Consider the following 144,179-nt stretch of genomic DNA (forward strand, 5'->3'; position numbering starts at 1 on the left):
GAATCGGGATCTAGTCTTGGCATCCTATATGCTCCCCTGCCAGGAGCAGCATTTGGGGGGGGGGGTTTAACACCCGGCAGTGCTCAGGAGTTACTCCTGGCTCCATGCTCAGAAATCGCTCCTGGCAGGCTTGCGGGACCATATGGGATGCCCGGATTTGAACCACAGACCTTCTCCATGCAAGTCAAATGCCTTACCTCCATGCTATCTCTCCTGCCCCAGGAGCAGTTTTTTTTTTTTTTTTTTTTTTTTTTTGTGGTTTTTGGGTCACATCCGCAGTCCTCAGGGGTTATTCCTGGCTCCAGGCTCAGAAATTGCTCCTGGCAGGCACTGGGGACCATATGGGACCCGGGATTCGAACTGATGACCTCCTGCATGAAAGGCAAACGCCTTACCTCCATGCTATCTCTCCGGCCCCAGGAGCAGCTTTTTAACTCTGTATCTCACAGTGGCGCCAGTTCTAAATTGATAACCTGACAAGGAGGAAATGGGAACAACTTGATCTAAGAGCAAGTTGTCCTTCCTCACCAGCCAACGATAAGACAAAATCAGAAGACATGTCACTCTTTGAGCTGTGCAAAAGCCAAGATCGCTATATACAGATCACTGGTTGTTACAACCAGGACTGGACAGTATGCATCCCAGGACCAACAACAACAACAACAACAACAACAACAAAAAGCACTAGCCTACCTTTTGGTCTACGATCTGTTCAACAAACTAGATCTCCAGTTACAGAGGTCTGACTGAGACAATCGCAACTGAACCGGTCTTCTCTGTCCCAGGCTCCATCCTAGGAGCAACATAATGACCAAGACCACCAACTACAAAAGATGGATTAAAACGACACTGAAGAAGCAGAACTGCTAGAACCACAAAGAAAGACTTTATCATAAGCTCTATTCCTTGAACTATACAGGCACCAAGATCTCTAGATACAGAGGTCTGATTTTATCATCCATGACGAAGCAGAAGTCTTCCATACACTACAAAAGCACCAAGGGGAGAGTAAATGGTCATGCAAGGAGTTTATAGTTAATCCCATGACAGTATACTTCAGGGGTGGAGAAACCCTGTATCTCCTAGGCCAATAGTTACTGTGCCTATGTAGGGGAAAAAAGAAAAAAAAGCACAAAATAATCATTTTTCCACATATATATTTATTGGTTGATCAAATTTTTTTGATGTCTATTTTGGTGTAGATATTGAAGTTGATGTCTTCAATTTTATTTTATTTCATCTTATCTTTCTCTTTCTTTTTGCACTCCGGCATGGTGTGATTCAGAACCGAAACTATTGTGTGGTGCTTGTCTTTATTGCTGTAGTGCTCACTGGATATTTAATTTGATATTTCTTTCTATATTGTTGTGGTATTTCAATTACCTTTTTCATGTCCTCTCTCAAACTGAGGTTGAAAGCCTCTAGAAGGACTCTGCCCATTTTCAGCTTGATTTTTTTTAATTTTTTAATTTTTTCTTATTTTTCACCCCATTCTATTGCTTTTCTTTCCTTCAAACAAAACCACATAACTCGAATTATCTAGCTCCGCTTCTCAAATTGAGGGGGAAACAAGGGAGGGTACCAGGACCAAACAGATATATGAACACTAATAGTAAGCTAGACAAAGAGGGGACCACCTACTCGAGCAGCCCGGGGGGGTGATGGTGGGGGATATGGGTTGCAGGAAGAGAACGGGGATGGGGGGAGGACAAATTTGGTGATGGGTGTTCCCCTGATTCAATGTTAATATGTACCTAAAATACTACTGTGAAATATATGTAAGTCAATATGATCAAAATAAAAATAAAAAAAAGAAAAATATTTAAAGAAAGAAAAAAGAAATTAATCCAATTTTTTGAAGAATTTATGAGTGCAACTCCTGTGATTGGACTGAACCTATGAATGAGGTACACAACATTCATTCTGGCACCAGTTGAGAAGTTTTTAAACGCAACTCTTTATCTTGACTTGATTTCTGAGCTCAGAGCCAGGAGTAACCCTTGAGCATCACCGGCTGTGACCCAAATCACACACACACACACACACACACACACACACACACACACACACACACACACACACACACACAATTTTTTTTTTTTTTTAGTTTTTGGTTTTTGAGTCACACCCGGCAGTGCTCAGGGGTTCCTCCTGGCTCTACGCTCAGAAATCGCCCCCAGCAGGCACAGGGGACCATATGGGATGCCGGGATTCGAACCACTGTCCTTCTGCATGCAAGGCAAACACCCTACCTCCATGCTATCTCTCTGGCCCCGACAATTTTTTTTAAGTGAAAGAATTGAGATAATAAGGGGCCGGGAAGGTGGCGCTAGAGGTAAGGTGTCTGCCTTACAAGCGCGCCAAGGAACGGACCGACCGCGGTTCGATCCCCCGGCGTCCCATATGGTCCCCCCAAGCCAGGGGCGATTTCTGAGCACATGGCCAGGAGTAACCCCTGAGAGTCAAACGGGTGTGGCCCAAAAACCAAAAAAAAAAAAAAAAAAAAAAGAATTGAGATAATAAGAATAGAACTGAAGCACAAGAGTCCTCTGTCCAATAGTAAAACTTTTGTTTTGTTTGTTTTTTTTTTGGGGGGGGGGGGTCACACCTGGCAGCGCTCGGGTTTCTCTTGGCTTTCTCTTGGCTTTGCAATCTGAAGTTGCTCCTGGCAGGCTCGGGAGACATATGAGATGCCAGGGCTCACTCAAACCAGGTTCTGTCCTGGGTAGGCTGTGTGCAATGCAAACACCCTACTGCTGAGCTATCGCTTCTGCTCAAGCACCATTAATTGATGAGGCTTTCTTTTCTCCACTTAATGAATCCAGCTCCTTTGTCACTGTGCAATTCATAGCAGTGACAATAGTCTCGATCAAAAAAAGAACATTAAGAGTGTTGAAGGAATATGGTAAAGAGGGAGGCCTCACTATTGGCAAAAATGTCATCTGGTTCAATATTAAAAAATAGAATGAAGATGCTGGAGTGGTGATGCAAGCAGTAGGGTGTTTGCCTTGCACCTGCTAACATAGGACGAACTGCAGTTTGATCCCCCGGGTCCTATATAGTCTCCCAAGCCAGGAGTGATTTCTGAGCACATAGCCAGAAGTAACCCCTGAATGTCACCAGGTGTGGCCCAAAAACCAATAAAGAAAAAAAGTAGAATAAAGACCTCAAAAAAAAAAATGAAAGTAGAACTCCAATATGACTGAGTGATACCACATTTTGATTTTTAAGCCAAAAACACAGAGAGATTAACAGGAAAAGATCAAGTCCACATTTATGTTTGTTGATTTGTTATTTACAATAGCTCAGGTTTAGAAACACTCCCAAGAGTCCAATGAAAGATGGATTATATACACACAATGGAATACTAATCAGTTATGAGGAAAGAGGAAAAGAAGCCTTTTGGCCTCAACAAAGATAGAATTACAGATGGTTATGGTAAATGAAATTAGTTAAAGAAGGATAAATGCCAGATAGTCTTTCCCATATGTGGTAAGGAAACAAAGTAAGGTAATGAAGAGGGATGAATGGTAACAAATATTTGGTCTTGGTTTACAAAACTTAAGTTTCCAAGCAGTATAGTGAGGGGCATTGGAGGGTAGGGATTAAAAGGTGAATTAGAGGGGCCGGACGGTGGCGCTGGAGGTAAGGTGCCTGCCTTATCTGCGCTAGCCTAGGACGGACCGCGGTTCGATCCCCCGGCATCCCATATGGTCCCCCAAGCCAGGAGCGACTTCTGAGCGCATAGCCAGGAGTAACCCCTGAGCGTCACCGGGTGTGGCCCAAAAACCAAAAAAAAAAAAAAAAAAAAAAGGTGAATTAGAATCAAAAGGTGAGGGAGCCGGAGAGATAGTTTGGAGGTAAGGCATTTGCCTTGCATGCAGAAGGATGGTGGTTCTGTTAAGTCCAGAAGAATGATGCGCCGTTCAAAGACACCAAGACCACAGTCTCATGCAAAAGCAGGGGGTTTATTTTCTTACAAGCATAGGCAGGGGCTGCGCTAGAATCCAGCATCAGCCAGAAACTGCCAGCCCCGAGCCATGAGCTTACAAGCTGTATATAGCATTTCAAACAATAGAAAGGTACAGTAGATTGATTTGCTTTAGGAAGTACATGACATCTGGCATTTGCTCAATCACATTTTTGCAAGGTGCAGGTGCAAGCTTACAGGGTTAACACGACCAGGTTAAAACCATGTAGGAACAGAAAGAAAGTTAAACTGTACCTGAGTCTACAAGTTCCCACAATTGTGAAGGGGGGTAGGTGATCAGGGCAGTCAGGGAACTCAGGGGAAATTTTTTCTTTACAGTTCAAATCCCGGCATCCCATATGGTCCCCCGAGCCTGCCAGGAGCGATTTCTGAGCATAGAGCCAGGAGTAACCCCTGGGCACCGCCGGGTGTGATTCCAAAACAAAAACAGAGAGAGAGAGAGAGAGAGAGAGAGAGAGAGAGAGACAGAGACAGAGACAGAGACAGAGACAGAGAGACAGAGAGAGACAGAGACAGAGAGACAGAGAGAGACAGAGACAGAGAGAGACAGAGAGAGACAGAGAGAGAGACAAAGAGAGAGACAGAGAGACAGAGACAGAGAGACAGAGAGAGACAGAGACAGAGAGACAGAGAGAGACAGAGAGAGAGACAGAGAGAGACAGAGAGACAGAGGAGAGAGACAGAGAGAGAGACAGAGAGAGAGATAGATATAGGCAGAGACAGAGAGAGAGACAGAGAGAGAAAGCTTTAAACATTGAGAGACCTGGGCCGGTCTGAGAGATAGCATAGAGGTAGAGCGTTTGCCCTTCATGCAGAAGGACAGTGGCTTGAATCCCTGCATCCCCTGAGCCTGCCAGGAGCGATTTCTGAGTGCAGGGGATGTGGGGTTAACTCCATGCAACTTCTCTCTTTGTTTCCTCCCATCATAAACCCAGAGAAGCTCACATTCTCTTTATAGTTAGTATCCTATCTCTGTCTTCTCTAGAAATACTGTAGTGGAAAAACAAAAACAAAAGAACAAAGAGCCAAAAACTGGACAGAGATTGGAACTGATTGAGACTGAATAAAATGATTTAATAGGTGACTGATCCTACCTCCATGCTATATCTCCGGCCCCTTGAGACTACTTCTGACTCAATGCTCAGGGGTGACTCCTAAATCAGTTTTCAGGGAACCTTGCTGTAGGGTTCACAGACCTTGTTCACCAATCTGGTTTTTTTTGGGGGGTGGGGGTTGGTTTTTGGGGACACACCCGGTGATGCTCAGGGGTTACTCCTATCTATGCCCTCAGAAATCGCTCCTGGCTTGGTGGACCATATGGGACCCTGGGGGGATTGAACCGCGGTTCGTCCTAGGCTAGCGCACAAGGCAGACGCCTTAGCGCCACAGCTCCACAGCTCCGGCTCCACCAATCTATTCTTTATCTGATGAAGACATTTGAAACTATTCTAACATCCCCTTTAAATGTCATACATAGTTGGTTTCTCAAGATATTTCCTCTGAGTCAGTTTTTTTTTTTTTCCCATTTGATGCTCAGGGGTTACACCTGGCTTGGGGGGACCATATGGGATGCCGGGGGATCGAACCGTGGTCCTTCCTTTGCTAGCACTTGCAAGGCAGACACCTTACCTCTAGCGCCACCTCACTGGCCCCTCTCTGAGTCAGTTTTAATCTCTTGCTGATTCTCTTTCATCAGGGAGTTGATTGTGTTTGGGATGCATGTTCAACACTGATTCATGGAATTTGCCTTCCATGTTTGAGAAAAGTATACATTGGCACAATTGCTTTTTTTTTTTTTCTTTTTTTTTTCTTCTTTCACCCAGGCATGACCTTGGGTTGTCAGTATAAATTTTGTGCAGAAAGTGCCCAGATTTCAAATTTGGTTTCCAAAGCCTTTCAAAGTAACTCTGGGAGCACTTCGACTTCTCCCTGTCATTCAGAGTCTTCTCTTCTCTCCTCGGTTGATAACCTAATTAAACCCTTGTGGTTCCACTTAAATTACTCACTTGCTTTCCAGCTGAACTCTTCCCTGCTAGACTTTTGTTTCCTCCTATCCCTGATGAGCTCAGCCACCAAAAACAAACAAACAAACAAAAAAAAAAAACAAAAAAAACACAAGGAAACATATTTTGCTTTATTTTGTTTTGGGTTTGGGGTCTTGTGGTGTTTGAAGGTTGTATCTGTATCACATAGTGATCAGGGGAACATGTGGTACTGAGAATCAAACTGGGGTCAGCTATATGCAAGGAAAATACCTTTAGCTCTGTATTACTTTTCTAGTATCAAAAAAAAAAAAAGACTTTTTTGTTTTTGTTTTGGGCCACACCCAGTGGTGCTCAGGGGTTGCTCCTGGCTCTTTGCTCAGAAATTGCTCCTGGAAGACTCAGGGGACCATACGGATGTCAAGAATAGAACCCAGGTTCAGCCTGAGTTGGTTTCATGCAAGACTTTGTTCCCTACCACTATGCTATCATTCTGGCCCCTCAAATTAATTAATTGGTTTGGGGCCAAACCCAGCAGTGTTCAGGGGTCACTCCTGGCTCTGCACTCAGAAATCGCCTTTGGCAGGCTGGACAACCATATGAGACGCTGGGAATTGAAACAGGTCCTGCAAATGTCCTACCACTGCGCTATTTCTCTGGCCCCTCAAATAAGGATTTTTGAATCATAGCTATATAGCATTTTGCTCCACTGACAAAGAAGCCAGAGTTGCCATCACAGAATTCTGCCACTGAGAGAGTTTTACTCAGGATTTCAGGGTGTAAAGTTCTGGTTTAGAATTTCCACACAAGTCTGGAGACCAGAAAGTCTAAGCTGCTGATTAAAATCACATAGTGATGAAAGGAACTGAGGAGAAGGGGGTGTTGGGCCACACCCCTTGGTGCTTAGAGGTAACTCCTGGCTCTGAGCTCAGGGATCACCCCTGGCAATGCTCCAGGGATTGCCAAAATCAAATATGCCAAAAATCAAATCAGGTTGGCTACATGCAAGACAAGCACCGTAACTCTGGTTTCTCTCCCAATCCCAAGGAGTAAAATATTTTTTACCAAATCATCATGAATTACAAAATTACTCAGGATTTAGTTTCAGGTATACAATGTTCCAACACTAATCCATTCACCCCAGAGTCCACTTCCTTCTACTAATATCCTGGGCTTCCTTCTTACCCTCAAGCTTGCCTCTATGGCTGGCACTTTTTCCTTTCTTTGCCTTCCCTTCACATCTTTTAGGTACTCTGATTTACAATATTGTTATTGATGGGTATCATGTATATCACTGTTCCTTTTTTCAGAGTGTATATCACTTTTCCTTTTTTTTTTTTTAACAGATTGACCACTTCCCTCTATCATCATAGAAAAATATATATTTTGAAGAGATGAGAAATCAGGTTGAATGTAACCTGACAGTTTCTAAAAATTAACTCTGGGCATAAGTTTTTTGTTCGTTTTTTGTTTTGGGGCCACATCCGGTGACGCTCAGGGGTTACTCCTGGCTGTGTGCTCAGAAATCGCTCCTGGCTTGGGGGACCATATGGGACACGGGGGGGGGGGGGGCGAATCGAACCATGGTCCATCCTAGGCTAGCGCAGGCAAGGTAGGCACCTTACCTCTAGTGCCACCACACCAGCCCCTCTGGGCATAAATTAAACATTACCCTGTCCCTTTTCTTTATTTCCGTTGCCAAGCCCAGGTAGGAAAACATTCCTTTGATAGGTATGAGAAGCATTGCCAATTAACTTAAGCTTAGTTGGCCTCCATCCACACATCCTAGTACACTCCTGACCAGCTTCCCTTTGGCATTAGTGTCCTACCTGCTTGGTAAATGTAGCCCAGAAATGCCCTACTATTGTATCCTTATTCTCAATCTCACTTGATAGTGGGGTGGACTTTTGCAATAACTCCTTTAATTAAGTTTACTTTTCACAGACTGTTTTTGCTTTTCTCTCACTCTCAGCCATGTTCCTCGTCTTTCACGAACCTCTCTTTTTCTTTGGTTCAACTACAAAATCAACAAGTTAGTTTCTTTTTTTTTTTTGGTTTTTGGGTCACACCCGGCAGTGCTCAGGGGTTACTCCTGGCTGTCTGCTCAGAAATAGCTCCTGGCCGGCACGGGGGACCATATGGGACACTGGGATTTGAACCAACCACCTTGGGTCCTGGATCGGCTGCTTGCAAGGCAAACGCCGCTGTGCTATCTCTCCGGGCCCTCAACAAGTTAGTTTCTTAGAAAGTTCTCTTTGCTTGAGCATACAGTATCAGAACGGTTAGTCTGTGGCGTCTGACCTCAGGAATAGCTAAAATTAATTAAATTTTTGCACCACACCAACAGTGCCCAGGGTTTGTTCCTGGCAGGGCTTGGGGAAACATGTGGGCTACCAGGGATAGAACCTGGGTTGGCCACATGCAAGGTAAGTATCCTACCCAAAGTATTATTGCTCTGGTCTCAAAAGTAGCTTATTTATTTATTTATTTTTATTTGTTTTGTGACCACACCCAATGATGCTCAGGGGTTATTTCTCAGAAAATGGCTATACTCTCAGAAATTGTGCCTGGCTTGGGGGACCATATGGGACACCAGGGATCAAACTGAGGTCCATCCTGGGTCAGCCCTGTGATAGGCAAATGCCCTACTACTGTGCTATCTCCCTGGCCCCATAGAAGTAGCTTATTTAAATAGCACAACATTATGTATCCTCTGCCAAGGCATAATTAAGACTAGGGTGTACTAATAAAGGTGATAAATTTCCATGTGCCTGCCAGGAATGATTTCTGAGCAGAGAGCTAGGAGTAACCCCTGAGCACCACTGGATGTGGTCCCAAAACAAACAAAACAAAAAACAAAAAGAAGTTTAAAATTGAAAAGACAAATATTTAGATATAGTGAGGCCTCCCTTTTTTCCCTTCAGTAAGAATGATCCTGACTCATGGTCAGGGATATGGCTGGACCAGATTGTGCACGACACTTGTGCAGGTTGGGAAGGCAACATGAGAGGCATTAAAAAAAATGGGCTTGTGGCCAGAGAGATAGCATGGAGGTAGGGCATTTGCCTTGCATGCAGAAGGACGGTGGTTCAAATCCCAGCATCCCATATGGTTCCCCTAGCCTGTGGGAGGCGATTTTTGAGCATAGAGCCAGGAGTAGCCCCTGAGCCCTGCCGGGTGTGACCCAAAAACAAAAACAAACAAACAAACAAACAAAAAGGCTTGAGCAGAAAGGACCCTTTTTATTTTTCCTCTTTCAATGGACCATATTCCATTCCTCTATAGTAGGTTTCAACGGATCCTCATGGTAGTAAGATCACAAGATCTCAGTACTTTGAAACAAGAACCAGTAGTTCAATTTCACCAGATAGGGAGTGAAATGCTCTGGGGTGAGATACTTGGGTTGGGGGATGACACTCTGTGGTTTCTAGGATTACTACTGGCTCTGCATGCAAAAGTTACTCCTGGCAGTTTCATGGGAAATTATATGGGGTGGTGGGAATTGAACCCTGATAGGTTGTGTGCAAGGCAAGTTTCATACCTAATGTACTTTTTTTTGTTGTTGTTTTGTTTTATTTTGTTTTGGGGCCACACCTGGTGAAGCTCAGGGATTACTCCTGGCTATGCACCCAGAAATCGCTCCTGGCTTGGGGGACTCTGGGGATTCAACCTGGGTCAGTCTCATGCAAGGCAAATAAATGCCCTACCACTACTCTCTCACTCTGGCCCCTGTATTTTTTAAGTCTATATCTCATGGTGATTTAATTTAAAAAATTTTAAAAATAAGGAGAATTTAGAATAGATTTGACTGTATACAGAAATTATAAAATAAGGGGCCGGGTAGGTGGCGCTGGAGGTAAGGTGACTGCCTTGCAAGCGCTAGCCAAGGAAGGACCGCGGTTCGATCCCCCGGCGTCCCATATGGTCCCCCCAAGCCAGGGGCGATTTCTGAGCGCATAGCCAGGAGTAACCCCTGAGCGTCAAACGGGTGTGGCCCAAAAACCAAAAAAAAAAAAAAAAAAAAAAAAAAAAAAAAAAAAAAAAAAAAAAAAAAAGAAATTATAAAATAAAAAAAAAAGAAATGATAAAATGTTATATGTTAAGTATGGCATCATGGCAAGAAGCCAATAATATGTAGCCAGAATCATATAATATACCAAGATGAAGTAGCCATAAAACTAATTGAAGGGCAAACAACTAATCTGTCCAAAGAGTTCTGACAAATTCAGATGAAAAACTAATTATCTAACAGAAAACAGGTAGAAAAATCAACAGGAAAAAAATTTTAAAAACAAATGTAAGTGTCCAAATATTAATAAAATTATTAAATTATTAATTATTAAATTAAAATGGGATATCATTTTTTATTTACTGATTGTGTAAAAGTCAAAAACACAAGATATGGGCCTGGAGAGATAGCACAGCGGCATTTGCCTTGCAAGCAGCCGATCCAGGACTAAAGGTGGTTGGTTTGAATCCCGGTGTCCCATATGGTCCCCCGTGCCTGCCAGGAGCTATTTCTGAGCAGATAGCCAGGAGTAACCCCTGAGCACTGCCGGGTGTGGACCAAAAACCAAAAACCAAAAAAAAAAAAAAAAAAAAAAAAAAAAATAAGATACTACCATATGGGAGACATTACTTTCCCCAATTTTAAATTGTATTACCAAACAATTTTTATTAAAACAGCATGGTATTGGAATAGAAACAGATTATCAGATCAGTGGAATAGACTTGAGTATTCAGAAAATGTTCCCCAGACATACAATCAATTAATCTTTGATAAAGGGGCAAGAAATCCAAAATGGAGTAAGGAAAGCCTCTACAACAAGTGGTGTTGACACATCTGGTTAGCCACTTGCAAAATAAAGAACTCAGACCGTAACTAACACCATGTACAATGGTCAAATCCAAATGGACCTTTATATCAGGCCTGAAACCATAAGGTATATAGAACAACACAAAGGTAAAGCACTCCATGACATTGAGACTAAAGTCATTTCAAGGAGGAAACAGCACTCTCCAAACAAGTGGTTGCAGAGATAAACAGATAGGAATATATTAAGCTGAGAAGCTTCTGCATCTCAAAACAAATAGTGCCTAGGATACAAAAACCATCACAGAAGGGGAGAAACTATTTACCCAATACCCATCAGATAAGGGACTAATCTCCAAAATATACAAGGTACTGACAGAAGTTAACAACAACAGCAAAAAAAGCATCTAACCTCATCAAAAATATTGGGAAAAGAAATGAACAGACACTTCCTCAAAGAAGAAATACAATCGATCAAAAGACACATGAAAAATGCTCCACATCACTAATCATCAGGGAGATGCAAATCAGAACAACAATGAGGTACCATCTCACATCACAGACTGGTACACATTACAAAGAACAAGAACAATCAGTGCTAACAGGGTCATGGATGTAGAGAGACAAGAACTCTTCTTATTCACTGCTGGTAGAAATGCCATCTAGGGCCGGGCGGTGGCGCTGGAGGTAAGGTGCCTGCCTTGCCTGCGCTAGCCTAGGACGGACTGCGGTTCGATCCCCTGGCGTCCCATATGGTCCCCCAAGAAGCCAGGAGCAACTTCTGAGCGCATAGCCAGGAGTAACCCCTGAGCGTCACAGGGTGTGGCCCAAAAACCAAAAAAAAAAAAAAAAAAAAAAAAAAAGAAATGCCATCTAGTCCAGCCTTTATGGAAAACAATATGGAGATTTCTCAAAAAACTGGAAATGGAGCTCCCATATGATCCAGCTATACAATTCCTAGGGATATATCACAAAATATACACAAAAATACAATTCAAAAATCCCTTCCTCATATCTATATTTATTGCAATGCTATTTACAATAGCCAGACTCTGGAGACAACCAAGATGCTCTTCAACAGATAAATGGCTAAAGAAACTATGGTACATATACACAATGGAATATTATGCAGCCGTCAGGAGAGATGAAGTCATGAAATTCTCCTATACGTAAATGTACATGGAATCTATTATGCTGAGTGAAATAAGTCAGAGGGGGAGAGATAGACACAGAATAGTCTCACTCATCTATGGGTTTTAAGAAAAATTAAGGACATTATTGTAATAATGCTCAGAGACAATAGAGATGAGGGCCAGAAGGACTGGCTCACAATATGAAAGCTCACCACAAAGAATGGTGAGTGCAGTTAGAGAAATGACTACACTAACAACTATCATGACAATCTTAATGAGTAAGAGAAGTAGAATGCCTGTCTTTAATATAGGCTGGGGTTGGGAAGGAGGGACGAGGGGCATTGGTTGTAGGAATGTTGCACTGGTGAAGGTGGATATTCTGTTTATGATTGAAACTCAACTACAATCATGCTTGTAATTATGGTGCTTAAATAAAGGTTTTATGAACTATTGAAAAAAAATGACGGCTAGTCCGATGGCAGTGATTTATCAGAACTTATTAACATTAGTATCACAAAAATTAGTATATAACTTCCCCACTGCTCAATTTGACTGGCTTTAAAAAAAAAAGAAAAAAATGACATCAAAGGGGAAATATATTTTTTGTAGTGAGTAAATTATTTCAGGTAGTGCCAATTTATAACCCTAAGTTATATAGTAGTTGAACTATAAGTTACACTTTCAATAATTTTAGTATAGAATAAGATAGTTGTATAATACTAGCTGTGTGAATATAGAATATATGTATTATTTTAAGGCAGCAATTTTTGTGATTGAAAATTTATTGAAAATTACTTTAATTCCAGGGGCCGGCGAGGTGGCGCTAGAGGTAAGGTGTCTGCCTTGCAAGCGCTAGCCAAGGAAGGACAGCAATTCGATCCTCCAGCATCCCATATGGTCCCCACAAGCCAGGGGCGATTTCTGAGCGCTTAGCCAGGAGTAACCCCTGAGCATCAAACGGGTGTGGCCCCAAACCCCCCTCCCCCCAAAAAAATTACTTTAATTCCAATGGCAAACATGGATTCATAGAATGATTAAATATGTATACAGATGATAAATGAAAAGGAAGTGTCCAAGTGCCAATACAAATGTTTATTGGAACAATATAATATATATTGATTGCATTCCTCCAGAAAGTTTCAGAAGGACACTATGACTCAGTCATAAGAGTATTGGATTTTGAGCTGGGAGGGTTCATCCAGTCAACCTATTTCTTAAACATTCATCATGCCTGGAATCAATGAGGAAATGGCTAAACTGTTTAGAGAGCTTTGTGTTTAAACTCACTGTAGTTGGTTGCTGTCTACAGGTGTGGTTTAGGGGGGGAAAAAAGTATGGTTCAGAAAGCATTCTGAATGGAAGAAATTTCCAGTGAAATAAATGTGTGAGGGGCCGGGCGGTGGCGCTGGAGGTAAGGTGCCTGCCTTGCCTGCGCTAGCCTAGGATGGACCGCTGTTCGATCCCCCGGCGTCCCATATGGTCCCCCAAGAAGCCAGGAGCAACTTCTGAGCACATAGCCAGGAGTAACCCCTGAGCGTCACAGGGTGTGGCCCAAAAAAACAAAAAACAAACAAACAAACAAAGAAAAAAGAAATAAATGTGTGAGTAGTCTTTATTTGCAGTCTTTAATAAATAATAATGTGCTAGAAATCATACCTAGAGCTTCACATATAGGGGCCACATGGCCTGAGTGGGGAATGTGGTGAATAAATGACTTATGATTTTATATGGGCAAGAAGCGAGACCAACACAGGTTGCAGGATGTGCAGAGGAAACAGTCAGATACTAAACTGGGATCTAGAGGTTGTGTTTTCTCTTGATTGAGGGAATAGCCAAAGTCGTAAACCAGAGGGAGACACTAGTGATGGGGCACTGACAATGTATGCATATGACACTGATTTGATTCCCAGCATCCCATATGGTCTCCCCACCCCACGCAAAGACCGTTAGAAGTAATTCCTAAGTGCAGAGCCAGGAGTAATCCCTAAAGCACAACCAATGTGACCCCCAAGCAAAATACCCACCCCCCCAAATTCCAGAGGGAAAATTGGATACAAATATTTTCAATAATTGAGAAAAAGAAACCAGAGAACCTGAGTTCTGGGGTAAGAACTGGTATTGTGATCTTGATGATAATGTAACACAGGCTTGAACCTTTAACTCAACTCTTCCCTGTTTATCTGTTACTTGCTTTCCTGATCTGTTCAACCAATGGTAACAGCCAGAGAGCTGGCTTCTCTCAAAGTCGTAGATTTTCCTGGTCCCTGAGGCTGGGTGCTCTTAGTACTTTTCTCTTGTTGTCATTACCTGTTTGCTGTTCTTACCTACAAAACTGTCACCTTAGTGGCATTTGTTAATCTGTGTACACCCTCTGTTTAGCTCTATTTAAGGTGAAAACGAGAGCAAGGAGAGGAGCCAGAGCTTCTCAAAGACAAAGGGAACTTGAGTTTTCTTGTTTTTGTTTGTTTGTTTGGTTTTTGGGCCACACCGGTGACACTCAGGGATTACTCCTGGCTATATGCTCAGAAATCGCTCCTGGCTCGGGGGACCATATGGGATTACCGGGATGGAACCCAGGTCCGTCCTAGGCCAGCCAGTTGCAAGGCAAACACCCTACTGCTATCACTCAGGCCCATGCTATCGCTCCAGGCCCCTTGGGTTTTCTTTATAATCCATTCAACCCTAGACTTTCATTCTCTCTGTTACTTGAAGCAGAGACATTCAGCTGTTAAATCTCAGCTGCAGAACTTCACTAGTGACATTCTTTTTTTTTTTTCTTTTTGTTTTTGAGTCACACCCAGCAGTGATCAAGGGTTACTCCTGGCTTTACACTCAGAAATCACTCCTGGAAGGCTCGGGGGATTATATGGTATGCCGGGATTCGAATCACTGTCCTTCTGCATGCAAGACAAACACCCTACCTCCATGCTATCTCTCTGGCCCCAGTAGTGACATTCTTGAACCACCTGTACAGATATGAGGACTGACTTATCTTGCCAAGAGCAATTCCTTTCTTCAATCTGATGAGTCAGTCTATTGACCTCTGGATTCTTAGGTAGTGGCAACCAGCTCTTACACTGAGTAGAACAAGTGGTTTTAAGGCACATAAGGTCACTTCCTTCACAGAGAAGACTTTCTAGAAGAGATAAAATAGTGAAGTAAAATAGTTTTGTTGAAAGAAATTTATTTAGAGAAAAGGGAGGGGAGAGAACAAGAGAGGTATATGATCAAGAGAGAATGCAAACTTCTCCAGAGTGGGTAAAGGTATAGAATATTGGGATACAATTCCTAAACTGTTTAGGCCTGGAGTTCTCTAAATACATAAAAGCTAATATGGGGGGGTTGAAAAGATAGTCCAGGGGTAAGGTGCTTGATTTGCATGTGGCTTACCTTGGCTCAATCCCCATTATTCCATATGGTCCCCTGAAGCCCCACTAGAAGTAATTCTTGAGTGCAGAGCCAAGAGTAATCCTTGATCATTGCTAGGTGTTGCCCCCAAACAAAAATGTTAACCTGGGTATTGTCATCAGGACAAGTGTTTGACTTGATATTCTACATTCTTTTTTTGTTTGTTTGTTTTTGTTATTTTTCGGGCCACACCTGTTTGATTCTCAGGGGTTACTCCTAGCTAAGCCTCAGAAATTGCCCCTGGCTTGGGGGGACCATATGGGACGCTGGGGGGGAATCGAACCCCAGTTGCGGTCCTTCCTTGGCTAGTTCTTGCAAGGCAGACACCTTACCTCTAGCGCCACCTCCCCGGCTCTGATATTCAGCATTCTTTTTTTTTTTTTTTTTTTTTTTTTTTTTTGGTTTTTGGGCCACAACCGTTTGACGCTCAGGGGTTACTCCTGGCTATGAGTTCAGAAATCGCCCCTGGCTTGGGGAGACCGTATGGGACGCCGGGGGATCGAACCGCAGTCCGTCCTACGCTAGCACTTGTAAGGCAGACACCTTACCTCTAGCGCCACCTTCCCGGCCCCAAATGATATTCAGCATTCTTATCACACCTTTAGATTCTTTTGTAGCTTTACCTTTTCTAAGAGTATCCACAATTCTTTTTTTTTTTTTTTTTTTGGTTTTTGGGTCACACCGGCAGCGCTCAGGGATTACTCCTGGCTCTATGCTCAGAAATCGCTCCTGGCAGGCTCAAGGGACCACATGGGATGCAGGGATTTGAACCAGTGACCTTCTGCATGAAAGGCAAATGCCTTACCTCCGTGCTATCTCTCCAGCCCCGAGTATCCACAATTCTGTGAGTGTTCCATATCCTGAGGGTTTAGTATTTACTTCATGAAAAGATTTTCTCTTCATGCCTTTGGACTACTTCAGGATTAGGCAATTTCTTCTTAGTTTTATTATTTTCCAAACTCATTATTCATTACCAGGGTCCCCATCTAGAAACCTATAGCAGCATCTTGCAAGTAGAAAGACTCGACAAGAAAATGTACAAAATAGAAGGGTTTCTTTTGGGGTATTGTGATGCTCAGGGGCTACTTCTGGCTCTATGCTCAGGGGTCACTTCTGGTGATGCCAGGTAATAAAACTAGGGTGAGTTGCATGCAAAGCAAGCACCTGGACTCTTGTACTATCCTTGCAGCCCTTGAATGGAATGTTGCCATAGTTCTTTTAAATACTATATAATCCTGACTCCTTTACACTGCAAGGTGTGTGTGTGTGTCTGGGGGGAATTCTTTATACCTTTCTTGAATTCTTCTCAGGTTAGAAGAATTATTGAAGTGACATCACACAAATTAGCTAAGGAAAAATATCAATAACACAAAGAATTGGTATGACTGTAAATTTCACATCTACTTATAAATAGGGTGGACCTGCAATATTTCTTCTGTGTTAATAGGACCTGGGGCCTCAAGAAGAGAGGAGGGGCAAGAATTCCCTTGAGGGTGCATATAAAATCTAGTTAGCTCAGTTACATGGAGTTTTTCAGATAAAGGACAAGTTCACTGATAAACATGCATAGGTGATTTTTTTTTATTATAAAAATAAACAAAAAAGGGAGCAATGATTGTTTTCCCGATTAGGAAAAGAGCAAATAACTGAGATACAAATAGGAGTTACTTTTCAGGATCCAAAACCTTCACTTCCCCCAATTTTAAATAATCTGCTCTTAAATGTTCCAAGATCTGTAGGGACCCTGTTGACCTCTAGATCCTTAAAATCAAGTTGATACTTAGAGATACAAAAGAGTCCTGCCTCCCTCCTTTTTTTTTTTTTTTTTTTGCCACACCCAGCTGTGCCCAGGGCTTACTTCTGGGTCTGTGCTTGGGAAACATTACTGCTTGTGCTCAGATACAATATGTGGTGACAGAGAAAGGTATCAGGTTGGCTGAGAGCAAGGTAAGTGCCTCAACCCTATACTCTTCTTCAACCTTTGCTCTACTTTTTTTGATAAAACCAGTTCAACATTCATTTTTCTTCAGGGTAATCTTGTTCTGACACTTTAATTTTTTAATAAAAATAAAGGAAACTTTGGAGCGGTGGTACCACTTTTACAGTGGTAGGGTGTTTGCCTTGCATGTGGCTAATTCAGAACAGACCTGGGTTGGATCCCTAGCATCCAATATGATCTCCTGAGCCTGCCAGGAGTGATTTCTGAGCACAGAGCCAGGAGGAACCCCTGAGCACCACCAGGGGGGTGGGGGGTAGCTAAAAACCAAACAACTACAGCAACAACAACAAAAACCAAAGGAAATATCAATGAAAGGTAGGATTTGGATTTTTGCCTGGTGTTTCTGGGGTCCTTCCTTTCTCTTGCTTGTGACCCATCATCCTTTCCAGGTCTGTATCCAGGTAAGGAGTGACAACTGTTCCCAAGTGGCCACATAATCTCTGTAGGTTGTTTGGTTCTTGATTTTTTTTTTTTCTGAGTTCTTGTCTATTTTCTTTCCAAAACTCCTAGGGAGTCATCTATGACTTGGTCCTGTCTGCAGAACTATCAGCAATCCTCACAACCAGGGTCTCCTACCAAGAATAGAGACTATGCCCTCACTTAGGGATGTCACAGACACTGGTATTTTTTTTTTTTTTTGACACTGGTATTTTGGTTTAGTCTCACATGCAGGAATGTATCATTCTGGAGCTACCTGATTAGTAATTAATCTTTGCAGGCTGGCCTGGAGTTTTCTGTACCTTAACCCAGAAGCTGAATGTACAGTTTTGTTTGTTTGTTTGTTTTGGGCCACACCTGGCATTGCTCAGGGCTTACTCCTGGCTGTCTGCTCAGAAATAGCTCCTGGCAGGCACAGGGGACCATATGGGACACTGGGATTCGAACCAACCTCCTTTGGTCCTGGATCGGCTGCTTGCAAGGCAAACGCCGCTGTGCTATCTCTCCGGGCCCGAATGTGCAGTTTTAAATCTCTCCTATACGTCTTCTATTTAAGCCACAACCCTGTTAAGTAGGTTTTGGTGTTAGTTCCATTTAGATCACTCATTGAAGCACAAGGAAATTGCAACGTCTGCTAATATCCCACAGCTAGAAAGTGACAGAGCCAGTACACAGATTTACCAAAATCCAGGTCGGACTGTAATTACTGCCCATGATTCATGTATGCCTGTAATTATTGTCCACAATGTGTTACTAATACCTACATTTTCTCAGCAAAATATACTCACAGCCTTTATTAACTGTAGTAAATGCCTGTCCTGATCAGCTTAGAAATGAAATATTAAAATGCTTTCCCTTCCTTGATTGTGGGACTCTGATATGCCTTAATATTTTATGGTAAAGGCAGGATTTTGAGGGAACCATCAAACAAAAATCAGATTGTAAGAATTTGGAGTTTTTTCTGGATTCAGACACTGGAGTCATATTAACTTTTCACTTTTTTTTTTTTTTTTGGTTTTTGGGCCACACCCGGCGATGCTCAGGGGTTACTCCTGGCTGTCTGCTCAGAAATAGCTCCTGGCAGGCACGGGGGACCATATGGGACACCGGGATTCGAACCAACAACCTTTGGTCCTGGATCGGCTGCTTGCAAGGCAAACGCCGCTGTGCTATCTCTCCGGGCCCCATATTAACTTTTCATTTACAAACAAAGCTCAGCAATAACAGATCTCAGCAATGTCACTCAGATGTGCTAGACCAGGACTGGCAGAAGATGGAGCTGGTGGGATGTGTTCAACCAAAGTGGACCCCCCCCAAGCTCCTTGACCTGTCTTCACCTACATTTAGCTACAGGCAGAGGAAGTGTCAGGAAGTAGTGACTTAAATTTTCTGCACTGTATGGCGATTCTGAACAACTGGTGTAGAAACCCACACCTCCTTTTCCCCAGCTCAGCACCATCAAGATGTCATATCTTGGAATGAAGCCCTACAGAGGCTCAGCTTATGGTATTCATGGGGCACCCACTTAGCCGACAGCCACCTGCTACTACCAGGTCCTCCCTCTAGTGACCTCCATAGAGTGCTGTAGGGGCTGGAGGTGGGACTTCCTGTTGACTTTCCGTCGACTTCCTGTCCTGGAGCATTGCCATGTCAACGCAAGTTGACTACACAAGGCTTCACATAGGTGGCTGCTTGGACTCCTGAACACAGTCACGGAAAACAGATTCAGAGGCCTCTAAAGAGGTGTGGCTGCCAGTTTGCAGTAATGGTAGGAGGGTGGGGATGGGTTTTTCTTTTGAACCCAGGAGCAACAAAACAAACTGCTCCCATCTCAGAAGTTAGAAAATCAACTGTTTACACTCCTGTTCCCCAATCCTGAATTTTGTGATTCTTGAATCTCTTCTTGATAGTACCAACTCAGGACTTCCCACAATGGCTCTTTAGCCCAGTAACATTGCATCCTTCTTCCGCCCTGTTTCCAGTTACTCACCTAACCCCACCTAAGGCCTTTGTATCTCCACCATCTGGTGAGGAATGCTGTCCCCTGGGGAGATGTGGATGGAAAGAAAGGGAGGAGACTAACAGGACTTGCTGCTTTGGAGATCTGCCTGTTTTCTTTGAACTGCCAAGGACACCCCTGGATTTTCAGGGTCCTGCTGCCCTTAGAGCTCCAGCCACTGACTTGTGAGGGTGTGTTCAGCTTCCAAAACCTACAGAAATGTAGATGATGACAGTCAGGGACAAGCAGCCACCTGAGTCTCCCCAGTAGTTGTCATTTGCAGAACAAACCCAGCTATGTGTTAAAACTTTTTTTTTTTTTTTGTTTGTTTGTTTTTGGGCCACACCCGGCAGTGCTCAGCAGTTACTCCTGGCTATCTGTTCAGAAATGGCTCCTGGCAGGCACGAGGGACCAAATGGGACTCCAGGATTCGAACCAATCACCTTAGGTCCTGGATCGGCTGCTTGCAAGGCAAATGCCACTGTGCTATCTCTCCAGCCCAGTGTTAAAACTTTTTTATGTTAATCTTTAAAAATATATTAATTAGGGGCCAGAGCGGTGGCGCAAGAGGTAAGGTGTTTGCCTTGCCGGCGCTAGCCTAGGACGGACAGCGATTAGATCCCCCGGTGTCCCATATGGTCCCCCAAGTCAGGAGCAATTTCTGAGCTCATAGCCAGGAGTAACCCCTGAACGTCACCGGCTGTGGCCCAAAGACCAAAATATATATATAAATTATAGATTAAATATGATTTATATGTATATACATATGTATACACACAGACATGCTCTTTTTTGTTTGTGAGCCACATCTGGCAGTACTCAGGACTTACTTCAGGCTCAATACTCAGGGATTGCCCTGGTGTTACTTGGGGATCATATGGGGTGCTGGGGATCAAAACAATGTCAATCTTTTTTGTTTTTGTTTTTGGGTCACACCCGGCAGCACTCAGGGGTTACTCCTGGCTCTACACTCAGAAATCGCTCCTGGCAGGCTCCGGGGACCATATGGGATGCCAGAATTTGAACCACCATCCTTTTGCATGCAAGGCAAACGCCTTACCTCTATGTTATCTCTCTGTCCCCACAAGGCAATCTTTTAAGCCACTGTACTCTCCATTGGCCCATAATTATATATATAAATCCTCAGAGTGCATCATTTTGCATTTGTAATAACCAGGGAGAAATGACACAGATAGGAGGCATATCTGTGAGTTCCTGATTCCTGGTGAAGGAGGAAAGTGCTTTGGTTCTTGGATGTACACTGATAATATTTCCTCCCCCCTTCCTTTGTTTGCATGTTTTTTCTTTAAATAGTGGCTTATCAGCGTGCTTCAAAGCTTCTGGGCCACACCCAGAGAGATACTCTACCCGCCAGTCCATCGGGGCAGACCAGATATGCCTGTCTTTGTGAATGGTTCTGTATGAGAAGAGCAGCAAACAACAGAGGGGCTGTATTTCTTGCCTTTTCCAACGACTGTAGTCTTTCCGGTCTCACTGAGCTTTCAGAATGACTTGTCTTTGACACTGCCCGAGCAACTGCAGGGGACAGACATCAAAACTATGCTCTTCACCTGCTGCTCTGCTTTGAAGTGATTTCAGAGAAGTCTGAGTTGGGTGCTCTGAGCCTGAACTGGATGCCTTGTACACCTCAGAAATTCTATTTTGGAGCAACTAAAAGAAGATCAGAGGATATGGTGTCCATATTTGCTTCTGTGGAACGCACTCAGTCTTCCCTTCAAAACAGACTCACACCTTAGCAGCAGCTTTTTACCCTAAACAGGAAAGAAACAAAGGTGAGAATTTTCTTGATTCCCCCCCCCCCTTTAAATTCTTATGAGGGTTGTCACTAAGGAGGCAGATGGTTAGAAAGAGGATCATTGTGGGATGAATGGTTCACATTTTGTTTCTCTCCTGTTAGGAATTTTTTTCCCCCTTTAGAATGTGCTTTTAGAATGTGTGGGGTGTTTTTGTTTGTTTGTTTGTTTGTTTTTAGTGGTCCTCTGTACTTTGTATTGTACAGCTGTGATTCAGAAAGACACATTTCTTGGCTTATAGAATAAAGGGGAATAGTGAGGAGCCCCAGGCTTTCTTCTTTCAACCTATGTGATCTTTAGCATCTTTAGATGATCTTTAGTGATCTTTAGATCCTATTTTTCTTTTTTTTTTGGTTTTTGGGTCACACCCGGTAGCGCTCAGGTATTACTCCTGACTCCATACTCAGAAATCACTCCTGGCGGGCTGAAGAGATAGCATGGAGGTAAGGCACTTGCCTTGCGTGCAGGAGGTCATCGGTTCGAATCCCAGCGTCCCATATGGTCCCCTGTGCCTGCCAGGAGCAATTTCTGAGCCTGGAGCCAGAAATAATCCCTGAGCACTGCCGGGTGTGACCCAAAAACCACACACACACACACACACACACACACACACACACACACACACACACACACAAAAGGAAAAAAAGAAAAAAAAAGAGAAATCACTCCTGGCAGGCTCGGGGGACCATATGGGATGCTGGGATTCAAACCAATGACCTTCTGCATAAAAGGCAAATGCCTTACCTCCATGCTATCTCTCTGGCCCCAGATCCTATTTTTCTATCTACTAAAGGAAAGGCATTTCTCGTTTATCTGTGAAAATGAAAAGAGATGATATAAGGAAATATTTCTGGCCCAGTGAATATTCTTTTGTGTATATATATATATGTATATAATATTGTGCTTTTCTGTGTTTAGCTTACATTTATAGAGACTAGAAGCTCTATATGAAATATTACAGTACATTTTTATTACATGCCCTTTCTGTAAGAATCCTTTTATCATTTATTTGAGGTGGAGTATGTGTGCACAGATTGAACCCGGCCCTTCATACTTTCATGTACTCTCCCACTGTCCTTCCCGAGCCCTTAACAATCTTGTTTTTTTGCAAAACGTGGCTAGATAGCATATGTAACTAATGATTTATATGTAGTGAAAACATCCTAATAAAGTTCCAAGTAAAAAAGTAAGAAAAGTACCTTTTATTTTAAAGGGACTTTTGGATTCCTAAAACTGATGTAGGTAATTTGGATATAAAGGATATTTTTTTTCTGTAAGTCAATTAACATTTCTATGACCCCCAATAAGATCTATATTAGAAACATGGTGGTAAAGGGTGAGGAAAAGAATGAGGAAGGAAGGGTGGGACTTTCTAAGAGTAATCACTTCTCTACGTCAGTAAACTGCCTCCTGCAGAGGAGGTGGAGCCAGCTGTCATCTTTAGCATGACTGCTAGTATGTAAGGTCAGGTTATAGACCTCCATCTGAAAGCCAGTTGTAAGGGAGACCTAATGTCAGTTTTGTCTAAGGATATTTACTTAGAGAAGAAACATTTTATCATCACCTTGGAATTGAATCTGGTGTTTCTGTAAGCAGGTTCGGGGCCATTTGTAATTGAAGGCATTTTGTTCCTTCCAAGGAGTCCATCTCCTCCTCCTGTTCTGACCTCAAACTCTAATGGTCTCTCACTCCATGAAGATGATTTGGTGGAACAAGAGATTCTGCCAGAAGCATCATCTGTGGGCTCTGTGCTGCTATCTGCTGCTGACCATTGTTGCTCTAAAACTTACTCTACGATTGAAATGTGACTTTAGTTCCCTGGATCCAGAGTCTACAGCCTTTCGAAGTCAGCACTGTAGGGACAGTTTATACAACTCTCTGAAACTGCCAGCTCAGAGATCTATCAATTGTTCTAGAATCATCCGAGGGGACCAGGAAGCAGTGGTTGAGTCTCTCCTGAACAAACTGGAAGTGAAGAACAAGCGGGTCTCTCTTACAGACTCTGATTATCTCAATATGACCAAAGACTGTAAGCAATTTAAGACCAGTAGGAGGTTCATGGAGTTCCCACTGAGCAAAGAGGAGTTAGACTTCCCTATTGCATATTCTATGGTAATTCATGAGAAGATTGAAAACTTTGAAAGGCTGCTGCGTGCTATTTATGTCCCACAGAACATATACTGTGTACATGTGGATGAGAAGTCGCCAGAGTCCTATAAACAGGCAGTCAAGGCAATTATTTCTTGCTTCCCCAATGTCTTCTTGGCCTCTAAGTTGGTGTCAGTGGTTTATGCCTCCTGGTCCAGGGTACAGGCTGATTTGAACTGTATGGAAGACTTGCTACAGAGCCCAGTGCCGTGGAAGTACTTCCTGAATACATGTGGGACAGATTTTCCTATAAAGACTAATGCAGAGATGGTCCTGGCCCTCAGGATGTTGAATGGGAAAAACAGCATGGAGTCAGAACTACCTAGTGAATACAAAAAAAACCGCTGGAAATATCACTTTGAGGTGACAAATGGATTGCACCAAACCAACAAGATGAAGGACCCACCACCTGGAAATTTGCCTATGTTCACAGGGAATGCCTATATGGTGGCTTCTCGTGCTTTTGTCCAACACGTCTTAGAAAATCCCAAATCCCAAAGACTAATTGAATGGGTAAAAGACACATATAGCCCCGATGAACACCTCTGGGCTACCCTTCAGCGAGCCCCCTGGATGCCTGGCTCTGTCCCCTACCACTCTAAGTTTCACATCTCTGACATGGCTGCCATTGCCCGGCTGGTCAAGTGGGAAGGTCATGAAGGGAACATCAGCATGGGGGCACCTTATGAGCCTTGCTCTGGAATCCATCAACGTTCCATCTGTATTTATGGGGTCGGAGATCTGCACTGGATGCTTCAGAACCATCACCTGTTTGCTAACAAATTTGACCCCAAGGTGGATGATAATGCTCTCCAATGCTTAGAAGAGTACTTACGTCATAAGGCTGTCTATGGAACTGACCTCTGAGACATACTGGGAAAATGGCACCCTGCAGGCCAGGAATAAGTGCATACATGCCCCCAACATGCTGGAACCATGAGGGGTGGGAGGTCAGGGGTTTGGGATCCACAGCATACCCCTGTCTTGGGGGCTGCTTTCAGAGTGTGGATAAATTGCTCAATTGTCTCTTGCATCTCTAACCTGAGTGAACTTTTGTCTGTGCCCACCATTTACCACTGACTTTTTCCCAGAATGGACATCACATTTGGGGAGAGGTATGGGTGGCTAGGGATTCAAGATTTTAATTGAATGCTTGCTTTCCACTTTTCTACTTGGCAGAGTTGCCGTTACAAAATATTTTGTCCTTGGTAAGGAGGGGGATTTGATGGGAAATCTTCCATTTTGTATTATTAACTTAAAATAAATTGCTATGATTCATAATCCTACCTCTATTTTTATCTAATAAAATAATTTTAAGAACAGCATGACCTTGTCTCATAACTGTTGGTGACCTTTAAAATTCTTACTGACAAGAGAATCTTCCCATTATATCATACTTTTAAAAGAAGAGGTGCTTTTTGAAGACCTACTACATTGTCAAATTCATGACTCTTCTCTAAAGCAGAAGGTAAAGGAATTTGTCCAATTTTACTATCCATATGCTTGGGAGAAAATGACTATTAATTTGCCAGTTTCAAAGTCAAAGCTTAAAGTTCTACAATAAATAGTAATTTAGAAAAGGTTACCATATTTTTGTGTGTGTGTGTGTGGTTTTTGGGTAACACCCGGCAGTGCTCAGGGGTTATTCCTGGCTCCATGCTCAGAAATTGCTCCTGGCAGGCACGGGGGACCATATGGGATGCCGGGATTTGAACTGATGACCTTCTGCATGAAAGGCAAACGCCTTACCTCCATGCTAACTCTCCAGCCCCAGGTTACCATATTATATATTGTCCAAGCTAGGGCGAGTTTTAGTGTGTGTGTGTGTGTGTGTGTGTGTGTGTGTGTGTGTGTGTGTGTGTGTGTGTGTAGGGGGTTGGGACTGTAGGGAAACAATTTGGGGGGGATAGTATGTAGTGATATTGTCAAGCTAAACCAGGAAGTCTGGTTGAAAACTGTTTAAGAATGTGAATAGTAGAGATTTGTGATTTTTGTGGCTTTCCTATGGCCATACTGCCCTGAACATACCTAATCTCATCTGATTTTATGACATTTTTTTGTTTGTTTTTTGGAACTCATCCAGTGGTGCTCAGGGGTTACTCCTGGCTCTGCACTCAGAAATCACTCCTGGCAGGCTTAGGGGATCATATTGGATACTGGTGATTGAACCCGGCTTCATCCCAGGTTGGCTGCAAGGCAAACGCCCTACTGCTTGTACTATCACTCTGGAAGTATTATTCTGGTAACTGGTTTTATGGCTTAATGCATTTCCCATGTGGAGACAGTTGTGTGTGTGTGTGTGTGTGTGTGTGTGTGTGTGTGTGTATGTTTCCTCATTTCTTTTTCAATGTTATCTAGCAGGATAGTTTTTCTTTCCAAAATTCCAAAAAAATTCAGATAATTACTGTGATGAGCAAGAAGAGTTTTCCTTTTTTTTTGGTTTGGTTTGGGACTACACCTAGCTGTACTCAGGGATCACTGGTGGGGACCATATAGGTTCGGAGATTGGACCCTGGCCATGTACAAGGCAATACCTCACCACTGTGCTATCTCTCTGATGCCAAGGCAGTGTCCTTTGTATATGTTAAAATTCATCTCCTGCTATATGGTCTGGAACAGTGATTCATATATAAAATTAATTTGTACACTTTGATGTATGTCATGATACTATTGCTGTGTGTCTCTCTTCCAATAGTGATGTAATGAATCCAGTTCTGTCTCATGATCAATTAACATATGATTCATGGATTCTGACATATTACTTTTCCTGACAGTGGATTTTCTATGTATGAGTGGTTGGTTTTTATAAGGTAATCCTGCTTTACAGGGAGCAATGTTCAGTCAATGGAATCAGGGACATCAGTGGTTGTGGGTGCCCCTTCCTGCAGGTACACCTATTAAGATGTGGTTATTCAAAAAAAAAAAAAAAAAAGATGTGGTTATTCTTTTTTGGAGGGAGATCGTGCAAACACAAAGACAAAGACAGACAAAAGTGGGAAAATGATTCCAGCCAAATCTGAATCCAATTTCGTTTATTGAAACTCAAGGCCCGACTTAAATACTTTTTTATCTTTTTTTAATTTTTATTTTTTATTTTTTTGGTTTTTGGGCCACACCCATTTGATGCTCAGGGGTTACTCCTGGCTAAGCGCTCAGAAATTGCCCCTGGCTTGGGGGGACCGTATGAGACGCCAGGGGATCGAACCATGGTCCTTCCTTGGCTAGCGCTTGCAAGGCAGGTACCTTGCCTCTAGCGCCACCTCGCCGGCCCCTCAAATACTTTTTTGTGGATACAGTTCCACTCATAAATATGTCAGTAAGAGGTAGATATATTGAACAGGACAAATAACAGAATCCATTGGCAGGTGAGATGGAATGTGCAGATAATGAGTTCTGTCTCCACCAGGTCGGGGATGTACTGATAATGGAACCTATCTCTGGCAGGTGGAATGTACAGATAAAGGAATCTTAAATGTTTACATTTAATTTTCGAGGCTACCTGCTTTGATTATCTCTCTCTGTTCGGTGCCCTTAAGTCTTACACGGTTAACATTCAATTCTCAAGTCTGCCTGCTTTTATAGCTTTGTTCTGTGCCTGTCACAAGGCCCTGCATTTCAGCCCTGTATTTTCTGCCTGTTCTTAAGGGGCTCTCTACAATTCCCCCGTTATTTTAATATAAAGCAAGTATAATATGCTAACTATAACTATGAGATTATATTGTTTAATAGCTATTCTACATTCTAAATTATTTTATATAGTTCTATATAGTTGGTCAAACATCCTGAGCCTGAGCATTTTATAATGTTCTCAGGGATCAAAGTTTTCCTTTGACAGGCTATATACTATTCAGGTGTACTAAAAGACTACCAGGCTTCAACTTCCCACATCAGGTGTTGCCTGTGTAACAAAAGCAGAAGGAAGTCAATATTCCCATAGCAATACTAGGGGAAGTTATCCAAACATAGGAGATAGCCAATAATTTGTTGCTTAATGGAGAGGTCCAGGTGTCCATTTAGGGTCAGTCCACTTTACATGGCAAGCACTGGATCATCCCATTTAACCTGTTTGGATTAGCTCTAGCACTTTTGTCATGCAAAGGCCAAACAATGCGAAGATTATGTTTGTAGTTATAAGGAGTTTCACTGAGGTTTATCACCTACGGAATCTCACTGGCAATGGATGGTACCCAGTTAAGGGGCACAAAGGGGTTGTATTCCAGGGTCTCCTTATATGTCACTGTGCTTCATGCCAATGTGTAGGCTCAGCCTGCATGAATGATGTTTAGTGTTCTAATCCCAAATACTCTGGGCCTGATTGTGCCTTTCCATAGTTAGTCAGGCTTTCCAGTTCTGAAATTTCAAAGGAACCAGTGTGTGGCTCCACTAGAAAATCTCAGGATGGAGATGGGCAACTAACTCTATAAAGCAAGATGTGAAAAAGAGAAATCTTATTTTTTGGATTTTCCCATACTGCACTACCGATTGACTTGACCTTGCTAAATTTAGCCCACAGGCCGTGCAGTATTCCTTGACATGCCGTTTTAAGGGCCCATGCTGGGGTAAAGCACTATGCCAGGATGTCTTCATGGTTGTTCCTGCGTATAGCCTTATCATGAATTATGCAGTGGTGTTCACAGTCTCACAGGGTTCAACTGGGAAGCCTCTATCCTGCAAGTCTAAATGATGATAATGCACCTGAATAGGTTTTGTCTGCAAATCATTAACTTGATGCTTAACAAAATCAGCTAATTTTTTAAAAGTTCATGGCCCATATGAGATTACCAATAAATAGTAAACCAATGAGGGGGCCAAGGAAGGAAGGCAAAGGGTATTTAACCAACCAAACATAATCCACATTCCCTCATCCTATTTAATATTTATGACCAGGTGGTGTAATTTATTAATTTCATCCTGAATTTCCTGGCTACTATCAGAAATGTTAAAGCAACACATGTCTTTCACTTTTTCACAGCATTACAATAGACAGAATCATTGACAAATACACAATTGATATTTTCATCTTCATGACAAAAGTGTCCTTTAAAGTCTCTTTCCAAGGTATTCCTTCATTCTGTGCTCTCGGGATGCTCACTCCTCAGTGCTGTCATCTGGAATTATTTACCTGCAGACCCATTCTCTGGAAGTCTCTTTTGGAAGTAGGTGGCCTCTTTAAGTTCTGTGGAAGAAATATAAGGGGAACTCTCAGGGTCTGTTGTGGCCCTGGAGACAGTTTGATTAGTTTTTTTTTTTTTTATTTATGTCTTCACGGGAGCCAGCGTATAGCTCCTTCTTCTATGTCAGAAGTGCACACAGATCCATGGCCCCAGATAAGTGCTAGGTCTGGGCCTTGCCCGTTGCTAAATTAATGGATCTTTCCATAGTTCCAAGGAGTACTGATTTTTAGTTGCAGGATGCCACAGTCTGTCAGCTGCTAAGTGACCAGATTGATCAAGTTGTGAAAAAATTAATTGAAATCTCAAAAATGAATCAGGCTTTGAAAACTGTATTTGATCATGAAATGTAGAGATACCAAATAAACAGACATTTCACACAAAACAAAACAGCACTAAACAAAACTTTTCACACTAGTGGCCACTACATTCAACACAACACACACATGAACAGACAATAGGATCGATCCAAAACTTATGTTAAGCGCTTTTAAATATATAGCTGGCATGTTTGTAAGAAAAATTTTTGTAGGAAAACTTTTCCAGCTTCTATAAGTACTTAATGTAGCTGGAGTGGAGCTTTGCTGAAAATAAAAGCTTCAAGGTTTAGATTTAGCACAAAACATTTCCAAAACAATCCGAATTTTGAAGTTTAAAATATTAAGTGGGGCCGGAAAGATAGCATGGAGGTAGGGTGTTTGCCTTTCATGAAGAAGGTCATTGGTTCAAACCCGGCATCCCATGTGGTCCCCTGAGCCTGCCAGGAGCGATTTCTGAGCATAGAGCCAGGAGTAACCCCTGAGCGCTGCCGGGTGTGACCCAAAAACCAAAAAATAAAATAAAATAAGAAAATAAGTAAAATGGTTAATAAGCAGTTCAAACTTTTAAGTAAAATGGTTAATGAGCACTGTAGAGAGTCTTCACCTTGAAATATGATATCATCTACTTTAAATAAACAGGTTCCCTTTAAAATATTTTCACAGTAGAACAGTAAGACAGCTGCAATAAAGTGTTAAAATTTCAATTATTAAACACAAGAACATAAACTATGACTATTAAAGGTATGAAAAACTGACTTTAAAAAAACTAACAAATGTCCCTACTTTGAAGATCTCAAGTTAATAATTTGTAAATTACCAGGAAATCCATGTTAAAATTTTATATACTAAATTAACAAAATGTTTAGATCATTATAAAATATATTTAAAGACATTTATTGCATTTTCACACTTAGATCTTAAGACCAAAATTATATTTGATACATGTTGACAACCTGCTTATAAAATTTAGTTACTTTCATAATATTAATTACTCATAAAATTAACAATATCATTTAAAAAGGCTAACCACAACATTTTCCATATTTTTTATTATTTTCAAATACTTTTAAGATCAAAATAATTTTCTCATAGAAATCTAAAAGACTCAAATTTTAACACTTTTATGTCCGTTTGAATTTAAAACACCAAAAACTTTTTCTTTTACTAATAATCTGTTATTACAAGTGATAAAGTTATTAACTTGCTCTAAAATTCCTGAGAGGCATAAACAAAGGTAGTTTTAGTGCTCCTATCTCCCTGTTGCTCTTTCTTTCTGGAGAATCTTTTAACCCTTACAGACCTGAATTTAGAAAGTTTCCTAATTTCCAATGTCTTATTAATTACTTTACACCACCCAATGCATAAATCTCGATTACACAAATGCTTTTAGAAAAGGCACACTCATGCTGCATGATTCATTTCACAAACTTCACAATTATTTGAGGCCTCTTATCAGACACAACAAAAATCTGACAATAATTCTCACTATAAATTCCACCTGAACAGAGTTGCTGAATCTTTTTAATTCTATCCCCACCACTCTCTGCCATCTCTAGCAGAGAAATCAAACTTGCAACTACAAAGACACACATAGGCTAGCACTATTTCTGCTAAACTTAAGCCAAATTTTATCAACTTTAAGGGAGAGGTGATATTCTCTCCAAAATTTTTCTGTGTTTTGATTACACAGATAGTTACTGTCTCAAATAAAGGTATAGAACAGGGGTGGCGAAAACACAGCTCTCGAGCCACATGCAGCTCCCGGCCAAAATGAATGTGGCTCTTTGCCTCTTCTCATGATTTTGTATACTGTGGCTCTTTGCCAAATTTGGATTTTGTTCTGCTGCTTCTGAGGAGGGACCTCTGAGGAGAGCGCGGAGTCCCTCCCACCCCCAGGCTGCTGCTTCATTCTGTCTCCCATCCCTCGGACACAACTGCATGGGCCAGCAAGCAGGTGACCCGTGTGTCACATGTTGGGTCACATCTCGCCCTCAGTTCTTAGTGTGGAGGACGCAGCACACCCTCACCATCACTGCAGGATTTTGACCCTCACTCAAAATGGCAAAATGCAATATATGTGTTTAATATATTACTGTTAAAATGATATGCTTTTGTGTGAGTGTTTGTCTGTTTTGGCAGGTCACTGCGCGGTGTGGCTCTCCGACTCTCACAGTTTAAAATTTTGGCTCTTTGTGTCGAACTTGTTCGCCACCCCTGGTATAGAATATGCCACACATGCACTATCTCTGTATACATGAAAAGGCTCAGTATAATATTTTTAAACACTTTTTTTTTTTTTTTTTTGGTTTTTGGGCCACACCCGGCGGTGCTCAGGGATTACTCCTGGCTGTCTGCTCAGAAATAGCTCCTGGCAGGCACGGGGACCATATGGGACACTGAGATTTGAACCAACCACCTTTGGTCCTGGATCGGCTGCTTGCAAGGCAAACGCCGCTGTGCTTTCTCTCTGGGCCCAAATAAAGTTTTTTTTTTTTTTTTTTTTTGGTTTTTTGGCCACACCCGTTTGATGCTCAGGGGTTACTCCTGGCTAAGCGCTCAGAAATTGCCCCTGGCTTGGGGGGACCATATGGGACGCCGGGGATCGAACCTCGGTCCTTGTTTGGCTAACGCTTGCAAGGCAGACACCTTACCTTTAGTGCCACCTCACCAGCCCCTTAAACACTTTTAAAACTACATAATTCTACCAACTGTGCAGAAGTATGATCAGTGGATATTATGGTGGACACATCATTAATTACATAGGCAGCATTTCCATTAGAAGACCCATCCATAAATATGACACTTTCATTATTAATAGGAGAGGATTGTGTTATAATGGGAAAAATAAAAACATGCATTTTAAAAAAAAACTGTATAAACTTATTTGCTGGATAATGATTATCAATATTTCCCTTAAAGGAGGCACATGTCAAAGGCCAGTTATCTGTATTTTGCATTAGCCAATTAAGATGTTGTTTTATTATTAGGTTGAATAAGATAATCAGGTTCCTTTCCAAAATATTTCTTGCAAAATTCATTTACCTGTGCTACATATTTTTGACACAAAGTATGACTGTTTGTCATGCCCTTAGGAAGGACTTTCCACTGGTGGCGTTTCATGGGAGCCTTAAAATTGACTACAGGAACACTAAAAGCAAACCTTTTTCTATTATCAGGTGTAAAGGAATAGAGGAAAATAAAAGTCTTTAAGATCAATTATTATTTTATAGGAATTAGAGGGAATGGCAATCGGGGATGGCAGGCCAGGTTGCAATGCTCCAAAACTTACCATAATTTTATTAACTTCTTTCAAGTCTTGTAATAGCCTCCTCCATTTACCTGATTTTTGAATAACAAATATTGGAGTGTTCCAGGGGGAGGAAGTGGGCTCAATATGGCCTCCAGAAAGCTGATCCTGTACTAACTTTTCTGCGGCTTCCAGCTTTTTGATGGTTAAAGGCCACTGATCAATCCATACAGGCTGATCTGATTGCCAGGTTATTTTCTCTGCATGGGGTACAGGAATATCAGCAGCCGCTATTGTAAATTTCCCAGTCCTGCCCTGTTGGGTCTGGGGCGAGGCTCTATGGGAGTAATACGTCCCTGTGAGTGCCTGCCCAGGCCTTGCCCTGGAACATAACATTGTCTTATCATGATATACAATCCCCTACTATCTACTAAAACTAGACCCATTTGTCCTAACACATCTCTGCCCCATACATTTGCAGGTAGACCAGGAATAACATATGGTTTCACATTGCCTGAATGGCCTTCAAAACTTTGCCAATGCAAATATGTAGAACTCATTAAGGGGTTAGTAGACTGACTTATCCTTGTAAATGAGTTCTTTGAAATAGTTAGAGGCCATGAGTGAGGCCAGTCTTCCTGCCTAATTATAGTTGCATCAGCTCCGGTATCAACAAGGCCTGTAAATTCTTTTCCATTTATTTTTTAAAGTGAGCATAGGTTTTCCTCTAGATACCTGTTCCATCCAAAAAATATCTGAAGAACCAAAACAGTTTGTTCCCCGTTGCTTCAGTGAGTGCTGGATTTTGAGTCTTGTGGAAGAACAGCAAAACCAGCTAGGCTATTCTTTGTCCAGATTCAACTACAAGAAACGAGGAGGAGGTTTTTGCCACAACCTGCAACTGCCCAGTAAAAGCATTATCAATTAAACATGGTGAAATATGCAAGCCTTTCTTTTCTTTCTTTTTGGTTTTTGGGCCACACCCGGCGGTGCTCAGGGGCTACTCCTGGCTATCTGCTCAGAAATAGCTCCTGGCAGGCACGGGGGACCATATGGGACACCAGGATTCGAACCAACCACCTTTGGTCTTGGATCGGCTGCTTGCAAGGCAAATGCCGCTGTGCTATCTCTCCGGGCCCATATGCAAGCCTTTCAATATAATGCTGCCTTTCCCAATAATTAACCCAAAAGTATTAGGAGGCAGGGGTCCAGTAGTATTAACTGGGATAATATGTGGACCTTGATCTGCTTTTAATATTGTGGTGGTGGTGGTGCAGAGGTCCAGTCCTACGCTCCCGGCTGTGGTTCGGAAAAGTTCTGTGATGGGGGTGATTGCCCTACATATAGTTGGGCAGAGCTGCAAATGGGTTGGAAACCCCTGGCCCCGTAGTTGCGCTCCTGGCGTGGGGCCCCGCCTGAAGTTTCCGGATGGGAGAGCGGGCAGTTGTCTCTGGGCATTATTTCTATTTTTACAATTGCTAGCCCAATGCCTGCCTTGATTATATCTGGGGCAGATTCCTGAGAGTCTCGCTCTTAGTCCTGGTCTGTCAGGGCAGTCTCTTAGAAAATGTTCCTCTTGCTGGCGAGAAAAACATTTCCTGTTACCTCTGGATAATTCCTGCTTCTTTTAAAACAACACCTGATGCTAGGCTCATATTGTGCAGTGGTTCAATACCTGCACATAGCTGTATATAGTCTGAGAAAGTGTTTCCTTTTCTGTCAGGTCTAATTAGCTGCCTGACATGCTGGGTTTGCATTCTCAAAAGCCAATTGCAAAATAAGAGGATTATCTAGTTCAGCATATCCCAACAGTTACTCTGCAGCATTGAGCAGTCTTTGCACAAAATCACTATAGGGTTCCTCCGGTCTTGTTTTACAGAGGCAAGGGAGGAGCTAAAGGAAACTTTGTGAGGCAGTCTTTTCCAGGCTTTTATGGCTGCTAATTGTATCTGTGGGAAAAGTACAGCAGGATATAATTTTTGTTCCTGAGGAATATCATAAGATCTTTTTTCCACCAACATTTCTAAGGACCAATAAGCACTTTGACCTCCTTGCTCTTGGTTTTTCTGAGCAGTTTCTTTGCAAAAGTCATAAAATTCTGATTCCCAAATTAAATAATCGCCACCATCCAGCACAGTGTGAACTGTATGGAACCAGTCACTCGGAGTCATCCAGAAATCTTCTAAAGATTCAAGAATTTCCAAAGTAAAAGGAGCGATTGGTCCATATTGATTAACTGCTGATTTCAATTCTTTCAAAATCTTTAGGATGAGCTCGATCATATTCGCTGCTGTGGTGGACACTCCCTTCCTGACTGAACTTCAGTCACATTTTTACATCGCTTTCTGGCAAAGGAGTGTTTTCTGCCAAAGGCTGTCAATTCATTATGGCCCAAGCCAAAGTGCGAGAGAGGCAATACCTCAGTGACTGGAAAAACTTTCAAAGAATCTGGCAGGGCATCGTTCAATTTTTGTCCTTTAGTCATTAGCTTTTGAGCATGCAAAGGCATATTTGTATCACACACAGAAGTAGAACTCTGTTCTGATTGGAGTTTCTGGGTAAAAACTGCCTTATCTCTTTCTGTTTGTGGTTTAAATTTTTGTAAATCCAAATCAGCTAGTATCTTTTTTTTTTTTTTTTTGGTTTGGTTTTTGGGTTACACCTGGCAGTGCTCAGGGGTTATTCCTGGTTCTATGCTCAGAAATCGCTCCTGGCAGGCTCAGGGGACCATATGGGATGCCGGGATTTGAACCACCGACCTTCTGCCTGAAAGGCAAACGCCTTACCTCCATGCTATCTTTCTGGCCCCATCAGCTAGTATCTTATCCTTTTCATTCTGAATCTGCAGTTGCATCAATTCCTTGCAAAAAGAACTTTTAGTCTGTTCTAAGTCCAGCTTGCATTTTAACTCGACAAGCTGCTCATCAGCAGGAGGAAAAGGAGCATCCGGACCCTTAATTAAAGGGATCAGTGGAGATGGTGAAACTGGAGCTTCTAAGATATAAGGAGTTGGTTCAGGGGGATTATAAGGAGGAGGTCTATTATTTTGATATTGACGAGAAATTTCCACCGAGCTCAAAGATTCCTGGTCTGCTTTAGAGAATGGACCAGGAGCAGATTGAAAGTCAGTATCTAAGTTAGTGACCACCAAGTTTTTCTCCTCTTGAATCCGAGCCCCACCTATTGCCCCTAATAAAGTTACTGGCTTTTTATCCTCACAGTCCGATTCACTGGGAGAGGAGGGGAAGGAGGACAAATTATCATGTTTTAAAGATCCTTTCTCACTTTAGTTTGTAAATATTGCTCACATTGCTCAACAGTTTGTTTAAATTCCTCAGGCCATGCATTAGCAGTAAGGGCTTCATAAATCAAAGACCAAAAAGTACGAGCAATGACCGGGACCTTTTTAGGTTCAAATGATTGATAAAAAGTCCTGAATAGCGGTCCCGCGTGCCTGCCAGGAGCTATTTCTGAGCAGACAGCCAGGAGTCACCCCTGAGCACCGCCGGGTGTGGCCCAAAAACAAAAACAAACAAACAAACAAAAAAGTCCTGAATAGCCTGTTCTACTCTTTGCCAGCTTTGTTCATTAATAGTTCCTTCTTGTGGGAACCACGAACTGACCTCATGGATAAACTGAAAAAAAAACGTAACTAAATTCTGACGTTTCACCTCAGTACCCCTAACTTTCAAAGCTTTTTGAACACCAATGACAAATTCCTCATGTGTACTAAATTGTTGTCCCGTTATTAAAAATACTTCTATCACAACAAATATTATAATACTCAAACAAGACATGTTTCAAATCCTTCTTCCACAACGAATGGTATAACAACCAAAAAGAACCATAAGTATAGCAATGCAAAGTAAAAGTTCTAAGACAAAGAGAATAGTGGGAACTTCAGGAGAGAGGAAACAGCACATAGAAAGTGCTTCAGATTTGGAGATGCAGCTAGAAGGGCTGACTGGAAGAGACATGATAAAAGTGTTCGACTACTCTAGCAGGCTTGTGCTTTGCTTAAACCAATATGTACCTAACAAAACTCAGTTTTGTCTTCTGCAGAGGACAAGCCTTTATCTGGAGAGGTTTGGCTGAGACCTCTTCATCCTTCCCCAGAGTTTTCAATACCGGACCTCGCCCTTTGGCTTTTAAGTGAAGTATCTGGTCCTGGGGGGCTATTGACTAGTTGACTTAGAAAGTATAAGAAAAGTTCAAGGAGGGGCCGGGAAGGTGGCGCTGGAGATAAGGTGTCTGCCTTGTAAGCGCTACCAAGGTTCGATCCCCCGGCGTCCCATATGGTCCCCCCAAGCCAGGGGCGATTTCTGAGCACATAGCCAGGAGTAACCCCTGAGCGTCAAACGGGTGTGGCCCAAAAACCAAAAAAAAAAAAAAAAAAAAAAAGAAAAGTTCAAGGAGATGAGCAAGGAGGAGAGAGAGCCAAAGAAAAATTTCAACGTGAAGGAGAAAGAGGGAAACACTATAATTCATAACAGTAAAATTCATCAAACAATATCAAAATTCATCAAAATACATCAAACAATGTCAAAATTCATCAAACAATATAAAAATTCATCAAACAGTATAAAAATTCATCAAACAGGGGCTAGGTGGTGGCACTAGAGGTAAGGTGCCTGTCTTGCCTGCGCTAGCCTTGGATGGACCGCGGTTCGATCCCCCGGCGACCCATATGGTCCCCCAAGCCAGGAGCGACTTCTGAGTGCATAGCCAGGAGTAACCCCTGAGCGTCACCGGGTGTGGCCCCCCCAAAAAAATTCATCAAACAATATTATCTGCCGCTGTCAGCAGAGGGAGGGGGTATTAAGGAGGGAGAACTTTAGGATCCTGAGGGAGAGGTCATCCGTATTTTTCAACGGGGGCTTCCTAAAATATCTTTACTCTTCACAATATCAAAAATAATACCAGCCTTCTTGGCTTTCACCAGTCTTTTCCACAGGCTACTCTATTTTCACCAGACTATCTTTCAAACTCTATTTCTCTATATTTATTCATCAGTCTTTCTCTGAAATTTCATTTCTTCATTATTTCTCTATTACTCTTCAAACATTTTTACTCTCTTATTCTTTAAATTCACTAGCCTTTCTCTGAATATTTATTTCTTCATTATTTCTCTATTACTCTATACTATTCTATTATTCTTTAAATTCACGAGCCTTTCTCTGAAACTTTATTTTTGCATTATTTTTCTATTACTCTTAAATTCACCAGTCATTATTTCAAAACTCTTTTTACTCTATTATTTTTCATTTAAATTTACCATTCTTTCTCTGAAACTGTATTTCATTATTATTCTCATATTTACCAGTCTTTTTCTTAACTTTTTATTTTTAATTATGAGAACAAAGATGCAAAGAAAGAGGACAAGGTAAAGTTACAGTGGAAGGACAATCACCCATAACATAATTCTCAGAAGAAGTCCCCTTGCTGATATCTTAGCTTTGAACTTTCAGCCAAAGAACATTAAGATAAATAAAACAGAATCCATGTACAATTACTTTGTCCCTCAAGCCCCCAGATTGTAACACATTATAATATTTCTTAACAGCACACAAGGCAATCTAAAACCATAAAACTTATGTAACTCCTTAAACATTAGAGGCATAGTATTCATAATTACCAGTCTTTCACTAGCCTTTTAAGCTCATTAATACTGTCCTGTCATACAGGATTTTTCTTCCCTATCCTAAAATAAATCACCACTTACCAATCCTGCAGATTTCTTATGCTCTGACTCTTCTGCTGAATGTGGCTGTAGGTCACCACAGCCGCCTCCCATCCCAAGAAGCCACATTGGGCGCCAAAGTGTGGGTGCCCCTTCCTGCAGGGACACCAATGATTAAGATGTGGTTCTTCTTTCTTGGAGGGAGATCGCGAAAACACAAAGACAAAGACAGACAGACAAAGTGGGAAAAGGATTCCAGCCAAGTCCGAATCCAATTCTGTTTATTGAAACTCAAGGCCCCACTTAAATACTTTTTTTGTGGGCACAGTTCCACTCGTAAATATGTCAATAAAAGGTAGATATATTGAACAGGACAAATAACAGGATCCATTGGCAGGTGAGATGGAGTGTGCAGATAATGAGCTCTGTCTCCATCAGGTCGGGGATGTACTGATAATGGAACCTATCTCTGGCAGGTGGAATGTACAGATAAAGGGATCTTAAATGTTTACATTTAATTTTCGAGGCTACCTGCTTTGATTATCTCTCTCTGTTTGGTGCCCTTAATTCTTACACAGTTAACATTCATTTCTCAAGTCTGCCTGCTTTTTAGCTTTGTTCTGTGCCTGTCACAGGTCCTGCATTTCAGCCCTGTATTTTCTGCCTATTCTTTTTTTTTTTTTTTTGGATTTTGGGCCACACCCGGCAGTGCTCAGGGGTTACTCCTGGCTGTCTGCTCAGAAATAGCTCCTGGCAGGCACGGGGGACCATATGGGACACCGGGATTCGAACCAAGCACCTTAGGTCCTGGATCGGCTGCTTGCAAGGCAAACACCGCTGTGCTATCTCTCCGGGCCCTTTCTGCCTATTCTTAAGGGGCTCGCTATAAGTGTGTAAGGAATGATAGAGTTAAATATCCAAACTATGTAGTCAACAGCATTGAAATCATGAGATACAACTTTAACAACCAAATTGAAAAAGGTACCTGTTAAGATGGCAGGCTTGGGGTGGGAGGGAAGGAAAGAGAGCCTGGGAATACTGGTGTAAAAAAGTTGACACTGGTTGCAAGATTATGCTGGAACCTCAGATATCTAAACTCCAACTATGGATAACTCTGGATAAATCACAGTGCTTTAATAAAATAATTTTTTTTAAAGAACACTTTACTTTGTAAATAGGCTCAGCCACCATCTTTTAATTCTGCATTGTAATACTGAGTCCTCTTTATTCCACTGAGATGACTGAGGAATGGTAAACAGATGAGCCCATTAAGATCTACTCCCAGCATTATTGAATGTGGAATGATTCATGGTCTTTGTGACCATCTGTGGCCATTCTGAAATGAAGCTGGAAGGGACACACACTGCTTTAGGACATGCTCAGAAAAGCTTCCCTGAGTGTATACATTCTGAGCAAGTCTTGGGTTCTTGGCTTGGTTTCACAGTCAGTTTCCTTTACATAGTTTCATGGGAAATAATTTTAATTTTTATAAAACAAAATTTTTAAAACTAAATAAGTGAAATAAAAATAAACTAAATAAAAATTAAAAAATAAACTAGGGTTGGAGCAATAGTACAGTGGTAGGGCATTTTCTTTGCACACAGCCAACACAGGCTGGATTCCAGTTCGATTCTCAGCATCCCATATGGTCCACCAAGCCTTCCAGGAGGAATTTCTGAGCACAGAGCCAGGAGTAACCCCTGGAGTACTGCCGGGTGTGACCCAAAAGCTAAGCTAAACTAAACTAAACCAAACTAAACTACAGGAGTCTAAAATGGGTTAATTTTGGAGAAAAAAGTTGATAACATTTTCTGATCATTGAGCTTTTCTCTAGAAATCTTTGGAGGTGACTAGGAAGTGTCCATAGAGTAGTACAAGGTCTTTAATTAGAAGGCTCAGATTTTTATTATTAGTTTATTTTAGAAATCATAGAATTAGCCAAACACATTATTTGAACTTTCCTTTTCTGAAGTTTAATATTTGTATGTGGGGTGTGTGTGTGTGTGTGTGTGTGTGTGTGTGTGTGTGTGTGTGTGTGGGCGCGCGCGCGCAAGCGCAAGCGCGTTAAGGGGTAGTGTTGGGGATCTGTAGGTATTGGGGACACTCCCAGCTATCATTTGCTCAACAGTGCTGCACTTTTTGGGTCCAGAGGTGTTGGGGGCCACCAGAACCACAGCTGGTGGTGCTCAGGAGACCACCACGTAGACGTAATATATACAACCTAAGGCTATCTCCCCAACCCCATATCCTTTTCTTTAACCTTTATCTGGAAAAAAAATTGTAAAAACGCCCTGAGCAACTTTGTTTATTTTACCTCTTTGGTTTAAATTTCCTTGTTAGTTTGATTTCTGGACCATAAGGGATTATTACGCTGATAACATTTTTTTGTTGTTGCACACGCAATCCATTGTAATATTTTCTCTTAGCTGAGTAAAAGCTTTCTTTTAAATAAAGGAAGTAAAGGGAGTTGATAAATTTGTTTGGAACATAAAATTTGTATGGGGAGATCAAGGAGTTGGATTAAAAATGGAGAGTACAATGAAATATCTACTTACTTTAAGCACCTAATGGAAGTTAAGATTTTTTTCCCCATTTGGTTATTGATTAAAACGATGATGAACACATGGTTCTCATATCTGTGAAACTTGAATGAAATGTAAGCAACTCATTCTCCCCCCTAGATATTAAAACTCTGACTTTTTACCAGGCAGTGTTTTTAGCACTTGGCAATGCAGCAGTCTATATATTGAACAAAATTCACTACTTATGTTGTTTACCCTCTGTTGACCAATATGAATAAATAATATTTATATATTTTAAGCTGAGATAAGAATTAAGGTTCTAAGGAGAGCAAGGTAGGATGAGAGGAAAAAGAACTTTAGATAAAATGATCAGATCATGAAGGAAGGGTCAGAAAATAGTACAGTGGGTAAGGCACTTGTCTTGCATGTGTTCTATCCAGGTTCGATCATCACCAGTATCCCATATAATTCCCTAAGTACCATCAGGAATAAGTCCCGAGTTCAAATGAGCATCCCTGAATGTAGCCTAAAAACAAAAACCATAAACAAAGTAACCCCACCCCCAAATATGGGGGAAAAATCTGAAGGAGGTGAAGGTATGACCTACAAAAGAAATGAGGGAAAGCATTCTTGGCCAAGGGGAAAGATTTGCAAGTACATAAATATGGACGATGTCTGCCATGTTTACAGAAAGTAAGATCTAAGAAAGGGGGGTGGGTGGAGAATTGCCATGAGAGGTAAGTGTTAAGGACGCTTTTATGTGTACTCCTCTTCTTATCCTTTGTTCTTATCTTGGTTGAGATAGTGAATCATTGGAAAGTTTTTTTTCCCCTTCAGCAGGTGAGTAGTTACAAATTCCTTAACGGATTCCGACTTCTAAGGCCACAGTCTTGCTGATTGGAAAGTTTTGAGCACAGGACTGGCACCACCTCACTAAAGGTGTCTCTAGCATTAGACAAAAAACATGATGTAATAGTTTGCTAGTTTTTTTTTTTATTCTTTTGTTTTTGTTTTCTTTGGGGATCACACCTGGCAGCGCTCAGGGGTTGCTCCTGGCTCTACGCTCAGAAATCCTCCTGGCAGGCTCGGGGGACCATATGGGAAACCAGGATTTGAACCACTGTCCTTCTGCATGCAAGGCAAGCGCCTTACCTCCATATTATCTCTCTGGCTCAGTTTGCTAGTTTTTTCCTTTTCCTTCCTTCCTTCCTTCCTTCCTTCCTTCCTTCCTTCCTTCCTTCCTTCCTTCCTTCCTTCCTTCCTTCCTTCCTTCCTTCCTTCCTTCCTTCCTCTCTACCTCCCTCCCTCCCTCCCTCCCTCCCTCCCTCCCTCCCTCCCTCCCTTCCTTCCTTCCTTCCTTCCTTCCTTCCTTCCTTCCTTCCTTCCTTCCTTCCTTCCTTCCTTCCTTCCTTCCTTCCTTCCTTCCTTCCTTCCTTCCTTCCTTCCTTCATGTTGCTGGAATTACACCTAGTGGTGCTCAGGGATTATTCTTAAACATACTCAGGGGGAAACATATGTGGTGTGGAATTTGAACCCAGGTTGGCTGCATCTCTCTGACCCCTGATATGAGTCTTTATAAAATATAAAGTTATCATAATAAGCATAGTGAACACTCATTACCACACCTAATTTTTTTTTTTTTGGCTTTTGGGCCACACCTGGTGGTGCTCAGGGGTTACTCCTGGCTGTCTGCTCAGAAATAGCTCCTGGCAGGCACGGGGGACCATATGGGACACCGGGATTCGAACCAACCACCTTTGGTCTTGGATCGGCTGCTTGCAAGGCAAACACCACTGTGCTATCTCTCCGGGTCCTTCACTTTTTTTTTTTTTTTTGGTTTTTGGGCCATACCCGTTTGACGCTCAGGAGTTACTCCTGGCTATGAGCCCAGAAATCGCCCCTGGCTTGGGGGGACCATATGGGACGCCGGGGGATAGAACCGCGGTCAGTTCTACGCTAGTGCTTGCAAGGCAGACACCTTACCTCTAGCACCACCTTCCCGCCCCCCACACCTAATTTCAATTTTTTCTTATGATGGAATTAAAGATTTATTACCTCAATAACCTTAACATGTGTAATACAGTATTATTAACTGTAATCCGGGGCCGGGCGGTGGCGCTAAAGGTAAGGTGCCTGCCTTGCCTGCGCTAGCCTTGGACGGACCGCGGTTCGATCCCCCGGTGTCCCATATGGTCCCCCAAGCCAGGAGCAACTTCTGAGCGCATAGCCAGGAGTAACCCCTGAGCGTTACCGGGTGTGGCCCAAAAACCGAAAAAAAAAAAAACAAAACAAAAAAACAAAAACAAACAAACAAAAAAAAACAACCTGTAATCACCAACTATACATTGTGAATTTGTTATTTTTTCAAAATTGGAACTATGCACTGTTGTCCCTTTCAGCCATTTTGGCCCACCCTCTATTTATACCTCCTCTAAGTGCCCCACTTTGGCAATCACAGATGTAGTTTCTCTATCTATGACTTTGACTCTACCACCCAGATTCAACATAATATTTGTCTCTGTCTTATTTCACTTAACATAGTCCCTTGAGGCTCATTTATGTTGCTAAAAATAAGATATCTTTCATTTTTTTCTCTGAAGTGTTTTTGCCCAGGTGTTCAAAGCTACTCCTGATAGGCTCAGAAAACCACATGGGATGCTGGGAATCAAACCCGAGTTGACTGTGTGCAAAGCAAGTGCCTTATTCACTGTTCCATTACTCCAGTCCCCAGGTTTTTCTTGTTCATAACTGAGAAATATTTCACTGTCTCTGTGAGAGTGCATATGTATGAATGGTTAAATTTTTCATTCATTTCTGAACTCTAGGTTGTTCCCATATTGTGGCTCTTTGTAAGTAGTGCTGCAGTGGACAGAAAGGTCCACTTGTCTTTTGAGATATTTTTGTTTTCTTGGATAAATACCCAAAAGTGGAATTGCTGGATAATATATTTGTGTTTTTTAATTTTTTTGAGGCATCTTCATTTTATGTCCACAGATACATCAATCACCATCTAACATATACTGCACACAGGTTTTCTTTTCTCCAACATCTTTGCCGACACTATTTCTTGTCTTTCTAACAAGAACCATTCTAATAACTGAGATAAAATATCATTGTGGTTTGGGCTTACATTTTCATAATGGGAGATAATACTGTTTTATTTCACATACCTGTTGGACAACTGTGTCTTCTTGGAAAAATGTCTATTAATTGTCTGTACTCACACCCCCCTTTTTCCTTGTGGCTAAAATTAATTTATATTTTTTCTAAGTTTTATTACAAGTTGCTCATAATACAGTCATTTCAGGCATTAAATGCTCAAACACCAATCCCACCATCAGTGTGACCCTATCTTCACCAGTGTTCCAAATCTCCCATTCACTACCTTAGCCTGCCTCCATGTAGGAACAAAAAAATTTGCTTTATATTCCTTGTTACAAGCACAAAGACAAATGTAATGATCAAAACTTAGATCAACACAGGTTAATTTTATTTATTTATTTATTTATTTAGGTTTTGGGGTCACACCCAGCAGCGCTCAGAGGTTACTCCTGGCTCCATGCTCAGAAATTGCTCCTGGCAGGCTCGGGGGACCATATGGGATGCCGGAATTTGAACAAATGCCTTACCTCCATGCTATCTCTCTGGCCCCAACACAGTTAATTTTAAATGATTGTTGTATCCCATTGGTGTTACTAGAGTCCATGCCTAAGGATTTTCTGGGTTGTGATTGGTGTTGGTCAAGCCTTCTGTATTACTGTGTAGATTCACGCACCTTGGTAGCTTATGTAACTTTTCCATTATATTTTTTGTGATACTATGGGCTGATATGGCTATAAAATATTTAGGTGTCAGGCAGCCACATGCAGCTGCAAGGTTCATGGTTTATAGATCTAAAACAAATTTGGGCTCTTGGAAGTTTGATAAGTGGTGAAAGTGAGCTGTTGTGGTCAAAAAATGTTGGGAGTGGATTGAAGGGCTGAAATAGTTCATACAGAAAGGGAAATCTGCTCCCCATCTCCCTGCCTACCTTTTTGAGAATGCCACAGAGGTAGCAGCCTAAACCAGGCTACCTGGAAAGTATAGGTGGCTATTTATTTTCTTTTGGAGCTCAGTGAAGAAGTCAGGTTGTTTTTCCATTAGAGTTAGGGTGGGAAGTGAAATAGAAATTTTTGGGTTTAGTATTGAGTTGAATAAGTTCTTTATATATTTTGGATATTTAACTCCTTGTCTGATATGATTCAAAATATTTCTCTTGGTCAGAAATCTACCTTTCCATTTTAGATTCCTTTACTGTTAGAAACTTCATTTTGATGTAGTTGCACTTATTTTTGCTTTTGTCACTGATAGGTCTGTTGTAGAGTCCAAAAAATATTGTTGCCAGAAATAAAGTAAAGGAGGATTCTATTGTTGAAAGAGATGTATAAACCAAGCAGAAAAATAAAATCATGGGTACACCAGTTTCACAGTTGAAAACTAGAGTAATCTCAGGAAGAAAGGCAGGCCAACCTCCTACCTTGCTGAAACATCTCCAGCTGCACCCATTATCCAAAATAGCTGCTTCACAGATGATCCAAATAATGTCCATATCAGTGGACTAACCACCGATCTCTACAGGTGTCTAACCAACCAAAATTCTAGATATGTTGGTATTTGGGATAACATCACCAGGGACTTATGGGAATGAGTTTAGGCACCCTCTCTTGCTTTCTCATACTTCCAAAAGGCTTGGCACCCAAAATCATGCCCCACTGCTGCAGCCATATCAGCCACAGACCTTTATGGCTTCTCGGCTACTGTAAATTTTTCAATATCATCATCTCAGAAGGAACACTCCAAATTAGATTCCATGTAATAAAATTATTTTGTTAAGAAAGAAAACCAGGAGCCGGAGAGGTGGTGCAGGGAGTAAGGCGTCTGCCTTGTCTGCACTAGCCTAGGACGGACCACGGTTCGATCCCCTGGTGTCCCATATGGTCCCCCATGCCAGGAGCGATTTCTGAGCGAATAGCCAGGAATAACCCCTGAGTGTCACCGGGTGTGGCCCAAAAAGCAGAAAAAACAAACAAACAAACAAACCCAATAACAGAAAGATCAACTAGCAACATACAGCTCAGTAAACCTGACAATGACTTAATGACCTCATTGTGAGATATAATTTATACAATTTTCTTTTGCTGTACTTAAAAAATAATTTTATTACTACTTAACTGTAAACAAGAAGTACAACATATATTATTTAGTGCCTTCCAAGGAGGCAGGCTTGGGAATAGGTGGAAATTCAGGGACTATGGTGGAGGGAATTGTACATTTTTTGTGGGATTAGTGTTGGAGCATGGAATTGTAGAAACAAATGTATTACGAACACATGTAAATCATGGTGCTTAAATAAAGTAATTTAAAAATTCATGTGAAGCATTTCATTGTGTATACTTTATTTTTTTTTATTATTTAGTGTATATTTTCTTTTAGAAGTTTTAATAGCTCCAGGTCTTCAACATTTTTATTTTTTGGTCTTTGGGTCACACCTGGCAGCACTCAGGGGTTACTCCTGGCTCTACGCTCAGAAATCACTCCTGGCATGCAAGGCAAACACCCTACTTCCATGCTATCTCTCCAACCCCGGTCTTCAACTTTTTAATCCTTTTTTAATTTTCATGAATAGAATAAAAGAGAGGGTCCTATCTCACTCCCTTTCATGTTTAGTTGACTAGTTTATACAACAGTTTTTGAAAATTACTTGCTGATTTATTGGAAATTATGAATGGTCTTACAACTCTTACATTAATCTATTCATCTTTTCTTTATGTTGCTATCACACCGTTTTGGTTATCATAACTTTGTATATACTTTGAGGTCATAATTTGTGGCTACTCTCATTTTTGTTCTGTCTCAAGATTGCTTTTGCTATTTAGTTTCTTTAGCTATTTTGTATGGGGTAGCAGAATGACTATAAAGGAGCACAGGAGAGGGGCCAGAGAGATAGCATGGAGGTAAGGTGTTTGCCTTTCATGCAGAAGAACGGTGGTTCAAATCCCGGCATCCCATATGGTCCCCTGTGCCTGCCAGGGGTGATTTCTGAGACTACAGCCAGGAGTAACCCCTGAGCACTGCCGGGTGTGACCCCCCCCCCAAAAAAAAAGAGCACAGGAGAAAAAAAAAAGCAAATAGAGTCCAGTTCCTTGGGTCAGAGCAATAGTACAGCAGTAGAGCATTTGCCTTGCATGCAGATGAGCCAGGACAGAACCAGGTTCGATCCCTGGTATCCCATATGGTCCTGGGACAGAGCCTGACAGAAGTGATTTCTGAGTGCAGAGCTCTGAGTAACCCTTGAGTACTGCTGGGTGTGACCCTCCTACCCCCCAAAAAAAGAGGGCCAGAGCAGTGGTGCAAGTAGTAAGGTGTCTACCTTGCCCACGCTAACTTAGGTTGGACCATGGTTGGATCCCCCAGTGTCTCATATGGTCCCCCAAGCCAGGAGCGATTTCTGAGTGCATAGTCAGAAGTAACCCCTGGGCGTCACCGGGTGTGGCCCCAAAAAGAAGGAAAAATAAAAGAATATCTAGTTTCTTAACTCAGGTCAGTTTTTTTTTTTCGGGCTACACCCGTTTGATGCTCAGGGGTTACTCCTGGCTTAGCACTCAGAAATTGCCCCTTATTTTGGGGAACCATATGGGACCCCAGGGGATCGAACCGAGGTCCTTCCTTGGCTAGCGCTTGCAAGGCAGACACCTTACCTCTAGCGCCACCTTGCCAGCCCCATCAGGTCAGTTTTTATCAGGAATATCCAGAAGTGAAAAGAAAAATCTCAGATCTTTCTTCAGGGGTCCAGGAACTAGTTTTGGGAAAAGTTTTCACTTGGATAAACCTCATTGGCTACAATACTGCCACTGTGCAAAGCTCCAGAAACTAGTTTTGAAGCCCGGTTGTTCCTAAATAATTTTTAAAAAATAATATCTTTATTTAAGCACCATAATTACAAGCATGCATATCATTGGGTTTCAGTCATAAAAAGTACACCCCCTTCACCCAGTGCAACCTTCCTGCCACCAATGCCCCCTTTCTCCCTCTTCTCCCACACCATGACTGTCTTCAAGACAGGCATTCTATTTCTCTCACTACTACCCTTATCATGATGTAGTTGATGTAGTTATTTCTCTAATTGTGCTCACCAATCTTTGTGGTAAGCTTCATATCATGAACTGGTCTTTCCTGCTCTCATCTCTATTGTCTCTGGACATTGCTACCATATTGTCTTTTATTTTTCTTAAAACCCACAGATGAGTGATACTATTCTATGTCTATCTCTCTCCTGACTCATTTCACTCAGCATAATAGCTTCCATGCCCATCCCTGTATAGGAAAATTTTATGACTTCATTTTCCCTGACACCTGCATAGTATTTTATTGTTTATGTGCCACGGTTTCTTTAGCCACTCATCTTTTGTGGGGAATCTGTGTTGTTTCCAGATTCTGGCTATTATAAATAGAGCTGCAATGAATATAGGCGTGCAGAGGACATTTTTGTATTGTGTTTCGTGTTCACAGGGTCTATCCCTAGGAGTGGTCTAAATAAGAATTTTAGGAAGATACAGAAACAGAGAATAAGGTCATGAAACATTCAAAGCATAATGCTATTGACAGTTCTGTACAATATCATTCTTCTCAAGCTAATCCACTGGTGTTATTGTTGCCAAATGATGTGATTATCCTATGTCTATATCTCTCCATCTGACTCATTTCACTCACTATAATCTCTGTATCCATTTATGGATATGCTAATTTTATGACCACGTTTCCTAACAGCTACATAATATTTCATTATGTAGATATATCACTTTTTTTTATTTGGTTTTTTGGGTCACACCCAGCAATACTCAAGGGTTCCTCCTGGCTCTATGCTCAGAAATCGCTCCCGGAAGATTCTGGGGACCAAATAGGATGCTGAGATTTGAACCACCATCCTTCTGCATGCAAGGCAAACACCCTACCTCCATGCTATCTCTCCAGTCCACTTTTTTTTTTAATCCACTCATCTGTTCTCAGGCACTTGAGTTGTTTCCAGATTCTAGTTATTATGAATAGTGCTGCAATGAGCATAGGAATACAGAGGGCTTTTCTGCAATGTGTTTTTGGGCTCCTATGATATATTCTTAGGAGTGGTATTGCTGGATCATATAGAAGCTCAATTTCTAGTTTTCTTTTTTAGAATAATCTATACTATTTTCCATAAAGGCTGGACTAATCAATATTCCCACCTGCAGTGAAGTAGAATCCCTTTCCCCCACATTCTCAGCACTGGTTCTTGTGATGTGTGGAAGTCTCTGTGATGTGAGATGACATCTTATTGTTGCATTGATTTGTATCTCTTTGATGACATGGGGCATTTTTTCATGTGCCCTGGCTCAGAAATTACTCCTGGCAGGCTCAGGGGACCATATGGGATGCTGGGATTCGAACCAATGACCTTCTCTGTGAAAGGCAAAAGCCTTACTTCCATGCTATCTCTCTGACCCCTGCTTCCAGCTATTTTGTTTTCTCATTAAATTTGTAAGTGCTCTACATGGCATTGATTTGGGGGTTATACAGTGCAAATCAAACTCCTTGACCTACATCCCTAATCCCTTATTCAAAACTATTTATTATTTTTTTATTTTCTGGTTTTTGGGCCATATCCAGTGATGCTCAGGGGATACCCCTGGCTACTGCTTCTGTCTCGGGGGAATCATATGGGATGCCAGGGGATCGAACCACGGTCCGTCCTAGCTAGTGCGTGCAAGGCAAATGCCCTACTGCTTGCACCACTCCAGCTCCTCAAAAAGAGGGTATAGATCTTGGCTGTGTCTGACCATGGTTCAAAGCCTAGCAAAGCATATGGTCCTTCCAACATTACCAGGGCTCACTTCTGAGAACAGAACCAGAAATAGCCCCTTTGCATGAGATGACCTTGAACCCTACTTCCCAATGTATCTATTAGTTATAAGCATAGATTTTTGTCCCTCTGTATTATCCTTGTTTACTTCCATATACTTAAATAGCAATGTCCTCAGGCACAGTTTTCTTTTTGTTTGTTTTGCCTTTTTTTGAGGGGGGATCACACCGGGTGGTGATCAGAAATCACTCCTGGCAGGCACAGGGAACCATATGGGATGCCAGGATTCGAACTACCATCTGTCATGAATTGGCTGTGGCAAGGCAAACACTCTACTGCTGTGATCTCTTTTTATTTATTTTTATTTTTTTGTTTTTGTTTTTTTGGGCCACACCCAGCGGTGCTCAGGGGTTACTCCTGGCTGTCTGCTCAGAAATAGCTCCTGGCAGGCACGGGGGACCATATGGGACACCGGAATTCGAACCAACCACCTTTGGTCCTGGATCGGCTGCTTGCAAGGCAAACGCCACTGTGCTATCTCTCCGGGCCCTACTGCTGTGATCTCTAGCCCCCTTAGGTACAGTTGGTATCTTCACTTTTATTTTTTTAAAACTGTTGGGAGATGAGGCTGGAGAGATAGCCTTCCAGGCAGAAGGACGGTGGTTCGAATCCAGGCATCCCATATGGTCCCCTGAGCCTGCTAGGAGTGATTTCTGAGTGTAGAGCCAGGAGTAACCCCTAAGCGCTGCCGGGTGTGACCCAAAACCCCAAAAAACAACAAACAAAAAAACCCCACAAAAACAAACAGAAGGGGCCGGTGAGGTGGCGCTAGAGGTAAGGTGTCTGCCTTGCAAGCGCTAGCCAAGGAAAGGACCACGGTTCGATCCCCCGGCGTCCCATATGGTCCCCCCAAGCCAGGGGCAATTTCTGAGCGCGTAGCCAGGAGGAACCCCTGAGCATCTAACGGGTGTGGCCCGAAAAACCAAAAAAAAAAAAAAAAAAAAAAAAAAAAAAACCAAACAGAAACAAAAACTGTTGTGAGTTTTATATTCAGCTTGTCTTTTTGTCTTGCATGCAACTGACCAGGATTCCACCCCATCATTGCATAGGGTCCCTCAAATATTGCTAGGAGTAATTAGGAATGGCTCCAAAACCAAACCAAACAATATTTGAGTCATTATTTTTTTATTTACTGATGAGGATGTTGGATTTATGCAATCATTTTGAGGTTCCACCAGTTAACATATCTGAACTGTGACTCTCTCATGTGATAGCTGGTATTTGGCTTCGGGGTTAATTTTTAACTCCTTTCTAGATACCATTTATCCTACACCAAATATTTTCTGTTTTTCTCACCATGTACTGCTATATAGTCTATTTGCTTACTGTGTTACAATTACTTCCTCAGTTGAAAGTTATGTTTCTGTATATTAAAATCTAAGTACAAATTTTTAAGTGTTAGAATTTTATTACTAATAGTCATTCCATGATGCACGCAAATTGGAAGAAAATACAATTATGTCAGTTTATTTCCCCCTACCCCCAAACTAGTTAGATAGGTTGCACATAGCATTCAATAGGAAATCTGGCATTAAGTTGGCTACTCTTTGCCCACTGTTTGGATATCAAATTGCATTTAGTAGCACTAAAAGGATGGCCAACATTATTACAAAATGCCCAAATTTTACTCTCAATCTTGAGTCAATGATCTTTTTCTAAAAATATTTGTTTTTATTGAAACCAATGTGAATTACAAGTCTTTCACAGTTGTATTTCAGCCACCTAGTGACAGTGAATTAGGGCCATTCCCACCACCAGTGTTGACCTTCCTCCACCATAGTTCCCAGCATGCATCCCATACCTACATCCTTAGCCCCCTGGACTGCTAGCATAACTGGTCCATTTTGGGTTTAGCTTTTATAGTCTGGATCTTTTGATTCTATTCTCATTAACTTTGGTTTGGGCATTTAGATCTGACCATTTTTTATTTCCACTCAATGTTCCTGAGACCACTTGAGTCCCATCCACTTTTTCTTTCTTTTCTCAATTTGTAGGATATAGAAATATGAGGTAGAACAAGATGATTTGGGGCTGGAGAGATGTGCAGTAATAGGACATTTTCCTTGCTTGCAGCCGATTCAGGACAGATGGTGGTTCAAATCCCGGCATCCCATATGGTCCCCTGTACCTGCAAGGAGTAATTTCTGAGCACGGAGCCAGGAGTAAGTAACCAACCCCTGAGCACTGCCAGGTGTGACCCTCCCCCTCAAAAAAAAAAAAAAAAAAAAGAAAAAAGAACAAGATGATTCATGTTCTATGGTTCTGAGGTCCTCTCTAGAGGCTATAAGTAAAATTAGAAGAAGAAAAATAGGGCTTTATCTTTTTTTTTTTTTTTTTTTTTTTTTTTGCATAGGCACAGTAAACACTGGGGAAATTAGAAATTCCCTTGGCCTAAGAGATATAGGGTGTCTCTACCCTTGAAGCATACTGTCAATAGATCGAGTACAGGCTTCAGGCATGTTAGTTGTTGAACCCCAAGGTCTTTCTTTATAGTCCCAGGAAATGTTCTGTCTGCTTGGTGGCATTTGTCAGTCTTCTGTAATTAGAGATCTTGGTTTTTGCACAGATCCTAGGATGAAGCATTTTCTGAAATCATCTCACCATTATTTGGTAGGTAGGGCAACCTGCCCTTAGATCAAGTTGTTGCTTTTTTCTCTATGTTAAACCGACCCTGAAGCAAGTTGGTGCTAGAGAAGTAATAGGCCTTCCCCTGGGGTGAGTTTGATTTCTGGTGCTAGTGCAGGTTATTGTGCCAGTTCTTTTATTTATTTATTTTGGTTTTTGGGGCCACACCCATTTGATGCCCAGGGGTTACTCCTGGCTAAGTGCTCAGAAATTGCCCCTGGCTTGGGGGGACCATATGGGATACCGGGGGATCAAACCACGGTCCTTCCTTGGCTAGTGCTTGCAAGGCAGGCACCTTACTTCTAGTGCCACCTCACCGGCCCCTATTGTGCCAGTTCTGAGGCAGAGGTCCAGGTTTTGAGGTTGAGATCCAGGATTTGGACAGTCAATGTTCAATCACATGAAGTCTAAGTCAAGTCTCCATGCTGATTGTTCAGGGTGGAAGACACCCCTGCAGTCAATGATCTTTTGTGAATATTTTGTACCTTCCACTTGAACAGGTAAAGTAAATGGAGTCTCTCTGGAGTTTACTTCTCAGAGGGAGAACACAAGCAGTGTGAGGTCTTGTTATGACCTTTTTCAGTCATTTCAGTCAAGTTCAAGTTCCCATTTGGGAAGAGGAGAACTGCCACAGTTGTAAGTGAAGACATCTGAAGGAAGAAAGGTGAGGCTCTGTCCCACACTACCTACATCCAGTGACTAAGTACTAGAATTAGTTTTCCGGTGGGATCTGTCATGAACCCTTGACCAGTTTCCTGGTACCTGAGAAAGTACTGAAGCGATCAAAGATCTGCCTATTCTTTGCTTTCTCATGCATTTGAAGGATTCATTTATAAGCAGTCAGAAGAGATAAGTCTGGACTACCTTCCAAAGCTAAACAGGATTAAATTTTGAAAAAAGTACAAGATTTGATTCTGACAAGGAATTTGAAATGGAGGAAATGGCATAACCAAAGATAGAAATTTTGTTAATTTTTCTTTTTCAAATTTAACTGAAACAAATTATGTGAGTTAGTGGGAAAGGTTACCAAATGAACACACATTACAGAGAATGTGTAGTCTGGGCTGCCAGTTAAGTTTCAATGCACTGCAGAAAGCTTAATAGGCCGAGTACATGCTTTGCACGTAGGATGCTTGGTACCATATAAGTTGCATAAAACCAAAATCTTTTCTCAACATTCTTCTACAATGATAAAATTGGGGAGCACCCACTATAAAGATATATAATATAGGCTTGCATGAAGATATTTTGAAGACTGCTGCCTATTCATTTATCACCAGATAAGGAAATTTTTTTTCCTATTCCTATGTAGAGGTCTCAACAAAGTGAATGAGAAACTAATGTGAATGATAGGATGGGATGTTCCAGAATATCCTGAGTTCAGAGCCAGAAGTAAGATCTGAGAATTGCTGGGTATGGCCCAAAGCTAAAAAGTGGTCTAGAGTCTAATATATTCCATCAACTTTATGCTAAAGACACCAATATCCCTGGAGTAGTCTTTGGGTATACCTCAATGGCCCTAGGGCAGGCTTAGTGGGGGCCAGATTACGGTCCCTTAAAGAGCTGGAGGGCCGGACTATATGAGCTACTAATTCCTACACTGCACATCTTATATAAATAAAATGAAAACCATTTATAAATAAACAGATCACGCACCAGTATTTCAATGGGAACTGTGGGCCTGCTTTTGGCTAAAGAGATGGTCAATGTCTGGTTCCATATTTGTCACTGCCAGCCGTAACAAGTGATGCAAGTGGGCATCAGTTAATCTTGATCTGGTTGGAGATTTCAGATGTTTCATTCTTGAAAAAGTCTGTTCACAGGCATAAGTGCTACCAAAGATGGTTACCATTTTGAGTGCATGGTTCCTGATATTTGGATATACACTGAGTGTATATGCTGGCAGGTATCTTGGCAACCAAACAGTGCTCACTGCTGGCGGGCCGGATCAGACTCCTCTGTGAGCCGCATGTGGCCCACAGGCCGTAGTTTAAAGACCCTTGCTCTAGAGGATGAATCACTTTTTTTTTTGGGGGGGGCACACCCGTTTGATGCTCAGGGGTTACTCCTGGCTAAGCGCTCAGAAATTGCCCTTGGCTTGGGGAGACCATATGGGATGCTGGGAGAATCGAACCGCGGTCCTTCCTCGGCTAGCGCTTGCAAGGAAGACACCTTACCTGTAGCTCCACCTCTCTGGTCCCAGATGAATCACTCTCATGGGAGTGAAATACAAAATTAATGCCAGAAAACAGCAGACACAATGGGGAAGCTGCATAAAACCCCACCAAGCTCCCTCTCATTAAACCCTTTAGGGACACTGTGTTGTGGACATTTAATGAGCTCAAAGAAACAATGGTACAGATACAAGAAAACATGAGAAATAAAACTACAATCAGAAGATAGTCCAGTGGGTAGAGCACTTGTCTTATATGCACCTTGCATAGGGTCCATCCCCGGGATTTCATATGGTTCCAAGGCCAACAGGATGATTGGTAAGTGCAGAGCTAGGAATAACCACTGAGCTCCACTGAATATGGCCTCAAGATAATACAGTTATAGAAATTAAGAGTATGAGAGGTGACATGAAAAACTCAATGGAAGCCTCAATACAGAGATAAGACAACAGATGAAAGAAAAAAAAAATTAGTGAGCTCCAAGATGGGATGCAGGAAATCTCTAGAAGCCAATGAAGATGGAAGTATGAAAAGAAAAGAGATTATCAGAAAACTATGAGATGAGTTCACAAGGAAAATAACGGGGCCGGAGAGATAGCATGGAGGTAAAGCGTTTGCCTTTCATGCAGGAGGTCATTGGTTCGAATCCCGGCATCCCATATGGTCCCCCGTGCCTGCCAGGAGCAATTTCTGAGCCTGGAGCCAGGAATAAACCCTGAGCACTGCCGGGTGTGACCCAAAAAAAACCAAAAAAAAAAAAAAAAAAAAAAAAACCACAAGGAAAATAACAATCAATGATGGGGACTGGAGAGCTAGCATGGAGGTAAGGTGTTTGCCTTGCATGCAGAAGGACGGTGGTTTGAATTGAGGCATCCCATATGGTCCCCTGAGCCTGCCAGGGGCGATTTCTGAGCATAGAGCCAGGAGTAACCCCTGAGCACTGCTGGGTGTGGCCCAAAAACCAAGGTGAAAAATAAAAGAATCAATGATGTACTTTAAAGAAAAAGGTGGGGACTGGTGAGGTGGCGCTAGAGGTAAGGTGTCTGCCTTGCAATTGCTAGCAAAGGAAGGACCGTGGTTCTATCCCCCCCCCCCCCCCCGCGTCCCATATGGTCCCCTCAAGCCAGGGGCAATTTCTGAGCGCTTAGCTAGGAGTAACCCCTGAGCATCAAATGGGTGTGGCCAAAAAAACAAAAAAAACAAAACAAAAAGAAAACAAAAAACAAAAACAAAAAAAAGAAGAGGAAGGTGATTTTGATGAACTGTTAAAGAAATCATAGCTGAGAAAATTCTAGTATTGAGTCTATGCACCCAGATTCATGAGACCCAAAGATTCCCAGCCAAGAGTGATTCGAATTAAAAAATAATCCAATATACATTGTAATAGGAATAAAAAAGCCAGATAGATAAAATATTGTAAGCAGCTAAATTAAAGGAGCTCACATACAAAGAAAATCTTAAAAAGATTCTCAGCAGATCAAATCAGATTGTTAAGGCCAGAAAAGAATAGTGAAATATAAAATATAATAAAAAAGCCTTTGAATGAAATTATTTCCTTAGGGACTTTATATCCTGGAAATAGTTTTGCAGGAAACACTAAAGGAGCTTCTTTAAAAGGCAAAACAAACCTCATGATCATGTGTAACTTCTACAAAATCATAGCAATAAATTTCTCCAATAATCCCAATAAAAATGTACTAAATTCAGCAACTGAGACTGTCAGGATGAACACAGGCTCAAAGTTAAAGGCTAGAAAACAATGTTATGGTCAAACCATTCACTTAAGACAGGGTGTGTGTGTGTGTGTGTGTGTGTGTGTGTGTGTGTGTGTGTGTGTGTGTGTTGGGGGGATTGAACTTATAGTACACCGGGTAGGGTATTTTCTCGCATATGGCTGATTCGGGTTGGATATCTGGCTACCCATATGGTTCCCTGACCAATGCCAGGAGTGACCCTTTGTTTGGGATGGCCATATTTATGTCAGACAATATAGACTTAAAAATTAAGGCCTTGGGTCCGGAGAGATAGCACAGCGGCGTTTGCCTTGCAAGCAGCTGATCCAGGACCAGAGGTGGTTGGTTCGAATTCCGGTGTCCCATATGGTCCCCGGTGCCTGCCAGGAGCTATTTCTGAGCAGACAGCCAGGAATAACCCCTGAGCAACGCCGGGTGTGGCCCCAAAAAACAAACAAACAAAAAAATTAAGGCCTTGAGGGACAGTGCTGGCTATTTAATTATCAAGTGATCAATAATCAACAAATCACATTCTTAAACATATATGTATCTAATGACGATCTATCAAAATATTAAAACAAATGCTAACAGGAAGACTGGCACAATAGGAACAGTGGACTTCAATACTCCTCTTTCACTATGGGATAGACCATTTACACAAAATCTCAACAAGGAAACAGTGGTCTTTAAGAAACGAAAGACATTGGGACTGGAGAGACAGCACAGTGGCAGGGGGTTTGCCTTGCATGCAGTGGACCCAGGACTGATGGTGGTTCAAATCCTAGCATCCCATATGCTCCCCAGAGTCTGTCAGGGGTGATTTCTGAGCCCAGAACCAGTAGTAACCTCTGAGTGTCATCGGTGTAGCCCCAAAACAAAAAGAGAAAACCCTTGGAGAATCTAGAAGAAATTGATAGTTTTTTTCTGAGTTCTTTAACCTCCCAATATAGAGCAACTAAACAGGCCAATTACTATTAAAGAAATCAAAATAGTAACCCACCCTCCCAAACAAAAGCCTAGGCACAGATAAGATTACTAGTGAGTTCTCCCAAAAAACTTTTTGTATACTCCTTTAGTAGCCCATATACCAATTTTTGTTTTGGGGTTATACCCTGAGAGGCTCAGAGGTAACTCCTAGCTCTGCACTCAGGAATTATACCTGGCAGAGCTTAGAAGATGAGGGGTGCCAGGGATCAAGTCCAGGTAGGTCATGTGCAAGGCAAGTACCCTATTCACTGTACTATCTTTTTAGCCCGAGTTCTTCAAATTTTTAGAGACCTACATCCAATCCTTCTTAGCTTTTTCAGAAAGCTGATGAAACAGGAATCCTTCCAAACAGCTTTTGTTTTGTTTTGGCCACACAAGTGATGCTCCGGTGTTACTCCTGGCTAGGCGCTCAGAAATTGCTCCTGGCTTGAGGGACCATATGGGATGCCGGGGATCGAACCAAGGTCCATCCTGGGTCAGCGACATGCAAGGCAAGCACCCTACCACTGCGCTACTACTTCGGCTCTGCAAACAGTTTTTATGAGGCAAAGTGATACCAAAAGCAGACAAACAAAATGAAAACTATAGACCTATTTTCCTTATAAACATTGATGCAAAGATCCTCAATATAATACTAACATGTCGATTTCATCCAATACATCAAAAACATCATGACCAAATAAGATTCAACCTGGAGTCGCAAAGATGGCTGATATCTATGCAAATCAATATACCATATCAATAAGGAAAATATCAATAAAGTGTATGATTGTATCAATAGATGCAAAGAAAGCACCTTACAGGATCCAATACCCATGTATGATAAAAATCTCTCAATATGGAGATTAAAGGAACTTTTTGAACATTGTTGAACATTGTTAAACTCATTTACAAAAGCCCAGAGCAAGGAACTTTTTCTTTTTCTTTCCTTTTTTTTTTTTTTTTGGTTTTTGGGTCACACCCGGCAGTGCTCAGGGGTTACTCCTGGCTCTATGCTCAGAAATCACTCCTGGCAGGCTCAGGGTACCATATAGGATGCTGGGATTTGAACCAATGACCTTCTGCATGAAAGACAAATGCCTTACCTCCATGCTATCTCTCCAGCCTCGCAAGGAACTTTTTCTACATTGTTAAACTCATTTATAAAAGCCCAGAGCAAACATATTTAATGGTAAGAAGTGGCAGAGTTTGAGCAATAGCATAGCAGGTAGGGCATTTGCTTTGCATTCTGCTGACTTGGGTTTGTTCCCTGGAATCCCATATGGTCCCCAGAGCATGCCAGGAGAAATTTCTGAGTGCAAAGCCAGGTAACCTGAGCACAGCTGGGTATGGCCCCCAAACAAAACAAAAATAGAAAAGTGGCATAAGACAAGGTTGCCTACTCTCATTACTACTTAATACAGTACTAGAAATCCTTGCCATAACAATAAGGCAAGGAAGCAATCAAATTAGAAAAGTCAAATTCTCATACCCTACAGACAATATTGCCTTAAAGACATTATAGAGATTAAATACACTCCGATAAAACCTTTGATACTTTCCCTCCTTTCCTAGTTGTTTGAAGCTGTGCCACCATCATAAAGGACAGTCACCATGACCAGAAAGTTCATGACCAATTGGCTCCTTCAATGGAAGCAAAAGTTATCTGTTTTTCTGGGAAGACCACAGTACTTCGATAAGACAAACTCAAGGAAAACTTGCTAAAATATATAGGACTTTTCCAGATGTTATATTTGTGTTTAGATTCAGAACCACTTTAGTGGTAGTAAGATAGCTCAGCTGAGGCATAATTTATGATTCTTCTTTTTTGGTTTTTGGGTCCCACCCGGCAGCACTCAGGGGTTACTCCTGGCTCTATGCTCAGAAATCCCTCCTAGCAGGCACAGGGACCATATGGGATGCCGGGATTCGAATCACCGTCTTTCTGCATGAAAGGCAAACGCCTAATCTCCATGCTATCTCTCCGGGCCCAATTTATGATTCTTTTTAATGCAGTGAAAATGAGCCTAAACAGACAGGCAAAATATAGCTTGTATGAGAAAAAGACTTCAAGAAAACAAAGGAATGCAGGATAGAATAAAAAAATTGCAAAGGCCAAAGTTGGTGATAATAAACAAGAATAAAGTTTCTGTAGTGACTTCCTCTGTGGCGATCTTGCAGATTTTTTCCACAATGGATTTAAAAAAATTAAAATTAGTAATTAAAACCATTTTTAATGATACAGATTGTGCTACTGAAATTTTATGGTGTAATCCTCACATCCCTTACTCCCACCTATGGTGATTTAATTAAATAAAAAATAAAACTGTGTAAAGAGATAATAGAAACTTCCTCAAAGATATAACACATGGCCAAAAGGTGTATGAAAAAATGCTCTGCATTATTTATCCACAGGGTAATAGAAGCCACAACAAGATATAATCTGAAGACAGTAGTGAGACTGGCATGCATCACAAAGTACAAAAATAACCATGGTCGGTGGAAATATGGAGGAAAAAGGGACTCACCCTCATTCATTGCTGGTCGGAACATTGATGAGTCCAACCCTTTTTGTGAAAATATGGACACTTCTCAAAAACTAGTATTTGAGGTTTCATATGACCCAGCAATTCCAGTTCTGGGAATATAACCCCAGGCCCCCAACACTTTACTCATTAAAGACATATGCATTCCTATGCTAATTGCATCAATGAATGCAATATCAATATCTGGAAACAATTCAAGCATCCAGGAACAGACAACTGGATGAATAAACTATGATACATATACTAATGGAATACTACTAAGCTATAAGTAAATATGAAGTCATACAATTTGCTCCTATGTGGATGTGTCTGGAGAGAATCATGCTGAAGTCAGAAGGTCAGCAAAGAATCATCTCTTTCTGTGAGATATAGAGAAACTAGCAAGGTAATGACAAATGCCCAAAGACACCAGAAATTGAGAACTGGTCTTTAGTAGGAACTTACCCACAGCATGGGGGACTGGGGAGAACTATATTGGGACAATGGTAAAGACATTTGGTGGAGGGTGTGGTGGTGTATTGTTTTATACATGAAACCCCACTGGAGTTTTGTAAATCATGAATGGGGCTTAAAATGAAAACAAACAAGTTGCTTTCATCAGTAGTATTGAAAGGAAAAAACCCAAAAAGATCTAGACTTACATGGAAAACTGTTTCACACAGAAAAATATGACATATTTTAACAGGATTTTTAAAACTGAGTACCTAATAAGTTATAGATTTAAAAAATTATTTGGGTGGTGTTTTGAGGTCACACCTGGCAGTGTTCAGGGAGTCCATTTGCGGAGCTAGGGACTGAACTGGGGTCTGCCATGTGTAATTCTCCAAATATAGATTATTTTTAGAATATATGAATCTTGATTAATATTGTGAGCTCAAGAAATAATTTACAAGAAAAAGAAAAAAACAAACAAAAAAAGAAATAATTTACATGCTCTGTGGACTATTTTAAATTTTAAAAAACAGGTTCTTTGGTTCTGTTTTGGCTATAGGTGCTGTTCAAAACATTGTTTTGAAATAAACTGGCTTTTCATTTTGTCTTCGTTTTTGAGTCACACCAGGCAGCGCTCAGGGGTTATTCCTGCCACTGCTGTCAAAAACCACTCCTGGCAGGCTCGGGGAACCATATGGGATCAAACCCAGGTCCGTCCTGGGTCGGCAGCATGCAAGGCAAATACTCTACACTGTGCTATATTGCTCCAGCCCCATGGCTTTTCATTTTTTTTTTTAAAAAAAGGACCCCTCCTTCTTTAAAATAACATGATCCAGATTTTGGTTCCCTCCTGTTAATGCTTATATCAGATGAAGTTATGGTTGATAAAACTTGACTGTTGAAATGAAAGCATTTCTAATAGCCCCGGTGCTCTTTTAAAATTGTTATGTTATCTTCATACTGCTATCATAATATCTTTACCAGTTATTATACTGTTTAAAATGAGTTTATTAAAGAACATTCTTAGGAAGGCAACAATGTTTGATTTGTCATTAAAAAAGCTGCTTCTTCATGCTGGGTCATAAAGATGAGATGTTACAGTACAAGCATCTTCCTAATAAAATTCCGATAGTCTAGCACAGTATAGTAATTTCTGCAATGCTAGAATAAATAAGTCTCTTCTATGCTTCTTTCCAAATTGTGATGGATAATGAAGATGGCATAAAGAAGCCATTGTGTTTTCTATTCATTCTGTAGTACTGGATCCTGTATCTGGGAAAAATGAGAGAAAGAGTCAATTCAAGAAGCAACCCGCTTTTAAATGTAAATATTTTATATTTTTTGTTTTTTGTTTTGTTTTGTTTTTTTTTTTGGTTTTTGGGCCACAACCGTTTGATGCTCAGGGGTTACTCCTGGCTATGTGCTCAGAAATCGCCCCTGGCTTGGGGGGACCATATGGGACGCCAGGGGATGGGGGATCGAACCGCGGTCCTTCCATGGCTAGCGCTTGCAAGGCAGACACCTTACCTCCAGCGCCACCTACCCGGCCCCAAATGTAAATATTTTAAGAACAGTTTGAAAGAATACTACCAAAGGTACTAGCTTTTACCACGAGGAAGAATAGGAGGCAGGGTTGATGCTAGAAATTGAATTGCTTCTAAGGCAGAGACAAAAAGATAACGCTTAGTCTCCTCTATCAGAGAAAACTAAGAGTAAATTTGGGTCATATAACTGCTGTATAACCATGTTATGGTTTTTCTTAGTCCTGTACTCAATCCAAATTTTAAGTAACAAAGGCCAAATCAGAAAATAAATTTACTTATTCATTACTATTATTTTTGGTTACAAAATGTTTGTAATTGGGTTTCAGCCTTCTAAATTGTAACCCCCCCCTTCACCTGTACAACTTTCTTACCACCAATGTACCCAATCCCCTGCATGTCTGAGATAGAAATTGTATTTCTCTCTATCATTGTTATAATAGTTGTTAGTATAGTTATCTTTCAACCTGTACTTATTTATCGCTCTTTGTGATAACCTTCATATCATGGGCTAGTACTTCCAGTCAGCCCTCATCAGAAGATATATTTAAATCCTGGTGAAAAAGAGTCCAAGATTCTAGCCACTAATATTTTTTCTGTATTTCAATATTAAAAATGCAGCTTATTTCTCAAAGCTGAATTTTAAATAAAAGATTATCATCATATATTTTTTGGAATTTTTGGGGCCATACCTGGTGGAGCAAGGGATCATTCCTGGCAAGCTTGGAGAACCATATGGGGTGCTGCGAGAGAACTCAGGCTAGCTTCAAGCAAGGCAAAGTGCCTTTCCTGCTATATTATTCCTTTTGTCCTAAGACTTGATTTTATCTTATCTGTCACTAAGTCACTAAGAAAGTCACTAAGAAATATCTTCTTGAACTACCTCCAAACACCAAACCATTCATATTTAATTTTTGGAAAAGATAAATTTCTAGTACTGCATTCTTTTCTGATACAAACTACATTAAATTGAACCAGTGTTGTTCGCTTTTCCATATCTGTGTACAGTGTCTGTCCTGCATATTATCAGTCCTTGAACCGCAGTTATAATTAAGGTGTAAGATCAATTGTTTTAATTTTCTATACCTATGGACAGGCAATGGTATACAGACCAGGGGTTGGAAACCACTGATGCATGTACTTAAAGACTAATGAATTTTGAATTTTTTTCTTTGAGGCTCAATTAGTACAGTGTTTTATAACTGGGACAAGCCACTGTAAGATCTAAGATTGATGTGTACTTTTCCACTACTGTTTAAAGATCATTATCTTGGGTACTGGAAGATGACTCAGTGACTACCCAGCAACTGTGAGGCCACAGGTTCAAACCCTGATGTCAGTGCATACTCTGAGGGAATCCTGAGAGGCCTGTGGTCTGGGATCTCCAGTGATGGAGAGAGAGGGAATATCATTTGATATCTATAAGCTAAACCAAAACCAGGCTTCTCCAGAAAGGAATATATAGCCAACTTTTGGGTCTTAACTAGGCTGACTACCTGTGGTTATAATGAAGTAATCAAATAAAGTAAAAATGAAACATCATATCCTCCAGATCTGTTAAAACATTTCAACATACAAAGTGCAAATGGAACATTATAGTATAAAAGTTAATAATTGCAGAGATCTGTATCATTATTCATTTTGATCTAGGCCTTTAAATTATAAACTAATGTCAAAATTCTATAATTTAGAAAAATTAAAAAAAAAGAACACCAAGGGTTTAAGATTATTATTACCTTAAATTAAAAGAAAAATATAAAAAGTATACAGTATCTGAAACATAGAAATGTTATTATCTTGTGATTCCCAAATCAACAGTGTCAATACTTGCATCCATACAGAAAAGGATTAAGTCCCTGATACCTATAATGAAGATTTCTCTATACCCAAAGCTTTTAGAGTCATTCTACCTAGTAAACTTATAAGATTTCCCAGTTAATTTATAAGAGGTACATGTCATTACAACAGTGCCAGAATCGACATTTTCTGACACAGTGGAAAAAAAAAAGACTCAAAGGGCTTTAAGTCATCATCTTAAGCAAACAATAAAAAAAAGGTTTATTTTGTTTTTGTTTTTTGTTTTTGGCTGTATCAACTACTCAGAAATTACTTCTGGTGGGGCTCAGAGGGGAGACTATATAGAATGACATGGAGATCAGACTCTACCAAACTCTACCCATTGCATTATTGCTCTGGCCCTTAAACACCAGGTTTGAGTGAATAGTTGACTTATGTGAAAACATGACTTACAAATGTGTCATATGAATCAGAGTAAAAGTAATCACAAATGTATTTAAAATACAACTAGCAAAAACATAAATAATCATGTAATAGAAAAAGATAAACAGTTCTGAAAACACTTAATGAAAAATACACCTACATAGATCTAACAGAGATTACAGGCATGGACCTTTACCATTATGATGGATAAGGTTCTTATAGTCAATTAAAAATCTGTCAAATAGGGGCTGGAGTGATGGCACAGCAGTAGGGCATTTGTGTTGCATGAGGCTAACCTAGGAAGGACTGCGGTTCGATCCTCTGGTGTCCCATATGGTCTCCCAAGCCAGGAGCAATTTCTAAGCACAGTAACCCCTGAGTGTGACTGGGTGTGACCCCAAAACAAAACAATCTGTCAAATAACCATCTTTTATTTTATTTTATATTATTTTTTTTTGTATTTGGGCCAGACCTGGCAGCACTCAGAAATTATTTCTGGTTCTGTGCTCAGAAATCGAAATCGCTCCTGGCAGGCTCAGGGGACCACATGGGATGCTGGGAATCAAACCCTGTTCCATCCTGGGGGTTGGCCGCATGCAAGGCTATTGCTCCAGCCCATCAAATAACCATTTTTTTTTTTTTTTTATTTTTGGGTCACACCAAGCAGTACTCAGGGGTTACTACTCCTGGTTCTGAGTTCAGAAATCCTCCGGGTAGGCTTGAGGGACCATATGGGATGCTGGGATTCGAACCAGGGGCAGTCCTGTGTTGGCCACGTGCAAGGCAAATGCCTTATCACTGTGCTATCACTCCGGCCCCTAAATAGCCATCTTTTAAAAATAAAATGTATGTATGTTCCCTAACACAAAAATCACAGGATGAATTGTTAAAATGAAAACATTTCTCCATAAGAAGCCTGAAAAACATTTCAGATATACAACATGCCCTACAAATTCAACTGGAAGAAATGTATGTGATATAAATGTTTTTACCTAAAGTCTGTATAAAGGAATATTTGGGTTCTGGAATTTAGAATCTAGCTGGTCTAGAAATCATTATCTCTCTCAGTAAGTAGATCATTAGCCATTTACTCCATTAGCTGCAAATAAAGATTTTTCTAAATACTCATAGAAATAAGATTGCAAGTCACTTTGCTTTCACATAATTATATGAACACTTACTTTTACCATCACAGGCTACAATTTTCACTTTATCCACTTTAATAAGTTCTGTCACCTCTCTGAATTCAACATCATTCAATACAAAAGTCCACACATTATCGCAGAATCTGTATGTATTTAGAGAGCCCTTTAAAAGAAAACAAACATGTCTTTGAAAAGTGATTTGCCCACAAAGCAATTTAAATCAACTATCAAGTACATAATTGAGAATTATGAAATATTTGGTTTGCTTGCAAGTTTTTTTTTAATTCTCATAGTATTTAATTTAATTTAATTCTAGTAAGTTTGCTATGGTAACATAGAGAAGAATCTTAGTTAGCAAACATTTTTAGCACTGGCAGATTGGCAAGCTACTTATTTAGTTTATTTAATAAGTTGATCAGAAATTTAAATATGCATTTCTACTGCCCTCGTGTGGCTAAAGTATAAAAGTTCATTTATACTTTCACAGGAACTTAAAAAGTAATACATTTATTGTATATTTCATTATCTGAACTTGTATAGAGGCAGGGAATTTCTAGAAATTTTTATTTTATTAAGTTTAAAATTATTCTGGGGTCGAAGCGATAGCACAGTGAGTAGGGAGTTTGCCTGGCATGCGGCCAACCTGGGCTCAATCCTCAGCATTCCCAAGTCTCCTGAGGCTGCCAGAAGCGATTTCTGAGCGAAAAGCCAGGAAAAATCCCTGAGGTCTGCTGGGTATGGCCACAAAACAAAACAAACAAACAAACGAACAAGAAAATTATTATTCTGCAATGTCTACTGCTACATGAGCAATTAAGACTGCAACATTACTACCATGTACAGTTAACATGACTAGAAGTATGTATTTAAACATTCTTTGTTTTTGGGCCATACCCAGCAGTACTCTGGGCTTACTCCTGACTTACTCAGGAATCGCACCCTCTGTGGGCTCAGGGGAACTATATGAGATATTGGAGATGGAATACAGATTGGCCTCCTGCAAGGAGGCTATACAGTGCTATACAATGTTTCCAATCCTAAAAGGAAATGTTTGAAGGATGAGTGAAAACTGCAAGAGACACAGTATATATAAAACTGTGGTATACACACACATAGGCTATATGGGCTATGTTGACCTATATAGGTCATATAGATTGACCTATACAGCCTGTCAATCTGTGACTATAAATACACAGTCCATTACTGCAAGTCACAGTTACTAAGTATAATAGGGTAGAGCAGGGGAACATGAGGGAATAATAAAGCAGAGGTGTTCCTTACAGAATAAAGACCACTGGGAGGATTTGAAGCCGAAGAGTAATAGGGTTTTTATTTTTGGTGGTGAAAAGTCTAAATGGACGCTAGGATACTCAGCTGAGAAACCAAACAATTCTTGGCTCACTAAGTCAGAAGTGAAAGGGCTTTGCTATTGCAAAGCCTATTTGCAAAAGGATCAACAAAATGGGATGATTTTGTGTTTTTGGGCCACATCCAGCAGTGTTCAGGGGTTATTCTTGGGAGAATTGGGGAACCAGATGGGGTATAGGGACTGAACCTGGGTAGAGGACTTGCATATGTCCTACCTGCTGTACTATTGCTTGGGTCCTGGAATGGAGATATTTTTTTTAAAGAACTTGACAACAAGACACATGAAGAGTGGTCCTGAGAGGTGAAAAATTAACAATAATATCGTAAATTATATAGATCTAGAAATAGTTTGGCAAGACAAAAATCTTGGTGGAATGGTTAAAATTGTGCATAGAAAGGTAGGTAAAAAAAGGACACAACGGTAAATATAAACAATAACAAAAAAAATCAGATCTGGTCCATGGGTAGAGACTGGGCCTCTGAAAAGATAAAAGGCCAAATGCCAACCTCCAGGTTCATTTCTGGTATCCTTGACCTTGTGGTCAACCCTAGGAAAATATAGTTTACTGTCCTATCCAATTGGCAGTAGCATGGCCACTATACTGTCTTTTTTCTTAAACCCACAGATGAGTACGACTATTGTGTTCATCTCTCTCCCTCTGACTTATTTCAATCAGCATAATAGTCTCCATATCCATCCATGTATAGTCAAATTTCATGACTTCATTTTTCCCCTAACAACTGCATAGTATCCCATTGTGTAGATGTATCACAGTTTCTATTTTTTTTCCTCTTTGGGCCATACCCTGTGACACTCAGGAGTCACTCCTGGCTATGAACTCCGAAATAGTTCCTGGCTCGAGGGAGCATATGGGATGCCGGGGATGGAACCAAGGTCTGTCTTGGATCAGCCGTATGCAAGGCAAACACCCTATCGTGATATTGCTCCGGCCCCATGATGTACCAGTTTCTTTAGCCACTCATCTATTGTTGGGCATCTGGGTTGTTTCTAGATTCTATTCTAAATAGCGCTGCAATTAACATGAGTGCAGAGGGCATTATTGTATTATGTTTTTGTGGTCCTAGGGTATATCCATAGGAGTGGTATTATTGGATCATATGGGAGTTCAATGTCCATTTTTTTTTTCTTTTAGGAATATCCATATTGTTTTCCAGATAGGCTGGAATAAATGGTATTCCCACCATCAGTGAATGGGAGTGCCTTTTCTCCCTACATCCATGCCAGTAGTGGTTATTCTTGTTCTCTGTGATGTTTCCCAGTCTCTGTGGTGTAAGATGATACCTTATTGTACAAGGGCCTTTTAAAAGTCTAGCTATACATAGTAGAACAATTTAAATGTTCTCTTTAAAAAGTCAAAGTCTGGGGGCCAAAATGATAGCACAGTGAGTAGGGCATTTGCCTTGCATGCAGCTGACCTGAATTCAATCCTGGGCATCCTATATAGCCTATCAGAAGTAACTTCTGAGTGTAGAGCCAGGAGTAATCCCTGAGCACTACCGGGTGTGGCCCCCAAAAGAAAAGAAAACAAAACAAAGCAAGTCCTTGGTTAAGTATATTCTGATTATCTAATAAATTTTTGCCTATAAATTATTAAAAAGAGAATCCTGCAGAAGATTCCCCTCATTAACATTCTATTAAATCATCTCATTAGTACAACGCAATTTAACAAGTTACACCTCTCTTTAGTAGGCTTTAAATCTTACTAGTTTGAGAGTTAATTAAATTAACACACATATTTGAATGTGATATAAGAAACTTAAAAAAAATTGAATTACAAATGTAGTTTGTGCTTTTACCCACCAAATCAAACAGAAGCTATCTATAAACATTATGAACTTAATTGGTCAAGTTGTTGTAAACTGTGGAGGGTGGTGAGGGGAGGGCAGGGATATTGAAAACTGAAGGCCTGAATTACATCAAGTTTCATTAGGAAAAGAAAATCAAGAATTGAAAAGTTAGGGGCCATAGAGATATAATCCAATAGGCTGAGCACATGCATGCAGGAGACTGACTGAGGTTCTAGTCCCAGAATAATTCCCTTCCCTCCAAGAATTACTGGGAGAGATCACTGTGGAAGTAAGAGCTCACAAGCACTAACAGATGTGATCCCAATTTCCTCAAAATTTAGAGATCTGGTAAAAAAAAAACTGGTTAATATTTGCTTTTAGAAAATAGAAAAAAACTTTCACAAAACTGAGCAACAGATATGCAAGTATCAAATTCTGTCTAATTTTAGCTAAACAGCTCTAAAGCAGAAGCGTACAATACAATTACTCAGGCATTATGAACGCTATTGTCATGAAAACAGTGAATAAATAGGTAATATTGCTGACAGTAGCCCTCTGACTCTTGAACACTGCTTAGAGTGCTCAAATGAACAGTCTGACATGAGGCAAATTTATGTATTAATATAGTTGAATTAAAAATAAAAGGGTTGAATATTTAATGAAAATTGGGCAGGGTTCCTACATATAGTTATAAAAAAAGAAAAAAATCAAACACATTTCGCAAGAATCATTATTGTTAAAAGTTAAAAAAAGGGGCCGGAGAGATAGCACAGCATAAGGCGTTTGCCTTCCATGCATAAGGACGGTGGTTTGAATCCCGGCATCCCATATGGCCCCCTGAGCCTGCTAGGAGTGATTTCTGAGCATGGAGGCAGGATTAACCCCTGAGCACCGCCGGGTGTGACCCAAAAAAACCCACAAATAAATAAAATAAAATAAAATAAAAAGTTAAAAAAAATCCATGGGTTTTTCAAACTACTAGCTACAAATCTTTTAGTTTTGTGGACTTTACCTGGTAGTATTTAGGGGACTATACATGATGCTGGAGACTGAATCAGGGTCCACTGAATGCAAGACAACTGCTCTATCTGCTGCATTATCTATCCAGTCCAAACTTTAAAGGACACATTTAAAACATATTGGGCTAAACTCAATGGTCCTTAAGGCTTATTCCTGGTTCTGTACTCAGGGATCACTCATTGTGGTTTTCAGAGGACGCTAAGTGGGGCTTGGCTTTGTGTAAGCCAAGTGCTTTATCTTACTTACCTGCTTGTATTCTTTCTAACCCTAAACATACAATTCACTCTATTTTTAGCATTAAATTGACAATAGACTCACTATTAATTATATGACTATTAAGATCTATTTCAAATTGGCTGAGTCTCTCTTGTTCTCTCCTGTATACCTAATATTCAGAATATGACAGTGTGTAACAGGCATTGAGACTTATTAAGTTTTCCTATTTATGTTTATCACATAAGCAAAACAAAACAAAAATAAACTAAAGATACTGAGATCACCATAAATACAAAATAATTTCTATAGTCCTTCTATACATCTATTTTCCTACATTTCCCTCCAATTTTGTTATGATTTATAAGCATAAAAGGTAAATATGAAAAAAGGTAAATATGGTAAAATATCACCAAATATTATTATATCTCATAATGAGATGATTATAATTCATATTATCTTTTAAATCTGAATTTATCATCAAACTGAGGAGTTTATTTAAGTTGGGATTATTGTTTAAAAAATAAACATTCAGGGGCCGGCGAGGTGGCGCTAGAGGTAAGGTGTCTGCCTTACAAGCGCTAGCCAAGGAAAGGACCACGGTTCGATCCCCCGGTGTCCCATATGGTCCCCCCAAGCCAGGGGCAATTTCTGAGCGCGTAGCCAGGAGTAACCCCTGAGCATCTAACGGGTGTGGCCCAAAAAAAAAACCAAAAAAAAAAAAAAAAAAAAAAAAAAATAAACATTCAGCCAGGGCAATTTCTGAGCGCTTAGCCAGGAGTAACCCCTGAGCATCAAACGAGTGTGGCCCGAAAAACCAAAACTAAAACAAACAAACAAACAAACAAAAAACATTCAAATCAGATTAAGTTATCAGAACATTATGGACTATTCTTGATGACTATTCTTTTTTCTTTGTTTTCTTTTTGGTTTTTGGGCCATACCTGGTGACACTCAGGAGTTTCTCCTGGCTATGTGCTCTCTCCTGGTTTTGGGAGGTCCAGCTGCGCTATTGCTCTGACCCCTGACCACAAGTCTTGATCTTTATAAACCATGTCGTTACGGTGGAGGCAACTCACGAATTCTAGATCTCTGTATTTTCTAAGGACTAGCGAAGCAGAATTTAAAAATTACAACATGACACTTACCTTCAAATCCTGCAGATAATATTTCACATTTCTGAAATCTTTAACTCTTCAGGAAAGTAACATACCCGGACTGATTTGTCAAACAACTGGATAAACTCTGTATGATTTTGTTATTAAACTTGAATATCATCATGGAGGTATACTTAAAAACAGAGTTAACACATATTAAGTACCAGTGCAAGTTTAGATATGGAAGTAGATAGCCTTACCCTGAAATTGACACGGTTCCTGACTCTCTGAGCCAGCGCTGAATTAATAGCCTTATCAAACTGGAGTAGGACTTGGAGGGCAAGTTGGGGAGTAATCTGTTGAGACTGAAAAAAAAGCAACAGACACAAATAAATCCTTTTAGTGAAGAGTAATTAAGACAAAAATGTAAAACTATATAAATTACCACCTAACATTTAACTGAGGTTATCAAAGCTTCCAAACTAGCATCCCATTACTTGCTTAGCCATAACTGATAATTAAACATAACAATATATTTTTTTTGGATACAGTAAAATTAAAAGTGATTTTACAATATTATAACAAAACTGTTTATCATTTCTTCAGTATCTGGAAGAGCACTCAGTAAACTGAAGGAATCATTTCTTTTAAATAAAAATGAGGACCAATAAAAATAGTTTTAAAAACCTAATAAATCTTTGATTGGAGAGAGTGTTCAGCAGGCCGGAGTGCAAAGCTTTGAATGCAGGTGACCCAGCATTGATCCAAAAGTACTAGGCTGAGAACAGTCCCCAAGAACCAGCAAATCTAATAAATTTTATTAAAGGTCACTATAAAAAGAGCTCTTAAAAGCGTATTATGTATGTATACATAAACATAGAAATGAGTTTTTGATAAGTTAATTTAAAAAATGCATATTTGGGGGCCGGGCGGTGGCGCTGGAGGTAAGGTGCCTGCCTTGCCTGTGCTAGCCTAGGACGGACTGAGGTTCGATCCCCCGGCGTCCCATATGGTCCCCCAAGAAGCCAGGAGCAACTTCTGAGCGCATAGCCAGGAGTAACCCCTGAGCGTCACAGGGTGTGGCCCAAAAACCAAAAAAAAAAATATGCATATTTGTAATTCTTTTTTTTTTTTTTGTGGTTTTTGGGTCACACCCGGCAGTGCTCAGGGGTTACTCCTGGCTCCAGGCTCAGAAATTGCTCCTGGCAGGCACGGGGGACCATATGGGGCGCCGGGATTCGAACCGATGACCTCCTGCATGAAAGGCAAACGCCTTACCTCCATGCTCTCTCCGGCCCCATATTTGTAATTCTTATTTAAATCTGTAGCCCAAATTTTTCTTAAGCTGCTTAGAATAATTTTTATTATTCGTAAAAGGAAATTAAAAACCTGATCTCAGTATTTCTGTTTAACAAAAATAATAATCAATTTTATCAATAATATTTTATGTCCTAACCAGGGTATCATAAAGCAAAGACATGTGAAGTTATTTACTTGCATACTGACTTACCAGGTCAAACAGTCTAAGATAACCTCACATCTCTGCTTGAGAAAGGGAAATAGCAAAAATGACAATAGACTCATCTAAAGACAAATGTTACTCTCTCACCTGTATGAGCTCATCAAGGCTCTCCTGAAGACTGTTTCCCAAAGTAGTATTTCTGTATAACTGATATGCCATGGTTTAGGAGAAGAAATTGTTTCCTTTATTCAGGCTTGCATTGATATCCTAAAATTTTAATATGACAGTATTTTAAAAAATGCAAATTCTTAGTACTGTAACTACAATTATAATTTTACAATTATAAGAAACACTTTAAAGATTTCTTTAATTTTTGAATTATTTTAAAATAGGCTTTTATAGACATCTTATAGACATTTTGTTGTTTCTGACCTTTTGGTGTCAGAAAATGGTGGAATAAGCCATCAGGGTAGGCAAACCTCCCCAAGATACACAATCTGAAACCAAGTGTATCATATTCAATTCTCAAAGGTGGCATCATCAGAGGGTACCTAGGGGCCTTCATCTGAAGAGGGTGGCAGGGCTGGCAGATTTAGAGAAGCAAAGGGAGACTGCAGTTGTTCATTAAACAGAAGTTCTCTCTCAGCACCTCGGGGAAGTCTGGAAGAGTATGACTGACTGGTGAAGAGGGGTAGGCTGTGGGATAAGACTGGGAATGGCTTGTGGCCTGGCCTGAAGAGGAATTGGTTATATGGGCTTGCCAGGCAGACTGAGAACCTGTTCAGTCACAAAGGGACAAGGACAAGGGGCTATGTGGGACTTTATGCCTAGAAAGGCCCTCCCTAGGGGCTGTAACTAAGGGGAGCTCCTTCCCTGATGCCCTCACTCTCTTCATTCACAATAAACAAAACAATACTAAACTAATTTCAGAACATACTGGAAAAAAGTAACTCAAATGCCCCTCAAATTAAGTTAAGTAAAATAAAATGACATATCTTCTTCAGAAATCAAACTTCAAGACACAAATTTGGTGAGTCTAATGGAGAGTAAATTAACATAGTTGAAATTTTATTTGAGGTTCTCTGATTTACAATACTTCCCTTCACCACTGACTTAGTTACTTTCCACCTCCCACCACAAATCTTGGTATTTTCACCACAGTAAGCTCAATACTGTAGGCCAGTTCTCAAGTTCTGTTGGCTTTGGTCATTTGTTAATACCTTATACATCTTTTTATCCTACAGATGAAAAAGATCATTCTGTATTTCTATGATCTTAGCATAACATCCTCCATGATTTCACCTTTTCTTTTATTGTGTGTGTGTTTTGGGACACACCCAGCAATGCCAGGGGTCACTTCTGGCTCTACATGCAGGAATCATTACTCCTGGTAATTCCTGAGGATCAAATAGATGCCAGGATTGAACGTAAGTCGGCTGCATGCAAGACAAATGCCTACTACCCATGTACATTCTCTTCAGCCCTAGATTTCATCTTTTTTTCTTTTTTTTCTTTTTGGCAAGGAAAACGCCCCACCTCCATGCCATCTCTCCAGCCCCAGATTTCAACTTTCCTTATGGTTGAGTAGTATGCGTAGGTGTGTGTGTGTGTGTGTGTGTGTGTGTGTGTGTGTACATATATATGCACACACATACATATACACACCACACTTTATCCAGTTTATCTGTTTAATTTATATGGAACACTTTTGTTTGTTGTTTTTTTGTGTCACACCTGGCTGTGGCGCTCAGGGGTTACTCCTGGCTTTGTGCTCAGAAATTGCTCCTGGCAGACCTGGGAACCATATGGGATGCTGGGAATTGAACCACCACCTGTTCTGGGTTGGCCGAGTGCAAGGCAAACGCACTACTGCTGTGCTATCGCTCCTGCCCCAGAACACTTGGTTTGTTTCTAGATTTGGGTTATCAAGAACAGTATTGCAACAAGCATAGGAGTGCAAATGCCTTTCTGAGCAATATTTTTGGACCTCTACAGTAGATGCCCAGAAATGGATTTACTGGATCATTCCAAACTCAATCCTTAGTTTTTTGAGACGTATCCATGTTTCCCAAAAGGGTTGAACCACTCCACATTCCATATAGCAGCGGGTGTTTTCTTTTCCCCCACATCCATACCAACACCGACTGTTGTTTTTCGAGCCTGGCTATAGGGAACCAGGGACAAACTTTGCACCTCTTTGAAACTGCAAACCGGGGCATGCTTCCTGACATCCTGGCATAGAATTTGTGAGAGCCAAAGGACTCTAGTTCTTTGTCTGACAATGTCACCATGAGAAGAACTTTTCCAGGGACCTAGAAGAAAGACTCTCTGAGGTTAAGTAAACTTAAGGCTGGTTTGAAGCCTGCAGTTTGAATGTATAACCCTGACTCTTATCTAGGCTAAAAGTTTTTTCCTTTTATTTCCCTTTTATTGTTCCTATGCAAAACAACAGCTACTTTTATAGCTCCTATGGGGGTATTCCTGCCACTGGTGGAGAATACACAAACATGATCTATTTTGGTTTATCTCATATTTCTGCATTTCAGTTAACGGAGTTTATTGAGTTACAAACTATTTTCACTCTAAACAAAGCAGGCTTCTTTCCCTGCCCTCTTTATAGGTCAAAATCCCACCTAAGCTGGACTAATTCTAGATAGGCCCTTGGGGTGGTCTTGGTGCTTAATTAAAACTGTGGTTTTGGTGGGCTTCTCTCTTGCTCCATAAGGTGGAAAGCCTCCGAATCACATGTGTTTCACCCTCTCAAGATTGGCCTAGATTATTTCCTATGGTGATCCCTGCTCCAGACCGTTTTTTCTCCTGGTGTTAAGATTATGGTGTGAGGAGCATTTCAGTTGTTCTTTCTGATGTTTTAAGATATAGAGAATTTTTCATAAACATATTGCCCTTATGTCTTCCTTGAGGAAATTTCTTTTTTTTTTTTTTTTTTTTTTTTGGTTTTTGGGCCACACCCAGTAACGCTCAGGGGTTACTCCTGGCTATGCGCTCAGAAGTCGCTCCTGGCTTGGGGGACCATATGGGACGCCGGGGGATCGAACCGCGGTCCGTCTCCTAGACTAGCGCAGGTAAGGCAGGCACCTTACCTCCAGCGCCACCGCCCGGCCCCGAGGAAATTTCTTTTAATCTCTTCTCCCCATTTTTCAACAAGGCTGTTTTGTTTATTGTTAAGTTTTATAGGTGCCTTAAATATCTTGGATGTATACCTGGTGGGTAAATGTTTTCTCCCAGTTTATGGGGTGTCTTTGTATTCTAGTAATTGTTTCTTTAGCCAGTGCAGAAGCTTTCTTAATTTGATGTAATTCTTGCCTTTTTTTTTTTTTTTTTTTTTTTTTTTGTTTTTTGGGCCACACCCTGTGACGCTCAGAGGTTACTCCTGGCTGTGCGCTCAGAAATCGCTCCTGGCTTGGGGGACCATATGAGACAGCAAGAGATCGAATTGTGGTCTGTCCTAGGTTTGCTTGTGCAAGGCAAATGCCCTACCACTTGTGCCAATGCTCTGGCCCCTGTAATTCTCATTTTTTGTTTGTTTGTTTGTTTTTGGGTTGCACCCAGCAGTGCTCAGGGTTACTCCTGGCTCTACATTCAGAAATTGCTCCTGGCAGGCTCGGGGGACCATAAAGAATGCAGGGATTCAAATCACCGTCCTTTTGCACGCAAGGCAAATGTCCTACCTCCATGCTATCTCTCCGGCCCTGTAATTCACTTTATGTAAAATTTTTTTTTGTTTATTTTTGCTTCAATTTACTTACCAACCACCAAAGATTCCTCTAGATTCAATGTCATGAAGGAGTCTTCCTCTATTTCCCTCAATATAATGGATTTAGGTCTGATATTGTGGTCTTTGATCCATTTTAAACTGGCATTTTGCATGGGTGTGAGATAGGGATCTAAGTTGATTTTTTCTTTAAATGGCTGACCTGTTTTTCCAACACTATTTGTTGAGCCTTTCCTGCTCCACTTCATACTTGTTCTTCTTTGTCAATGATTAGTTGTTTATATCTACCCATGGATCTATCTCTGGGCTCTCAATTCTATTGTATTAATCTGACAATCTGTCTTTATTTCAGCAAAAGTCTTTTTTTTGTTTTGTTTTTTGGGCCACACTCGGTAATGCTCAGGGGTTACTCCTGGCTATGTGCTCAGAAATCACTCCTGGCTTGGGGGACCATATGGGACGCTGGGGGATAGAACCGCGATCTGTCCTAGGCTGGCGCTGGCAAGGCAGACTACCTTACCTCTAGCGCTGGCCCCTGCAAAAACAGTCTTGATCACTATAGTATAACTGAAAATTGGGTAAAGAAAAGCCTCTCATTTTTTCCGCCTTAGGGCTGCTGTAGTTATTTGAGGGTGGTGGTGGTTATTCTCTCTATATTTTGGTATCATTTGGACTATGTCTTTAAAATAATGCCATGAGCATTTTTATAGAAAATACACTATATATGTATACATACATACATACATACATTGGGCAAGGCTCATTTTAACAATACTGATGCTTCCAATCCATAAACAGGGTGTTTCCATTTCTTTTAGTAGCAAATTTGTTTTCTTTACCTTTAAGTCATTCACCTCTTTTGGGAAGCTAGTTCTGAGGTACTTGATTTTTTTTTAGGTGAATTGTAAATGGGATTGTTTCTTTTCTCTCTTCTACTATTTTATTTTGTTATTTGCATATAGGAATGCTATAGAGGTTTTACGTGCTGATTTTGTAGCCTGCCATATTACTGTAGGAAAAAAACGGGCAAGATTATTGTTTCTAGGTTGTTTTTTTTTTTTGTAGTCCTTACTTGGAAGCATTTCATCTGCAAATAGTGATAATCTAACTTATTTTCCAATCTGGAAATCCTCAATATTTCTTTCTTGCCTAATTGCTATGACCAAGGCATCTAATACTATATATAATATGAAAATCGGCAACCTTGTTGTGTGCCTGATTTTTTGTTTTGTTTTGTTTTTTGGGCAACATCCAGCAGTGCTCAAGGGCCAGCATGGCTCTGGTGGTTCTCAGTGGACCATATACTATATGGGATGCTGTGGAGCAAATCCATGTTGGCCAGCCGCATGCAAGACAAAAGCCCTACCTGCTATGCTATCACTCAGATCCCTTATGCCTGATCTTAAGAGGAAAGTTAACAGTTGTTTTTTTTTTTTTTACCATTGAGTAAGATATTAGTTGTGAGTTTGTGGTAAATACCTCTGACTATAATGAATTACGTTTCTTTTCACTGCATTTTATTAAACGTTTCTTAATCTACAGTAATTGATCCTCTCAAACGCTTTCTTTGCACCTATTAATATGATTATGCGGTCTTTGTAGTTAAGTTTTTCCAAACCTTTAAGGATTTACTCTGAACTCTTTTTAGGTTTTTCCAGCAGGTCAAAGAAAGAGAAACCTCTACATACAGTTTTTATGAAACAAGTATTACCTTCACACTGAAAGCAGACTAAAACACCATTGAGAGAAAACTATAGAGTTATCTTATGAGGAATATGAACGCAAAGACTCTAAACAAAATATTGCAAAAGCCATACAATTAGTAAATCATTTTAAAATTCAAATAACTATTAAGAAGAAAGCCAATGAGATAGATGAAATGCATTTCTAACAGAAGGAATTAATAAAATGAAAAAGAAAATGAGGAAATTTTATCAAAGAGAATGATACTACAAAAAAAATTCAAAGACACTGAGTCTGAAGGAACACAATCAAAGCAATGAAGATGACAAGGGAAAGCAGAGCAGGTTCACAGAGAGACCAGAGAGATAGTACAGTGGGTAGGATTTGACCTGAGTGATCCCTGAGCTCAGAGCCAGGAGTAACACTGTGCACTGCCAGGTGTAGCCTAAAAAAACAAACAAAACAGAACAAAAATCCCAGCTCCCTCTTTCAAAAAAACTCAAGACAACAACAACAAAAAAAACATTAATGACAAATGGAAGAGAAGAATTAAGATGAAGGGTATCCCAGAAGACAAAAGGAAAGAAGGGAACAGACTAGTTATTTAAAGAACAACTGGTGGGGTCCAAGGCAGTGGTAGGGCGTTTGCTTGCACTCAGCTAACCTAGGATGGTCAAAGGTTCGATCCCCCTGCGTCACATATGGTACCCCAAGCCAGGAGTGATTTCTGAGCGCATAGCCAGGAGTAACTGGATGTGCCTCTCCCCACGCCAAAAAAAAAAAAAAAAGTAGAATGATTGGGAACTGCTAAATAAAAGAAAGAATCAAAAACCCAAGAAGCTCGAACTCAATTATTATTATTTTTTTTTTTTTGGTTTTTGAGCCACACCCGTTTGACGCTCAGGGATTACTCCTGGCTATGTGCTCAGAAATCGCCTCTGGCTTGGGGGGACCATATGGGACACCGGGGGATAGAACTGCAGTCCGTCCTACGCTAGAGCTTGCAAGGCAGACACCTAACCTTTAGCGCCACCTTCCTGGCCCCTCGAACTCATTTTTAATGCAAAAAGAACCAATCCAAGAAAACACAGGAAAACTGCTAGGAGTCAATGATACAGGACAGTAAAAAGGCTGTGGGTGAACTATCTAGAAACTATCAATTGTTTCCTCTATCAGACTAACATCAGATTTCTTTTTTTTTAATTTTTTTATTTTTAATTATGAGAACAAGGATGCAAAGAAAGAGGACACGGTAAAGTTACAGTGGAAGGACAATCACCCATAATATAATTCTCAGAAGTCCCCTTGCTGATATCTTAACTTTGAAATTTCAGCCAAAGAACATTAAGATAAATAAGACAGAATCCATGTACAATTACTTTGTCCCTCAAGTCCCCAGATTGTAACACATTATAATATTTCTTAACAGCACACAAGGCAATCTAAAGCCATAAAACTTACATAACTCCTTAAACATTACAGGCATAGTATTTTTTTACATTTCCATATACATGCATATTAGCTTAAGTTAATCTCAAATTTTAAGTGGGTTCTTTTTAACATCAGATTTCTTAGCAGAAAGTGTAAAGGACCAGAATGACATATACAAAAATAAAAAATGTAAAACTATCAGAAAATACTCTGCCCTGAAAATATTCAAATAGTATGGAGAAATAAAGGCTTTCCCAGGAAAAAGAAATGTCAATGGAGCTCAAAACATTAGACCTGCCCTACAAGGCTTTCTTTTTTTTGTTTGTTTTTGGGTCACACCCAGCAGAACTCAGGGGCTACTCCTGGTTCTATGCTCAGAAATCGCCCCTGGAGGCACAGGGGACCATATGGGATGCAGATTCGAACCACTGTCCTTCTGCATGAAAGGCAAATGCCTTATCTTCATGCTATCTCTCCGGCCCCAAGGCTTTCTTTAGTATAAAAAAATATGTACAAAACACCTTTAATATGGTAATAAACAGAAAAACAAAACCCAAAATATAAATAGGAATAAGAGGGGACAAAAACATCTTCAACATGAAAAACTGAAAACAATCCTAAGAGCTACTCAACAAAAACCTGGAAGAGACAGAGTAGAGAAAATAACAGAAGTAGACTAACTAGAAACAACAACATAACAATATCCTTTATTGCTGTGTAATAAAACGCTCAATATGAATGATCACCTACATTTAATTTGTTGGAACTGAATTCACCCATCAAGAAGCACAAGTGGCTAGCAGAATTAAGAAACAGAATTCACTACATTGTACTGTTAAGAAATCCACATCAGCTCTGAAGAAAAACAGATACACAGTGGAAGAAGTAAGGTGCATCAAATTAACAAGAGAAGGAAAAGGCTGCTGTATTCCAGATAAAAAGTGGATTTCTGGGGCCGAAGAGGTGGCGCTAGAGGTAAGGTGTCTGCCTTGCAAGCGCTAGCATAGGATGGACCGCAGCGTCCCATATGTTCCCCCAAGCCAGGAGCAATTTCTGAGCACATAGCCAAGAGTAACCCCTGAGCGTCAAATGGGTGTGGCCCAAAGACCAAAAAAAAAAAAGGATTTCCATCAAAAGAAGGTACTAAAAGAGACTCTATAAAGACCAAAATATGAATCAGTTAAAAAGATGCGGCTCATTAATATTTTTATACCCAACACATTATCACCTAAACACAAACTAAATACTGGTGATGACAAAGAACTTCAAAGGCCAAGCGATAGCACAGCGGTAGGTAGCAAAGGCCAGAGCGATAGCACAGCGGTAGGTAGTTTGCCTTGCATGCAGTTGACCCAGGACGGCACTGGGTTCGATCCCTGGAGTCCCATATGGTCCCCCCAAGCCAGGAGTAACCTCTGAGCATCACCAGGTGTGGCCAAAAACAAACTAAAAAGAAGGAATTCAATACCTTATTTCCATCAATGGATAGGTCAGCTGAACAAGAAGGTATTGCTATTAAATGATCTAATGTGCACAGAATATTCCATACTAAAAGAAATGAATACACATGTCATAAGTGCACACGGGAAGAGATCACATATTGGGACAATAATAAAAATCAAAATGGGGAAAAATAAAATAGCAATACTAAAGATAATATAAAATATCGATGAAAACACGAGTTGGCTCTTTGAGTAGACAAAACTGATAACCCTTTAGCTAAACCCACAAATAAAAAAAGTGAAGCCCTAATTTAAAAAATCATAACCATGGCCAGAGCAATAGTACAGTAGTAGAGTGTTTGCCTTGCATAGGACAGAACCAGGTTTTATCCTGGCATCCAATGTGGTCCCCAAAACACTGCCGGGAGTAATTTTTGAGTGCAGAGCTGGGAGTAATCCCTGAGAACTGCTGGGCATGCCTGCCCCCCAAATAAATCATAACAAATAGTGGCAAGTTACTGTAGAAATACAAAGAACAGGGCCCGGAGAGATAGCACAGCGGTGTTTGCCTTGCAAGCAGCCGATCCAGGACCAAAGGTGGTTGGTTCGAATCCCGGTGTCCCATATGGTCCCCCGTGCCTGCCAGGAGCTATTTCTGAGCAGACAGCCAGGAGTAACCCCTGAGCACCGCTGGGTGTGACCCACAAACCAAAACCAAAAACAAAAAAAACAACAACAAAAAAAAACCCAACAACAACAAAAAAAACCAAAAAAAGAAATACAAAGAACAAATTTCCCAAAGAATGGAAACACAGACCAAATCAATGAGTTCTTCCAAAGTTATAAGACTAATTTCCTTCTCAAATGCTTTCAAAATTTGAAGACCCAAACACATTTTATGAGGGCAGCATTACACCATCATCCCCTAAACAAGAACAAAACAGCATACAAGAAAAACCAAAACTACAGGGTTACAAATGTCCTACATCAGATAGGACATCTGCCTTGTATGAGGCTGACCCAGGTTTGATCCTTGGAATTCCATATGGTCTCTTGGGCCCTGAACCAAGAAAGAGCCAGGTGTGGCCCCAGCAAACAAAAATAAATAAAACCACAGACTTGTAAACACAGGTGGTGCAAAAGACTTCAACAAAATCTTGGCAAATCCAATACTTAGTAACTCCTACACCAAGGCCAACTGGGATTAATTCCAAGGAGATAAAGATGGCTCAACACAAGCAAATCAGTAAGTGTAATAAACTGAGATCAACAAAGAGAAAGTTAAAAACAAAGAAACAGGGCCCGGAGAGATAGCACAGCGGCTTGCAAGCAGCCGATCCAGGACCAAAGGTGGTTGGTTCAAATCCCGGTGTCCCATATGGTCCCCCGTGCCTGCCAGGAGCTATTTCTGAGCAGACAGCCAGGAGTAACCCCTGAGCAATGCTGGGTGTGGCCCAAAAAAACCAAAAAAAAAAAAAAACCAAAGAAACAACAACAAAAAATCACAAAATTCTATCAACAGATGCAGAAAATAAACCATTTGAAAAGACTGACTTCTCATGACAAAAACTGCTCACTAGGGGCCGGAGAGATAGCATGGAGATAGGGTGTTTGCCTTGCATGCAGAAGGATGGTGATTCTAATCCCAGCATCCCATAAGGTCCCCCGAGGCTGCCAGTTGTGACCCAAAAACCAAACAAAAAACAAAACAAAACAAAACAAGGTTGGGTTGTTCACTCTTACCATTTTTAGTTTTAGTGGTCTTTAGATGAATTTGACAACAGAAATCCAGATGGGTCAAGTAGTATTACTATTTGCAGATGATAATATATATAAAATACGCCAAAGGTTCCCTAAAATACTGTTAGAAACAAGTAATGAGTAGAACAGCTAGTGACAGAAAATGCTTGCGAAAGAAATGAAGGCAATTTCCTGACTTCAAACTGCACTACTAAGCAATAATTACTAAAAATATGATACTGGAATAAAATTAACAGATGGATCAATAAAATAGAACTAAAGCTCCAGAAACAGAGCCACAAATATACAACACCTAAGCCATGATAAAGAACCATGATACAGCAAAGCACGGAAATATCTTCAACAAATAGTGCTGGGCAAACTATACAATCACATTACAAGGAGCACCCATGAAAAACCAATAAAAACAGACCAACCAACCTTACTCAATTTGACTTTTGTTTAAGGGACTATATGTGGTGATGGGAATTGAGCTTGGTATCCTGCACGCAAAACAAAAAATAAAAAACAGGGGCCGGGCGGTGGCGCTAGAGGTAAGGTGCCTGCCTTGCCTGCACTAGCCTAGGACGGACTGCGGTTCGATCCCCTGTCGTCCCATATGGTCCCCCAAGCCAGGAGAGACTTCTGAGCGCATAACCAGGAGTAACCCCTGAGCGTCACCGGGTGTGGCCCCAAAACAAAACAAACAAAAAAAAAAACAAAAACAAAAAACCCACAATCTGGAAAAAAAACAAAAAACAAAAACAAAAAAAAACCCAAACACTGTCTCTCTAGCCTTATTTTACTTCTTTTTTCTTTCCATCTTCTTTATTTGACTTTTTATTCACAACAGATGTAGCACGATGGGTTTTTGAACATAATTACATTTTACCTTCTAGATAAATGCCTACTGTATGCTTATTATATTTGTATAGTGAACAAACTTTGTGTCACTATCAAAATGCTAATATCTGTGCTAGAGAGTTAGTACATGTATAATAAAGTCCTTCGCTTATATCCCCCCAAATTTTAGTTCAAATCCTTGGTATGGATATGGTCTCTTGAGAAATGCCGAGTCACTTTTGAATACAAAACCCAGATTAGTCCACCAAGCAACACCGATTATTGGGTAAACCCCAAAATTCATATTGCTATAAACTATCCAAATTAGTCCTTATCAAATACAATTCCTCTACTCATGCATTAGATCCTAAACCCTCTAATGATCTCTAGGATGCAGTTCCAAAAATCGAAATAATCCTTCTCTCACTATCAAATTTCCCAATGTAGCATTCCATTAACAAACAGGTAGCCATTTCTTCCAGACTGAAGTAAGACTCCCATTCTTGCTATCTATACTCAATTTCTCTGTTTCTCTGAAACAAAGGGTTGTCTATACTCACTTGCCACTCACTCCTTTTCTACCATTTTTCTAAAACTCACTCTTCACTGCGTTGAGCTCTCTGGTTAATGTGAAGTGCCAAGTGGGGAAAGTCACCAATGGCAGGGTCAAAGCTAATTCTCCATACTCTATCTTAACTGACCTAATCAATCAACAAGGCTGATTCTGACCTTCTCTCTGACAATGTCCTGGTTTAGTTTCTAGGGTTCTATACTTTTTGGGTTCTCTAAACTCACTGGTCCATCCTCTTCAAAGTGGTTTGTGGGTCGACCCTGAACTATTCGTGCCACCCAACAACATCTATCCTTGGTCCTGCTGCTTGCTTCCTATGCTCTTTGAGGCCGGAGTGGTGGCGCAGCGGTAGGGCGTTTGCCTTGCACGCGGCTGACCTAGGATGTACCGAGATGTACAGGATGTACGCCCTGGCGTCCCCTATGGTCCTTCAAAGCCAAGGGCTATTTCTGAGCGAATAGCCAGGTGTAACTCCTGAGCATCACCAACACCGGGTGTGGGCCCCAAAATCAAGCAAACAAACAAAACAATAACAGTGTTTGCAGCTTCAAACACCAAAATCATAGACTAGAACAGATTGTCCCTTGAGTCTCCACTCATAGTCCAAGCCCTAACTCAAAGACCATACTTCTTTCCTACTGTGGTAGATGCAGCCCTATGCTTCCATGGACTTGTATAAAAGCATCTGAAGTACCCCCGATTGCCCATAAAAGACCTAACAAATTCTGTCTCAAGACTCTTGCAAGATCCATCAATTTTTATTTTCCTAGCTGCCACCAATGCTTCCACACTTGCCCTACATGTGGTTCCTGTCTGGACAGCACTTTATTTTTCAAGCTTTCTCCCACGGTGATCCCCTTCAACCTTGCTTCCTTCCTGACACCTCCACCCTTCTTACCCCATCCTAACTATAGGACATGTGTGCCCAGCACCCCAAAGCCCTTTTGTCAAGCAAAAGAGCTCTACCTTCTCAAAATCTTCCAGAGGTCCCACTTCCCTCCATCCTTTTTTCTAACCCTTTGCAGTCATATTGCAGTTCCTTGCTCTTAGAGCTCACCTGTGACTTCACAGGTTTTTAGATCAAGCTTCTATAACTCCCAGGAATGCCCGTGTTCACCTATGCACTTGATTCTCGGTTCTTTCAAGCAGAGGCCCACCCTCCACAAGGGCTGCCACACTAATGGTAGCCTTTGCCTCTACTATTGAGGACAGCACTTTCTGGCTGTGTTCCGTTCCCAGTAAATGCATGTAGCCTGCTCGTCATGCAATCTCTCAGAAGAAGGTAAGTTCCCGAGGATTGCAACTCTTTGCCTGTTAAGTTTGCATGAACTGGACTCTGGGATGAGGGGGGGGGGGGAGGAGAGATATGAGCAAGAACTGAGGGCCGATCACGGTCGAGGGGGACACGCCTGAGCCAGGGTAGCCTATGTATGACTGTATGGGAGGCAGGTGGGGTCGCTGCTAGCCTGGGGCCAGGCAGATCTCCCCCCAAGTTTGGACGGGACTGCGTCGTGCAGCGATGCAGGAGCCTGTGTGTCTGCTGCATGGCTGCCTGCACTCCACCAAGCAAGAGCAATATGCTTGTTCTCTGTCCCACCAACGTGCCCCCCCAGCGGCCCTCGCCCGGGTTGGGTGGGTGTTGCTCCGCCAGGCCCGAGTCTCCCAGCCGACCCGGCCGGCCGCGCAGTGGATTAACGGGCCTCCTTCGGGCCCCAAGCCCAGGCCGCGCGCTGCCTTCCCGGTCGCTCGGAGACGGCAGGGGCCGGGACCCACGTCCGCAGCGAGTACCTGGGACGGCGCTTCCCGCCGCGAGAGCACGCACGGCAGGCAGGAGACGCGGAAGACCCCGACGAGCACGATCTCCTCCGGCTGCCGCGCTTGCATCAAGCGCGGAGCTGGCCACGACCCGGAAGTACTCGTATAACCTGGAAGTGGATGGGCGGGGCCTGGACGTGCCCGCCCATCCGCCCGCCCCTGGCGTCGCTCTGGGCGGGGGGATGAGCGCGCGTGCGCAGACAACTGGCGCGCCCGGAGCGATCCGTCAGTTTCCGCGAGGTCCTTCCAAGATGCTGTTCTGGCCCCTGTTGCGCGCGCTAGCCTAGGACGGACCGCGGTTCCATCCCCGGCGTCCCATATGGTCCCCCCCCCCCCCCAAAGCCAGGGGCAATTTCTGAGCGCATAACCGGGAGTAGCCCCTGAGTGTCACCGGGTGTGGCCCCAAAACAAAATAAAATATAAAAGATGCTATTCTGCAGACTGCCTTTTACCACTGTCCGATGTATGACAGGGAAAGGCAGTGTTGGTGAGGTCTACGGTATAGGATGAAGAGGGACGCTTTCGGACTTTGCTCCCCGAAATTGAGAACGACTGGGGCGGGGGTAGGGCGCGTAGTAGGTGTCTAGGACTATATGCCCCACACCCAGTTACCTTGCTTGGGCAAGGCCTGGACTCCTGCAGTGCAGTGTAGGGTGCTCTGCCCGCTCACGACAGATCCTGATCGTTGGGTCATTCTTTGGCCATTCACAATGAGGCTACAGTTTCAACTTCCGTGTGCTTCCAGTTGGTGACTTTTTAAAAATTGTCAAGTGTAAAATACTTCATATCTACCAGTAATAGTTAAACCTATTTTGCCTTTATATAATCACAATCAATTATTGTAGATTAAAAACAGTTGGCTAGTATGCAGCAGGGAAATCGTGATAAAGGACTAAGCAAAAACAAGTGCTACCAACTGGAACCTCCAATCCAGATCCATAGACTAAACTGGCTTCTCAATTTATGCGTTATGTCCAGCCATTCACGGAGCCGATTTCATCGGGATTCTCCACTATCTAAAATAATTAATTACACACTGAGAAATTTAAAGTTAGTGTGAAAAGTGGGTTTGCCTCTACAACTCCAGGAATCAACATCAGACTAGAGAAAGAAAATAAAGGTCTAAGATTCTTTTAAGTCTTACATTATAAGACTAAGATAAAAGATTCTTTTGTCTTACGTTATAAGACTAAGATAAAAGATTCTTTTAAGTCTTACGTTATAAGACTAAGATAAAAGATTCTTTTAAGTCTTACGTTGTAAGACTAAAAGTTTAGTAACTTGATTAAAGAGTGATGAATTCCTCAGAGTTCCTTAATTACACAGAAAGCACGATGTCAGTAAGCCAGAAAAAAAAAAAAGGAAAAAAATATGATGAAATGAGCCCAGAACAGTCTTTACAATTTATTTATTTAAGTTCATCACCGCTGCAAAAATATGTGCAACAAACCAGGACACAAGTGAACTCCTAACAGTAGAAATGAAATGAAATATTGCGTCTCCTTTGTCAATGAGACTTACTGGTATAGAGTACATCTAATTCTTGCAGTCATCAAAACGCAATTTCTCACGCCCTAAAAAAGGCCAACTCCAGGCAAAATAATTTCATTCAAAACATGACCACAGAACACTATCTAAATGGCAGCATATAAATTTGTCCTATCCTAAAGTGATTTCCTACCTAACCAACTCTGAACTGTGCCAAATAAAAATGTTGACCCAATTCTCAAGAGCTTGCAAATCAGTAGCCCTCAACCTCACGGTTTTAAGATTTATGTAAATAAAGTGTAGGCAGGGCAAAACTTAAGAAAGCCCTATTAAAAATGTAATAAAAGTAATACTATTTTCCAAGTTTCTCCTTTGTCATATTCAATGAGAGAAATGTGCAGAAATTCCCAAAGAGAAAATGTCTTGACCTTTTATGGAATGTCTTCTGACAAAATCAGACTGCTATGCGAAGCAGTTCAAGTACTTATGAATTTTCAAGTGTGAAATCCTTAACTTTCATCTGGTCTTTAATTAAAAAACTTTTTGTTTTGAGCCACACTCAGTGGTGCTCAGGAATCTACATAGTGGGGATTGAGGGTGCTGGTGATTAAACCTGGGTTCAGATTTTTTTCCCAGCCACACTTGGCCTTCGCTCAGGGATCACTAAACGATGGGCCCCGGCATTTTACCTACTTTACTCTGATTTCTCTTCTAACTTTACTACTCCTCTTTACTACGGAGTTAATTACCTTATTTCCAATTACCACTTAAAATTTTAAAGGAAAGTTACATTACTGAGACTTATTGGCCTTATTTTAACTAATTCTGAATTTGGGAGTGGGAGGCTGGGGAAGAGACTCCCTAGGTAATTTTGTTCTAGTTTTAGTAACTTAAACTCCCACTTCCTTTATGAGCAGACCTTGCTTTGCAAATCTAAGTTCTCAACTCTATCAGTTCTGAAACCACACAATTTCTGTTCCTTAATAGAGAAAGAAAAACTTTTTTTTTGAAGGGGGGACCACTTGCGACAGCACTCGGGTTACTCCTGACTGCACTCAGAAAATCACTCCTGGCAGGCTTAAGGGACCATATGGGATTCCAGGGATAGAACCCCAGTCCGATTTGGGTCAGGCATATGCAAAGCAAAACACCCCGTGCTGTGCTATCACTCTGGCTCCTGTTCCTTAATTGAATAGCTGCAATTCACAAATACATTAACATCTCTATCTAGCTCACCTTTTCGAGATTTGCAATTCATTTCTTAACTGCCAATGGGGAGAGGCACAATTTCTATTTCAGTCAATTACCTCCTGCTATTTGATCAAAATATTTTTTTTTTTTTTTTTTTGGTTTTTGGGTCACACCCGGCAGTGCTCAGGGGTTACTCCTGGCTGTCTGCTCAGACATAGCTCCTGGCAGGCACGGGGGACCATATGGGACACCGGGATTTGAACCAACCACCTTTGGTCCTGGATCGGCTGCTTGCAAGGCAAACGCCGCTGTGCTCCGGGCCCCAAAATAAGTAATTTCCCACATGAACAAAGACTGGAGTCTCTTGAAGCTCAGAAAATTTCATCCATAAACTGGACACAATTTTACACCTGTTTGATCAACTGAATGCTAATCTATCACTTCCAGGGGTCTCAAACTCAATTTACTTGGGGGCCGCAGGAGGCAAAGTCGGGTGATCCTTGAGTGCAAAGTCAGTAGTAAGCCTTGAATATTGGGGGCTGTGACCCAAACAACTAAAACAAAACAAAACAAAAAAAGATTCTTCTAGGGCAGGGCCACAAAATGTTGTATGGAGGACCGCAAATGGCCCGCGGGCCGCAAGTTTGAGACCCCTGATCTTAAATTTAAAGAGCTATTTTTGTACTAGGATGACAGACTTCCACATCCCCTGAATAGATAATAAAAACGGCCAAATTATTATACTTTATAGTATAATTCATATCCAACAAGCAGATTCCTTTCTTTAAATTCTAGAATTGCAGCTAAAGGAATTCTAGCTACTGACACATTTAACATCAGCAACAGTTTCTTCAGTACTTCGTGCAGCGACTAAAGTGACCTCCACTTTGAAGACTATATTGTGTACAACCCTCAAATACAAAAATGACCCACTACTAAATTTTACTGTTGCTCCTCTGTTCAAATTCACTTCTTTATAGAGACAAAAGAACAGGAAAAGATGAGTTCTCATTATTAGGCATCATCAACCTTTCCCCTCTTTATTGCTCTCTCCCTGTCCACACATTCTGTGTTCAGCTTGCAGGTTTTCCTGCTGCCACATACAGTTCTAACCCTATCCAGGACAGTCATCCAATGGCATCAGAGATGAGAGAACTCTTGTCTGTAGTTTTCTTTCTTTTAGTCATCCTTCCCAACAACCCTTTTAGGCCCTACTTAGAATCGTTTTCCTTCCTTTCTTCCTTCCTTCCCTCCTTCCTTCCTTCTCCCCTACCCCAGTTCAGGATCCTTATGCTTAAATTACAGTCACTAGTAACATTTGGGGGGAGTGCTAGTTAAGATCTAAGCAGAACACCATCAGATTATTATGTGCCTATTTAAATCTTTCACAGATGAGGCATAGTCCAAGTATAAGAAAAACAATGACAGAAGCATCCGATTAAAGTTAATGCATACTCTGCCTCTAGTCTACTAGTTGTGATCTAAAGTCTTAATGAAAGATTACAGGGAATACTGCAATGCCAGATTCCATAAGTGAAAAAGGGGCATGTCAAGTAAGTCAGACATTCCTTTGGTTAGATCCCAAGCATCATCATAGTGTAACTTCCTCTTTAAAATGTCATTAATAAAACTTTTACAACAATAGTTATATCAATCAACAATAATTGCATCAATAGTTAGGAACAATGTTTGCAAAAACAAATCAACATATAGAACAAAATTATTATTGGTATATATTTTTTCAAACCGAAGAACCCCCTTTTTTTTTTTTTTTGTGATTTTAAGGACACAACCGGAACACACAGGGTAACTTGCTTGGAACTCAGAAATTACTCCTGGCAGGTTCGGGAGAACCATATGGAATGCTGGGAATCAAACTCGGGTCAGCTCAGTGTAAGGCAAATGACCTCCAGGTGATACCTCTCTGGACCAAGAACTTCATTTATTTATTTATTTATTTGACCACACCTGGCAGTGCTCAAGGGTTACACCTGGCACTGATTAGAAGTTGCTCCTGGCAGGCGTGGGGGACTATATGGGATGCTGGGGATCAAACCTGGGTCCATCTCAAGTCATACGTGTGTACGGTAAAAGCCCTACTGCTGTGCTCTCTCTCTGGTCCTAGAACTTCTTTTTATATGAAGGAAAAACACTGTTATAAAACTTAATTTTGTGTGATTAAGGATCATAGATGAAGGGGCCGGCGAGGTGGCGCTTCAGGTAAGGTGTCTGCCTTGTAAGTGCTAGCCAAGGAAGGACCGTGGTTCAATCCCCTGGCATCCCATATGGCCCCCCCCAAGCCAGGGGCAATTTCTGAGCACTTAGCCAGGAGTAACCCCTGAGCATCAAATGGGTGTGCCCCCCCCCAAAGGATCATAAATAAGACTACTTTAAAAGCAGTATAAAGATGCAGAATCTAAACACATTAAATTTATTATGATCCTTTATCCATAACCCTTAACTCTTATATGGTCAATTCAGAAGGAATGTCTACATTGTTAATCTTTAATATGCTTTTACAATAAAAGATCTTAGAAAATAGAAATGCTTTTAAGATCCGAACAAGAAAAGAACAGTTTTGGCTTTTATTTACTATCATGACATTAATTCAGAAACTGCCACAAGTCTTAGACTTGATTTAAGCCAGGAAGCTGTCAAGAAATAGCTCACCCCCGAGAACTCTCTAGTAACTCCCACTGGAGTAGTACGTTTACATTATGACTGTGGATGGCAAAAGAACTAACCTCTCTCTCCCCCTTAACTCTTAGACCATAACTGGTGGTGCTCAGGGATTACTCCTGGCTCTGCATTTATGAATAAATGTTGGAGCTTAGGGGACCAAATGGGATACTGGGAATCAAACCTGGGTCACCCATGTGCAAGCTAAGTGCCCTACCAGCTCCAGTCTGAAGAACAATTCTCTTCTGTAATAGAAACTTTATACTAAAAATTGTAACAGTAAGAAGAACTTACGTTTTTTTTTTTTTTTTTTTTTTTTTTTTTTTTTTTTTTTTTTTTTTTTTTCTTTTTTTGGTTTTTTGGGCCACACCCGTTGATGCTCAGGGGTTACTCCTGGCTATGTGCTCAGAAATCGCCCCTGGCTTGGGGGGACCATATGGGACGCCGGGGGATCGAACCGCGGTCCTTCCTTGGCTAGCGCTTGCAAGGCAGACACCTTACATCCAGCGCCACCTACCCGGCCCCAGAACTTACGTTTTTTGAACAAAAATTAGTCTTAAAAAACTTAGCTCTAACTGGCTTCAGTTTTGCTACTCTAGAATACTCATTGAATGTGTCCCTTATAAGAAGGGCTGCAGTGAGGTATATTTCTGAATTCCAGAGGGTATTGATATTACCAGATATATGACGGCACAATGTAAGGTCAAACTGTTATTTAGGGTGTTTTTTGTAATTATGTTTTGTCCAGGGATGTAAGAATAATTTAATTAAATGTGTAATAAAGTACTGGCCAAATCAAAACATGGAGTGTATGTGCCTATTTAAATGTACTATCCAGAAACAGCATTAATACTATTCAATGAATTAAAAATTAGTTTAACTTACAGTACTAGTAACATAATTCAACAGAAAATGTAAATAAGACACTATGTCTAACTAAGTTAAACACTTACCATATTTAAATAACCAGTATGTAAGTATTTGGGTAAAGTGCCCCACACAAAAGCAGCCTGTTTGCTACGGAAAAGTAGTGACAGTAACTAACTCATAACATTCTCTGAATATGGCACCACACTCACACAAATTCAGGAGAGTGCTATCCTGGGCACAAGACTACTTCACATTAGTGAACAAGGCTTAGTTTTCTTTTAAAAGTATGACTTTTGGCTAGAGGAAAAACGTTCCATATATACAAATACACGAAATAGTAATTCTCTTAAATTCTTGAGTTCTAAAAAATGGCCTTTGACTTGTCTTTACATTTCATAAAGGAAAAGTGTGCAATGCGCTTGTATGCACGCATGTGAATCAACTATATACATAAAGTGAGAATAAAATCTTAGGATTGTACGTATCTACTTAAGCTTTCTTATAAATGACCTTTGAACATTCACGAGACCCAGTTTTAACTACTGTCCCTCACTCCATAAGCAACTGTTTTCTAAGTTACCTAGGAAATGTTTTAACCACTTACAAAATCAAACTTCTAACATGCACTGTACAAAATCCTGGTCTTTTTTTTACCTGCATATTCTTCCACAGGTAAGTATACACCATATGATATTGCTCAAAAACATAAAAATATATATTATCTCTTTCTTTTACCATTTAGGCATATAAATATTTTACTGAAGATGCATAATTCAATAAACAACTGCAAAAACAGCTTTATATAAAGTATGGTTCTCTGCTATTTAGTAATATAAAATATAAAACAATTACACATAATTAATAAAAAGCTAAACTTAGAGATTTGCAACTGATACAGTAGTGAACTGTTTCTTATACAAAAGTCCATTAAGAAAAGTCAAGTCATTTTTGTAACAGGTTACATAAAAATCGGGGCCAATGGATGCATTATAAATGCAAAAAAGAACACTGCTTCACCAGCACATTCTTCAGTCTTGCTGGACTAGACGCCAAACTTACTGTTCACCTTTCGGTTCATCTTGCTTTCCATTAAGCTCTTGGTCAATTCTGTGTGATAAAAAACAAAATAGATAACACACCAGCAAATGAATAAGCTTCTCTCTCAAATAATAATAGCTTTTAGCATAAAGTATTATTCTGTTAAAACAAAGCTTTGCAAAGAAGCAGACATAGTAAAAAAGTTACCAAAATTTCCCCAAATAGGAAAGATAATACTTATAGGCAAGAAGCCACAGGCAAGAAATGACCTATTTTTTAAAAAGACTATTAAGTACTTTATAAACAAATGCACATACATCTTATTAAAAGTTCAAATTACAACAGATACATCAGAATATTGAACTGCATGTTCTCAAAGGAAGTGAGTAATCTCAGCAGAAATACAATTCCCTCAAATATGATTCCTAAAACATTAACTGATGATTTAGATATTTTAAAATTGGGTGATAAAAATATTTAGAGAAATAAGAATTATTCTGCAAAATTTATTGATATGCTTATGATCACGAGTATTAATGAGATGATCAGATTAACAGTTAAAATTATTTTATAATTGTATCCAAATTTTCATAATGGTATTATCTTTTCAACAACTAAAATATGTTGAACTGGGGCTGAAAAGATAGTAGTAGGTCTTATATGTAACCAACCAACGAGGGTTGGATTCATAGCATGCCATATGTTCTCTGAACCCAACAGAATTGATCTCTAAGTACATAGCAGGAGTGTAAGTAAGCATCCAAAGCACCATCAAGGGCCAGAAAGATAGCATGGAGGTAATGTGTTTGCCTTGCATGCAGAAGGTCGGTGGTTCGAATCTCAGCATCCCATATGGTCCCCCGAGCCTGCCAGAACAATTTCTGAGCATAGAGCCAGGAGTAACTCCTGAGCGTTGCCAGGTGTGACCCCAAAACCAAAACAAACAAACAAAAACAAAGCACCATCAGGTATGGCCCAAAATACCAAAACTCAAACAAAGAAAAAAAATCCCCAAGCAAACCCAAAAAAAAAAAAGATTGTTTAAAACATCAGAATACCTGAAAGTGTTACACATCATCAGTTTTGTTCTCTGCCAATAAGAGTACAGAGACAGGAATGTAAACATCCTAAGTACCATTGGGTGTGGCCCAAAATACCAAAATCCAAACAAACAAACAAAAAACCCCAAACAAACCAACCCAAAACAAAAAAAAATTGTTTAAAACATCTGAACATCTAGAACATCTGAAAGTGTTACACATCATCAGTTTGGACTTTAACTGCCAATAAGAGTTAAACAGCTTTCATTTCCTGTAAGCTCTCCCACTCAGAGCTTAAGTTTTGTTTAAAGTTTTGTTTGGTTAAGTTTTGATTTTGAAAACAGACCTATTTTAAAACCTCAAATGTTCAAGTTGACAAAAAATTATTTTCTAAGGCTAAATAAACTTTGTACCAAAACAATGAAGTACCTGAACAATACAAATAATGATTTTTTTTAAACTTGGCCTGCTGATCCGACACAATTCTCAGCCAACTAGGCAAATAGTTCAATGCAAGGCCCCAGGATATGTATGATACTGCTCAGGTGTTTGGGATACCCATGCAACCTCAGTGTTGTTGAACCATATGGCGCTGGGAATCATGACCCAGTAATGGTTCTATATGATTTCAAATACCAAATTTAAGAGGGAAGGAGTAGAAACCAATATATAATAATATATAATATTAGTGTAAGTTTTCAGTTTAAAAGAGTTAAAGCTGTTGCCTTGCATTCTACTGATCTTAGTTCACCATATATACTCCCGAGCATTGCCAGAGGTCACTTCTGAGCAAAGATTCAGGGATAGCCTCTTAATACTGCTAGGTGTGCAGCCCCAAACCCCCACCAAACCCTCATCCTTTTTTTTTTCTGATGCCTCAATTCTACTTCTGTATGTGTATGTGTGATGTTCTTTGACAAACCCAGGGCCTCGTAAATATGAGGCATGGGCTCTGCCACTGAGTCACAGAACAACCCTCTAAATTACTTAACAAGTAATTAAATATAGCAAATTTTATTAATAATGGCAATTCATTTTCGAATCCAAAAGGCAACTAGCTTTAAAATATTCTAGAATTACACTTTTAACTTTGTTCTCTTGTTTAGAAAATGCACACCAAATGTCTAGAAAGGAAAGAAAAATTAGCTCCATTTGAAAATTGGCTAATACTTTCATACTAAAATGTTAAACTGTAAATATTATATAGAAAAATAAATATGATTCAATGACATGGGTTGACTGAATTCTTTCTCACCAAGTGTAAAAACCTATTCCAGTTTCAGTTCCTTATAGTTGGATTCCGTAGAATGGTAAAAATAATACATATAAAACTCTCACTTTGACTTAATTACTGAGTCAATTACTGTGTTAAAAGTTTTGCTTAATTATCATTATTTTAGATCTCCACCAATAATTTAGATACAAATCCTACATTTGCCATGTATAGATATTAATAGTTTGTTATGCTCAAAGCAGAAGTATTTAAAATTGAATTTAAGATGGAAAAGTATTGAACTATAAAATAGTATATCAAACAGGTATTTTTATCACATGTAGAATTTGACTGGTTAGCAGGCATTTAAGCGTACAAGAAAATCAATGTTGGTTAGCTAAAGAATATGTGCATTGCAAATATAATTATTAACCCCATGGAAATAAACCAATTCATTAAGTAGCTAATACTTCAATAGATATACACTAAAAATTTAAATATAAATTAAAGATAAATTCATAAAACAATCAATTTTTTCCAAGCAGTATTGTCAATAATTTCTCTAGTTTTGATTCCTAATTGGTATTATATTAGGTTTTTACAAACAGGGCCAATCCAAGCCACATTCAGCATCAGGAAAACTTTGGATTCACTCTGTATGTGGGGTCTAAGGTCTATTTATATTTACAAATGCGATCATCTTTGTCTACAAGCTAACCAAACAGAGAGTTAGTTAGTCTTTGCGATGCAAACGGACTAGTCTAGATGCAACCCAGTCAAGGTGTGCATATACCTTTTTTGTTTCTTTTTTAACTTTTCTTCTTCATACCTTGGTAAGGAAGAGTTATTTCAGTAAATAGTCATGTTATAAGGATGCACAGAAATTAAAAAAAAAAAAAAAGGCACTTAAGAGTCAAAATTTTTTGTATGCAACGAAAAGTTCTTAAGGTACTAAGTGGAAAGCCAAGCAGACATCAAAGAAATTTTCTTCTATATTATAGCACTGTGAAACTCAAGTACTAAATTAACAACCTTCTACCATGTCCTTTAAAAAGTTAGATTGAAATAAATTTGGTAAATTTGGAACACAATCTAGCCATGGGAAAATATTAAGCCTAGACTGATAAAAAAGACTTAACTTTTCTAGTACTATCATTCTTTGGTTTTATGATGAGCTTATTCCAATTTGGAAAGCAATATATGCAATTTTGAAAAATGCTTTTGGTTACTAATCAATCTGAAAATCATCTCTTAGCTAATGTCATCAAAAACTAGATATATTGTAGCTAGTCTTTAAAATTACAAATAATCACAACCAGCAAATACCTACTATCTCTTCCAATAGCCAGATAACTAAAGGAATTTACTGAAAAATGGCTTCTTCTCAGTTTGTTATAAAACAATTACAATGTATCAAGTGTTTGAATATAGTCTTTACAATATATGAAAAAATGAGTATTTGAAAGAACCACTTGCACATCAAAATATAAAGATACAGTACAATTAAAGAAAAAAAATAACGAAACATACTGTTTTATGCAGTCTGGTATACCAACATATTCCATGGGTACAAGTTCTGCTAGTTCTGCCAAATTAAAGACGTATCTAATTTTCTGGCTGAATTTTGAGCTGAGGGAGAAAATTAAAATAATTACCTCAATAACCCTGACCAAGAAAACTGATAAAATTCATGTAGTAAGTGAATCTCAAAACATTACCTAATAAATGGTCTTGTAACAGCCAAAAGAGTTCTGATAAACCAAGATGGATGTACAATGATTAGAGATTTCAGGTTTTTCCGTAACCTAGTTAAAAAGTAAGAAAAAAAATTTTAAGTCCCATGAATTCTAATGATGAGGAAAAAAATTAAAGACACCTGTCACAGTTAAATTTATGCATAAAAAAGACAGGAATGACTTTCATGTGGTTTTACTAAATTTATGTCTGTAACATGACTTATTAATTACTCAAAGTCTGCTAACATACTTATATCAGTTTTTAGGACTCTGCCTATACCAGGGATATAGGCCAATAATGAACAGAGACAGGTATTGCTTTCATTTTTTAAGACTTGAATAAGTTGATAAAATTAGTTTCAATATGCCAGAGTCAAATCCCATCAATAGGAGGATCTAAATTCCTTCCTTTAAGCATTGATAATTAACATACTCCCAGGAAATAAATTCTAATTTTATTCCAAAATAAAAATTAGTTAAGCATCTAAGAAAAAAAATATGTAAAGCACTATAAATTAGTCAAAATTCAGGTTGTTAAGGTAATAGAAAAAGTTCTAAACATCCTTTCCAAAAACATAAATTATAGAAAAATGATCAATGTATCAAAAAGATGAAATAACAAATTGGCTTACTTTGAGAAATTAAAGCCATCTGTTGTGGAAAAAAAAAAGATCAAAACTACTTCCCACATGACTTGCAAAAATTACTTTGATACAATAGGAAAGTGTTACAAAATTACTAAGTATGATTCATGAAATAAAGGCATGTTCCTTTGAACGGCAACAGAATATAAAATTCCTAAGGCTAGGGGCCAAGAGAGCTAGTACAGCAGCAGGGCATTTGCCTTGCAAACAGCATATTTGGGTTCAATCTCCAACTGTGGGGGTCATATTCCCATCCCCTGATGGGAATAATCCCAGCATTGCCAGGAATAATTCCTGAGTACAGAGCCAGGATAATATCCTGCAATCTCACCAACAATGTTCAGGTGTGGTCCAAATACAAATATAAAAGAGAAAACAACAACAACAAAAAAAAAAAACAATAGCAAAACAAAACAAAACAACAAAAAAACCACTTACTAAGGCCATATAAAACTTATGCAGATTTGTTTTCAAATACCTTCTATCAATTTGTTGATAGCATTTCCTGAGCCACCCCAGACTGGGCATCTTTCTTCGAGTTGTTGCACCATTTAAATAAATTATCATGTAGTTTTCTGCTACTAATAGCTCCAAAGTGCCAATAACATACCTGTAAAAATTTAAGTTTAAGCCTTAAAAATTGCTTTGCAGAAATAGGCTACTCATATTATACTAACTCCCTCCCCCACAAAAAAAAAAACCCAACAATTAAGCAAACAACTCAACAAAAACCAAAAATATTAAAATCTTCAGATAGTATTAGTTAGTGAGGGGATAGTGGGTGGGTGGTGTATGTGTGGGTCTACTCCTCCACACCCAGGTCTCAAGCATGCAACACTATGGAGCCCTATCTGTGGCCCTACTTAAATATTTGTAGATTGCTGCTTCAAAAATCATAGTTAATCCCCAGACATACAATCAACTAATCATTGATAAGGAGGCAAGAAATCCAAATGGAGTTAAGGAAAGCCTCTTCAACAAGTGGTGCTGGCACAACTGGTTAGCCACTTGCAAAAAAGCGAACTCAGACCCCCATCTAACACCATACAGAAAGATCAAATCCAAAAGGATTAAAGACCTTGATATCAAGCCTGAAACCATAGGTATACAGAACAACACATAGGTATATATAACAACACGTAGGTATAATACTCCATGACATTGAGACTAAAGGCATCTTCAAGGAGGAAACAGCACTCTCCAAACAAGTGAAAGCAAATATAAACAGATGGGACTATATTAAGCTGAGAAGCTTCTGCACTTCAAAGGAAATATTGCCTAGGATACAAAAGCCACCCACAGAATGGGAGAAACTATTCACCCAATTCCCATCAGATAAGAGGGCTAATATTGAAAATATACAAGGTACTGACAGAATGGGAAAAAAAAATCTAACCACATCAAAAAAATTGGGAGAAGAAATGAACAATTTCTCAAAGAAGAGATACAAATGGCCAAAAGGCACATGAAAAAATGCTCCATATCACTAAACATAGGGGAGATGCAAATCAAAACAACAATGAGGTACCATCTCACACCACAGAGACTGGCTCACATCACAAAGAACAAGAACAATCAATTCTGGCGGGGATATGGAGAGAAAGGAACTCTCATTCATTGCTGGTGGGAATGCCGCGATGCCGCCTAGTCCAGCTTTTATGGAAAACAATATGGAGATTCCTCAAAAAACAGAAAATTGAGCTCCCATTTGATCCAGCTATACCACTTCTAGGGATGTGCCCTAGGAAATCAAAAACGCAATACAAAATCCATTCCTCACCCATGTGTTCACTGCAGCGCTATTTACAATAGTCAGACTCTGGAAACAACCAAGATGCCTTTCAACAGATGAATGGCTAAAGAAACTGTGGTACATATACACGATATTATGCAGCTGTCAGGAGAGGTGAAGTCATGAAATTCTCCTATACATGGATGTACATGGAATCTATTATGCTGAGTGAAATAAGTCAGAGGGAGAGAGATAGATACAGAATATTCTCACTCATCTACGGGTTTTAAAAAAAATTAAGGATATTATTATAATAATGCTCATAGACAATAGAGATGAGGACCAGAAAGACTGGCTCACAATATGAAGCTCACCACAAAGACTTGTAAGTGCAGTTAGGGAAATAACTACACTAACAACTATCATGACAATCTAGATGAGTGAGAGAAGTCTCGAATACAGGCAGGGGTTGGGAAAGGGGGGAACATTGGTGGTGGGAATGTTGCACTGGTGAAGGAGGGATGTTCTGTTTATGGCTGAAGCCCAACTATAATCATGCTTGCAATCATGTGCTTAAATATTTTATTTAATAAAATCATTGTTCAGAGAATATGAACAGAAAAGTTTAGAGTGCTGGAGACTGAAACTGGGTTGGCCATGTGCAAGACAAGTACTATAAGTACTACTACAAGTATAGTATCTATCACACTATCATTCCAGTCCCATGTTTGAGATTTTCAAAAATAAAGCTTTAAAACATGCATGAATTTAAGAGACTCTAAAAATGAAACAGAAAGGAGTTAATAAAACTGTTAAATTTGTTGTGCTGAGAAAAAGGGAAAAAGTAATTTAGTTAAGTGATGATGAAAAAAGCCACTTTCTCCTTTTTCTATTTTTAAACTTTTTCTTTTACCTTTAACATGTAAAATAAAGATAATCAGATATACCCTGTGAGTCTTAAAATGACAGTAAGTATAACCCCCATATTAAGAATAATACTAATGGGGCCGAAGAGATAGTATATTATAAGTAAGGAAATTGAGACATATACCCTGTTTATGGATTGGGAAGATTAACAACATTAAAATGGGAATACTCCTCAAATCATTATACAGATCTAATGTAATCCCTCTAAGGATACCAATGACGTCTTCAAAAAGAGTGGATCAAATACACTTGAAATTCATTTGGAACAATAAATGCCCAACAATAGCTGAAGGAAGCCTTAGACAGACCCTCAGGTCAACAAAATAGACTTTGGTATTCAGAAAATGAGTACCCCACCAGACATACCTCTTAGACAAAGGGGCCAAAAAATCAGCATGGAGCAAGGAAATCCACTTCAATAAGTGGTGCTGGGACAACTGGGTCAGTCATGCAAAAAAGTGAACTCAGAACTCCATCTGACATCATGCACAAAGGTCAAATCAAAATGGATTAAAGACCTTGTATCAGATCCAGAACCAAAAGGTATATAGAAAAAAAAGTAGGCAAAACACTCCATGACATTGAAACTAAAGGCATCATCAAGGAGGAAATACCATTGTCAAAACAAATGGAAGCAGAGATAAACAAATGGAATTATATCAAAGAAGCTTCTGCACTTCAAAGGAAGCAGCAGCTAAGGTAAAAAGGCCACCCCTGGAATGGGAGAAACTATTCATCTAATACCCTTCAGTTAAGGGGCTAATATCACGGTATTGACAGAACAAGAAAAAAAAATCTAACCCCATCAAATATTGGGAGAAGAAATGAACAGATATTTCCTCAAAGAAGAAATAAAGATGGCCAAAAGGCACATGAAAAATTGTTCCAAGTCACTAATAATCAGGGAGATGCAAATCAAAACAATGAGGTGGCACAAAGACTGGTGCACATCACAAAGAATAAGAACAATCAGTGCTGGCAGAAATGTGGGAATAAAGAAACTCTTAATCACTGTTTATAGGAATGTTGTCTAGTCTACCTGTTCTGGAAAACAACATTAAAAAATGGGAATAGAGCTCCCATATGATCCAGCATTAGCACTCATAGGGATATATTCTTGAACGCAATACAATAATGCCCACTATATTCCTATGTTCATAGCAGTGCTATTTATAATAGTCAGAATCTGGAAACCCAAAGGCCCAACAATAGATGAGTTGCTTAAAGAAACTGTGGTACATCTACACAATGGAATATTATGCAGCTGTTAGAAAAAAAATGAACTCACAAAATTTGTCTATACATGAATGGATATGGAGACTAATATGCTGAGTGAAATAAGTCAGAGGGAGAGAGATAAACACAGAATCATTTCACTCATCCGTGGGACTTAAGAAAAATTAAAGATAGTATAGTAATAATACCCAGAGACAATAGAGTTGAGTGCTGGAAGGACTAGCCCATGATATGAAGCTTACCATAAAGAGTGGTAAGTGCAGTGAGAGAAATAACTACACTAATAACTACCATGACAATGATAGAGAAATACATTGCCTGTCTAAAAGACAGGCAGTTGGTGTGGGAGGAGGAAAATGGGGAACAATGGTGGCAGGAAAGTTGCACTGGTGAAGGGGTGTGTGCATTTTATGACTGAAACCCAATTATGAACTTGTTTGTAACCATGGTGCTTAAATAAAAAAATTAAAAAATAATAATAAAGTTGCTTTGTTAGCTCATAATTATGCTAAACATTTTTATACTTATTTTAATTAATTTATTTATTTTGGGTCACACCCAGCAGGCTCAGGGGACCATATGGGATGCTGGGTTTCAAACCACCGTCCTTCTGCATGCAAGGCAAATGCCCTACCACTGTGCTATCTCTCTGGTCCCAAACATCTGTTTTTTTATTGAGGCCCTGCGATTTACAACATTACTCATAGTTGAGTTTCAGTACCAAATATTTTTGTAAATGTGTAGTATACTCACTTAAAGAGATTGTCCATTAGGTATCTATAATTTGGTTGACCACTTTCAGGCATAAAACAGACAGCAAACACAACAATGGCATTTAATCCATCCCCATAATATCCTGAAAAAGAAACCAAAGAGATGATCACCAGCATGATTTCTTTGTTTTAGGGCCATACGTGGCAGTGCTCAGGGATCACTCTTGTGGGCATAGAGACCATACAGGGTGCTGAGTATGAAACAGATCAGCCATGTGAAAATAAAGTGCCCTTCTCATTGTACTATCATTATGGCCTCTCCCCAGAAAACTTCAGAAAACATGTTTGTCTGAGAAATTGCAGGGAAATTAAAGCATTAGTGTGTTTGTCTTGAATGTGGCAGACCCGGGTTTGAACTCCAGCATCCCACATGGCTTCCAGCCAGGAGTGATTCCTGGCAGGTGGCCTGCCACGAGTTATTCCTGAACACAACCAGGAAGCATCAGCAGGTTAGGATCAAAAAATCCCCAGCCCCCATATACAGATTTTCAATTTTTTTTTTTTTTTTGGTTTTTGGGCCACACCTGGCGATGCTCAGAAATAGCTCCTGGCAGGCACGGGGGACCAGATGGGACACCAGGATTCGAACCAACCACCTTTGGTCCTGGATCGGCTGTTTGCAAGGCAAACACCGCTGTGCTATCTCTCCGGGCCTGAGATTTTCAAATTTTTATGATAATCTTATAGAAATCTTTCAACTCCCTTTTCTCAAAACGGAAAATGGGGTCAGAAAGCCAGAAACCCACCTGAACCAAGCATAACAATAAAGCCAGCCTTCCTTATCAGGCAGACACACAAGTGGGATCATAGGTGCTCCACAGCTGCAAATAAATAGTCTTATGCAACTTATGGTGAAGTTAGTGTGTTAGAAGAAAAGCTTGGGGCCGGGCGGTGGCGCTGGAGGTAAGGTGCCTGCCTTTCCTGCGCTAGCCTAGGACGGACCGCGGTTCGATCCCCCGGCGTCCCATATGGTCCCCCAAGAAGCCAGGAGCAACTTCTGAGCGCATAGCCAGGAGTAACCCCTGAGCGTCACAGGGTGTGGCCCAAAAACCAAAAAAAAAAAAAGGAAAAGCTTTTAATTCGACCATTTAGACTGTTACAGATTTTAGATATTAAAGAGCCATGAAAAAACTGCAATTAATATAAACATAATTAAAGAAAAACTAGGGGCCAGAGCGGTAGCACAGAGTGATAAGGCGTCTGCCTTGCTGGCACTAGCCTAGGTCGGGCCATGGTTTAATTCCCAGGCACCCCCAAGCCAGGAGCAATTTCTGAGCGCATAGCCAGGAGTAACCACTGAGCATCACCGGGTGTGACCCACAAACAAAAACAAAACAAAACAAAAATTAAAATAAAATAAAATAAAGAAAAAATAACGACTAGAATGCATATGTTTGGGACCAGGGACATAATTCAGGGGTGTATGCCCTGCATACCTAGGTGGGACAACCCTGTATATGAGCACTGCTGGGTTTAAGCAGCACAGAGCAGCATCCTACAATACATAGTCCTGTACTGAACCCACATGCTATGCCAGACTGATCAACTGCTGCCAGGAGTGTCTCCCCAACTCCAAATGTTAAGTCACAACTATAATCTCCAGGTTATTACTGTATTCACTGTCATGTTTTTTGCTTTCATTCACATTATTATTTCTTAGAGACATACCCCCTAAAAAGGCTTGACATTTCAAATATTATAATCTTCACTAGTTTTCGTAATTTTTCAGTTACAAAGAACAGTAAATATGACAACTAAAATTAAATGGCCTTAATGACTTTTTTAGAAAAACCAAATATTCTTTCTAAAAGATAGTAAATATGATCATGAGCAGGTCTCACAACTTGCTTTCTTACTATGAGTTAGTTAGTTCAAGGAAATGTATTTTTGAGGCCTTCCTGATTCAGACTATTCTACTTTCTTCATCTGAGAAAGATCAAATTAGACAGGATAATACAGCTCCAAGTAGTTGAGTGACTTGTTTCAGATGAAGACTATATAAATGATAAGGAGATGAACAGGAAAAAAGATCACAGACATAAGGCATTTATTTTGAATGTGGCCAATAAAGGTTCACTTCATAGTGCCAGTAGGACCCCAAGAATAGAGCTGACAGTAGCCCTTAAACACTGATAGGTGTGATCCAAAATAAAAAAATAAATGCTTAAGAGAATGCAAGGAGCTAATGAAGTGAAAAACAGCTATATGATCGCCCCAATAAAAAAGTCGTGCAGTGAGAAAATCTCAGGTAATGATATGCTCTAAAGTGGGCGGGAGTGGGGATCGGGGTGGGGACACTATATAAGGCCCTGGAAATAGTGAGGTCTGGCCAGGATCTAGGATGGGAAAAAGTTGCTTGTGGCTGGCTGCACAACCAACCCATTTGCCCAAATATGTCAGAACTGTCAATAAGGCCCCTGGCAGAAAAATGTTCCTCACACCTGCTCTACAGAGTAGGTTAATTTTAACTATTACTAACACTGACACTAGTCACACAAGCCTAGGTAAACTTCCAAATGTGGAAGTCAGACTGATAGAAATCATAGTAATTATATTTCACTGCTTTTCCTAATTGGTTTGTGAACATTTTGCGTGTTGGAAGACAGGGTAGCGTGTCTTCTGGTTAGAACAGGTTTCTACATATAAGGCAGGCGTTTTACCACTGAGGCACTGCCTAGGTCCCAATGATTTTGTTTGTTTTGGGGCCAAACCCATCAGTACTCTGTGCCTTCTTCTCCCCCAACACTGTTTTCTGGGCGAGTTTCTTTTATATTTGGTTTCTGGGATACATCTAGTGATGTTGGGGATTTAACCCAAGTACTTAACCTTCTGCCTCATCTCTTCGGCACCTGAGTAAATTTCTTTTTTGTTTTTTTTTTCGTCTTTATTTCTTTGGGTAAATTTCTTAAGGGAAGGGACAAAGCCCTCTTTTTCAGTATCACACATATATGTAAAGTGGGTGCTCCAAAAGAATGTGAAATGGGGCCTGGGAAAATAGTACAGCAAGTAGGGTGCTTGTGTTTGCCATGCACATGTCCAACTCAGTTCAATCCCTGGCATCCCAGATAGTGTCCTGAGCACTACCAGAATTAAGTCCTGAGTTTTACTATGAACTATGCCAGAGTAAAGCTAAATGATTCATTCAGGGCTTTAGGGTAAATTAAGAATCAACTAATAAAACCAATCAACAAAGCAAGTACAAGATTAAGAACGATAACAGCTCAACTGGAAATCACTCAAATGCTTCAAGAACAATGAGGCCCAGGAGATCTCCAAAGGAAAGCCCAATAGTCTCCACTGGGTGTGGCCCTTGGGGCTCCAACAGACAGCAGTAGTGAGACCATGTTTCATTAAAAATGAAGCATAAAATGCAAAAAAGACATGCTTTATTTATATAGTGGAAACAACTCAGCAACCAAAAGGAATGAGACATGAATACAACCAACAACATGGATGAATGTCAAAAACATCAAACAAAACAAACAGACAAAAGAGTGTACTGATAATTCCAGTTACACAGAATTGGGAGACTAGATATTAGCCTAGTGGTCCCTGAGAGTTGATTATTCATTGGGATGGGGTGTTAAGAGAATTTTCTGGGGCAATGACTATTTTTTTTTTTAATGGGGATAGGTGTATATATGGATATTTGGGTGTTTGTTAAAAACTACTGAACACAGGATTAGAGCACCTCTTAGTAAGGTATGTCAAAAAACGACTATTGCAGGTTATCACATATATTTAGATACTCAAAACTCTCAATCATAGAAAGAGACTAGAATAGTCATTATCAGGCTGGTGTGAGAAAAGGAAGAACAGCTGGTCAAAGAGCATTAACTTTCAGGTGTAACACGAGTAAGTTCTGGAAACTGAATTTATAGCATGGTGAATACAGTAAAAAATACTGTTCTATGGGGCCAGAGAGATAGCACAGCGGTAGGGTGCTTGCCTTGCAAGCGGCTGACCCAGGACTGATGTTTGTTCAAATCCCGGCATCCCATATGGTCCTTCACATCTGCCAGGAGCAATTTTTGAGCACAGATCCAGGAATAAGACCCAAAAACCAAAAATAAATAAATAAATACATTTACTGTTCTAAGTATTTGAAAGTTGTCAAGAGGTCTGAAGTGTTCACACCACACAAAAAGGGGCAATTTATGTGATGAAATACAGGTGTTAATTATAGTACGGAAGTAATCATTTTAATTATGTTAGAGCATCAAATCAACAGCTGTACACAAAACTTAAAACATTCGTCAACTCTATCTTTAAAAAGCTCATAAAACATTTTCAAATGCTACAAATGTGTTAAAATATTTCATTGCATATAAATTATAAATGGACAAAAACGAAAACTAAAGTCTTAGTTTTGTGAGGGCCTAAGGATAGGGATGGGAGGTAATCTTCAATACACTACCCTGTATATTCTGAACTCTTATCTGCATATATACTGACTCTTGTTCATATTAACCTTTTTACCTCAAATCTTACATAAAATGACATACTTGTTTTATTTTCAAAATTATGTCACATTTCAGGGAGAATTTCTTTAAGAAACTATCGCCAAACTTAATTAAAAAATCTAAACATGGGGGGGCCAGAGAGATAGCATGGAGGAAGGACATGCAGAAGGATGGTGGTTTGAATCCCGGCATCCCATCTGGTCCCCCGAATCTGCCAGGAGCGATTTCTGAGCATAGAGCCAGGAAGTAACCCCTGAGCGCTGCTGGGTGTGGACCCTCCCCTCCCAAAATAAATCTAAACATGGAACAGGAGCGATTAGACAAGGGTAAGGCACTTGCCTTACTTACAACATGACTGATGCTGTTGGCACCAAATACAGTCTCATGAGCACTGCCAAGATTGATCCCTGAGCACAGAGCCAGGAGTAAGCCCTAAACAACATCCAAGTCAACCCAACTACACAATCTTTGTCATCTCTTTCTTACCTCCATGGCTGATAACTTTCTTATAGGGCTCAATTGCCTTCATATCAACCCTGTGGTCCTGTTCTCCAATTCTAAACATACGCCAGCGCCGCCCATCTTCTTTCTCTTCTGTTGCTGTATATTCAGTAATTGAGCCCTTTCTAATAACTTCAGTAGTTTTGGGTTTGGGAAGATCATCTGTCAAATTAACATATTTTTGAATCACAAATTGTTTTTTATACAATAAAGATCAAATTAAATGTTAACCACTTACTATCTAATTCAATTATTCAAAGAATTTTTCATTATAGCCTTTGTGGAAAGTATTTCTTCCACAATATAGAGAAAGGCTTTTATTCTGTTTTTTTAAAGACTTATTTTTGATATGATCCTACTTTATGATTTTAGAAATCAGTTAACCTTTCTTATATTGCCAGATTTAAAGAGCACTTAATCAGAATGCACTGTATCTACCCATAAGTCCAGGAAAATATTTTATAGTCACCAAAATCTTAGCACACTGGCTGTATTGTGCTCTTCCAGATTCTATTTGCAACATTATACTGATAGTTATCAGCACTGGTTACTAAAAAAAATTATATGGAAGTCAACTTTTGTTGTTGTTGTATACACAAACTATTCCAAACAGCATAATATCAGATAGAAAGTGGTTAACTAGTCAATGATTAATTTTCAGTTGATTAGTTTCATAAGGAAGAAATTTATAATACTCTGAAATGTTCATGCAACAGTCTAAATTAACATTGAACAGAAGCACACGCACCAATGATTAGGTGTAATTTTTATTTCAAGACTGCACTTTAGCTGATTTTTTATGATGTAACGATTTCCAAAAATTTCAGTATGATAGGCCTTACCAAAAGATGGGGGGGGGGAACCTACTGCAAGTTAGTTGTTTCCAAGACAAAGCTGCTAACGGAAAATATCCTTCCAGGAAATGACTACAGCAGCATTAAAGAAAGAAGAGACAAAACACAGGCAGAAAACTATTTCAGTATCTTTATGAAATATTACTATTACTGGACTGCTTATTCAACCAGTAAAACAAGGAAGAAAAAAGAAACAAAAGATATAGCTCTTTAAGGATCTTACGCTTTATTAAGATATCTAGTAATAAATACTGCTTTGAAATAAAAACCAGGTTAAAAATGTAATAAATAAACGCAAATATAAATTGTACAACTGTAAAAAGTTACTGCAGAAAACAAGAACCCAATTAAAGGAAGTATTTAAAGCAAAAGATCTGATGATTCTTACAAATTCCAATTACCTAATGATAACAGAAGGTTAAGGGTAAGAATAAAATTCAAGTTGGTTATTTACAAAGCATAGTGCTATCCTGAACAAATCTACCTTGAAAAATAAAAACTCGCTTCAGAACTCCCTTTCAAAACCCTGAACTACTTTTAGTGCACCATATGCCCCTACAAAGTCACCCCTTTTTAGTGGATTGAATGAGCAAAAGAGCATGCAATTTTTAAGCAATATTATCAAATAACACGAAATACTTCTACAGCATTAAAAATAAAAAAGCCACCTGTGTAATTAAAAGAGCTGAACAGCTTTGAAATTGACTAGAATTCCCTATTTTAATAATATACAAACTTTAGAAAGAACAACATATTTTAACAAAATCCAGTACTGTTGATTTTAGCTAATTTTATGATTAAGTTTAAAGTTTTTTCCACTTCTTTTTTGATAATGTAAGAATACCATTATAAAAACATAATATATAAGGACATTCATTAATAATGCTGTAATTTAAAAAGAAAAAACTGCATTTACCTTCCCACTCAAACTCATTGCTGTTCTCAGATGGGGTGTCCAAACCATCCAAGTCGATCTCACCACTTTCTTCTAGGTCATCTGACAACACAGAGCCATCACTAGGATCCAGTGTCAGGCTGATATCTGGGGCTATGAGTTTCTTTCTGACTTTATTTCCATTAACTTCTAGCGAATCTAGAATAGGTGAACAAAATTAAAAAAAATAACAGAAAGAAAACATAAGTTTCTCAACTTGAATTAAAAAAATTTTTCCAAAAAATACAACTTACTAAACTTAAAAACAAATAATTGTAGTAGAATGCCTGTCTCGAATATAGGCAGGGGATAGGAAGGGGGGAGGAGATAATGTTATACTGGTGAAGGGGGATGTTCTGTTATGACTGTAACCCAACTATGGTCATGTTACTTAAATAAAAAATATATTAAAAAAATTTTTTTTCCAGCCACTTTGTTGCTGAAGGGGCAAAAAAACCCTTGAAACTCAACTCCAAAGAACGGATTCGTGAATATTGGATTTTGTCTTTCTTTTCGTTCCCTTCCCTCCCTCTCCCATATCCTAGAAAGGTTATGTCTCTGTTAATAAGAGGCAGAACTTAGGGTCAATTTGAGGGGTGTTGGACCTCACCCAGCGGTGCTCAGGTGTTACTCCTGGCTCCGAATTCAGAAATTATTCTTGGCAGGTTGGGGAACCATATGGGATGACAGGGATTGAACCAGAGGCAAGGCAAAGTGTGCTATTGCTCTGGCTCCAAGACAAAACTACTTTTTTTTGGCCACAGCTGGCGGCGTTCAGGGGTCATTCTTGGCAGTGTTTGGCAGGGGGTGGGGCACATGGGATGCAGGGGATAGAAACTGTTCAGCCATGTGCAAGGCCTTAAGTACTATGCTATCACTCTGGCTTAGGGTCAATTATTATAATAATACAAATGCTGTCCTCTTAAATCTCATCCTTTTGTTTTAGAAATGACCAAAACAAGGCATGTTTTGGGGAAGCTATATTTCTGAAATGTCCACATCACTCTAAAACTGCTTTCCTCAATATTCAATTTTGGTACAATAATAGAACTAAAAATGGGCTACTTTCCCCTTTACTAAAGAAAGAAAATAGCATAGTTGAAGTCTATTACTTCCTTGGAACTCAAAGTGCCAGGTTCTTACCAGGTTGGCTCTCTGGTCCAGTTACAGCTAATATGTCTGCTTCAATACTATCATCTTCTGGTAAAGGTCTGGAAGACACAGACAAACTTTTAGACAGAAATCAAGGTCAGGGCTGAAACATATATGCACAGAGGTTAGGAATTAAAAAACAAAAAACAAACAAAAACCAAAACCCAACAAACACACTTGTCTTGCATGTATGATACCTAATTCCTATCCCCATCCCAGAAAATAAATTTTTTAAAGTTTAAAGATCAAAAATAGCTTACAGAAACTATGTGGGCAACTAAACAAAACTGTGCTCTTTTGGGAGTGTGATGGGCCACACCCAGCAGTGTTATGGAGCTGGAGATGCCAGTTAAGCACCTTATCTCCTATCCTATCTCTTCAACCCTAAAGCAGTACTTTTATGTAGTACTTTACAGCAGGACCATATGGGACTGAACCAGGGCCCTAAAACAGTACTTTTTTTTTTTTTTTTGGTTTTTGGGCCACACCTGGTGGTGCTCAGGGGTTACTCCTGGCTGTCTGCTCAGAAATAGCTCCTGGCAGGCACGGGGGACCATATGGGACACCTGGATTCAAACCAACCACCTTTGGTCCTGGATCGGCTGCATGTCTCCGGGCCCAAAACAGTACTTCTTAAGCCTTAATAATAATTTACAGATCCTGGCCAGACAGTACAGCTGGTAGTATACTTGCCTTACACTCAGGCGACCAGAGATTCCAGAATCCTGAATCCTGAGTACAGAGCCAGGTATGACCCCTGAGCACTAGTTGATGTGAACCAAAAACAAACAATAACAAAAGACTAAGGAAAAATTTCAGACTATCAGCAGTGATTTACATATATATATATACATATATATATATATTTTTTTTTTTTTTTTGGGTCACAGCTGGTGATGCTCAGGGGTTACTCCTGGCTATGTGCTCAGAAGTCGCTCCTGGCTTGGGGGACCATATGGGACTCTGGGGGATCGAACCGAGGTCTGTCCTAGGTTAGCGCTGGGAAGGCAGACACCTTACCTCTAGCGCCACTGCGGCGGCCCTGTTATTTACATATTTACATAATATATAAAAACACAAATCACTTATGAAATCTCTAAAACTATAAAGTATAAAATCATCAGTTACAAAATAAAACAATGCAATAGCAAGCATACATTTAATGTGATATTTGACAAAATGTATGAAGCTAAACTTACTCATAATATTTAGTCTAAGTTAAAAATGGGTATGATTCTTTTGAGTTTAGCATTTCCCAATTTGGGTAGGGTGGAGCACAGTGGAATCAGTGCTGGAGACAGCATCCAGGTTCTCACACATGTAAGGCTTTCACTCCATTAGAGAGTCACTCACTCTGTCCTCTGTTACCATTACTATCATGTGCAATGACTCCATATCCTGGCAACCACTTATATTTCAAGAGACCTAACTGTGCTCGGGGCTGAGTTTAAGACCAGCTGGTTCTTTCTGTTATACAATATGGTGGCAATTTAATTAAAAAGCAAATTCAGGGGCTGGAGAAGTAGCGCTAGAGGTAAGGTGTCTGCCTTGCAAGGGCTATCCAAGGAAGGACCACGGTTCGATCCCCCAGCTTCCCATATGGTCCCCCGAAGCCAGGGGCAATTTCTGAGTGTTTAGCCAGGAGTAACCCCTGAGCATCAAACGGTGTGGCCGAAAAAAAACAAAACAAAACAAAACAAAAAAAAACCCAAAAAAGCAAATGCAAATAAAAGGGTCGACAAAATCCTTGCTTATTTTGCACATTTTCCCCTTAAAATAAAACAGTATTTAAAAATTCTTAGACATCAATAGGTTCCCCTTCCCCAAGGAACAACTAGTCTCTAGCTGAAGTGAAATATTAAAAAACTATTTCTACAACAAAAAAAAGTTAGGATTCAAATGAAAGATTTTTAAGTTACACATACATTTGGTGGGAAAGTACAAGAGAATTCATCTAACTGCTGGAAAGGAACTTTCATTTTCTAGCATCAAATAAACACCCTGAAACACTTCAAGAGAGTATTTATTCATTTAATAAGTCAAAATACATTTTGAAATTAGTTCTAAATTTGTTTTTATTTAGAAGCATTGCTAAGGGATGGAAGGAGTACAGTGACTGACGTGACTGACTTGCACACTGCTGACCCTTAGCACCACAGGCGGTCCACTAGGAAGAGCCAGGTGGGATCTCCAAGCACAACAGAAATAGACTCAGAACACAGGTGGACACCCCCACTTCCGTCCCCGAAGCTCGGCTTACATTGGAAAATCTTCATCTTGCCACTCTTCTTTCAGCTCCACGCCTTCCATCCTCAGTTTAGACTCAACATCAACTACCAACTCCTGAAAATCCAGAGAGCCAGTGCCCTATGAAAAGAGAAAACAATCATAAAATTTTTTCCACTTTGTTTTGTTACTTTGGGGCCACACTGACCTGTGCTCAGGCTTACTCCTGGCTCCGTGATCTCTCCTGGAGGAGTTTGAGGGACCATACAGGGTGCTGCCAGATCAAACTCAGGAAGCTGCCTATCAGGCAAACCCTAGAGGCTTTAATATCTCTCCAGCCCTTACACTTTACTTTTTATTTTCTGATAAGGTACCATAATCTTTTTCTTTTTTTAAGGTACCATAATTTTAAATCTTAGTTTGTACTACTCTTCTATCAGCCACAGAAAGGATCAATGATCTGGTCCAGGAAATCAGTTTATCTGGCTACAAATATCATTTAAAACTTTTTGAATAAAAAGTTGTCAGATACAAACACACATTCTAGTAAATACTATTTCCATCTGGGGTATTGTGCAGTAAAAATATTTACTTTTAGTGGCACGCATGTGTCACTGAAACCTAAAATGTTATTAGGTACTATGAGGTAGGTGGAACAATTTGGGGGAGGAGCAAGGTGCAAAAGTAGATAGGCATTTTATGCACACATATTTACATTTTCTGTAAGCTAGACAGATGCTGACTCTACAAAGCAACACCTGGGGAGAGTATGGATGTTTATGAATCAGAGATCCCAGTGGCGAGCTTCAGTCACATACCCTTTTGAGCATTTTAAAGCCACCACTTTATATATAGTTCACAGCGTAAGTTTTCAGACATGGAAAACTTAGACATGGAACTTAGAAAAATTTTGTTAATTTTTGGGACATAGTAATGCTCAGGAATCAGTCCAGGCACTGCTTGAGTGACTGCATGTCGTGATATGAAGAGAACCGAAGTTGGCCATGTGCAAGGCCATCTTAACCCTTGTGCTATTTCTCCAGCTTCAGAGTAAAGGTTCCTCCTTCCTTCCTTCCTTCCTTCCTTCCTTCCTTCCTTCCTTCCTCCTTCCTTCCTTCCTTCCTTCCTTCCTTCCTTCCTTCCTTCCTTCCTTCCTCCTCCCCCTCCCTCCCTCCCTCCCTCCCTCCCTTCCCTTCCTTCCTTCCTTCCTTCCTTCCTTCCCCCTCCCTCTCTCCTTCCCTCCCTCCTTCCTTCCTTCCTTCCTTCCTTCCTTCCTTCCTTCCTTCCTTCCTTCCTTCCTTCCTTCCTTCCTTCCTCCCTCCCTCCCTCCCTCCCCCCCTTCCCCTTCCTCTCCCCCCCCACACCTAGGCTGTGCTTAGGAGTTATTCCTGGCTCTGCACTCAGAAATCACTCCCAGCAGGCTAGAGGAACCATATGGGATGCCAGGAATAGAACCCAGGTCTGTCCAGGCCAGTAAAGGTTTTATAATATAGAACAACTCAGGCCACAACTTTTTAGTTAGGTAATACTTTTAGTTTTAGATTTCCCAAGAAGGGGGTGTATGCATAAAAGAGGCTAGATATGCTATATAATAAGTTACTAAGATTGGGTTAGAGAGAGAGTACAGCAAGTTGGACACTTAACTTGCACATGGCCTACACCAGTTTACTCCCCAATAAACCATATGGTCCCTTGACAATTACCATGAGTAATTTCTGAATGTAAAGGCAACAGTAAACCCTGAGCATTGATTGGTGGGTGTGTCCCAGATTCCAAGTCATTAAAATCAACTAGCTAACTGCAACAAAAATTATTTAACATTAGGTGATGAACTGTCCAAGTATTTATTTCCCTTATATGAGCTAAAAAAAAAGTAAAAATATATTTCTCAAGCTGCATGAGATTTCACTATGAACAGAGGTAGTAAAAACAAAATTAAAGACTAATCTAACAACAATAGAAGAAAGTAGCTAAGAATGATGCTTTTCATAGTAATTACTTTAAAAGATGACTTTTGAAACCATGTATAACTTTAAAATACTCTTCAAACAAAACAAGGCCATTCATTCACATTTTATACATAACAGATCAAGAGTAATATAGCTAGATATGCTAGCTGTAAGAGAACTGAGTGCCAACCTGGTAAGAATCTTGGCACTATTAGTTCCAATTAAGTGATAGACTCAAATGGTGCTTAAAAACAAGTAAAATAAAACAAAGACACAATGTTTTATGGCTGCCTATCAAAGGCATTATTATACCACTAAAAGATGCACAAAGTTGTATAGAAAAACCATTATGTTCTAGAACAATCTAATTACTCCAGGAATTATCTAATCATATGATTAGCTAAATTCCTATCCTTGCCAGGGTTGAGAAGCTCTTTTCCCACTTTGAATTCTTTTTTTCTCTTTGGTTTCTTTTGGTTTGGGTGGGGGGCCAAACCCAGACTTATTCCCTACTCTTCCGTGATCTTAGGAATATAAACAGAGCCTCCTGAATATAAACATGTGCTCAATCTATTGGTGGTCTCTTTAGTCCACATTTTGAATTCTTATTACTGTTCCAGAAAAGTTTAGAAATATCCTCAAAAGGTCTGAGTTTTAGGAGCTGAAGTAATAGTCCAATAGGTAGGGCCCTGGCTTTGCATGCAGAGGACTCAATTGGATCCCCAGCATAACACCATGAATGTTATGATAAACACCACCAGGAATGATTCCTGAGCATTATCACTAAATATAATTACATCCCCGCTCCCCAACTCAAAGCTTGAATGAGTGGCATCTATTATAAGAAATACTCAAAACTGATGGTCTCTTCTTTTGGGTTAGATTTGGATGGGATATTCCCAACTATTGGCCAATCAGTGCTAAGGGTCACCAGGGCACATGTGGGAAGAAGGAGCACTAATGCTAGACTGGATTCTGCAAAGTCTGTGGAATGCAGGGCTTGTCCTTCATCCCTATGGGCTCATCAGGGGTCCCTTCCAGATTTCCAATACATTGAATTTCTTGCTTTCTCAAGTTTTTGGTACTCCCGGGAAGTGGGGGGAAATGCTTCTATGATTTTCTTATATTTTTACTGGGTGATTTCTCAAATATTCCCATATGAACTTAAAGATTTAGTATTTCAAAAAGAAGGAAAAGCCAAACTATTACCTCTATATTTTCTAACACCCAGCAAGGATCTTAACAAAAATCAAAACAAACACATACTAATTAAATGAATACATGTAATGTTAAGATATGACATAGGGGGCCGGGAAGGTGGTGCTAGAGATAAGGTGTCTGCCCTGCAAGCGCTAGCGTAGGACGGATCGCGGTTCAATACCTCGGTGTCCCATATAGTCCCCTCAAGCCAGGGGCGATTTCTGAGTGCATAGCCAGGAGTAATCCCGAGCGTCAAACGGTGTGGCCCAAAAACCAAAAAAAAAAAAAAAAAAAAAAAAAAAGATATGACATAGGACAGCAAGGTCTTGTTCCACTCAATCTCTTAAATTTATCTAATTACACTATACAAATAGGCTTTCTGTTATGTTTTACTCCTCAGCTGGTATAAAGATAGTATCTGAGACAACATCAAGTTTTGTTGGCAAAGTTATTTATGGACAAATGATTGTTAGTAAAAGCATTCCATTATGAAAGAAAATATGAATCCCTGACATTTTAGAAGACATGCCATGTCTTTTAGCTGTTTTTCTATTTGTCTAACTCTACCACATATCAAAAAGTGCCTCTGAAAAGAGTAAGGCCTTCATTTCAAAGAGTATCAAAATCTACCTTAGTAAATAAAATATGTGATGCTAATAAACTACAGCACATAAACATGGGTATAATCTATAATCAAGTTAGTTAAACAGAACTGAGGAGACAGACATAGTCATGACAACTTCATCAAAGTTTAAGAGTGAAGTATATGAGGTACATAAATAGTTTAAACAAGGGAGAGAGTATTGTTCTTGGAAGTATTTTATCAGCAGCAGTAAGAGGAAACAAACAAGAAAGGAACAATATAAGCGCAAGCACTTTGACGGAAATGAGACTATTGCTGACTGTCAAATTAACTCTGTTCCAATTTTTAGTTCACCGACTTTCGTATATTCAAAGGGGAATTAACATTAAGATGCTATTTGTTAAGATTAACCTAAAGCAACAGAAGACTTATGCTGCTTATTAGTGGGGATCATGAGAACAGAAATTCAAGACAGTAGTAGACTCCAATGAGATTAAAAAGAAAAAAGTCAAGTAGATAAAGGATATCCTCCAACTACAAAAACACAGATGTGGAATATACAAGACAGTAGGTTTCCTTATGCAGTTTAGCAAGACAAGCAAAGATTAATATTAAGGTCAAATTTAATGCTGACTTGGTTATAATTTTATATGTCAACTCTATGATGTAGTTTGGACAGTGCTGTGGGGAAAGGTGCTGGTAACCACCATCTATGCTGAATTAAATTACAGCTGGCAGAGAGAAATGCCTAGGCAAGTCTTTCACTTCCCTATTTAGATGACAGGGTTTTATTCTAAATATTTATGTTCACTTTTCCCTATCAGAAAATAGGATAGCCTATATGTGTACTAAGATTACCAAAATATCTTAAAAAAAGGCAAAAAACAAACAAACAAACAAACAAACAAAAAAACGAAAGAAAAAAACCCCTGCATGTTTACTCATAAGTGCTTTCTAGAGAGAAAGACATAATAGTTAAGAATGAACGAGATATCCCAGTACCAAATAAGGTCCATATGAAAACCAAAGAAAAGAGGGGTGGTAGGAAATCAGTCTTCTGGAAGTGATCCTTACACACAGATGTGTTTCTCTGTACTCCTTAGATTCTGTAAGAAGAGGTTTTTAAAAAGCCACCCAAACCAGACAGCTCCTAGTCTGCTTTAATTCTCTTTAAGAAGAAAGGGGTGGAGACCGGACACACACTTATTACTGGCACAGGGAACATCCTGGAGAGACTGACTTCCCATTTATTAGATCTGTCTCCACATCTACCCCTGCTGGAGCTTTTATCTAGAATGAACTGCACATTAACGACCACTCTCCTACACCCACCATCTCCTCAAAAGTTCAGCAAACAGTGCTAAGGGCTCGTGCTTCTTTTCATTCCCATGTCCAGGCCTTGGTGGTACCCACGTACTAGTAACGTAGAGCGCGTGCGCACACACAGACACCTTCATTGGCACCACGTATTAGTAATGTAGGCCAAAATATGGGGTTCAGGGGCCAGAATTACAGCACAGCGGTTGGGCATTTGCCTTGCATGCGGGAGGATCCAGGACGACCTCAGTTCTATCCCCGGTGTCCCACATGGTCTCCTAAACCAGGAGCGATTTCTGATCTCATAGCCAGGAGTAACCCCTGACGTCATCGGGTGTGGCTCAAAAACCAAAAAAAAAAAAAAAAAAAAAAGGGGAGGGGGGTTTCCTCGCAGCTCTGGGGAGTCTATGTTGCCTAAAAAACTACAGGCAAGAATACTCATGGTGATCCTCCCAAGCACAACGTTTGCATAAGGGGGGGGGGGTCTGATGGCTCCTTCACCCCGCAGCTGCAAGGCAGAAGACCAAGCCTTAACAACAGAGCAAATGCGACTTGACAAGGAACTTGTGCTGACAGCAGTGAAGAACGCCTTGAAACTCAACTACGGGGTAACCAAGCTGGGGCTGACTTCAACCCTATTTTTTCAGGAAGCTTAGAACCACCACTTACTTACACGCTGCGAAAAAAAAAAATCAAGAGATCCTCCGGAAACAGAAGGTGCAAGTCCCCCAACTCCCTTTTTTTTTGTCCCCCTAAAATCTAATTACAGAAATGAAGCACTCGGAGGAGGTCTCCGAGTTCTAGAAGAGGCTAAGCAAGATAGCACTCCAGTTCGCTAGACTGCAGGGGTCATCGAGCCAGTGAGTACCACGGGTGGGGCTCCAAGCCGAAACCCCCTTGAAAAGCCACAGACAGACAGGGTGCAGGGGATCTGAAAGGCCCAGTTAATGACTCTGAATTGACTTGGAAAACAGGGGACAGAGGCTTCCGGGCCACCAAAACTGGCTCCTTCTGAGGGTGGTGAGCATCTCCCGGCGGGAGAGCTAGCATGGAGGTAGGGCTTTAGCCTTGCATGCAGAAGGATGGTGGTTCGAATCCCTGCATCTCATATGGTCCTTCGAGCATTCCAGGAGCGATTTCTGAGTGCAGAACCAGGAGTAAACGCCTGAGCAATGCCAGGTGTGGCCCCCAAACCAATAAATAAATAGATAAATAGCAGGGCCGGAGAGCTAGCATGGAGTTAAGGCGTTTGCCTTGCATGCAGGACGACGGTTCGAATCCCAGCATCCCATATGGTCCCCTAAATGAGCCTGCCAGGAGCGATGTCTGAGTGCAGAGCCAGGAGGAACACCTGAGCAGTGCCGGGTGTGGCCCCAAACCAATAAATAAATAAATAAATAAATAGATAAATAGCAGGGCCGGAGAGCTAGCATGGAGTTAAGGCGTTTGCTTTGCCTGCAGAAGGACGACGGTACGAATCCAAGCATCTCATATGGTCCCCTAAATGAGCCTGCCAGAAGCGATGTCTGAGTGCAGAGCCAGGAGGAACCCCTGAGCAGTGCCAGGTGTGGCCCCCAAACCAAAATAAATAATTAGCAGGGCCGGAGAGCTAGCATGGAGTTAAGGCGTTTGCCTTGCCTGCAGAAGGACGACGGTTCGAATCCCAGCATCCCATACGGTCCCCTAAATGAGCCTGCCAGGAGCGATGTCTGAGTGCAGAGCCAGGAGGAACCCCTGAGCACTGCCGGGTGTGGCCCCAGAACCATAAAAACAAAGCAAAGCACAAGAAGAGCTGGGCGTCCTGCAGGGGAAGCTGGTTCCCCTTTTCCCGAGGCGTCCCAGGCCACATCCCGGCGTCGTTCCGGGGCTCGGGCCTTTGTTCTGCACCGAGGCGGAGGCGGAGGCGGCGGCAGCGGCGGCGGCCCGTTGGCCGCACCCAGGGCGGGGGCTGGCTGTCCAGTGGGCGCGGCGCCGCCCGGCTCGGAACGGAAACGCGGCTGCGGGGGGCTGTGTGTGTGTCGGGGGGCGCAGCGCCAGGCCGATCGAGGTCCGGGAAAGGCTTCTCTCCGCCCGCCGCGTCCCGGAAGCCGCCCTGCCCCGAGCAAGCACCAGCCACTCACTCACCCCCGAGGAAGCCGGGGCCCCCTCGTCTTCGGCGCCCCTCCAGGCCGGCGACGTGGGGCTGACGGCCAGGTCGCAAGAACACGGCGCCGAGCGGAGCGCGCTCCCCTCGGACGGCAGCCTCGTCTCGGAGACCCGAGCCCAGCGTCCCCGGACGGACAAGGTGCGGGGAGCAAAGGCAGCAGCGTTAGCGGGGACTCCAGCCGCAGCAGTAGCAGCTGGTGACCCGGAAGCAGAACGCCACCCGAGCGGAAGTGACGGCATCACGCACGCACGCAGCAGCGTCGGCCCCGGAGGCGGGGCTCTAGCTAGCTCTAGCTAGCTCCGCCCCTCGTCTCGCCTTGTCTCGCCTTCCAAAGCTCTTTCGCACTTCTTGGCGGGCCCCCAGCGCGCATGCGCAAGTGCTCCAGGGCAGGGCACCCTTTGGGGATTCCATGCACTCTTCAAGAAGTAGTTTTACTGATATATTTTTATATATTTATTTATATGTAAATACATCAAATAATTATAATTATATAATTATCTTATCACAACAATCATATATGATATAATATATTATATAATATATTATTATATGATACAATATGTCATAAAAATAAATAAAAATAAATAAATATTAAATAATTTATATATATCATGGTGCTTAAATAAATATTTATATATATAAATTTCACTTATATGTAAATAATATATAAATATATAAAATGTATTAAACATAGTAATATATTTAAATAAATATAAATATATTTATTATATATTTATACAATGTATTTATATAAATATGTTTATAGTTTGTAGTTGTGTTTCAGTCATAAACAGAATGCCAAGTGTAGTTTTTAAAGTTAGCATGGCACTTGCAGGCCCCTCGTTCGTCATCACTATGTGCCTTAACTATGACTGTGAAGAATTTGTGATTCACTTTGGCCACAATAAAAATGAAAAAAAAACACAAACAAAACTAGCATGATAATGTTAAAAAATGAGAGAAGTAGAATGCCTATCTCAAATACAGGTAAGGGGTAGAGGAGGAGGGATGGGCATTGGTGGTGGGAAGGTTGCACTGGTGAAGGGGGATGTTCTGTTTAGGACTGAAACCCAACTACAAACATGCTTTTAGTTATGCTGCTTAAATGAAGATTTTATATATTAATAAAAATAATTAATTAGGGACTGGAGAGGTGGCGCTAGAGGTAAGGTGTCTGCCTTGCAAGCGCTAGCCAAGGAAGGACCTCGGTTCGATCCCCTGGTGTCCCATATGGTCCCCCCCAAGTCAGGAGCAATTTCTGAGCGCTTAGCCAGGAGGAACCCCTGAACATCAAATGGGTGTGGCTCGAAAAACCAAACCAAAACAAAACAAAATAAATAATTAATTAAAAAAAGAAAAAGATTTAAAAAAGACCCTAAAAAAAACAAGAGTAGTTTTAATGTTCTTTGTATTGGCTTTATTGGTCCTTCCATTAGGTTCATTAGACAGTGCATGAGTTGAGTGGTGAAAGCATTACAAGGCTACGTGTTGGGAACCTAGACTTCAAAAGAATTCTTAACATGTTTGGGGACATGACGCTGCAGAGACAGCTCAGTGGTTAAGGCCCTTGTCTTGCATGCTGTGTGCAGATGGGGCACTGCATTTGATGCTCTTAACAGAAGTGCTATGAGTAAGTTCTAAGCCAATAGTGCAGTTTAAAACTGCACTGACCAGTAGTGCAGTTTTTTAAACAAATAAGAAGGAAAGAAAAAAATTAGGGGAAATGCTCTAGTGCGTATATCTTTATTCTTACCAAAATGATTTTTTTTTTTTTTGGTTTTTGGGCCACACCTGGCGGTGCTCAGGGGTTACTCCTGGCTGTCTGCTCAGAAATAGCTCCTGGCAGGCACGGGGGACCATATGGGACACCGGGATTCGAACCAACCACCTTTGGTCCTGGATTGGCCGCTGTGCTATCTCTCCGGGCCCACCAAAATGATTTTCAATATCATAAGGAGCGATCTATATATTTATTTATTATTCTTTGCTGTTGTTGTTTTGAGGGTCACACCCGCTCAGGGATTACTCCTACCTCTGCGATCAGAAATTGCTCCTGGCAGGCATGGGGGACCATCTGGGATGATGGGATTCGAACCACCATCTGTCTTGGTTTGGTTGCATGCAAGGCATACACACTACCGCTGTGCTATCTCTCCGGCCTTATTCTTATTTATTTTTAATAAAATAAATTCTTTAAATGGGTCACTATGAGTTACACAGTTGCAAAGTTGTTCGTGATTGAGTTTCAGTCATACAAAATCCAACACTCTTCTTTCTTTCACCAGTGCACATTTCCCCATTTCCCTCCCACTTTTGCTCTTGCCTGCCTCTCCTACAGACATCTCTCTCTCTCTCTCTCTCTCTCTCTCTCTCTCTCTCTCTCTCTCTCTCTCTCTTTCTCTCTCTCTCTCTCTCTCTCTCTCTCTCTCTCTCTCCTAGATACTGGTTTGTAATATTGTTACTTAAGGAGTATCATGCATATCTTTTTACCTTTTTCAGTACCCAGTTCTTGTCAGAGGAATCATTTCTAACTATCATTGTCATAATGTTCTCTTCATAACTGCACTCTCCGCTATTTGTGGCAAGCTTCCTACAGTGTACTGGTCCTCCTGGACCTTGTCTCTATTATTTTTGGATAGCATTACCATACTGTCTTCTTTTTTGTTTCTTTTTAAATTTTATTTTATTGAAACCATTGTGACTTACAAAGTCCTTCCTTCATAGTTGGATTTCAGACACAATGAATCAGGGCCAATCCGACTACCCCCAGGTGCATCCCATAACACCCTTTCCTTATCCCAAGCTGCCAGTAAAACAGGCCCATTTTAAGTTTAGATTGTTAAAGTTTGAGTTTCTTGATTTCATTGTTGTTGCCTTTGGCTTGGATATTTAGTTCTGATCTTTTATAACACTAATAATATGTCAGAGAACGCTTGGCCCCTGACCCCCATCCTTTCATATTTGTGTTTCTCCACTTCTACTTAGTTTCTTTCCTTCTCCTTGCTATTCTGGAGCCAATGTTGTTTCAGACAACTCCCATTTAGACCATTGTGTTCCTTCATGCAGTAATTCTAAATACTATATATAAGTGATGTCATTCTGTATTTATTCTTCTTCTTTTGGCTTACTTAATTTAACATAATATTTTCTAGTTCCATCCATGTCACAGAAAATTGCATGATTGCATCATTTCTTACAGCTATGTAGTATTCCATTGTATATATGTACCACATTTTCATGATCCACCTGTCTATTGTTGGACATCGACATTGATTCCCAGTTTTACCTATTGTATTGAGTGCTGCAATGAATAGTGGTGTGCATACATCCTTTTGGATGAATGGTTTCCTGTCCTGGGGATAAATATCCAAAAGAGGGATTGCTGGGTGATATGACAGCTGAATTTGAGTTTACAGAGAACCCTTCATACTGTTTCCCATAGGAGTTGGACCAGGCAGCATTACCACCAGCAGTTGACGAAAGTTCCTTGCTCACTACATCCCCATCCAACAGAGGTTTTTCCATTATTTTCGATATGTGCCATCCTTACTGGTGTAAGATGATATCTCATTGTTGTCTTGATTTGGATTTCCCTAATGATAAGTGATGCTGAGCATTTTTTATGTACCTGTTGGCCATGTTGTTTGTTCATTTCCTCTCCCCATTTTTGATGGGATTTTTGGAGTTTTTGTGTAATTAACCTTTGTGAGTACTTTGTATATCTTAGATAACAACCCTTTATCTGATGTTAAGTGCAAAATTTTTCTTTCATTCAGTTAGCTTTCTTCTAGTTTTAGCCAGTGTTTCTTTTGACATACAGATACTTTTTAGTTTGATGTAGTCCCATTTATTTAGATTTGATGCTATAGCCCTTGCCATATCATCAAAGAATTTTGAGGTCTAAGTCTTGGTGTGTTCTACCTATGTTTTCCTCAATTAATTTTATGGATTCAGGTCTAATCTCAAGGTCTTTAATCCATTTTAAATTAAATTTTGTGTAAGTTATGAGATATCTATCAATCCTTAATTTCTTACATATGGTTATCCAATTGTTCCAACACCATTTGTTGAGGACTGTCTTTATTCCATTTCAAATTTCTGGCTCCTTTGTTGAAGATTAATTGAGTGTATACATGAGGGCTTATCACTGGATATTTTGTTCTGACTCGTTGGTCTGAAAGTCTTCTTTGTTCCAATAACATGCTGTTTTAATCATTATGACTTTGTAGTAGAGCTTTAAATTAGGTAATGAGATGCCTCCCAATTTCTTGTTTTTCAACATGAATTTGGTCTTTTTTTTTTTTTTTTTTTTTTTTTTTTTGGTTTTTGGGCCACACCCGGTAACGCTCAGGGGTTACTCCTGGCTATGCGCTCAGAAGTCGCTCCTGGCTTGGGGGACCATATGGGACGCCGGGGGATCGAACCGCGGTCCGTCTCCTAGGCTAGCGCAGGTAAGGCAGGCACCTTACCTCCAGCGCCACCGCCCGGCCCCATGAATTTGGTCTTTTATGGTTCCACACAAACCTTATAATTGATTGTTCTAAAATCTTAAAGAATTTTGTCTAAATCTTAAAAATCTTTCATCGAATTTTGTCTAAATCTTAAAGAATTTTGTCTAAATTTGGAATGCAACTGTCTTTTGTGTATTGACTTTGTAGCTGGCCATTTGCTGTATTGGTTTATTGTTTATAGGAGCTTTTTTGTGGATGCTTTGGGATTTTCAATGTATGTCATCATATCATCTGCAAATAGAGATAATTTGATTTTCTCTTTTCCCATTTGGTTCCTTTGATTTTCTTATTTGTTTTATTGCTATTGCTAGGACTTCTAGTACTCTGTTGAATAAGAGTAGAGACAGTGGATATCCTTGTATAGTCCCTGACCTTAGTGAAAATACTTTCAGTTTTTCAATATTAAGAATAATGTTGGGGGCCAGAGAGATAGCATGGAGGTAAGGTGTTTGCCTTGCATGCAGAAGGTAGATGGTTTGAATCCCGACATCCCATATGGTCCCCTGAGCCTTCCAGGAGCGATTTCTGAGCATAGAGCCAGGAGTGCTGGGTGTGACCCAAAAACAAAAACAAAAACAAAAACAAAAAAAAAAAAGAAAAGAAAAAAATAATGTTGGCTGAGGGCTTTTTATAGATAGCTGTTACTATTAGGAAGGCTCCTTCTACATCTGTTTTGCCGAGGATTTTAATCATAAATGGGTGTTAGATCTTGTCAAATGTTTTTGCTGCATCGATTGATATGATCATGTGTGTTTTTTTTATCCATTCTTTTACTGACGTGGTGTACAATATTGATTGATTTGTGTATATTGACCCATCCTTACATCTCTAGGATAAAATGCACTTGGTCAGTCATGATATATAATCTTTTTGATGCATTGTTGGATTCAGTTTGCTAAGATTTTGATAAGGATTTTTACATTAGTATTCATCAGTGAGAGTGGTCTCTAATTTTTTTTCTTGGTATTATCTGTGTCAGCTTTGAGAATGAGTGTGATGTTAGTTAGCTTCATAGAAGGTATTAGGGAGGATTTCGGTCTCTTTGATGTTTTGGAAAAGTTTAAGAATCAATGATACCGGTAGCAACTTTTCTCTGAATGTTTGCTAGAACTCACCCATAAACCATATGGGTTTGAAGATTGATTGTAAAAAGAAGGTGTGGAGAAAATCTCATACCTGGACACTAAACAACATGCTGCTCAAAACAGTTGGATCAAAGAGGAAATCAAGGAAGAAATAAAGAGATTACTTGAGAGTAATGAAAATGAAGAGATAAAGTACCAAAATCTATGGGGACACAGCAAAAGAATTGAAGGAAAACTCAGAGCAATATAGGCCTACATTAGAAAAGAAGTAAAAAACAAAATCAACAATCTACAGACACATCTTAAGTATCTGGAAAACCAACAACAAAGGAACTCAAACACAAACAGAGAAAGAAATAATAAAAACCAAAGCAGAAATCAACAATATAGAAACAAAAAACAATACAAAGAATTGATGAAACGAGGAGCTGCCTTTTTTTTTTTTTGAGAGAATAAACAAGATAAACAAACCACTGACAAGATTTACAAGGGAAAAAAAGAAAAAATACTCAAATAAATCAGATCAGAAATGAAAGGGTAGAGATTACAATAGAACCCCAAGAAATCCAAGGCATCATGAGAGTTTATTATGAATAATAATACTCTATTATTATTGTACTCTATAATGTACTCTATTAAGCTAGAGGAATCTTGAAGAAATGGAAAAAATTTCTGGAAACATATAACTTCCATAACTGAATGAGGAGGAAATAAAAAGACTAAACAGGCCAATCACAAGTAAGGAAACTGAAACAGTAATTAAGAAACTCCCCAAGAATAAAAACCCAGGATCAGACAGATTGTGAATGAGTTTTATCTTTTTTTTTGTTTCTTTTTATAATACAAAATAGTGGGCCCGGAGAGATAGCACAGCGGCGTTTGCCTTGCAAGCAGCCGATCCAGGACCAAAGGTGGTTGGTTCAAATCCCGGTGTCCCATATGGTCCCCCGTGCCTGCCAGGAGCTATTTCTGAGCAGACAGCCAGGAGTAACCCCTGAGCAACGCTGGGTGTGGACCCCCCCAAAAAAAAAAAACCAAAATAGTACATCATCTATGTCTATCCCACTTCCTCTGACTCATTCCTTTCAGCATAATAATCTTCATATATTCCATGTAAAAGAAAATTTCATGACTTCATTTTTTCCTAACAGATACATAGTATTCTATTGTGTAGATATCACTGTTTCTTTATTCACTCATCTGTTCTTAGGCACTTGGGTTATTTCCAAATTCTGGCTATTGTGAATTATGCAGCAATAAACATTGGAGTGCAGAGGACTTTTTGCATTGTATTTTTGAACCTTTTAGGGTATATTTCTATGAGTGCTATTGATTATATTAAAACTCAATTTCTAAGGCGGGGGTCGGGTGGGGCGAAGGGAGACTTAGAACATTGGTGATGGGAATGTTGCACTGATGATGGGTGGTGTTCTTTACATGACTGAAACCCAAACACAATCATGTATGTAATTAAGGTGTTTAAATAAATTAAAAAAAAAAACAAACTCAATTTCTAGTTTTCTGAGGAATGTCCACCATTTCCACCAGTTTTTTTTTTTTTTTTGAGGCATGTCCATCATTTCCACTATCCTTTTTCACGGCTGCTTCAGCACTAGTTGTTCTTGTTCTTTTTTTTTTTTTTTTTTTTTTTTTTTGTGGTTTTTGGGTCAGACCCAGCAGTGCTCAGGGGTTATTCCTGGCTTCACGCTCAGAAATTGCTCCTGGCAGGCACGGGGGACCATATGGGACGCCGGGATTCGAACTGATGACCGTCTGCATGAAAGGCAAACACCTTACCTCCATGCTATCTCTCCGGCCCCATTCTTGTTCTTTTTGATATGTGCCAGTCTCTGGTGTGAGATGACATCTCATTGTTGTTTTGATTTGCTTCTCCCTGATGATTAATGATAGGGAAAAAAATTTTTTTTTTGGTTTCACCCGGCGGTGCTCAGGGGTTACTCCTGGCTGTCTGCTCAGAAATAGCTCCTGGCAGGCAGGGGGGACCATATGGGACACCGGGATTCGAACCAACCACCTTTGGTCCTGGATCAGCTGTTTGCAAGGCAAACATCGCTGTGCTATCTCTCCGGGCCCAGGAAATATTTTTTAATCTGCCTTTTGGTCACCTGTATTTCTTCCTAGAGGAAGTTTCTATAGATTTCTTTTCCCCATATTTGAATGGTGTTAGATATTTTTATCTTGTTAAGTTCTACCAGTGCCTTAAATATCTTAAGATTAACCTCTTGTCAGATGGGTATTGGGTGAATAGTTTCTCTCTTCTGTGAGCAATCCTTGTATCCTGGTCATGGTTTCCTTTGAAGTACAGAAACCTATTAATTTTATGCAGTTCATTTACTTATCTTTGCTTCAACTTGCTTGGTCAATGGTGTTTCATCCCTGAAGATATCTGTAACTTCAATGTCCTGGAGAGTACTGCCTAGGTTTTCCTCTGTGTACTTTATAGTTTCAGGTGTGATATCAAGGTCTTCAATCCATTTGTTTGACTTTTGTACAAAACATTAAAAATAATGTGTGAGTTCATTTATTTTGCATGTGGTCTTTCTTTCTTTCTTTCTTTCTTTCTTTCTTTCTTTCTTTCTTTCTTTCTTTCTTTCTTTCTTTCTTTCTTTCTTTCTTTCTTTCTTTCTTTCTTTCTTTCTTTCTTTCTTTCTTTCTTTCTTTCTTTCTTTCTTTCTTTCTTTCTTTTTTTCTTTCCTTCTTCTTCCTTCCTTCTTCCTTCCTTCCTTCCTTCCTTCCTTCCTTTCCTTCCTTCCTTCCTTCCTTCCTTCCTTCCTTCCTTCCTTCCTTCCTTCCTTCCTTCCTTCCTTCCTTCCTTCCTTCCTTCCTTCCTTCCTTTCTTTCTCTCTCTCTCTCTCCCTCTCTCCCTCCCTCCCTCCCTCCCTCCCTCCCTCCTCCCTCCCTCCTCCTCCCTCCCTCCCTCCCTTCCTTCCTTCCTTCCTTCCTTCCTTCCTTCCTTCCTTTTCCTTCCTTCCTTCCTTCCTTCCTTCCTTCCTTCCTTCCTTCCTTCCTTCCTTTTTTCTGGGTTTTTGGGCCACACCTGGTGACGCTCAGGGGTTACTCCTGGCTATGCGCTCAGAGTCGCTCCTGGCTTGGGGGACTATATGGGACGCTGGGGGATGGAACCACGGTCCGTCCTAGGCTAGCGCTACCAAGGCAGACACCTGACCTGTAGCGCCACCGCGCCGGCCCCTACCTCCCAATTTCTTTTCCCAAGGAATGCTTTAGCTATTTGTGAGAGTTTATTGTTCAATATGAATTTCAGGAGTTTTTGAGCTATTTCTTTAAAAAAAATGTCATGGACTTGAATTAAAAGACTTGAATTAAATCTATACAATGCTTTAGAAAGTATTGAGCAGAGCTATATTTTCATCTCTTTGTGTTCATTTAAAATTCTTGAAGCAGTGTTTTATAGTTTTCTTTGTCTAGTTATTTCACCTCTTTAGTTAAATAGATTCTGAGACACCATTATGAGTGGGATCCTTAAAAAATTACTTTCTTCTCTTTCATTATTTGTATCTAAAAATCCCTAGATATTTTGCATATTAATTTTGTAGCCTACCACTTTTTTTTTTTTTTTTTTTGGTTTTTGGGCCACACCTGGAGGTGCTCAGGGGTTACTCCTGGCTGTCTGCTCAGAAATAGCTCTTGGCAGGCACGGAGGACCATATGAGATACTGGGATTCGAACCAACCACCTTAGTTCCTGGATCGGCTGATTGCAAGGCAAATGCCCACTGTGCTATCTCTCTGGGCTCTACCACTTTCTTATACAAATGATTGTTTCTAGAATCTTTTTTGTAGAATTTTTTTTTTTAGGTTTTTCTAAATATATTATCATGTCCTCTACAAACAGTGAGAGCTTGACCTCTTCCTTTCCTATCTGGATGCCTTTGATATCTTGCTGCTTTCAGTATTCTATTTCTTTGATTTCATCTCTGACTAGGACGTGCTTTGGTGTGCTTTAATTTGGGTCTCTTTTAGCTGGTACTTTTTGTATATACATGTTGTGGGTACATGTAATCTTCAGCCCTGGGGAATTCTCAACAATGATGACTTTGACTGTTGCCTCTTAAGAGGGGTTTTCTACCTGGCTTTCTTTCTGACCCAATGATTCTTTTATTGTTCCCGTTAAATTTATCCCAAAGTTCTGTTGTCATATATGTTCAGTTATTTTGAGTATTTTTTGCACCTTTTGTTCATTTATTATTAGACTCTTTTCTATCATCTGTATTGTTTGAAGGTGTTATGCAGCTCATCTTCTAGTTCACTGCTTCTGTCCTCAGCAGCTGTTTGTTACTCTGCTCTGAGGCTGTTGAGTGAGTTTATCATTTCAACTACCAAGGCTCTCAATTCTGTCATGTTTGTTTAAAGTTTTCTAATTTCTACCCTCATATGTCCTTTTTTGGGGGAGGCACACCTGGTGGTGCTCAGAGGTTATTCCTGGCTTTGTACTCAGAAAATGTTCCTGGCTCGGAAGACCATATGGGATGCCGGGGAGCAAACCTGGGTCAGGTGCATGCAAGGCAAAAACACACCACTGTGGTACCACTTCAGCCCCTCTCTCATATGCTTTGAGTCTTATTTGCTATGCAGTCCATGGTTTCTTTGAGTTCCTTGGACATTTCCTCCCTAATGTCCTTATCAGAGATACTGTATAAATAACTGTTACTACTTGGGTCTTCAGAACTACCATCATTATTCACTAAATCTGGTGGGGTTCTGCATTTATTTCCCATTGTAACAGTTACAATGTGGTGGTGGTTATAATGTGTTGCCACATGGCTCCTTGGTTGGAAGAATCACGAGTGGGAGCAAAGTGGAATGTCTGCGTTCTTATTCGAAAGCACTGACTTGGGTGTGAAAATGACTCTTCTGAGTCACAGAGAGGACTCTGCTGTTGCTGCTCTGTCTGCCTCAGTTTCTGGGGACTGTGTCACCACCAAATCTTTTTACATTTCTAATTAATTACAGGTCATGCTTAGTAGGTTAAACATGTTAGGAATACTTTATTGTTAAAGTCAACTTTCCCTCCTATTATTATTATTATTATTATTATTATTATTATTATTATTTTGTAGTTTTTGGGTCACACCAGGCAGTGCTCAGGAGTTATTCCTGGCTCCAGGCTCAGAAATTGCTCCTGGCAGGCACAGGGGACCAAATGGGATGCCGGGATTCGAACCGATGACCTCCTGCATGAAAGGCAAGCGCCTTACCTCTATGCTATCTCTCTGGCCCCTCCCTCCCATTATTATCCAAACTTTTAAATTTGTCCTTTCTCATTCAGGATGTAACTAGCAGTTCTTTCAATGATTCAGGTCCGAGAGTAATGATTCATTACTTGCAGAAATGACACTACTCTATAGCTTCTGTGATTGAGATCTGCTGGGAAAACATGCTGTTTCTGCTCAGAAAGCTCATCTTTTACATTCTACCTGCACTGATGAATGCTGAACCTTAAGGGGAAATGGAAAAATTCCAAACTTTAAGTCACCCAAAATTCTTGTTTTGACATGACATTGGCAGCATTTATTCTCTGTATGCAGATGGTTAATTAAACTCTGTTTTATCTAATGAGGGAAAATTCCTAAGTTCATACTTTTTTTTTTTTAGTATAAAGTCATTTATAAAAATTTTGATGTGGGCCTGGAGAGATAGCACAGCGGTGTTTGCCTTGCAAGCAGCCGATCCAGGACCAAAGGTGGTTGGTTCCAATCCCGGTGTCCCATATGGTCCCCCCTGCCTGCCAGGAGCTATTTCTGAGCAGACAGCCAGGAGTGACCCCTGAGCATCGCCGGGTGTGGCCCAAAAACCAAAAAAAAAATTTTTTTTTGATGTATGTTATAATATAGAAATGATAGACATTGTTTTTCCTTCCATCCTAGCCATTTCTGGCAGAGAAGATAAAAATATGGGTTGATGGAGCTTTAACTAATTCACATCTTGGGCCATGTTTGTGAGGAATTTTGTCTGCAGTCAATATTTAATTTTTAGAATTTATTTAGGTCCTGCAATGAGTAGTGTTCCCCCACAAGGTGGCAGAAAATCATTTGAAATTTTACTGCAATTGTCATTTCAGTAACTTTATTGTTTAATAAGCTTGGTTAAATTTGCTTTGGTTTTGAGTAAGGCTTTATACTATTTGTCTTTTTATCCCCATTTCATGAATTACCCATAGTTACTGTTAACATATTAAAAACTACAGATAAAGCAAATAAAGGGGGTGTGTTGAGCTAGAGAGAAGGCACTGGGATAAGGCACTTTCCTTGCATCCCTTTTATTCATAGGGCCCCTCAACAACATCAGGGGTTCCTCCAACAAAAAGCCAGCAATAACACTGAGTATTGGACTGTAACCAACACCCCACCCTTCCCAATGGCAGCCTACTAGTCTTTTCAGATATTTGCATGCATATATATTTGTAAAAAGTGAAATAATGTGACCAATATTTTAATGTCTATTTTTTATTCAATCTATATAATGAATTACTTTTCAGGTCAAAATGCATATTTCAACACCATCATTTTTTGGTTTAGTTTTTTGGGCCAAACCTAACTGTGTTCAGAGCTAACTCCTGACTCTTTGATCAGGCATCACTTCTGACTGTTTGCCAGGGACCAAATTGATCCTGATGATTGAATCTGAGTTGACCAGGTATAAGGCAGACACCTCAATCCTTGTACTCTCTGTCTCCTGCCCTCATTTTATTATGGGATACTTATGTACTAACAATTCTTTATTGACTATTGGGTTGTTTAATTTTTGTTGAGAGGGTCCATACTTGGAAGTGTTCAGGATTTACTTTTGGCACAGCACTTGGATCACTCTTGGATAATTTAGGGGATTAGAGAGGATATCAAAGGTCTAACCTGGGTTAGATTGCAAGGCAAGAACCTTACCTGCTGTACTATTGCTCCAACCCTTACTCCACTTTTTATAGTTAAAATAAAAAACACTTATTAAAATAATAACACTTATAGAATGTCTAAAAAGTCAGAAACAAGGAGCTAGAGCATTGCTAGTTCTCTAGTCACTTTTTTAATAACATGCTACTATATTTTTCTTTACTTGTAGAACAGTAGGTTTGATTGTTTACATTAAAAATATTGAAAAATGCAACATTTCTCCAGTGTTTCAGGTATTTTCTGACTATATATTGGATTTTGGGCCACACCTGATGATGCTCAGGGGTTACTCCTGGCTATATGCTCAGAATTTGCTCCTGGTTTTGGGGGGCGATATGGGATATCGGGAGATCGAACTGTGGTCCGTTCTGGGTCAGCTGAGTGCAAGGCAAATGCCCTACCACTGTGCCATTGCTCCGGCCCCTTTTCTGACAATAATTTATGTATTTTTATAGTCACTCCCCCCCCAACTTACATCAGCCACATTCAGGGCCTATTAATTCCTGTGCTATTCAAAGAAACAACAAAAACCATTCAGAAATAAAACAAACCACAAACACATTATTTGACAAACCTTTATTGAACAGTATTGCAAGTTAATACTGTTGGAGCTTGTGGGTATAGTAAAAGAAAGAAAAAGAAGGAAGGGATGGAGGAAGAAAAGAGGGAGAAAGTATAAGTGGGAGGGAAGAAAGAAAAGAGGAAGAGTTTGAAGACTAAAAAACTGCTCAGTGACTAAAGCATTTCCTTTCAGCATAAGGCCAACAGCAAAAACATGGGTTGGGTTGGAAGACAGAACTTTGGTTAGACATCACATAATTTCCTGAAAATTGACAGGCTGCACTGTTTTGGAGGTTTCCAAGCACTGTGGTGGCCCTAGGTGGTCTCTGGCACTGTAAGTTCCAAGTAGCATCACACACTTAGGCTCTAACATAGAACTGATATTGCCCCCAAGGGGTCCCTGAGTCATTCTGAACATCCATTAGAAGGTCAAAAATACCCAAACCCTAAACTTAAACCATCATTTCACAGGCATCAGATGCTGATTTAGCTTTATCCTATGTACTCTGTGTATTTCCATGCTGCAAGTCACTTCTGTCAGGTGTGTGTGAGCTTTACAGTCAAAGGTAGCACTGAAACTGAAAACGTAAGCACAACAGCCAGTAATGAGAATGAACCCCACTGTGGAGGGCATGCCCTACAACAAACAGCCTAACCAGAGTGTGTTTGAGCAACTGCAATGAGGTGGTGCTCTTGGGCTGTGCAAGAACTGCCCCTGACATTGGGAACACCACCCCGAAAATGTCCAAGCACCTGACCGGCTCCATAGACTTACTCTGTTCTTTATAGAGATTTAATCCAATCTGTGAAAAATCGTATGTTCACCGGCCATGCAGCTGAAAGCTGGCAATCTTGGGAGGAGAGGGCAGACCAACTTTCCATCCTGCTGCACCATCAACCCATAATCACCATTCCTCTATGGCTCTCTGCACAAGCACCAATATGACCAAAACTCCAGGCATGCCAGAATTTGAGCTGATATCACTGAGACATTTTTGGAGCAACTGCAGGCACCCACCCCATCCCACTCATTCCTGTCTTCTCCCACTTCCTAAAGATCTGTCAGCTGAAAACATGCGCCACAAAGGCTGCAGTATCCATAATAGGGCTTTGAATTCCTGGAATTCAAAATTTCTTTGAATTTCTGGCCACAAAAACTTCAATTTTTTTAAAAAATACTTTCATCGCCGTAGGAACATACCAATTTAGATGCCAATGTGTAGCTGAAGTCATTTAATGTTCAGAAACAAATGAAGTAATAGAATAGTCAGTTATCAACAAGAGCTTACTAAACCTCTGACAATGACTTAATGATCTCATTGAGATACAATAATGGGTTTTTTTTTTTGGGGGGGGTGTCACACCCAGCAGCACTCAGGGGTTACTCTTGGCTCTGCGCTCAGAAATCACTCCTGGCAGGTTCAGGGGACCATATGGAATGCCGGGATTTGAACCACTGACCTTCTGCATGCAAGGCAAACACCTTACCTCCAGCCCCAGAGATACAATATTTTTTTCTTTTTTATTGGTTTTTGGGCCACACCCAGCAATGCTCAGGGGTTACTCCTGGCTCTCTGCTCAGAAATCATTCCTGGCAGGCACCGGGGACCATATGGGATGCTGGGATTCAAACCACCATTGGTCCTGGGTCAGCACTTGCAAGGCAAACGCGCTACCGCTGTGCTATCTCTCCGGCCCCGAGATACAATAATTTTTTATATATTTGCTTGTCACTGTCCTTCTTGATTTATTTACATTTCTTTTTTCTATTAAAATAATTTTCCTCTCATTTATCTGAAAACAAATTATGATAAAGTATGGCAACTATGTGAATTATTTAATTTAAATTTATTTAAATTATTTTAAAATAAGTAAATTATTAAAATAAATATCCTCACACTATGACCAAGTGTGAGTGTGATCCTAGCAGTAGGAACAGCAGCAGCAGGCAAGGTGCAGGAGAAACTGAATCCATTACCAACACGCTTTCAGATTGGCCTGGCAAATGACAGCAAAGGATTTGATAGGAAGAGTCACACCAGGATCCTTCCAAGGTGCAGCTAAATAAAAGGAAGCCAACAGAGTGAATGTGGCAGAATAATTTTCATCCTGAAGGAGGTGATCTTGAGTTTACTAATAAGCACAAGATCTCTCTTCCTGGCAGAACTATTGACACCTGTAAATTCTAAGAGTGAGACCTTGTTCAGTATTTCCAGAGGGTGAGTGAATGGATGTGAACAGCTGATAACAAAAATATGCAAGGACACAGTTAAGGGGATCTTTTAATACCAAGAGTTTGTTTTGAGCCAATATAATGCATGCCATGGAAAGCAATCAATTGTCCCTCTATAATTGCTCTCCAGAGAAGAGACTGAAGCATATATAGTGACAATGTCATTACAACATGTAAGAGAACTTTAGGAGGGAAGCACTCATTTGAATATTGCTTTTGCATGTGTGTTATAAATCTTTCATGTTATTTTGTCTTGGTTCAAACAGGATAATAATAAAAGTACTTATCTAACAGATCTGAGGTGCTAGGTCAGTAATTGTTCTCCATTCTCACCCTAACTTTGGACCGAAGGTAAGATAAATAAGAACTAATAAAAGTAAGACAATTCAGGTAATATTAAGAAATGCTTGTTGAAATCCAGATTTTTCAAGGCACAGAGTGCAAACAAAGCTCTTGTATGTTGCTGCAGTTTTCCACTGTATAATTTTGATTATTATTCTTGTGAGCATACAAATTCAGTAATGTTTGGAAGTTCACTCATAATTTAAAAAAGGATGGGTTCCTTTTATACATGGGCTGAAGATGTCTTTTGCTTGTTGAGCTTGAGGGTAAAACTGGATACAATAATATATTCATTTAATTATTCATAACTTGAGTCTGGAATGAACATGTATATCTATTTCACTTTATAAAATCCAAAACTAAACCCAGCAGCAGTTTTGTCTTTGACATGGTGACAATTTTCTTTTCTATAATGAACCAGTAAACAAAATTGCTCCAGAGAGACTTTATGCCTCTCTGTTTCAGAAAATCAAATTGGACCGCACACATGGTGTTACAGCTGCACACAAGCATCATTGTTGGAGATACATCTGCATTCCTTGGAGTATGTAGGGGAAGCACATATTTCTAAGAAGCATTTCTGTGTGAAGAATTAGATTCTGACCATTCGAAAGAAAAACTAAGATTATTTCAGTCCAAGACAGTTTAAGATTCAACTCATTCAGGGAAATACCTAAGTCTGGTGTGAAGTCATGTGAGAACAGGAGTTCAGATTGGGATAATCATATTTGTGGACAACATGAGAGGATAGGATGTTCATTTCATCCAACATAAATTAGGAAAGCCTAGTACGAAATTTTTATTATTTATCAAAACTAGTACTGTAAACAAATCTTGAGAGTCTATATGTCAGTACTTTGTACAAATGTTTCTGACGTAATAAAAATGACAAATTACTAAATAATTTAAACATTCTGAGAGCTTACCTTTTATAATTCAAATGCATATCCTTTGGCAAAATCATAGCAACAAATAGATCCTGGTTGTCATTTGGAAAGAGGATGTTGAATTGAGACCCATATGTCCAGAATAGAAGTCATTACAGAAAAATTAGTCCATGAATATAGTTGCTCTGAGATCATAAGTCAATCATCTTCCAACCTGTCACTTCACTGTTCAACTAAACAGAATAATAAAAGAATGGCTTTTGCTTGTTTTTGAACCTTACCAATTTTTTTTCTCAGGGCTATTTCTGGTTCTGTGCATAGAAATCTCTCCTGCTGGTGCTGGAGATTGAACCCAGGCCAACTGTGTGCAAGGTTAACATTTTTTTAAATTATCTTTATTTAAACACCGTGATTACAAATATAATTGTACTTGTATGATTACAGTCATGTAAAGAACACCCCCCTTCACCAGTGCAGGATTCCCACCACCAATTTCCCAGATCTACCTACTCTCCACCCCACCCACACCTGTACTCAAGACAGGCTTTCTTTTTCCCTCATTCATTCACATTGTTATGATAGTTTTCAGTGTAGTTATTTCTCTAACTGCACTTATCATTCTATGTGGTAAGCTTCATGTCATGAGCTGCACCTACATGGGAGGATGGGGGGAAGTAAGGGTTGGGACTGAGGCAGTAAAATATTAGAAATGAGCTTTGTAGGGCAGTATCAAGGTCCCAATACAAGATGGATATTATGGATATATAGAATATATGCACACAATAATATCAATATGAAAAAAAGAGAAAAAATTCCACTGATTGTCCCAATATAAACCAGTGCTAGAACAGCCTGCCCTCCTCCAAGAGTGCATTCCCATTAGTGTAGGGAGAGATAGGGGGAAAGCCTGTTGACCCCTATAGAGTCCACCTAGACCAGTGTCCAGGGAAAGACTGAAGTCCAGGGGAGAAAAACCTTATACCTGGCAACAGCTGGTCTCCAGAATCAAGGACGAAATCGGAAGCCAGATGTCTGCCTGCCCTCCTCCCCATGCACCTCCCCCCTGGAGTATAGAGGGAGGGGGGAACCTGAGGACCACTAAGAGTCCACCTGAACCCACTTCTGGCCATCTGGGCTGGCACCCAGGGAAGGCCTGGAGTCAGGGGAAAAAGACAAGGATGGCTGAGGGCCTGCCAAGCCTCCCAGCACTCCCCAGGCTAGGGAGAAAGGTTCTGGTATGGGGCCTCCCCAAACCCCAGACCTGGCAAGAGCTGGTCTCCAGAATCAAAGAGGAAACTGGAAGCCAGATGTCTGCCTGTCCTCCTCCCCATGCACCTCCCCCCTGGAGTATGGAGGGAGGGGGGAACCTGAGGACCACTAAGAGTCCACCTGAACCCACTTCTGGCCATCTGAGCTGGCACCCAGGGAAGGCCTGGAGTCAGGGGAAAAAGACAAGGACGGCTGGGGGCCTGTCAAGCCTCCCAGCACTCCTCAGGCTAGGAATAAGGGTCCCGGTAAGCTCAGTTTTTCTGATCCGTTAGTTCAGTGTGAAAATTTCTAATTTCAGTTGACAAAACTTCTTGATGCTTAATTTTGCTCCAGTCAAGTTTATCGAATGCTTTTTTTTTTTTTTTGAGTTCCCTGAACATTTTCTATAATTCTACTCTAAACTTGAGAGGATACCTCTTTGTTTCCTACTTTTTAGATTATTAGAGGAGCCATCTTGATTTCTGTAAATATGGGGGTGTACTGCAAAATTACTCCATTGGCAAGGCTGTAGATTGCTTCTTAAAATGTACAGAAATGGAATTCAGGGGTTACAAGATAAACTCCGCTTCGCTTCGCGGCTGCTTTTCGGGTGTGGGTCCTGAAGAGGTTATAGTCCTTGGATGTAGGCAGGCTCAGCAGAGAAAAGGTAGAGAGAAAGGCCTCTGTGGTTTAAAAGTCTCTGGGTACCCAATCACGGCAGGAATTGGCCCCATGTGTGTTGGGTGGGGACATCTTACTGGGATTGGTCCTGAAGAGGTTATAGTCCTTGGATGTAGGCAGGCTCAGCAGAGAAAAGGTAGAGAGCAAGGCTGCTGTGGTTTAAAAGTCTCTGGTACCCAATCATGGCAGGAATTGGCCCCACGTGTGTTGGGTGGGGACATCTTACTGGGATGGGTCCTGAAGAGGTTATAATCCTTGGATGTAGGCAGGCTCAGCAGAGAAAAGGTCGCAAGGTTAACATCTTAACCTCTGTAGTATTTCTCTAACCCAGGAAAGAACAATATTAATAATGAACTGAAACAAATGGCTTTAATAGATATTAATAGAATACTCCACCTGTCCCCAACATGCATTATTTCCAAACACACACAGACCTTTCTCAGATATACTATCAGTTAGAACACAAAATAAATACCAATAATGTTATGAAGACTGGGTTTAGAACTGCCATTCTTCCTGGATTAACCGCGTGCAAGGCAAATGTCCTACTGCTTGTGCCACCACTCCAGCTCCATGAAACACCTTTTGTTTAAAATCAGGAACAAATAAGGTTATCAGTCACACCATTTATATTTGTTTAGTATAAAAGGTATCCAAACAACTAGATAACAAGAGATATAGTGAATCCAGATCTGAAAAGAAATTTAAAAAAATCATCATTTGGGGCCGGGCGGTGGCGCTAAAGGTAAGGTGCCTGCCTTGCCTGCGCTAGCCTTGGACGGACCGCGGTTCGATCCCCCGGTGTCCCATATGGTCCCCCAAGCCAGGAGCAACTTCTGAGCACATAGCCAGGAGTAACCCCTGAGCGTTACTGGGTGTGGCCCAAAAACCAAAAAAAAAAATCATCATTTGTAGATGATATGATAACATGTGGAAAACCCTAAAGATTCCATTAAAAAACTATTAGGGCACTGAAGAGATAGCTCAATGAACTAAGTCCATGCTTTGCATGCAAGAGATCTGGGTTTGATCCCCAACATCACTTTTGAGCACTTTTGTGAGGTGATCATTGAGCACAGAGCAGAAATAGTCCCTGACTACTACCAGGTGTGGCCAGCATCCCTCACCTCTGAAAAAGGAAAAGAAAAGAAACGAGTACAGCAAACTGTTTGGCAATAAAATCTATATACCATAATGTGTGCATTCCTATATACAAATAATGAATGAGAAGAATTTAAGTAATCAATCCATATGCAAGTACATCAGAATTTACTGCACAGAAATAAATTCAACCAAGGAAGTAAACACTTGTTTAACAAAAACTATAAAGGGATCAGAGAGATAGCATGGAGGTATGGTGTTTGCCTTGCATGCAGAAAAGGGTGGTTTGAATCCTGGCATCCCATATGGCCCCCTAAACCTGCCAGGAGCGATTTCTGAACATAGAGCCCGGAGTAACCCCTGAGTGCTACTGGGTGTGATCCAAACTCCCCCCTCCCTCAAAATCTATTAGACACTATTCCATGTTCATGGAACAGGAGAGTTAAAATTCCATTCGCAGACGCTTTATACAATATTTTTTTGCTATATACAAATTTAATTCAATCTTAGTTGAAATTCTGATGAAATGTTTAAGAAAATTGAAAAAACAATATTAACAATACTAATGTTTATATAGACCCTCAAATCTCCATGGCAATCCTGTGAATCAAAAGAAAAATGTACTGTGCTTGTGAGCTTGTGGTGAAAAAAAAAAACCATCATCCATGATTGGTGTGAATGTCATCTATCTTTATTTTTAATATAAATCTTATTTAAATACCATGATTACAAGCATGGTAATCTTGGGTTAATAGAATAGCTGGGTTTCAGTTATAAACAGAACACCACCACCCCAATCACCAGTGCAACATTCCCACCACACACAGCAGCGATGCTCAGGGGTTACTCCCTGCTTTACCTCCAAAAATTACTCCTGGTAGCTTTAGGGGACCATATGAGATGCAGGGGATCAAACCCAAGTCAGCCATGTGCAAGACATCCTACCCACTGTACTATGGCTCCAGCTCAGAATGTCATTGTTCTATTTCAGCTTCTTTTTTTTATGTGCATATTTTATTTATTTATAAAATAATACAAGCACTTATAGATGAGAATATAAAATTGTGAACAACAAAAGATACAAATATTGTCAGTAGAGTACAGGTAAAGAACAAATAAATAAAGGGTGACTAATCCCTCTAAGGCACTCAATATTTAGTTGTCAAGAACTCAGGTGTTTTAGGGTTCTAGGTCCCAGGTCAATGGGTGGGAGGACTGGATCTTGGAGGCAGTATCATCGACTCTTTTTCAAAATGTCCCTGGGGGAGCCCAAGGTCCTGGGAAGCCCAGGGGCCGGGAAAAGCCCACCATCTCAATAAAGACCACGAACCTTCAGAGATGCAATCAGCAACGTGAAGTTAATTTCTCCAGAGCTCAGGGGGGTCCACTTTCCATATCCTGACCCAATAGGTTTCAGTTCACAAGTGGAACCCCAAACATTGGAATCCCCAGACATTAATGGGAACTCATATGATAACAAGGTTACAAGCATAAAACAGTTCATAGATTCACACAAGTTTTACAATTTAAATCAACCAATGATGTAAACAGAAAAAGGTGCAATTTCCTTAACTTTTTCAGACCCCCTTTGACGTAATCCACTCTAACCCTTATCAGGATGGCATTTAGAGATATGGACTGGACCCTTCAGGTGATCTCTGGGTGAGTTCTGATCTAGCAGGGAGGCAACACTGTGCTATCATGGCTAAGGTCCCATTCCCTTGGTAACGCAGTTACGGGGCTGTTAGGGGGAGGAAGTCTTGTGTCTTATACTATAGCCCTCTGCCAGCAATGACAGAAGCGAGAAATAGCATTAAACTAGGTTTTTTTTTTTTTTTTTTTTTTGGTTTTTGGGCCACACCCGGCGGTGCTCAGGGGTTACTCCTGGCTATCTGCTCAGAAGTCGCTCCTGACAGGCTTGGGGGACCATATGGGATCCCGGGATTCGAGCTGGGATTTGAACCGTGGTCCATCCTGTGTTGGCAGCATGTAGGTAAATGTCTTATCGCTGTGCTATTGCTTTGGACCCTTTATTTTATTTTATTTTATTTTTATTTCAGCTTCTATGGAAAGCAATATAAGGATTTATTTTAAAAAATAGAAATAGAACTCTTGCAATTCAGCAATAACAATAACTTGACATGTATCCTCAAAATAAAAAAAAAACATTAGTTGAAATCAAGTGAAACACTTATGTTCATTGTAGCACTTAGTATAAAAGCTAAGATATGGAAAACACAAAATGCCCAACTAATGGATCAATAAGTTGTGGTGTACTATGCAGCTCTAAGAAAGAACACAATTTTCATTTTTCCATGATTTAGATGGAACTAAAGGACTGAGTAAATTCACAGGAAATGTAATAGGTACAACATTATTTCACTGAATGTAGATCACAAAAAAATGGGCAGAAGATTTGAAGAGACTCTTTTCCAAAGAGAAAATAAAGATAACTGATAAGTAGATGAAAATATACTCATGACTAATTATTTAGTAATTATTAGTAATTATTTAGTAATTATTTATAATTTCAAAGATTTCACATCTTTGAAATGGCTTACATCAAAGGCAACAATAACTAGAGTTGAAGAGACTGAAAGAAAAGGAACACTTTCGTATTTTTGCTGAATATGTGAATTGGTATAACCATTATAAAAGGTGATCTGAATATTCTGAAGAAGCTAGGTAATCCAAAAGTCCTACTTTAGCTTATGTACTAGATAGATGTTAACACAAAAAGTTCTTCCCAACTCAATAGCTAAAATACAGTATTCTGTTTTGTTTTTTTTTTTTTTTTTGTGGTTTTTGGGTCACACCCGGCAGTGCTCAGGGGTTATTCCTGGCTCCAGGCTCAGAAATTGCTCCTGGCAGGCACAGGGGACCATATGGGATGCCGGGATTTGAACCGATGACCTCCTGCATGAAAGGCAAATGCCTTACCTCCATGCTATCTCTCCGGCCCCTAAAATACAGTATTCTAAGTGCCAATTGATAAATGAATGGATAAAAGAGATATAATATAGTTATACATGGGAATGCTTAGTCTTCAGTTATAAAAAAAAATAAAAATAAAAAAGGGGAAACTTTTGCCATTTGTAACCAAAATGGAAGAAGTTCAAGGGAGATTATGAAAGTGAAATAAACCAGAAAGAAAAAGGAAGTTATTGAATGATTTTACCTATGTGTAAAATATGAGTTAATGAACAGATTAAATAAAAACACCCAACCAAATCAGTGGACATTAATTAATAACTAATATCACATGAGGAGAAGAGAGCAAGGGGAAGGAATGTCAGGGGAAACGTAAAAAGATTTTTAAGTGGTATCATAAAATAAGGCTGGAAGGATATTATTGTGAGTAGTGAACTTGGTTCCACCTGCCAACCCAAGTTGGAGCCCTAGCATCCCATAGAATTCCTCAAGGAGTCAGCTCCCATAACACAGGGCCTGAAGTAAGTCCTAAAGACCACTAGATATAAGAGGGAGAGGGAGAGGGGGAGGGAGGGAGAGAAAGGGAGGGAGAGCAAGGGAGGGAGAGAGAAGAGAGGGTGGGGGAGAAAGAGAGAGGGAAGGGAGAGAGAGAGGAAGAGAGAGAGAGGGAGAGGTAGGACAAGTTGTAGAGGGAGAGAATGCCTGTCCCAGAGATGGGGGAGGGTGGTGGAAAGGAAACTGGTGGTAGGAAAAAAGCACTGGGGAAGGGTGATGTATATTCTATGACTGAAATTCATTTATGAAAAATGTTGTAACCATGGTGCTTAAATAAAATAATTATTAATAAAAAACAAACCTAAAAAGAGGGCGAGAGTGATAGCACAGCAGATAGGGTGTTTGCTTTGCACACAGCTGACCTGTATTCTATCCCCTACATTGAATATGGTCCCCCAAGCCTTCCAGGAGCGATTCCTGACCACAGAGCCAAAAGTAATCCCTGAGAGCTGACAGGTGTGGCCCCAAACAAACAAACAAACAAAAAATAGAATAAAGAAATCTTAAAAAGGGGGATACCATCTATAATTTCTAATAAGAAATGTTAAAGAGTTAAAGAGTCTACCTGTCCTGAGTTTGCCTGTCTGCCATCTTAATTTGGATGAGTGTACAAGACAGGGACTTTTTGGTCCCTGCTACATCCAGGATTTTCCCAGCCATCAATGTCACTGGCAATCTTTTCTGCTTAACACTTCCCTCAGCCTTCCTTCTGTCCTAACTACTGTCCATCTGTCATACTAGTCCCAGACAGTGTCGACGCATTAGCATCTGCATGAGGACATTTTAATTTTTTTCTAATATTTCCAGGCAGATTGGCCCCAGCACTTTATTTTAGAACATATACAGCCTCAAAACTCAGTCAACCAAACCAAATAGTTGGCAATTTTTCTTATCATACTTAAATAACCTTGTGTGATTAGAAAAATGACCTACAAGGCAGATTTATTTCTATCCACCTTTTATATGATCAATTCAATAGATCACTTTTTTAAATACAGGGAACCTGAAACTTCATCATTTTAACTCACTAAATGCAGAAAACAATGGTGAAACTATGGAGGACAATGGGGATATGGAGAGAAATCTAGGCAAATATCCAAGCTCCTGAGCCTTATAGAGCCTTATAATATAAAAGCTTTGTCTCTGGGGCAGGCATTTGCCCCCCCCCCTTTCTCTGTCTGTTTTTTTTTGGGGGGGGGAGGTTACACCTAGTGGTCTACAAGGCTTAATGTAAAACACTTAATGTTTTAGCAACAGAAATCAAGGAGGCTCTAGCCTGTAAAATTAAGCAATCTATAGTAAACAACTCAACAAGCTCAAAAAAAAAAAAAAACTCTTTCAGAAGGTAAGAGAATCCATACAAATGGAACTAATGAAGAAACTAATGAACATGTTAGCAAGCCATAGTAAATCACACAGATGGAGACCATACAGATGAACTTGAAGAAAAACTACAAGTCAGCATTGATAAAGACGTCAAAAAATAAAGAAGAGACAAAACAACGGAAGAAAATGTAAGGTAGTTAATGAACAAAGGCAAAAGAAATAATCTATGAATTATAAGAATACCAGAAGAGGAGGAAAAAGGAAAAAAGGAAGAACAAATAGTGAGAGAGATAGTAACAGAGAATTGCAACTATACAAATACAAGGGACAAAAAGTTTGCCAAACAAAAGAGACCCAAAAGAACATCAATACATATAGTATTTCAAAAAACAAAACAAAACAAAAAAAACACAAAAACCACAAGAAAACAAAAACAAAAACACCAAAAACAAAAAACAAAAGGAGAGATGGACTCTTTAAAGCAATAAGGGAGAAGAAAAACCTAAGTATAAAAAAAGAACATAAAAATCAAACCAGGTCTTCTATTTGAAACAAATAGAAGATTTTCTGGCAAGAAAAAAGTAAAATGACATATTCAAATTACTGAAAGAAAGAAAATTTCAACCTAGAGTTGAAACCTTTTATTTATATAGGAAGGAGGATAAAAACATTCTCAGGCAAAAAAGAACTGGCAA

At 40.3% G+C, this 144,179-nt stretch overlaps 3 protein-coding genes across 3 annotated transcripts; 1 reads left to right on the forward strand and 2 right to left on the reverse strand.

Annotated features, from left to right (window-relative positions):
* The first annotated feature begins 23,269 nt into the window (after positions 1-23,269).
* On the forward strand, positions 23,270-24,592 carry GCNT3 (glucosaminyl (N-acetyl) transferase 3, mucin type). Its single transcript, XM_049773670.1, has one exon. The coding sequence runs from the start codon at positions 23,270-23,272 to the stop codon at positions 24,590-24,592; it is 1,323 nt and encodes a 440-aa protein (XP_049629627.1).
* A 36,465-nt stretch (positions 24,593-61,057) lies between these two features.
* On the reverse strand, positions 61,058-85,285 carry GTF2A2 (general transcription factor IIA subunit 2). Its single transcript, XM_049773742.1, has 5 exons — positions 85,180-85,285; positions 72,096-72,215; positions 70,747-70,851; positions 65,016-65,142; positions 61,058-61,345 (listed from the first exon to the last, which is right to left on the reverse strand). The coding sequence occupies exons 2-5, from the start codon at positions 72,165-72,167 to the stop codon at positions 61,320-61,322; spliced, it is 330 nt and encodes a 109-aa protein (XP_049629699.1). The 5' UTR covers positions 72,168-72,215; positions 85,180-85,285; the 3' UTR covers positions 61,058-61,319.
* A 6,675-nt stretch (positions 85,286-91,960) lies between these two features.
* Positions 91,961-119,286, reverse strand: BNIP2 (BCL2 interacting protein 2). The gene is made up of 11 exons (XM_049773702.1): positions 119,077-119,286; positions 111,938-112,044; positions 109,669-109,736; positions 108,508-108,684; positions 106,723-106,899; positions 101,754-101,856; positions 97,584-97,715; positions 96,444-96,530; positions 96,256-96,354; positions 95,519-95,554; positions 91,961-92,541 (listed from the first exon to the last, which is right to left on the reverse strand). The coding sequence occupies exons 2-11, from the start codon at positions 111,985-111,987 to the stop codon at positions 92,490-92,492; spliced, it is 981 nt and encodes a 326-aa protein (XP_049629659.1). The 5' UTR covers positions 111,988-112,044; positions 119,077-119,286; the 3' UTR covers positions 91,961-92,489.
* Positions 119,287-144,179: the final 24,893 nt, after the last annotated feature.

Source organism: Suncus etruscus, chromosome 5 (genome assembly GCF_024139225.1).
Source record: "Suncus etruscus isolate mSunEtr1 chromosome 5, mSunEtr1.pri.cur, whole genome shotgun sequence".
NCBI lineage: Eukaryota > Metazoa > Chordata > Mammalia > Eulipotyphla > Soricidae > Suncus > Suncus etruscus.

Bases quoted from the DNA above. Each gene is read 5' to 3' on its own strand.
- GCNT3 (XM_049773670.1), top strand. From the start codon at position 23,270: ATGAAGATGATTTGGTGGAACAAGAGATTCTGCCAGAAGCATCATCTG.
- GTF2A2 (XM_049773742.1), bottom strand. From the start codon at position 72,167: ATGGCATATCAGTTATACAGAAATACTACTTTGGGAAACAGTCTTCAG. The intron at 65,143-70,746 runs GTAAGGCTATCT...TTTCTTTTAAAG, and splicing joins GGAACCGTGTCAATTTCAGG to GGCTCTCTAAATACATACAG. The intron at 61,346-65,015 runs GTAAGTGTTCAT...CATTTTTCCCAG, and splicing joins TGTAGCCTGTGATGGTAAAA to ATACAGGATCCAGTACTACA.
- BNIP2 (XM_049773702.1), bottom strand. From the start codon at position 111,987: ATGGAAGGCGTGGAGCTGAAAGAAGAGTGGCAAGATGAAGATTTTCCA. The intron at 101,857-106,722 runs GTAAGAAAGAGA...TTTCTTTTTCAG, and splicing joins GAAAGTTATCAGCCATGGAG to GATATTATGGGGATGGATTA. The intron at 95,555-96,255 runs GTATGTTTCGTT...TTCCTTACCAAG, and splicing joins ATACCAGACTGCATAAAACA to GTATGAAGAAGAAAAGTTAA.